The sequence below is a fragment of the Epargyreus clarus genome, unplaced genomic scaffold (assembly GCF_041222505.1).
Source record: "Epargyreus clarus isolate Ecla_fem2 unplaced genomic scaffold, WU_Ecla_fem_2.2 ptg000011l, whole genome shotgun sequence".
Classification (NCBI taxonomy): Eukaryota; Metazoa; Arthropoda; class Insecta; order Lepidoptera; family Hesperiidae; genus Epargyreus; species Epargyreus clarus.
Genome location: NW_027332219.1, coordinates 7,038,048 through 7,154,366, shown reverse-complemented (window position 1 = coordinate 7,154,366; position 116,319 = coordinate 7,038,048). Strand labels below are relative to the sequence as shown.

The 116,319-nt window shown below is 34.9% G+C and overlaps 10 protein-coding genes across 13 annotated transcripts in view; 5 read left to right on the top strand and 5 right to left on the bottom strand.

Moving 5' to 3' along the window:
* The first annotated feature begins 5,089 nt into the window (after window positions 1–5,089).
* LOC140745917 (uncharacterized) lies at window positions 5,090–15,315 on the top strand. The gene is made up of 11 exons (XM_073077876.1): window positions 5,090–5,230; window positions 5,675–5,910; window positions 6,327–7,644; window positions 7,981–8,162; window positions 8,787–9,002; window positions 9,449–10,669; window positions 11,114–11,425; window positions 12,646–12,984; window positions 13,323–13,510; window positions 13,961–14,086; window positions 14,587–15,315. The coding sequence occupies exons 1-11, from the start codon at window positions 5,209–5,211 to the stop codon at window positions 14,858–14,860; spliced, it is 4,434 nt and encodes a 1,477-aa protein (XP_072933977.1). The 5' UTR covers window positions 5,090–5,208; the 3' UTR covers window positions 14,861–15,315.
* A 1,309-nt stretch (window positions 15,316–16,624) lies between these two features.
* tsr (Cofilin/actin-depolymerizing factor homolog tsr) lies at window positions 16,625–38,343 on the top strand. Its single transcript, XM_073077877.1, has 4 exons — window positions 16,625–17,060; window positions 34,360–34,550; window positions 35,676–35,807; window positions 37,601–38,343. Exons 1-4 carry the CDS (start codon window positions 17,058–17,060, stop codon window positions 37,719–37,721), a joined length of 447 nt encoding a protein of 148 aa, XP_072933978.1. The 5' UTR covers window positions 16,625–17,057; the 3' UTR covers window positions 37,722–38,343.
* A 4,103-nt stretch (window positions 38,344–42,446) lies between these two features.
* Window positions 42,447–46,716, bottom strand: LOC140745915 (uncharacterized). Of its 2 annotated transcripts, none has more exons than XM_073077875.1 (9): window positions 46,415–46,716; window positions 46,078–46,347; window positions 45,834–45,991; window positions 45,393–45,563; window positions 45,064–45,246; window positions 44,569–44,967; window positions 44,204–44,434; window positions 44,013–44,131; window positions 42,447–43,843 (listed from the first exon to the last, which is right to left on the bottom strand). In XM_073077875.1, the coding sequence occupies exons 1-9, from the start codon at window positions 46,485–46,487 to the stop codon at window positions 43,750–43,752; spliced, it is 1,698 nt and encodes a 565-aa protein (XP_072933976.1). In that variant the 5' UTR covers window positions 46,488–46,716; the 3' UTR covers window positions 42,447–43,749. The 2 variants fall into 2 exon arrangements, with proteins under 2 accessions (XP_072933976.1, XP_072933975.1); XM_073077874.1 differs by having other exon boundaries at window positions 45,834–45,997; window positions 46,415–46,711.
* A 205-nt stretch (window positions 46,717–46,921) lies between these two features.
* LOC140745914 (uncharacterized) lies at window positions 46,922–55,971 on the top strand. 2 transcript variants are annotated; one of them, XM_073077873.1, is made up of 6 exons: window positions 46,922–47,516; window positions 48,049–48,211; window positions 50,468–50,563; window positions 51,433–51,607; window positions 53,130–53,242; window positions 54,798–55,971. In XM_073077873.1, exons 1-6 carry the CDS (start codon window positions 47,026–47,028, stop codon window positions 54,849–54,851), a joined length of 1,092 nt encoding a protein of 363 aa, XP_072933974.1. In that variant the 5' UTR covers window positions 46,922–47,025; the 3' UTR covers window positions 54,852–55,971. The 2 variants fall into 2 exon arrangements, with proteins under 2 accessions (XP_072933974.1, XP_072933973.1); XM_073077872.1 differs by having other exon boundaries at window positions 54,780–55,971.
* Window positions 55,972–60,350: 4,379 nt separating this feature from the next.
* Seipin (lipid droplet biogenesis associated protein seipin) lies at window positions 60,351–68,029 on the bottom strand. Its single transcript, XM_073077871.1, has 8 exons — window positions 67,478–68,029; window positions 65,196–65,341; window positions 64,639–64,723; window positions 64,123–64,240; window positions 63,338–63,476; window positions 62,817–62,902; window positions 62,273–62,357; window positions 60,351–61,881 (listed from the first exon to the last, which is right to left on the bottom strand). The coding sequence occupies exons 1-8, from the start codon at window positions 67,744–67,746 to the stop codon at window positions 61,811–61,813; spliced, it is 999 nt and encodes a 332-aa protein (XP_072933972.1). The 5' UTR covers window positions 67,747–68,029; the 3' UTR covers window positions 60,351–61,810.
* Window positions 68,030–68,383: 354 nt separating this feature from the next.
* Window positions 68,384–73,484, top strand: ValRS-m (Valyl-tRNA synthetase, mitochondrial). The gene is made up of 4 exons (XM_073077870.1): window positions 68,384–68,721; window positions 69,115–69,224; window positions 69,565–70,055; window positions 70,416–73,484. Exons 1-4 carry the CDS (start codon window positions 68,481–68,483, stop codon window positions 72,535–72,537), a joined length of 2,964 nt encoding a protein of 987 aa, XP_072933971.1. The 5' UTR covers window positions 68,384–68,480; the 3' UTR covers window positions 72,538–73,484.
* Window positions 73,485–76,309: 2,825 nt separating this feature from the next.
* LOC140745911 (uncharacterized) lies at window positions 76,310–78,964 on the bottom strand. 2 transcript variants are annotated; one of them, XM_073077869.1, is made up of 4 exons: window positions 78,432–78,964; window positions 77,892–78,045; window positions 77,151–77,297; window positions 76,310–76,749 (listed from the first exon to the last, which is right to left on the bottom strand). In XM_073077869.1, the coding sequence occupies exons 1-4, from the start codon at window positions 78,741–78,743 to the stop codon at window positions 76,652–76,654; spliced, it is 711 nt and encodes a 236-aa protein (XP_072933970.1). In that variant the 5' UTR covers window positions 78,744–78,964; the 3' UTR covers window positions 76,310–76,651. The 2 variants fall into 2 exon arrangements, with proteins under 2 accessions (XP_072933970.1, XP_072933969.1); XM_073077868.1 differs by having other exon boundaries at window positions 77,151–77,300; window positions 78,432–78,962.
* A 361-nt stretch (window positions 78,965–79,325) lies between these two features.
* LOC140745910 (macro domain-containing protein PG1779) lies at window positions 79,326–82,206 on the bottom strand. Its single transcript, XM_073077866.1, has 4 exons — window positions 81,809–82,206; window positions 80,996–81,088; window positions 80,130–80,205; window positions 79,326–79,748 (listed from the first exon to the last, which is right to left on the bottom strand). The coding sequence occupies exons 1-4, from the start codon at window positions 82,175–82,177 to the stop codon at window positions 79,456–79,458; spliced, it is 831 nt and encodes a 276-aa protein (XP_072933967.1). The 5' UTR covers window positions 82,178–82,206; the 3' UTR covers window positions 79,326–79,455.
* Window positions 82,207–82,447: 241 nt separating this feature from the next.
* Window positions 82,448–111,577, top strand: GCS2alpha (glucosidase 2 subunit alpha). Its single transcript, XM_073077865.1, has 20 exons — window positions 82,448–82,626; window positions 82,712–82,940; window positions 86,499–86,626; window positions 87,256–87,481; window positions 91,593–91,701; window positions 92,565–92,709; window positions 93,469–93,606; window positions 94,409–94,517; window positions 95,062–95,201; window positions 95,939–96,126; window positions 96,689–96,831; window positions 97,932–98,029; window positions 98,385–98,507; window positions 98,912–99,077; window positions 99,789–99,925; window positions 101,701–101,813; window positions 102,327–102,484; window positions 102,967–103,080; window positions 110,695–110,804; window positions 111,219–111,577. Exons 2-20 carry the CDS (start codon window positions 82,713–82,715, stop codon window positions 111,430–111,432), a joined length of 2,787 nt encoding a protein of 928 aa, XP_072933966.1. The 5' UTR covers window positions 82,448–82,626; window position 82,712; the 3' UTR covers window positions 111,433–111,577.
* A 3,470-nt stretch (window positions 111,578–115,047) lies between these two features.
* Window positions 115,048–116,319, bottom strand: part of LOC140745908 (uncharacterized) — a 4,524-nt gene continuing 3,252 nt past the window's right edge. The window contains exon 3 of the mRNA XM_073077864.1: window positions 115,048–116,319. This exon is cut by the window's right edge and continues 1,333 nt beyond it. Coding sequence (XP_072933965.1) covers window positions 115,571–116,319 — 749 coding nt within the window. The 3' untranslated portion in view covers window positions 115,048–115,570.

Genomic DNA, 116,319 nt, shown 5'->3' with positions numbered 1-116,319 from the left:
TCTGATGCAAGAGCTGCAAAAGAAAACCAGTTGTTTAATGCCTAAGTCCAGAAGAGTTACACATTTTCTTGTAATACCGACTCGCACGTAAGAGGCCCGAACTGTTTATCAAAAACATGGCTTAAACTCTACGCATTTTCTTGCAATACCGACTCGCATGTAAAAAGCCCGAACTGTTGATCCGAACCAAGGCTTAAACTAGGTGATGTTCATATAGAATCACACTAGTTGTGTATTACCTAGGTTATAAATCTGCCCCAACAGTGTTCACCACGGATTTCTGTTGCAGGCATAGTTCATAAGGACTCTTTACATAAATGTCATATGCGCGACAGGTATTGAAGCGAATGCATTAGACCATTGTTAAATAATAAAACACACGGTTTAAACTAGGTGATGTTCATATAGGATCACTCTAGTCATGTATCACCGCAGTTTTTATACCTTGTTTACGATAACATTCGGCCAGTGCTCAACTCAAATTTACTCTAAAAATGCAATATTCACTCAATGTAATACATCCACCCAACATACATACATACATACACCCAACCATATGCATCACCAAGAGACACCCGCGAACATTACACTGCTCGAGGCATCTGCACTAATCCATCTTAACTACAGATAAATAAAAATCAAACTAAAAAAAGTTTCCTACACCTACAGTAATGACAACATCTAGCTGCCCACTTTACTTATGTCTGGATTCTAAGTCCAATAGTTAAATCTCCAACAACTATTGATTCGATAAAGTTACGCATCAGAATAACGACGTTTATCTTATTAGTCCATTTCGGAATGCTCAACAACCTGTTCAATAACTGTTATACTGATAGATAGATAGATCTATAGTTGGCCACTAAATGAATCTGTGCGACTCAAAATACTATTATAAAATTATTTTATTACTACTTAGTACTTCTTTTAATTATTACAATGTTATTTTATACAAATAGTTGCCTTTCCAATGTACGTCTTTTATCAACTGATGAAGCAGTATCAAAATAATAATATATCGTGAATATTTGAAATGAATGATATCAAAGTTAAAGACTAAATAATGGTAAACTAACCATGAATTTCACACAATATAACACGTATAAGTTGTATGAACCCAATTTTTTTACGTTATTTATCACAAATTCAAATTATTTCTTTCAAAGTAGGGCCACATAACCCACTTTTGAAAGTCAGAAAGAAATTTCATTACATTAAATTGAATTTATATTCAGTTATAATAATACATACTATTACATGAATTTCAAAATTTAATTAACAAAGCAAAGGACCCATGCGTTCACGTCAGCGACATACTTGTCAATTGTGTATGGCTTAACTACTTAACTTTTTTTTTTTTTTATTTCACCAAAAGTTTTAAATTAAGATTCCCATAAGGAAGTTATAGTTTGGGCTATTTTACTGTAAAAGTTATGCATTATACTAAGGAAGATTTGCTAGACTTTACGCAAACGTCGTTTTTAAAAAAAAATCAAATAATGTTATGGAAAGAATAAACACATTAAAATGGTCCGTTAATCTAAACGGAGTTTAAACAGACCTTGTCTTACATTGAGTTCCTCGGAAGCGGATTTTTTTTTTTCCGTAGGTAGTTATCAAACGGATAGTGTTATTGAATACACACTCGTAAACTACCTACCAAGAAAAATGACTTCAGAAACCGGCCATTATTTAACTATACTTATTTGTGTCTACAACTGATAAAAGATTTTTTTTTAAACACGCTTTTATTTTTGCCACGCTTTTATTAACTTGACCTGTATGTATGTAACGGAATATTTGAATTCGATTTTTACCTACTTTGAACGGTCAGATTTATTTAAAAATTTTGAAATACCTATGACATGACATGATTTTAATAATCTTGTCCGATTCTAATTTTGTCTCATCACGATCGTCAGATTTAAAACTATAACTGTTTTACATAACATGTGGCTCCTTATCAATCACAACCTAAAATTTCTATGACCTGAAAAAGGTCTATTAAAGTTGATCATGATTTTATACCAGCCAGCCAAACAAACAGTTAGTCAAACTATCTTATGATACACCTTATTACCGAACAATTCATATTTATTATATATATTTCAAACGCCTCGGCTTCACCTGACTTTTATATAGTTTGTAATAAAAATTATATTAGTGCGTAATATCTATATAGATTATATTAATATAATATGTATCATTTACAACCAACACTCTCAAGGAGATGCTCGATGTTTCTATAGAGAAAACCTAGACATGACGCAATTGTGAACCGTATGAAATTTATATGAAAAGTAAATTATTGTATAAGAAAATCCCATCGAAATGTACCTATGCTTTTATTTGATTACATTATTATTCATTTGGCTATGATATACATATAATAAGAATGAAATCTTCACGTGTTTACATCGAATATATTTGAAAAAGAAAAATTGTCTGTCGGTTTGTATATTTGAAAATGCATTAAAACCAAAACTACGAAGTCGATGTCAAAAGTATACATTTTTTTTAAAAAACATTACATGACCAGGTAATGGACAATTCCAAATTACTAACGTACTCCGTGATCTTGACAGAGGGCATTGTATAATTCAAATTATATTTTGAATCCACATGAACAAAGTCGCAGGCAAGACTCGTTTTAAAAATGCAATTCAAATTATATTTTGAATCCACATGAACAAAGTCGCAGGCAAGACTCGTTTTAAAAATGCAATTCAAATTATATTCTGACTCCACATGAACAAAGTCGCAGGCAAGACTCATTTTAAATATGGTATACAAGAGACTATCTAAATTTATGTAGGCTTCAGTGACAGTTTCTCACTTAATACGTATAATAACTTAATTGCTGTAACTTGTAAATAGAACTAAGCTCAAGTTATAAAAGCATCAATTTATTATTATTATTATTATTATTTTACTTAAAATAATTTATTCTCAATCCCATACAAAGTGGATCCCGTTTATCATTTCGTAAATGGCTCACATAATTAATAATATCGATAGTCTAAGCGTCTCAACGTTTAAGGTACAAACTTCATTTACCAGTATTTGATAGTGCCCAATTTTCAAACCAAAAGGACGTGTAATGTGTCAAATTCAAATTGAAATTTAAAGATTTAAAATTACGAGATGTAAAGAAATATTAATACAAAACGAAACGTTGCATACTAAATTTAAAACAGACATTTAATATTATGTATAAGTGAGTCAGTCTGAAGTAGAATGGGAGATAAGAGAGATATTTTTATATATAATATTCCAAAGACCGCTGCGCATAAGTTTCTCAGTTTTCTTATAGATCATTAACTAATGTGCATTTATACTTTATGGGAGTCAAAACACAGTAGTACACAGTACTGCGTGAATTCGCCTAGAATTGATGGAAATCTAAATTTGGCAACGTACGTATGCTTCTTTCATAACAATTACGTATCAAGTATATGAAATCAAAAGGAAACTTTCATTGATTTATAAAATGAAAATGTGAACAATGTAGATGTGAATGCAAGTTTATTTTTAAATATAGTCAATTAATATCCAAAAAAAAAAAAACAATAAACCTTAAACTCATTTACCATTTCCCTCCTGGGTACACTCAGCCACTCAATACCGTGGTCGTGATACTTTTTTGCAGGCAGTTAAATATGTACCACGTAGATATTATACATTTCTGTACAATTATGAATAATCAAAATTTTGCAACTTAATAAACGTGTCACTTATATCAAGTAGGTATACTGTACTCTGTAACTGCGTTTGTTGCTACCGCATAGTCCCTTCCATACAATAAAAACAAACGCATATACGTAAACCCCGTTTGAAACATTAAAAGTTATCAAAAATAAATTCAAATCTAACCTGTATGCAATTTCTGGCGTACATTAGCCTATATTAACAACCATTAGGTTCCCATATCTATAAAGCCTGACATTTAAGATTAAAGATCCTTAAAATATTTTCATAAGTACGTGTATTTCTATATATTTCAAAGTAGGTGTAACTTTAGAACAATTAGGATTTACTTTTTACACCACAGAATTTAACCAAATGGACAGATTTACCACAAGAACTGCCTTGCAAAATTACTTTTAGACACTTCTTCACAGAAAATGCACTTATTTTGAAGTAAACACCTCAGTTTACAATGTTAACAAGTAATTTGATAAGAGTAAAGTTTGTTCACAAAATTTAAGTATATCATTTTCAGAGGGTATTAACATTTCATTGAATTACTAGTCTCAATCTATCCATTTTCTTAATTCAAATGAGTTTTCCCTTACATCAACGACATTTATCTACCCCCATTTTTACTTATTCTACCAAGATGAATTCACATATGACATAATAATGTTTTAACTCACGGTTTTTATTCCTGTGTCAAGTATGTTCGTACTTACGAATCGCCGTCCATGATTGTGAGCTGGTTCTTGTACACTTCTGATGAAATCAAACTCATCTTGTAGGTCTTGAAGTCATGTAATAATATAGTCACATAAACGGTACAGAGTAACGATATAACAATTATACGTAAGTAAGTTCACACTAGTGATTAGAAGTATTATAACTACACAAGTATCTCCGTTATTCGACTGCTCTTGCTGAAGTCTCCGACCAGAATGTCGCTCTCTGTTAATTCGAGCGCCGCCAAGGTGTCGTCCCCACTTCACCTACCCGCATCTGTTTTTAAACTGTAGTATCAAATGAGTCACTTATTACTTTAATGTAACGTTATAAAAATGTGATATCGTTAATATCCAAGCTTCTTATTAACGACGATAACATAACAAAAATAATTCAAAAATATAAATAATGGATGTAAAACTTAAAACCCAAATACATAAATTTTATTAATATTAAAAAAAAACGTTTTGTAATTGCAAATATATACATATAATGAGATGATTAAAGCGTGACCACCAGAATCAATTCATATAACAGTGTATCCTTATAATTAGTATAAACAATTGTTTATTATTTACAAAATACTTTTTCAGATATTTTAATAGGGTAAATTAGTAAATAGAAAATGATTCCTAAAGGTTTATTTTAATTTTGACATTGACAAGAATGACAACTACATAGCAATAACAAAACGCTATACCACAACAATCGCATGTGAATTATTGTGAATTTATAAATTAAAATTGTTTGCCAGAATATCTATATAAATTGGCATAACAAGTTTTATTTAAGATGTCTTTACACCCTTTAAATGGTAAGTGTAGAAGTAAATTATTATGTTAGGATTATATTCGGGTTAAATTTTCTAACCTATTTCATTAAAGTTCGTGTTAAAAATAATATACAATAGAACTTTCTCTAAATTTGTAGTACTTACATTTAAGTTCTCAGTATTTGGAGTGCTTTGTACCAGTACTATAATAGTTCTCGTAACACGTAGACCTCAAATCAAATCAAAATTCGTAAGTTATGTTGTGCATGACTTTTGAAAATGTGCCATATTTTGTTTATAACTATTTGAAAAATATTCGTGGGAATAATAATAAGTAATAAAGTAATAAGTGGGTAATAAAGTAGTTACATAAACATTTGTACTTTGAAATTCACAAAAAAAATCGAACCATACATGTGCTTTCATGGTAATTCTGTCAAAAAAAAATATTTTATGCAAATACAAAGAATCATTTCACATTTACAGAACTAAAACGCAAACTCGACGATGACAGCACACCTTTACCTAAACGGCTACGTCTTGCTAAGAATGTTGTCAATTCCCACCACTTCGCGACCACACCCAAGGAGCGGATAGTTGCTGACTGGCTGGAGAGTCTGATGAAGAGGAACCGCTTGACCAGCAAGGATGTGAGGGAGGTGCTAGCGTGGATGAATAACACTGATGATCTCACTGGGGAACTCAAGATAGGTTTGATTAAGGTTTGTAGCTTTCTGATCATAATAAAAAAAAAAGCTTTATACACTCATAACCCCACACTAGGATACCATGTATCATGGGTGCTACAGACACACATAACATCTTTATAATATTTCAGATTATCTATACATGTATACATCTATCCATATATGTATGTCTGTTTTTAATATTGAAATAACCACTATTTTTGTCTGTCTGTTTAGTTCGAGCTAATCTTTGAAATGGCTGAACCGATTTTGACAGGACTTGTTTGACGGGTTTTATTGGCAGGTAGCTGATTTACCAAGGAGTAACTTAGGCTACTTATATTTTAGAACTAGCTATGCCCCTCGATTTTACCCGCCTCATTTCTTTTTAACGCGGGGGAAACCGCTGGGCACGGCTAGTAATACATATTATTACATATGTCTAATTACAGGTGGTGTCACAGTATTTACACAGCAATCCACTACAAACTGAAGACATACAATATATAGTATCTTTTCTTGAAAATGACAAAATATCACCTCAACTCTGCTCAGAAATTGATAATTACTTATTTATAATAACTACATTACTTCAACATTTGAGAAATGAGAATGATAAGAATCTAACTGAAAGAATTTTCAATAATGTAGTGAAATATTACAGAGAATCCAAAAAGAAATTGGAATTTATCATCAAACTCTTAGACGGAGAGAATTTAGAAACTATGTTCAGTTATTTAGAAACTGAATGCCGTGGTAATGTAATAAATTTCTGTCAGAATGTATTATTTCCGATCACAAAGAAATCGTTCTATGCAAGTTTTCTAAGTAACCTCATAAGGAAAGACAATATAGATGAATTGATCGCTGAAAAGGGTGATAATATACAATCTGTTATAAAAATCATGAGTGCATTCTTCACATTTCCAAAAGGCCGTACAGGAAAGGACCAACAATTTCTATCAGATTTTATTAATATATTTGTAAGCTGTTTCCATTCTGAAAGCCAGTTAATCTTTGCATTCTACATCATGGCAGCAAGCGCTCTAAACATGACACAATCATACATGAATCCAGCTATGAAAATGCCACCGATAATGTTCGATGAAAGTGACGATAAAATTAAACGCAATATGTTTCTCAATATGCTTGAAGTTCTACATCAAAACGAAGTAGACGTGAGCATAAGACTAACAGATACGCTCGGTGAAAAAATAGCTAAAGTAGAAATAAAGAAGAACTTTACATCTTTTTTACAAGCAGTTATGATGGGGCAGCTGAAGTTAGAAGGGAAACCTGATAAAACAAGTCTGCTAATTATTAAAACAGCGTTAAAACTCGATCCATCTGTAATAGAACAAAAGATTAATCAAATTCTACCACACTTGATGACTGTGAAGAAAAGCAGTAGTGTTCTTCCATCATATATTGATACAATAAATTGTTTGCTTCAAATATTATTTAAACTAAGTAGAGGCATGGATTTTATTACCCAAATTCTACCCCATCTTAAAATTGGTTTAGAGGCGTCTAATGTAGAACAGTTCGAATTGAAACAGAAAATAGCAGAATGTGTTAAGAATGGAGAAGATTGTGAGAAGTTGAAGAATAAGATGTTGAGTGGTGAAGATATATTCCCAAAAGAATGTGTGGAAATGTATGGAAGGCTGACTTCGGAATTGATGTTTAGACAAAACAAAGATCTACTGTTGTCGCTTCAAAAAGATTTTGAGGAGAACTGCTTGATGATGCTTGAAGAAGGATTTGTTAGTAAGTATAGCTGAAACTTTTTTTAACAATGAATATAGAAATGTGGTTCTTAGAAATAAGAAAGATAAATGGTTTTAGTAGAATTGTAATTACAGTTTGATTAAATTTCCTCTTCAAAGAGGTCCTCCTCTAGAAACCTTCAGTCTCTCTCAATTCTCTTCCTTCAACCCTTTGGTTCAACTCCAAAGGCACCACTGTCACACCAAGTTCTTCTTATAACAGCAGTGTAAAGTGGACTGAATGCTCATTTGCTATTCACTTTTTAATAAAATTATTTAGAGAAACTTAACAAAATTATAATTGTATTATTCAATTGTATTTTCTTTGATATTTCAGGTCCTTCAATTATAACTCTAGCGGATTTTTTGTGCGCCATCTTATGTAGTTTCCTTCGACATAACAAAATGGCGGATCATACGATACCGTTACCGATAATTGAAGATTTCTGGGCCACTTACGAGAATTTTGAAAAAGTATGTCTGAAGAAATTTGGGGAATGTATTTTGAAACTTAGTTATGTGAGTATAAACTTTTGTTTTTTATACAAATATGTGAATTTAAGCAGATATTTTCCTGCTACAAGAATTATATCATTCAATAATAGCGCCATCTACCGACCCCAAAAGTATCATCATTTACAAAATGTCTTCAAAATTGGTTGAATGAGCACTTTACAAAACACTTTATAGTAGTGATAAAATGAAACTTTATCTATTACTAGCTGATCCGGCAAACGTTGTGTTGCCATATAAATAAAAAAATGTTATGGGTGAACAACTCTTATCACTTAGGGGTATGAAAAATAGATAGTAGCCGATTCTCAGACCTATTGAATGTGCCTATAATTCTGGTGAAAATCGGTAAAGTCGTTTCGGAGGAGTACTGTAAATAACATTGTTACACGAGAATTTTATATATAAGATATTATAGTAGTCCGAGTCGATACGTCGTCGCGACTGCTTGGCTCGCTCGTGTGACTTATCGTGTGTAATTATAGCGCCTAATGTGGTAAAATGTAACGGTTGCAATATTGTAATCTGTGAAGTTCTCGCGTTTATACAAAATCAAGTGCCACTACTGCTGAATCATTTTATTATTTACATTTTCGCATTTATTTATAAAAGTGACTATATTTATTCCAGAACCCACCCCTAATCTTATCATTCTTGAAGCTATGCCTTAGTTTCTCGCAACTGAAGCTACTGAACATCAAATACAGCAACAAGAAACTGGTCATATCTTCCCTGACTGACCAAGCAGAGCTTTTTGACTTGAGTTTGTTACTTCCATGCTTGGATTGTAACCAATGGATGAGTGTAGCGTCAAAAATTGTAGATGATGACGCTGTTTTAATAATGGTAAGTAGTTATAATATAAGATTAAGTTTATATTAAAGTATCTCAAGTGTGCCTTTTGTGAATTTCGCAAAAAAGTCATATAAAAAAAAACAATGTACTTATATTTTTAGACAAATTTAATTTGAAAACTGTTTTTAACTTTTAGGCTATTACTTTAATATTAAGTATTAAATAAATAATAGTATTAAATAAATAAAACTGTGGATTTAGTAACTAAATAAATTAGTTTTAAAGTGTTTTAGTAAAACTTATATGTACAACTACACTAAACTTCCAACTTTTTCATAATATTTCAATAAATTTGCAATATTCTACTGCACCGTTATAAATACATACACATTTCTCTCCAATTAAAAATATTTTAATAATTGTTTAAGTCAAACTAAAAAGTTTTATTTACAATATAACTATTAAAAGTTGATTACAACTTAAAAATTCTATTCCAGGAAAAATTGCTGCTAGCAAAAACGACTGCACTAGAATTATTAGCAACAACAAATTTTGATGATAACAATTTATCAATAACAATGACAACATCCCACTTAATAAAAGAAGTTTGTTCTAAACCAGAAGTGATTGGAAATAATGATTATTATTCTAAAGTACTTTTTACAAATTTGGACAAATCTCAATGTAAAGCACTAGCGAAAAGTTTTGTAAAATATTATTTAAATAATCCAACAGAAGATGTATTAAAGAAAGAAGGAATCTCAAACAATAAGCCATTGTTACAAGCGCTTGTCATAGAAACAGTTAGAAATATAACAAAATGCTTCGAAAACGCAAATTCGTTAAGTAAAGGACTAAATAAAACAGATTTTGATATGTCATCCTTTACAAAAGATGTTAATATTGAAGATTTTTTCAAAAATATGACAATAGACATCAATAATCATGAAGAAATGATCTCCAATTGTTTGGATATTTTAAAACAATTGCAAATATACTATTTGGAAGAAAATTATCAACTGGCAACCATCTTTGTTTTATTGGCTTTGAAAAGGTGTTGCCAGTCGAAGAAAATGCGTCGCAGCATAGATAATATATTACAGAGTAAATACGAATTAAGCGCTAAATACCCAGATATATACAAACTATTTCCAGTAAACTTCATATTTTCCTTCGAAAACGAATCGTTGATAGATTTACTAACTTTAACTATAAAAACGCCGAATAACTTACTTATAGTTAAGAGTATATTAGAATCGGCTGTGAAAAAAGTTAAAACTGATAGTGAAATAATTAAACATATAGTTGATATCCTTCTCACAAAGCACAGAAATAAATCTTCGAATATTTCAACTATAGAATACTTTAATGATCCAGTTTTTCAAATCAATTGCATTATTCTACCGTTGATTGCTAAAGAAAAGAAGGCGATCACCACAAGTGCTTTTAGATCTATTTTAGCGAATTTACAAGAAAAATTAAACCAAGCAATGCTAGATTCGTTTAAAAACATCGATTTTTCTAACAATAAAAGTTTGTGTGCTGATACTGGCAACATCGATGATAGTGTGGCACTTTCGAATAACACACTGGCAATACTGAATGCAATGGGAGCGTACACATTGACTTTATTAAAATGTTGCGAGACTACTGATGCTGGGGATGTGAAAAATCTAGACAGTCTTTGGTCTGGATTGGAATTCTTTGTGCAAAATGCGGTAAGTACGAAATTATTTTCATTTTATAATATTAATTCTATGTTAATTTAATATGCAATTAGCCTATTTATTAGTGTGTTTTATTCTATAGAAATAATAAAAAACGAATAACAGTTTCTAATTTATAATGTTTCCCATTGGTATGAAAACTTATAATCCCTCCTTTCTACTGAAGATGGCTATTTTTCTTCAAAAATGTTTAGTACTCCTAGGCTAATGTCTGTTTGTATATCTGTCTCAGCATTTTCGAATGTTTTATACAAATATATCCTAACATTTGTGAATTTTATTCCCTTTAATGCGATTATGCTTATTTTTCAACTTTACCCTAAAGGTTGACTGCTAAACAATACTTCTAGCATTAAGTCCGCTTTTTGTACCAATATCTAAGGTATAATAAAGTTGTGAAGAAATAAATAAATTAATATAAATACGATTTTACAGATACAAGCAATAGAAAACGCAGAATCGAAGAGCCAACACATAGAATCATCCGTGCAACTTCTAAACGTAACTCTGCGGTACATAAAGAAATTGGAAACACACGACATTTTCCAAAAGAAAGATGAAATTTTCCAACAAATTTGGAAAAGTATTAAAGCAAGGTTGCTCATAGTGTTTGGCGGGAAAAAGAAACGGTTAAGTACGAACTGTTTAGAGGAGATTGGTGTTACTCTAAAGTTTCTCTCGGAGTTGTCATCTGTAGAGACTTTTGCTACGTTTGTGGGAGATTTGACTGTGTTGTCGCTGTTGAAAGTTAGTATAATTTTATTTATTACACCAATATCCTTACTAATATTATAAATCCGAAAGTAACTCTGTCTGTCTGTCTGGCTGGTTCTCTCTTCTTCACGCCTAAACCACTGAACCAATTTTAATGAAATTTTGTACAAAGATAGTCTGAGATCCGAGAAAGGACATAGGATAGTTTTTATCCCGGAAATCCCACGGGAAGTAGGGATGGCGATCTAAGAACGATTAATCGGAGAATCGGTCTTTTGGGTCCAAAACATCGATTATTTTAATCGATATTAGTAAGAATTGAAACGTAAACTATGCATTTGATCAAGTGATGATCTTTAGCAAAGTTGAAGGTACTAATATTCAGTTTTATGTATGTTAGTATGTTATATTAGTTTCTTTTAAACGCAGGCGAAGCCGCGGGCAAAAACTAGTACTTAATATGTCGGATATTATCCTAAACATAAATGTAGTGATGTGTATTAGGATTGTGTAAAAAAATACATACAGCCGAATACACAACCTCCTCCTTTTCGATTAGTTAATGAATGTATAGAAAAGAAAGTTAATATTTCCAAATAATATGTATTCCGCAAATCACATAAAAATATGAATATTGAAACTTGAAGGGTGGTTCAATGTAGTTCAACCGAGAAGGAGCCATTGCTACACACATTTCTAAAGTGAAGCAGTTTTTAAGTTTCGATAAAAGTGTCTATATGTCGGATGACTTTCTGTTAGGGGACTATCTTAGTCCTCAGGAGTGATAACGTATTACTGATCTACCGTCGGCAGTGATAGCCTAGTGGTTAAGAAACGCGGCCTCTCGATCGAGGGATCCGAGGTTCAAATCCCAGGCACGCACCTCTGATTTTCAAATTTATGTGCGTATTAGAAATTAATTATCACTTGCTTAAACGGTGAAGGAAAACACCGTGAGGAAACCTGCATACCTGAGAGATAAAAATCTTAAAGGTATGTGAAGTCTACCAATACGCACTTGTCCAGCGCGGTGGACTATGGCCTAATCCTTCTCATTCTGAGAGGAGACCTGTGCCCAGCAGTGGGACAGTAATGGGTTGATGATGATGATGATCTACCGTCGGCAGGACTCCGAATTTGTTATTTATTACTGCACATAAAAACCTTCAAAGGGTTTTATTTAAATGTATGGTAACAGTTGAATGTATGCAGTGAAGATATTAGCATTAATTAGGGTACCTTTTTTGTTCCAGAAACCATCAATAATACTGAAGAATGAAAAGATAACAAACTCCCAAATAACAGCACATAAAGTGTCCAAATATTTATGGATAAATTGCCTAAAAGCGAACATCGTGGGACCAAAATGTGTTGCCATGTCAAAAATAATGTACAAGAATTGCAAAAATATTAAAATTTGGATACAGCAACACTATGACGATGTTAAAAATGGGGAAAATAAAGTTGGGAATATTTCTATGATAAATGAAGATGATATAATGGTGATGGTTGTAAAAGTAGACGATTCTATATGTGATCTGTTGCGGGTGGATTTGGATACACTTTCCGAAGTTATTTTGGCTGCTAAAAAGGTTTGTAATATTTTTTTCTAATATTCATCATTATCCTTCACTAATCCAATCCATTTGCTTAAACCTGACACATAGTCTCCTCTCAAGTTGCATTAGTACATTTAACAGCACATTAAGAAAATGATGAAATACCCCTTTATATAGAAATTATTTCATTTGTTTACTTCGCATTTCTAGACCATGAAAATATTCGTACTTTCCAAAATACAGGCTAATTTTTTTCATGCATACATATTTTTTTAAATCTACTACTCTTTACATTTACCATACATTCACCATACACTTTATGTAGTGAGTAATGTTTTCATTTATGCTAATTCTAATTCTTTTCTTTTCAGATACCCCTCGATTATAAGTTCCTTGACGCAATATTCGAACTCCAACATCTAATACATTACATCATGGGTTGCAACTCAATAGACAGGAGGTGTGAGATCAGCTGGCAAGCATTCTTTAGCTTGTTCGAAGGATGTTATGGGGTTTTGAATAGCTTATTGCTGTCTAGAGAGGAACTTCTAGAGGATAGGTATGTTTCAACATATCGTTATAAACTTTTCTAGTAATGCAACAGATTAATATAGAAAGAAAACGAAATAATAAATAAATAGAAATAATATGGTTTGAAGAAGAATTTTCTTTCTTGAATGGAATGAATAAACATAATATTTTTTGTTAACTTATCCACTTAGTGTGGGAAAATATTCGAATCTTCATTAGTTTCTAATCTTTTTTTTTTTAAATATAAGTGGTTATGTTTATTTGAGGTCTCTATGATATGTTGCACGTGTCTTGGGAACCTTGCTCAAAGGATGGTGACAATTTTTTATGGTAGTGTTTTTGTTTTTATATAATTGTTTTTCATTTTTGTATACATGTAAATACTGTAAATAAGTTATTTTTTTAAATTACCTATATTTTATATAAAAAATCTATGAAAAGACATGTTTGTGTTTCATCATAAACTTATGTTTTTCAGGTGGCCATGCTACATGCAGTGTTTTAAGCCCCTAGTATTGTCGCTATGTGAGAGAGCTACGTCACAGGCTCAACTAGACCGAAGTGTAGAGGAGAAATTGGCTGAAACTGCTCATTCTATTGAGAAGTAAGTTTGTTAATTAAAAATAAAATATATATACAACATTGTACACATGGAGAAAGAAATGCTTCCAGTTTAAAATGCAATCTTTATTGAACGAAATCATACCATATATGTATATGTAATATATTATATGTCGCAGTCAAGTAGATTAATTAGCCGTTCAATTAACAGCCTTGGTTTTTTACTTAACTGTGTCATTCAACTAGCAGCTTGAATGGTATTTAGCCGTAGTATCTAATACAAAATTTAATAGAACGGCTGGAAGATGCTCAGGTCATTCATTAAATAGGGTAATCAAGTTAAATTCTGATTCAACGTATTGTTAATCAAGGCACAACTTACATTAAGACATCTATTTTCTTATGGATATGTCTGAGAACTTGTAACTTTACATACAATGACATAGCTTTTGACCGAAAGTAATACCGAATTTTATTAAGTCTAACTAAAACGAAAGTACTTCTAGCTCTATATTTACATTAATAAATACTTATCATTTTCAGATTAACCCAATCAATTTGCAAGCGAAAAACACACGTATCCCGGATATCAGCGTACGCCGTAGCAGACTTCTGTTCGTGGCTAGAACGTACTGCCCCGCCCAAAATGGTTCGACAACATCTAGAAAATTCCATCGCATTGCTAATACAAGCATCTGATTCTACATATGCTATGGCTTTCCTGAAGAGGGCGCTAGCGGGCGCCGCGGGACAAATGACAATGTCCAATATGTATACAGTTTACAAACGATACCATAAATATGTTGGTAATGCATAATTTAAAAAAATATATTATTCATAGACAAAATCCATAGACAAATCGATTTTGTTAAAACTAATTTGTCGATGGTTTGGTTGGCTTGCCGCGCGATTTGTCCGAAAAATAACGTCCGGTTTAAATTCTCAATCTATCCAAATTGTATCTACTAAAGATCGAAATTTGACAATTTCTAGTATGACGTAATTGTCAAATGGTCAATCTTTGGCAGGCAAAGTATGATAGATTGGTTTTTAATTACGGGCGTATATGCATAAAGTTAATGAAATTGATTTGGCGAAATAAAAATCATTATCTTTTTAATTCTTTAACAGTTATAAATAAATACTGTTAAATTTTGTCATATAATTACATAATTATATGTAAGTATAATACAAATCTGTAAACAAAGGAATTTAAAATCCTTTGTTACATATTCTATTGTATTATAAAAAAATATCTTAAATATAAGATGTACATTAAAAATTAATATTTCTATTTTATATATTTTTAATGTGTTTCATTTAATTGTAAGCATTTGTCAGATACCAATGAATAGACTTACTAATTGTGAATGATACAAAATCATTCTGGATTTCAATTATATTTGAGTTTGGTTTTGGATTATATTGTATTATATATAATTGGATTATATTGTATTCTATCATAGATTAGTATAACTCAAGGATTTTGGGATTCTTTATAGTTAATATTTGATTTAATAGTAAATTATTGAATTTGCGTCTTTATGCATTACCATAGGCAAAGATTAGCTATAGCATTGTTCAGGTACAAAGTAGTGCTGTAGCAGTTTTCTAAAGAAAAAAGTAAGTCTAAGGTCTTATATAGTCCCATGTACATAAAAAACAAAACAACTTACTCCCATTATTTGATTTTTTAGCATAGTAGCCTATTTGGATGATCACGAAAGGTGCTTATTGAGTGTCCTAAACATAGATTAGTAAAGATTACTCACTCCTAACAAGAAAATGTGCCCAGTTTTGAGAATTGAAATAGTTGCGTAAAAAAGTTTTGTCACGTCTCCGTGCTAAAATGTCCCTAAAATATTTGAAATAATTATTTATTTATTACGTAAATTACGTAAATATTACGTAAATTACTTATTTATTCGTAAATTTTCTCTAAAAATGTTTTTATCTGTCAAGGATTCAAAAAAAGAACTTACTAAAATAAGCCGTTTGTGGCTTCATTCAATTTCAAGGCGGCGAAGTATCTTTACTAATCTATGGTCCTAAATAAAAAGCAAGATAAAATGCAAGGATATTCATACTGTAGGAAATAGAGATTGCAAGTTGCAACCCTTATTAATATAAGAGATATCGACGAAAGACAAGAAAGTTACACGGAATTAAACTTAAAATAAATTGTAGATCGATTGTTATAAATGTTTGAAAATTTATAATTGGTTTAAAACAGGAACAAAAAGTTACATTTATTTTAAGTTTAAGAGTACGTACACATACGGAATATGTACCTAGAAATCTACATTTAATAGTTTTATAGAAAAGTCTAGTTATTATAATAAAAAAACATCCAGTACAAAGTTCTAGTACGAATAATCACACAAACATATTAGGCTTTGACAATCGCGCCACAATTTAAATAGACGCACGGTGTTTGAGCAGTTTCCGCCTGCCCATATATGGACATTTATTGAATACGCCTAGCTGATTGGCTAAAACATGATCGTCATTAAGTGAGTCACTTTTGAAGTAGTTATCAAACGCGAAGAAGCTCGAATTTAATAACAACGTTACGTTGAAAAGGCTGATATTTTTTATCTAGCGTTATCAAAGGAAAGTCACTTTATATATAACCACAGCATAGAAAATATATTCCGTAGTGCTGTCGCATAGGAGAACAGAGTTGCTAGTATTTGAAAAGTTGTCATCTTGGTTCATATCAGTGCAATAATATTATAGCTAAATTCGAGGAAATCTTGTTCGCATAAATTATTTAAAATTTTAAAAATAAATATTGGTGCAATATAGTTACATTCCAAATACCGTACTAATTTATTATAGTCGCCTACGTTTGAAAGACAGTGTATTGACTCATTCGGATAATTTTTGACACATGCGCTTATTGGTCGCCGAATAAAGTATAGCCAACTGTCCGAATCAGTGTCGTTCCGGTCGCCGCTGTCGTGGAGTCGGTGAAGTTAGTGGTGGAATTTTTACGTGTTTAACATCAAAAAATGGTAAGTGAAGTTAATAAATCAGAGTGTATATTTATCGTGATGTGAAATCCTTTTCGGGCGCGTCGTCAAATTTGTAAAGGACGTTGTAGAAATTGATCGAGTGCCATCGCGGCCGGCGCCGCCATTATCTGCAGAATCCTTTACCGAGTTCGCACGCCTTTTCGACAAAATAGGAGTCACCGTTCAGTGATTTTACGCCACGTGTTGTGTTTTATGCGACATATGCGGTGCGGGGGTCCGATGGATCCTGTGGAGTGGATGTGTGATTTAGGTTGGTGAGCCGGTGTTATATTTCACACATGTACGAATGGTTCTCCGATGCCATTTATGACGAACCGTAAAACGGGGTGTGTACGTGGGGTGGGTGGTAGCGGGATGCCCAAAAGTGGGATTCGTGATAAAGGAAGATGCCGGTGGCGTAGGGGGCATCGAACTCTGAATGCATCGCCGCGCAGTCGCACTCACATTCTACTGTTTGACCATATATGGTATAGCGAGCGGCCGCTGTAACACCACATCTTACGCCCATTTGAGCCTATTTCGGGGTGGTTCGCGTCGCCTTGCGGTGCTTTATCGCTTTTAAAAGCAAGGCTAATGATCTTGACAGTGTCAAGGCCTTATCACACCTATACAACCGTACTTATTACGAAAAATACTTTATCACTAGCGCGGTATGATTCATTTTCGTGCATAATATATCCTTATTTGGCACGTTATTGATTTATTTGACCGTTTTCGTAATGAGTCACGGTATGAGATGAATCACTTGCTCATTTCTAGGTAGTGACTTTCACTACAGATTGGTGTAGCAGCCTTGTAATCGCCATATGGTTAAAATGTCGATTTGCAAATAATTACGTTATGCGAAAATTTACTCTAGTAAATTTTGTGTATAGAATTCTCTTAACCAATTATTTTGACCATAATGCCCTCTGACTTGACCTTTTACTTGTAAACTAGTCTCATGACCTGCTTTGTTTATTTTTTCTGACCTTTTCTGAAGTTTAATAATATTTGTACAACTGTTAAATTTGTTTGTAAACAATAAAGTAACATTTTTACAATCTTAGTTAAACACATGGAACCACATTTAAATAATCAGTTTTGTTTATATTTTTTTTTCCTATTAGAACTTCACTCTATAATTTCAATTGATTATATGAAAGTGATATGCTGTAGTGTGGAGTATGCATTAGTAACATTAATCATTTAAGAATTTTTTTGGGCAGACATTGAACCTAGAACTTTGTATGTGTCATGATAGGTATGAATATTTAGTCAAAGAAGTCGTCAATTTAATAATAAAACTGAGGAATATAACTAATTTTCCTACATAAAATAAATTCAAATTTAAAATAATATGACTTAATATACCAATGAGGATGAATGTACAATTGCTACAATAATCCTACTTTCAGGATAATCATAGTAAATTTGTAGCTTTACTGTGGTGGTACGACCATACTCTGTTATAATGGTGATGTGACCTCCTACATGGTAATTCGAACGGTATGTTAGGGGTAGATTTTGAATTGATGGGTGTGTACGCAACCTTATTACTTTTCTATACCTCTGAAACAGTTTAAATGAAAGTGCTCTATCTTTTTATTAAAACTAGACATTTGTCCAAAATTTCATTGGACAAGTATTATTTTTTATAAAAAAATAAAAAATGAGTCTTCTGGAAATTAGTTTAACCCTTTATATCCCCGTGTGACATTACTGTAACAAACCAGATATATCCTAAGAAATCCTTAAACGTGCATTTTATTCCGTTTTACGTCAATGTATCACGTCAGTAACAAACCTCTCTATGCATTTTAGTGTATACTTCCTACATTAGACGGCGTTACATGTTTCAAAATTCGTACGAATTTTACTTCGCGCCAATTTGTGACATTTGTTAATGAGTGAAAGTTATAAATTGAGAAAAAAATAAAAAACGATACAAATTGCATATTTGTGCTGTGTTATTAGTAGGTAAGTTTATTACTTTTGTTTATTATTGTTAGTGATGCATAATATTTCGTAACTATTGAGTTATCCTCGAATTATTGTTTGTAACATTTCTGTAACATTGCGTGATAATGTTCCTTGAGTGCAGTACTTTGAATTTTATTTATTTTTTTGTCAGGATGGCTTCCCGAAGACTAGGTGATGAAGAAATTGAGCAATATCTTTTCAATTATGACGATAGTGAAGATGGTTTTGGTGATGACGACGACAGGGTTGCCGACCCTGATTTTATACCCAATCTTGAGTTACTCTTGGATGATGAAGCTGGTGAAGAGATTTCGGAAGTTGACATTGATAATATCATTGATTACTTAGAGCATATTGAAGACAATTCCCAACGCCTACCCACTGATTTAGCAAACCCTCAGCCCGGACCCTCAGTACGCCGTCAAGCTAGACCAAAATTGAATATACGCTGGAGACGGAAAAATTTAGAAGTGAATGAACAACAAACTCGTTTTATCGGTAATGAAACCTTACCATCAGAATTTTTAGAACTTGACACACCTATACAGTTATTCCTAAAATTATTTCTCCAAGAATTGTTTGAAGATATCACCAACCAAACCAATCTCTACATCGTTGAGAAAGATCCCAGCATGACTTTTAGGGTCACTATAACAGATATACAGCAATAGTATATATCATGTCTTTAGTGCAACTGCCCAGGGTAACCAAACATTGGAATGCCAATATAGGAACCCACTAGTTAGAGATAAAATGCCAGTAAACAAATTTGAAAAGATCAGACAATTTATCCATTTTAACGACAATACAAAAAATATCTCTCGCGACCATGCTAATCACGGCCGATTATTCAAGACTCGACCAATTGTGACAAAACTAAATGAAATATTTTTGAGTGTGCCTTTTGAAAATTACCTATGTGTTGATGAGCAAATTTGCTCCACCAAAGCCAGACAAAATTTGAAAAGGTATAATCCGAAAAAGCCTCATAAATGGGGATACAAAATATATGTATTGTGTGGCGTAAGCGGTTTCGCTTATAAGTTTGAACCCGAAACAGGGGCAGAAAATGTAACTGGACCTAATGAGCCAGACTTAGGAGCCTCATCGAATGTAGTCGTAAGGGTCGTAAAAGGTAAAACGTAAGGGTCCTGCCCAATACATTCCACCACCAGCTGTCCGACAGGATCAAGTGGGCTCTGGCCTATATGGGCTGAAAAGATGATCCGTTGCAAATACCCAAACTGTGCTGGTGTCTCACAAACTATTTGTGAAAAATGTGGTATAGCATTATGTTACAATAAACAGAACAACTATTTCAAGGCGTTCCATACATCTTGAGGAAGAGTATGATACAGTGTAACATATCTGTCACATACCCCTTTTTTCATTTTTCTGAATTTCTAATTAAAAAATTTAAAAATTAAAAAATACATGTATTTTTATTAACTTAAACCTATCATAAATCAAAGTATTTGAAAAAAAATATTTTGTTGAGTTATAAAGGGTTAAACGTTTTCAAAAATAGTTCTGACAGACTCAGCTATTATATTAATAATAAACTAAGAACATATAATATAAATTGCAATTATATTCAAACATACAGCCAATTTTTTCTGTACTCATATTATTATTATATAAATATACCTATATATAAATAGTAATATATTACAGAAATAATAATGATAGATATAACATAGGTGCAAAGGTATTAAGCTTAGCACTTCATACTACACTCCACATCATGGCTACAACCTAATGATTAGTAATAATAACATGAGTCATGGGCTAAGATTGTGCTAACTGTAGCTACAATAATTGACTTACAAGTACCAATGGTACCAATATTATAGGGGCAATTACTTTGATCACTAATAAGAACTAGATACACAATCAGCGACAAAAAAACGGCGCGACGAAAAGAGCACCCAAATAGACATTTGGGTGCACAAACCTGTCAAAGTGATAGCTTATGACAGCTAGCTTATGTCGTAAAAATTTATTGCTTTTGGTAAGCGGTTTTTAACACCTTGAAATAATAGTGATAAGGTTGATTTTGCATTAATTTTAGATTCTGTCGCTTAGAATTTTATAAACACGTTTGACGCCACTTTTGAAGTTCATTTTAGTATGGGATTGTGTATCTAGTTCTTATTTGTGATCGAAGGGCAATTACTATAAATGGGTTTATACTATTTATCTAGTATTAGTACAGTAATTTTATAGTAGGTAATACTATACGAACTATTCTAGTAGGGAATACTATTCCAACTATACCTACTATTCTGGTAGAAAATACTATTCCAAAATTTGTATTTAAAAAAATACTGACAATAATTGATAATTTTTTCAATTATCTGTAATGATATAGGCGACATGTCTGTCCTACCCTTTTCCACAAATAAATGATATAAAATTTATGTACTTCAGTCTAGTAGGACCGAAGCCTTCCCACTTCCTAAAATCACAACTCTTTTTTCCAAATCGGCAAAAAATCAAAATCAATATATCTTTATCTCACTAGTAAACTATGGAAAACTAGAAGAAGCAATTCTAAATAACCTTCTTACTATCGCGGTTCGTTTAAAATATAAATCAAATCTTAACATTAGTTAAGTACTCATTAGGCAAACATACATAGATCGAGAGACATACATATTCATTCCCGTCTACCCTCCGAGCAGGGGAGGAAGTGGGGTGAACGACCTCGCGACAACGGCGCTGACGTCACCGGCCCTAATGACTCAGGTGGGCGACCATGAACGGCCTGATGACATTCAGGTGCAATGAAACGATTGACTAGCTCTGTTTGAGTATGCGCAATATGAACTAGCTAGAAAAAGTAGTGATGGCATAGTGGTTGACTCGGCCTCGATGCGGGGTCCGAGTTTCGATACCCAGTCACGCACTAAATTTGTGTTTAGAAATTAATTATCACTTGTTTCAACGGTGAAAAAAAACATCGTGAGGAAACTTGCATACCTGAGATCTTTAAAAAAGGTCTCAGTGGTATGTAAAGTCTATCGATACGAACTTGGGCAGCGGGTGAATTCCGGCCTGATCATTCTCGTATACGACAGAGCGTATACGAGGTTAATCTTGGTTTCAGATAACAGATTACTGATTGTTATTAATGTAGATCTACAATAGATTCTCCTTCTTTAACTCGCAGACGTAAGGGTGCCTTCCACCAAAGTTATGCAAGGTAGATTAACAGTGTGCGAGGTCAAGGTAAGCTGAGCTAAGCGAATAAGATGTTCTATGAAAAAACTTAGCTACGTCGGTCGAGCTTAGGATAGCTCGCTTGCGTAGCCCCAATCCTCAGCTCGCATCCCAACATATGAAAACAACTTAGTTACAAGAGCTACACTAAGTAATGTATACATTGATTGATTCTCATTGTTTAAATAAGCATTTTTATATGCGAGCTAAGAATCGCGCGCGTTGTAGCTATAGCTTATAGTATATCTTACTCGCTTAGGTTACTTCATTTTCGCATACCGCTTGGCTACTTCGCACATCTCTATTGGAAAGACTTAGTTTATCAACTGTCAGTTTGAATTTGTAAGGCGAGTTTTGCATGCCACTCATTCCGACTGGTCGAATATGTTTGGAAATCGGCCACCGATATAATTTTCGTCACTGAACAACGTCACATTTCGTTTGATCATACGTCATCATTCTATTATAGTTGTTCCAATTTAAGAACGAACGTTTGTCGCGACTATTCTGTGAAAAAGAATGTACTCTGAAAACGTGTGGATTGTAGCGTTGTATTTAATAGAAAGATAGATATCTGTTAGGCAAATATATAATCATAATTAACAATTTCTATTAGGTATTACTATTTACTTGACCGAAGGGATTATTATAGCTTTTTGTTTTCGAAGTAACAAGAATTTTTATCCACCTTTGTTAGCCCTTATATATATCCAGTGTTGGACTTTGTGGATTTTCTGTAGTCACCAGCCTCAGCTGTATAGACAATTAGAATGTTAGTGTGGAATGTGGATTACGGATGACGAAATGTTGATAGGCGAAAAGACGCAGAAACTTGTGTAGTATTACACATTGCGTCATCCCTGGAATTGGGTGACTGCATTGCAATGGGAATTTGGATTCACGTAATTTGGTGGACATACAGCCGTTAGCCTAGATAAATTAGTAACTCTTGAAGACTGCTGTTCATCTTCCGGGTTTAAACCCTTAAACGCTTCCTACGCCATTGATGGTAAGCCTCCCTACCCAAATGCAGATTTCATTTTGGTTATTTAACAAATTTAAATAATATTTGCTGTATCGCAGGTTCTATAGAACCAAATCAGAATTCGTTCATCTAATAGATGTCTACGCGGCCAGGGATCGAAGCCGGAACCTTCGAAACACCATTGCGTCATTGTATTATACTAAATATTAAGCTGAGTCGACATATTTTCTCCTATCGTTAATCAACACGAGGGTGCACGTAACATGGGGTAGCGATCGAGATGGAGGGATGCCACCCTAACGAATACACCCCTTATCGGGAGTACTGCCAACGAATGGAAATTACATTGTTCATTTCATTTCTTGTTTTACGTGTGTTTGTCATTGATTCGGAAAACGATATGAGTACAGAAATGATACGAAAATATTTTGGAAGTTACATTTTTTAGAAGCGAGCTTATAACCGTTTAGCTAGTGTAGGTCGGTTAGTAATTTCTGTCCCACTTCTGGGCGGGTCTCCTCTTAATGAAAGAGCGGATAAGCTAAAGTCTGGCGCGCTTGCCAAATGCCAATTTGTAAAGTTCGGGATCCTTTTAAAAAATATCAACTCTTACGATCTGCATCTCCCTCAATATGGTTTCTTTAACCACCATAACGCGTGATAATTTGACACGCAGTGAGTTCTGAGTTCCTGTTCCCGGCTAGAGAGATGAGTGATACATTTTTCTTTATACAGTTACATCCATTTTGAATATAGACTAGAGAAAAGTACATTTTGTTTTGAGTAAAAGAGACAAAATTTTCTTGGGCTTTAAATCTTTTTTATAGTAATCCGGTGCCCTGGGTAAAAATATTCCGAATTCCATAGCATTCAGCCTGAATAGAAAGTACAATGAAAGATTGCGCACATAACTCAAATTCCAATAAAAATGCCTACGACACAGATCGACGTGAAAGGATTTTCTATTTAATGTACTTTGTACTGTCCTATCTTCGGACTTTTTATAGTAGCAAGCAAGCATGTAGTCCACCTTTTTTATAATATGAGTGTAGCAGACGAAGATGCACTCCACCTGATGGTAAGTGGCTACTGCCGTCCATCTGTAATCCTATACAACTTTATTCTACCGAAGGTCCGCCACAGATGCCTTGCATGCTACCCCTAGACTAAGTTGGAGAGCCTCGAATGTCTCCTTTACCACACCCTTCAAACCGAAACATAACAGCACTTCACACTGCTGTTATAAGGCAAAAATAGTTGAGATGGGGTACCGTCTGAATCGAAGTAAATGTGCAATTTCAAACTAAAACTGTAATTTCAATTTTTTTGAGACATTAACAATTTTTACACAGTACAAAAATATAATAAAAATATCTTTAAAAAAATCTGTACAATTATTTTGAAAAGTTATTTTTTTACTCGAAAAATATCTAAAGCAAGTAAAAACTAAAAGAACTAAATAGTAAATATGTATTACGCGTGAGGCGATGATTGTCCTAAATACATTGAACCTAATATCTTGTACACTATATGATTCCTAATCACTGTCGTAATTATATCTTCATCAGAATTTAACGGCTAATTTATTATGACGCGTAGGTATTAATTAATTCCTTCGCACAGATGCTTCGCTCAGATACACATGATTTGATGTCAAGATTTATTTAGCTGGCGTTCAAAATTTCAGTGGATATTTAATTTAGTTTGCAGTGTAACGTAGTGGTTAAATAAATAAATTAAATAAACGCTTTCTACACTCACGGCCCCACACTAGGATTCCCTGTGTCGTGGGTGCCATGGGCACACACATAGACAAATACACAAACACCCAGACCCAGACCCAGAAACTGAAATCTAAATTCATCATTTAGATATCTGTCTGACCGGGGATCGAACCCGGGACCCTTTGCGCGTCAGACCGGTATGGTGGCCGGTCCGCCACGCGAGTCGTCGTCGGTTGAAATTAGATCTTAATCGGGGTCCGATGTTCTTAACCCAGTCACGCATGTTAATAAATTGTCACTTGCTAAGTAACTGCGAAGAAAAATATGGTGAAGAAACTTACTTATCGTTTTGAAGATGGTAGAACTCTCTGTGTCTCTGTTCAACTCCGGTGGCATCACCGCCGCCCCTGTTTCTGTCTAATAGACATACTTTCCTAGGATTGCCAGCTTTAGTCCTCAGGGGTAGTGTCGCATCTATGGCCGACATCAGGTAGGAATCTAATCTTATTGATTACAAATGTCAATATGCGGCAGTAGTCCCTTAACATCTAGTGGACTGCATGTTCGTCTGCTTCTCCTCTATTATAAAAAAAATATTTATGAGTATTTATACATGGTATTGCCATAAAGGTACGTATTCTGGTCACACTATAAGTCATGTGTAGAATGTTACGGTTGATTGAAAAATCGATATTCTACGTTTCAAGGGTAATAAGGTTAAGGACGATTGTTATCGTTTTAAGGGCGTATGTTCGTTTTAAGGGCGTATCTTTTTTCTTTATGGTATTAAAATTAAAAATAAATTAATTAATGTGGCCTACATTATGTCAACTGCCTTATCGGACTCTTTATAATGTAGGGGAACCAAACGAGCATATTCAGTCCATCTGATTGAACTTAATATAGAACATGTTCTACCTGATGCTCATCACGACCCGCGTGGCGGAGCGGCCACCATACCGGTCTGACGCGCAAAGGGTCCCGGGTTCGATCCCCGGCCAGACATATCTAAATGATGAATTTAGATTTCTGTTTCTGGGTCTGGGTGTTTGTGTATTTGTCTATGTGTGTGTCCATGGCACCCACGACACCGGGACACGACACGGGTATCCTAGTGTGGGGCTGTGAGTTTAGAAAGCGTTTATATGCATTGCCGCTCCTGAGTGTTATTATGGACACTTCATCATTTCATCGGCACTTTATCGGCATCCATACCCACCGAAATGTAAAAATACTTCTCGCTAGAAATGAGTGTGGCCTGTTACCTCCCCGGTCGAACCATACTGGCTCTTCCCCCTTTCAATTACAAATAATTACGCCTAAATTTCCCGTAAATTATTCTAATACTAATGTCTGACATACTCAATCTTGCTTAGTTCTCACATATAGTACATATTACAACAATAAAACAGCATTCACAGTGTATTACAGTGAATCGGTTTATCTGAAGACCACTAATCGTTCGAGTAGCAGATATAGATACGTATTTATCGGTGGTGTTGATAATAAAATAGCTTTGTGTAGGCGTGGGCGCTTTGGCGTGCATTGTACAGTCTAATACGCTCTTTATATTTATATCAGTGATGATATGAACCGTAAACGTTACCGAAACTATCGGATATCCGAAATAAAAATCTATACGTAACCGAATTCGATATAAAAAAATATATATATGCGGCGGAGTCTGTAGACATTGGCCGCGCGTGTTCCTTTGAAAATGAAGTTTATTTACTTTATAATTGTGAAAAACTATTTTCTATACTATATATAATATTATAAAGAGGAAATCTTTGTTTGTTTGTTTGATTGTTTGATTGTAATGAATAGGCTCAAAAACTACTGGACCGATTTTAAAAAATCTTTCACCATTCGAAAGCTACATTATCCACGAGTAACATAGGCTATATTTTATATGAAATATATTTGATAAATAGATGTTGAGGCCGTACAAAGTTTGCCGGGTCAGCTAGTCTGTAAATAAAACTATTCAAAAATTACTGTGTAATCCGAAATAATTCCATTTTTACGTAATTCCGTATTCGAAACCGCCAAATTTCATACATCACTATTCGTATCCAAAACTCACGGAGCGTTTTTTTTCGCTTGGGCACGAAGCCGCAACAGACGTAGAAATATGATAAGCTTTAAAGCAACCAAAACTCTATCCAAATTGGATCGGTAGGTTCTGAGAAAATTTGAGATATATATCGCGTTCCACCGTGTTTTGGCATCTACGTATCCACACAAAACTGGTCTCGTGAATTAAAATGAAACCAGCTATTCGGCGTCCACGCGCGAAAGAAAAACCCTCCATGAGATTTTACTTTTCAAATTGCGCTTAAATATGCGCTGTATTAAGGTGATGGCGTCATGACACTAGACATTTAAAAAGCATCCAAAAGTCCTTAGTAACAAAATCCCGACGTGGAACCGTAGAAAGCATCTCACAGTAGCGCAAAAGTATTGATCGTGCACCAAACGTAGGAACTTTACGATTCCTAATGTAAACTTTCTGCAATGCAGTTAAATCTATGCACAGTGTCTATGTTGCGGGTGGTTGTATGTTTATGTTTGTGCAATTTTCCTAATGCATTTTAATCCCCTTTAAAGTGTTTTAGATGGAAGTGTATTGCTTACTAGTTCAGCCCGTGACTGAAATGGAACATAACTAAAATGACATTTAAAAAATATTAAAAGCCCTGTATACTTTCAAATAAATTAATGTGGAATGCACTTGACTTCGCGTGGATTTTAAGAGACAGAATTAAACCCCATTTCGTGCTTAAGGGTAGATTTTATAAAGAGGGTACAATAGTATAGTGATATATATTTTTTTATAATATAGGAGTAGCAGACGAGCATGCAGTCCACCTGATGGTAAGTGGCTACTGCCGCCCATGGACATCTGTAATCAACCCCAGATAGGATTAGATATTCCTACCTGAGGTCGGCCACAGATGCGCCGCTACCCCTGAGGACTAAGCTGGAACGCCTCGGAAAAGTCTGTCGCCCTTACCACACCCTTCAAACCGGAATACATCAGCGCCTAACACTGTTGTTATTAGGTAGAAATAGGAGTGGCGGTGGTGCCGCTGGAGTCGAACCACAAAAGGTTCTACCACCTTCAATGGTTCAATGATATGCTTTATGTACGAGTATATTAACTTGTGGACCAATCATCATCATGATTGTGCCTACAATAACTCGGCATTTTCATACCATATTGTACTCAATCAAATTACCTAGCCAAAATCATGATATCCATACAAATATTTAAGATTTAAAAGTTGAGCTTTATTACGCTTTCGCCGCTAAATTTATGTATTGATTTTATTGAAATTGTTTATATATTCAATTGTTTATTTCTTTGTTTGCTACACTCAACTAAATAACCGATTGTAATTAAATTTCGTATACACGTTGTTAGGGATTCGAAAAAAGACATAGAGTACGATTCATCCTGAAAAAGGTACCGTTCCCGTGAGATAGATAAAAACCTCTGCGGGCGCTACGAATAAATGCTAGTCTATACTTCTATACTAATATTATAAAGAGGAAAACTTTGTTTGTTTGGTTGTAATGAATAGGCTCAAAAACTACTGGACCGATTTTAAAAAATCTTTCACCATTCGAAAGCTACATTATCCACGAGTAACATAGGCTATATTTTATATGAAATATATTTGATAAATAGATGTTGAGGCCGTACAAAGTTTGCCGGGTCAGCTAGTCTGTAAATAAAACTATTCAAAAATTACTGTGTAATCCGAAATAATTCCATTTTTACGTAATTCCGTATTCGAAACCGCCAAATTTCATACATCACTATTCGTATCCAAAACTCACGGAGCGTTTTTTTTCGCTTGGGCACGAAGCCGCAACAGACGTAGAAATATGATAAGCTTTAAAGCAACCAAAACTCTATCCAAATTGGATCGGTAGGTTCTGAGAAAATTTGAGATATATATCGCGTTCCACCGTGTTTTGGCATCTACGTATCCACACAAAACTGGTCTCGTGAATTAAAATGAAACCAGCTATTCGGCGTCCACGCGCGAAAGAAAAACCCTCCATGAGATTTTACTTTTCAAATTGCGCTTAAATATGCGCTGTATTAAGGTGATGGCGTCATGACACTAGACATTTAAAAAGCATCCAAAAGTCCTTAGTAACAAAATCCCGACGTGGAACCGTAGAAAGCATCTCACAGTAGCGCAAAAGTATTGATCGTGCACCAAACGTAGGAACTTTACGATTCCTAATGTAAACTTTCTGCAATGCAGTTAAATCTATGCACAGTGTCTATGTTGCGGGTGGTTGTATGTTTATGTTTGTGCAATTTTCCTAATGCATTTTAATCCCCTTTAAAGTGTTTTAGATGGAAGTGTATTGCTTACTAGTTCAGCCCGTGACTGAAATGGAACATAACTAAAATGACATTTAAAAAATATTAAAAGCCCTGTATACTTTCAAATAAATTAATGTGGAATGCACTTGACTTCGCGTGGATTTTAAGAGACAGAATTAAACCCCATTTCGTGCTTAAGGGTAGATTTTATAAAGAGGGTACAATAGTATAGTGATATATATTTTTTTATAATATAGGAGTAGCAGACGAGCATGCAGTCCACCTGATGGTAAGTGGCTACTGCCGCCCATGGACATCTGTAATCAACCCCAGATAGGATTAGATATTCCTACCTGAGGTCGGCCACAGATGCGCCGCTACCCCTGAGGACTAAGCTGGAACGCCTCGGAAAAGTCTGTCGCCCTTACCACACCCTTCAAACCGGAATACATCAGCGCCTAACACTGTTGTTATTAGGTAGAAATAGGAGTGGCGGTGGTGCCGCTGGAGTCGAACCACAAAAGGTTCTACCACCTTCAATGGTTCAATGATATGCTTTATGTACGAGTATATTAACTTGTGGACCAATCATCATCATGATTGTGCCTACAATAACTCGGCATTTTCATACCATATTGTACTCAATCAAATTACCTAGCCAAAATCATGATATCCATACAAATATTTAAGATTTAAAAGTTGAGCTTTATTACGCTTTCGCCGCTAAATTTATGTATTGATTTTATTGAAATTGTTTATATATTCAATTGTTTATTTCTTTGTTTGCTACACTCAACTAAATAACCGATTGTAATTAAATTTCGTATACACGTTGTTAGGGATTCGAAAAAAGACATAGAGTACGATTCATCCTGAAAAAGGTACCGTTCCCGTGAGATAGATAAAAACCTCTGCGGGCGCTACGAATAAATGCTAGTCTATACTTCTATACTAATATTATAAAGAGGAAAACTTTGTTTGTTTGGTTGTAATGAATAGGCTCAAAAACTACTGGACCGATTTTAAAAATTCTTTCACCATTCAAAAGCTACATTATCTACGAGTAACAAAGGCTATATTTTACATGAAATATATTTGATAAATAAATTTTGAGGTGGTACAAAGTTTGCCGGGTCAGCTAGTTATAGATATGTTTAGAGCATCCAATACATTCATGTAACGAGGAACAACATGTGCATACGTTGATGCAGTCGGATCTATTATTAGAGTTGCGGCCAATGTCTCGTTCGGATCTATTTCGGTGACGCCACGCGGGAGATGTTACGATGTGGGGTGTTTCTCACCTTTGGTAGCTGAAGTTGTTACTTTCGTCGAAGTTACGGATCTTTTAGAGCAGTCCGAAGTTTACTTTAACCCCAGATGAAACTTCTGATAGGCTTAATAAAAACTCGATAAATTTAAACGAATCTAATTCAGACGGGATTGAGAAAGTTTCGCCGATGGATTTACTTCTAAATTATATTTTTCTGAAGTACCTTAGAATTTTAAAAGTAGATTTTAAGTTTCAAAAGGTAAATGGATTATATTCGTGAATCCTGGCTGAAACAAACATTAATTCGAAAAACTAAATATTCAAACTTTGGTAGAACTTCGGATTTCGTATGAGTAATGTAATGTTTATGTCAAGCTAGCAGGGAGGACTTTTTATAGCATAGGTCTGTTCTGTGTAATCTGAAATATAAGAAGCCCAATCGGGGCGCCCATCATAAGCCCTCACACACAACCATTGTATCGATCGATCGTTGTTGCAATAATGATCGACGTTAACCGGATTGGATTCTACCATTGACCGATGACGTCGATTAGCCTGTCTATGGCTTTGCCTTTATATAGTTATCCACATTTTCCCTTTTAAAGGCTCCTAATAATCTATCAATCAACACTTGACTGGCATGGTGGACTGTGGCATGAAGTCTTATACTACATGACAGCGTAAGCTTTCCTCGCGCTGAAAAGACTCGTGCTCTACAATAGAACAGTTATGTTGTCTACGATTTATACATTATACCCTCTTCGTAAACTTAAAATATTCCAAGACACTCGTTAGTGTCTTGGAATATTTTAATACGTATACTGGAAACGATCTCCAGCTGAAAGCTACATTTGTAGGCGTTGCGCAACTGTCCCCGGAGCTTTATTGAATGCGAGCCAACTCGGAAATACACGCTCACATGTGTAGCTGTGTTTGTAGACTTTCTCCGTGTCTCGCTGCTCGGTTCGCTGTTGGATGCTGGGTCAGTGGTTCTCAATATTTTCGTGTTGATCATGGTTTTTTTTTAAGGACCTGTGGTTGTTTTTTTTTTGGCTATAGCTTTATGTTTTTTGGAATGTGGTTGACAATCTTTTTGTCTTGGGTTGATTAGTCAAATTAGCAGGTTCGACGAAGGTACAACCGCCATATTCTTTGTCTTATAACAGCAGTAGTGCTTCTGTGTTCTGGTTTGAAGAATGTTTAAAACACACATTTACACAAGAAGTTCGAATTTAGCTTTCAAAAATCTAAATAAAGTTACATTCCTTAGCCATCTGTCATTTTGAAATCACTTTAATTTCTATTTATTCCTAAAGATGACAAAACGAAATATTAAAACGTTAGTAACCGCACTGTCTTTCATATTTCATTAATCATATTTACCCTCGAGGAGGAAGAGGGGAGGAGGTTGAGTACCGGTGGATTTATACTAGAAAACAGGACTAAATGTTGTCCGGTCTGTGCCGGTTTATTGAATTAATTTGCGAAGCTTTTTACAGGTTTAGTTAGGGTTTTCTAATTGTACCTAAACCATGTAGGTAGGTTGAACATAAAGCAAAAAAAACAAGGTAGTCTCTTGAAGAAACTTCTAAAATTGTTCTCTCTAAAAGCAAACGAGAATCAATCCATCTGATGAAATGGCATGGAAGCGGCTACTGCTGCCCATGGATAGTAATGCATGGACTGCTTAAAATATAGTCGATGTCATACTCAAAATTTAGACGTATTCAATGATACCTCATATGTTAAAATCCTTCGAGCCGTTTCGAACTGTAGGGCGTTCCAAAGAATGCGAATAACATATGCACGTACAAAAGTACGCTCGAAAAACATTCCCTTCGTAGCCTGATAAAACGTAGTGGACAATAATTGGAAACTTCATTAAATTATTTATATCGAGCATTTATGTTTTTTATTTTAAAATAGCTATTTACATTTCTAATTATGTCTTCTGATAATGATTATCAATCGATGACCCGCGTGGCGCAGCGGTCAACATTCCAGTCTGACTCACGCGGGGTTCCGGGTTCGATATCCGGTCAGACAAAATTTAAACGATGAGATTTTTATTCTTATTTTGGGTATTAATGTGTTTTGTCTGTAGTGGAACTAAAACTTTATTTTTATATTCATAAAATTTTAAAATAAAACTTTAAATAAATACATTAATTACACACAAATGTTTTAATTATACTCTATTAGTAATATCATATACATGTAATACTATTAGTAATACAATTCTCGTGTCACAATGTTAGTTACTGTACTCCTCTGAAACGGCTTTACCGATTTTCACCAAATTTTATATGCATATTCGGTAGGGCTGAGAATCGGCTTCTATCTATTTTTCATACCCCTAATTGATAAGGGTTGTTCACCTTTAACATTTTTTTATTTATATGGCAACACCACGTTTGCCGGGTGAGCTAGTATTATAGATATTTAATAACAAAATATATATTTAAAAAAATAACATACCTACAACAGTACAGGTAATTTTAACTGATTATTGATTTTCAAGCGAATTATGTTTTTTTAAGTTTATCAACAAAATTGTTTTTGATTCAAGTCGTGACCCGTGATGATAAATGTTGATAAGAGCGAATTCCTTAACAAATTGAGTCATGGATGCCTAAGAGTTGCGATTGTGTTCTTAATGCTATGTGAAAGGGATGCCCTCATTAATAGGTCGAGAATTTAATGGGAATGTCGGTATTTCAAAATACCTTACCTTTAGAAGTTTTAGAGATATACTTCACAGACTTTAGCCTGAATCTTGTGTAGTAAAACTCCGGTGGCACCACCGCCACGCCTATTTCTGCCTGATAACAATAATGTTTGGGCTGTGGTGTCCTGGTTTGAAATATGGTAAGGCAGATGTCTCTGTAGTATTCCAATTCTGAAAATTTCGAGACTGAATTTAAAAAGTCCGGGAATTACGAAGATTTTTTAAGATCTCTAAAAACTAAATTAAATTACTTTAGTTTTGACTATTGCGGGACATTTGTTTAACTTAATTTTTCTACCGAGACTTATATTGTAATGTAAGCATATTTGGCCATTATAATTTAATTATAAATATTGATTATTGAGTTAATTTTAGTAAATTTAGTTAAAAATATCGATGTTTCAATTCTCAAAATAACTTATTTAAAAAGATGAATATTTTTCATTACCTTCCTGCAAACGCTTAAAAAATTTATTCACTGACATACGAAAAGTACCTATTCACGGATGATCGATTTTCAATATGTTACGTAAAACAATACAGTAGCGATTGTTATTAAACGACACATAAGACACATGGGTATTAGATTATGTGTCTATTATTGTTACAGTTTTCCTATCAACGCCTCGTGTCGGATTACTGGTTTATGGCTTATGATTGTAAAATGAAATTTAATAGTGCGCGTTTAAATCAGTATTTTTCTATGAAGCTTAATTTTTTACAAAAAAAAGCGAACTATATCAAATTCAAATGTTTTTCTTCTATTCATAAACGTTAATTTTAAAGGCTTTGTTTACTTTTTCCGGTAGAAAATTCAAAAATGCCTAATTTTGACGATCTTTTTCTCGACCACTTGTCGTTTAAATTGTGGGAGTGACAAAGACTATATTTTAAGAAGACGGGTTTTTGGTTTTATAATAATTCAAGTTATAATTCTCATTCCTATATGTTGGCATTCCTATTCTAGACCAGCCTTATATGTATGTGCTGTTAATTTGTTTTCTATATTACTAACGTGTAATCTTCGTTGTTACAGGCGTCAGGCGTAACAGTATCGGACGCATGCAAAACAACGTACGAGGAGATCAAAAAGGACAAGAAGCACCGCTACGTGGTATTCTACATACGGGACGAGAAACAGATCGACGTGGAGACGGTCGGCGAGAGGAACGCCGAGTACGATCAGTTCCTTGAGGACCTGCAGAAGGGCGGCACCGGGGAGTGCAGGTAACGATAACCTTGGAATAAGTTTACCTTAGGGGCTATCCATTAATCACGTGATGTTTTTTTTGGCATTTTTTGACCCAACCTTGGTCATACGTGGTGAGGTTTAAGACTACCCCCTCCCCCTCCCCCCTATATCACGTGTATTTTTTCGTACCTGCAATGAATCTATTTTTTTATTTATCAAAAAATACTGGTATAAGTATCATCTAATTTTATGATAGAAAATTAAAGACGTCCAGAGGTAGACAGAAAGGTTGCAGTTTGTTTTTGACTGACATAAAAATAATGAACGAAATGCGAAAAAGTTTTTTGTACTAGTTCATGAACATTATTTAATGTACAATATTTTCAGACCACGGATTAGCAAGACTTTCTTCAACACCAATAACTGGATAAGCATCTTGCAAGTAAAAAATAAATACATGTAACGCCGCTTTTCGGTTGAGTATCGCGCGCTTGCCGAAAAAATAAGTACACGTGATATATTACTTCACCCCTTGTGATATTTCGTGATTTTTTATGGACTCCCCCCCCCCCCCTTCGAGCCTCACATGATTATTGGACAGCCCCTTACCATCCAAATTGTAATTTTAGTAATATTATGGGAGGGATTTTTTATACTCAAGTTGTAAGTAAGACAAGTATGTAGACGAACTGGATGGAAAGTGGCTACTGCTGTCCATGGAAATTTGTAATGATCACCAGATTAAAGTCCTACCCCGAGGTTTGTCATAGATGCGTTGCGTCAGAAGCGAGTTTGAACTCAGATAAGTATGTCCCCCTTACTTCCAGAACACAGAAGTTTAAAAGTTAAAACTGCTGTAAAAATAAGTAAATAACAGGTGTCTATTTCCAGCAGCAGCTTACCATCACGTAGACTGCATTCTCGTTTTGCTACTTCGATATAATAAAAAGAAAACAGTAACCCACCCAGGCTTCGTTCTGTTCTTCCAAAAGTATAAGTACCTAGTATGGATTAATTTGAAGTTTGCATTTTACATTGCTATCATAACGCTGATAATATGAGAATAGTGTATATTGAAACAAAACATGCATTTATAGTTTTTCATACATCCTACCAGCCTTTAGCAAACTTTTGACAAACTATTTTCATCTGATTTCCAGATATGGCCTCTTCGACTTTGAATACACGCACCAGTGCCAAGGCACGTCGGAGGCGAGCAAGAAACAGAAGCTGTTCCTCATGTCGTGGTGCCCCGACACCGCTAAGGTCAAGAAGAAGATGTTGTACTCTAGGTGAGAGAAATATACCATTTGTCTTTTAATATGTAGTGTAGTGACGTAATAAAGTGAGGTGGACAGTGGCCAAAAACCTCGCTTCTGTTTAAGGCATAATAAAATAAAAGAGGTATAAATGGGACAGAAAGGTTTTTAAAAACACAAATGTGTAATTTTTTGCTCATTACGTTTTTTTTTTTAATTAATGATCTACCTGTTTAGTCATCCTGAAAATGGATGAAGAAAGAATTGCGAAATTTATGGTTTGGTAGAAGTAACTACTCGTACATACATATATCATAAATTGGCGAATACAAAACAGTTCATACTTTTTCTTTTTTAAATGATCGAATTTCGATTACTTTGCGAATAGTAGTATATATAAATTTATAGGAATTACATTTTAATACAAATAGAAGGTAACATACATTGAGACGCCTCATATTATAGGTACTGGCCATAAAATAATCTCGTATGAAATTATAGTGGTCTTTTAATCACATTCCATTGCCTTGTGTTTAATGGAATCTATTATGCTCAAAATTAGCCCTTTTTCTAACACAATGTAGTGATTTTATTTATACAATTTGAAATTTCAATTCCAATACTGTCGTACCGTGCTTAGCTACACATTAAAAAGTAGGAAAACGCCAGAAATACCACTCGAGCAATTTCGCATAAAACTCTTAATTGTCAAACACAACGTTAGACATTGAGGTTCATTCCTATGAAGTCACGAATATAAACAGTTGGTCAGAAATAGATGCGTTTTATCGATCACGCGAGTATGCCAACGGTGACGATTATCGATGTGTAATGAATGAAAAATGTCGGTATTGATTGAATGATGAATGTGATTGACGCCTACGGTGAATATTAGTGATGTTATAGCGATGATTGTAATCGTAAATTAGTGCTTGATTTAATCACGCTATTAATAATGGTACTGGGAAAATTGGCATTGCATTGGAAGAGTATGTATTTGATGATGATAATAAAAACAAGATAAATGTAATTCTTGGCGGATTTTCCCAATTGAGGTTGTGTTTATATTCAGTATTAGTGTAAAAAAAGTATTGTAACTGACAACTGGTAGTCAGTGCATATTCAAAACACCTATAGAGCCTCCCAGGACGTTTAACAATTACTATTTTAGTATTTAATGATAATATCATTAACCAAAATTTAAAAGCCACTATCGGTCGACTCGGTCAGTCACTCGACTGACTTAGTCAAGTTGGTTGGGAGACTGTTGCTCACAATTAAATTTGTCATATTTACACAAGCTGCGATACTAAGCGTGTTTTGAAACACATGAAAACCGGACTATTGCTGATGTCAAATTATCTTAAATACTAGAATAATTGGTCAATTGAAAGTTAAACCCGCACCTGGAGGGTTCTGTACAACGAAAATTTTCTTTCTTTTTTAATTTCTATTTACCATTATATATATTTATAGCAGCCATTAAAAAACACACATTGTGAAAATTTGAACCTTCTACCTCTAACGGTTCAAAAGTTAGTTGGAAAATATATCAAATATAAGTTTGTTGTATGGGGGACCCCTTTTTGTAGTCAACTCTTTTTTATTTTTAGTATTTGTTGTTATAGTAGCCATTGTTATGCATCCTTTGTAAAAAATTCAAGTGTCTATCTATTACGGTTCCGGAGATAGAGCAATGTGACAGACGGACAGACAGCAAAGACTTAGTAATAGAGTTCCATTTTTACCGTTTGGGTAGGGAACCCAAAAAATGTTAATAAGTTCTTCAATGAAACATTGTACTTATGAAACTGTTATCTCCCCAGCTCCTTCGACGCGTTGAAGAAGTCGCTCGTGGGCGTCCAGAAATACATCCAGGCGACCGACCTCTCGGAGGCTTCGCAGGAGGCTGTCGAGGAGAAACTGCGCGCCACCGACCGCCAATAAACAGCATTTAACCCCCACGCCTCGACCGACTGTGCGCCGAACTGTACACAGCTAACCCGCAACCACCTACCCTTAAAAGCTCAAAGAAAAGTATTAAAATGACAATCAAACGGACGCAGTGTTCAGTTTGTTACGCGGGTATAAGAATTGTGTAACGGCGCGGCGCACACAGATTCGCATGGGTTCTTTTTATATTATCATTTTGTCCTTAAGCTTTCTCTAATGCAGTCGACTACAACGGAGCGGTCAGGATCTTGTACAGATTAGAGCGTTGCTGTATAGTGGTCTGCGACACTATAGCGATAAGGGATCTTTATGTAATAATTTAAATTATACTAATTATTATATATATTTTTCCTATAAAAGTAACTAAAGAGTAAGTTAAGCTCAAACTAAATTAATACAGTACGCGTGAGCGTGTATTTTTTTTTATGATACAGGAAGCGAGCGCCGGTCGGCTTTTGTACTATTTAGATGTAATGATGTACGTTTTTATACGCATAGTTTGATTTGAGATTCAACTTGCTACGTTGCAATAGCTTGTACCCCGGCCGTGCTCCGCGGCCGGTCGGATAAGTATTTTGTAACCAATTTATCCAGAAATACACTCGATATAAGTGAACATTGCTCGTTTTTATTTTTCTATACCTATTTCTACCTATGTTTACCATTGTTAAGCCATTATTGTCCCAAAACTGGACATACGCCGTCTTTCAAGTATTGTTCGTGCCAAACTGCTAGTCCGCTCTGACGTCGCGAGGAGGTGTAGTCATACAATTTGCTATGGCGTCGCGTTTCATTTCTATATTCAGAGCGGACTAGCAGTTTTACTCGGACTGTACTTGAGTTATACTGGCCAAGTGCAGATTGATGGACATTACATATATCTCTGAGAACTATTTATTTACAAAAAAGACAAAATCAATTACCGAGAAAATATTTCTCGTATTTTAAAAAGTACATTCATACGATGGTCATTATCAATATCAAGGAAACAAACACTACACTGCATTTATCTTATCATTGTAATATAAATACCAAGTTATGATGCATAAAAACAATTACGTAATATTTTAATATCAGCAAATCGGCGTCGAATACTACATATTTTACGATCTCTAAGTAGTTTAGTTCATAATCGGCTCTATCTGTAGTTCAGTTAATAATGTGCATATTTGCAAAAAATGTACTTTACGCTGTAGATAGTTTGTCTTTTGGAGCGGGTTTTAATCTTTGAGGCATTTTAAAGTCATTTAACCGTCCCGTAAAACTTAAGTTGAAATAAGAATCTAAACCTATGTCAATGCCGCAAATTTTCTCCAATCACCAAGGGTTGACTGGTAGAGAATGCCATTAGCCATTAGGCATTAAGTCTGCCCTGTTGTAATATAACTTTGTGTTACTTTTATAACAAATAAATACTGAAAAGTGGCTACTGTGAATGAGGTTTGCGTATTTCGCTATCTATTTATCACGAGTCCTCTGTATAATAAATTTCAAAACTATGTTTCGTACGCTAAACCACCTAACGTTCTAGTAGATGATTATTGATTAAATTACTAAAGCGTATTTTCGCAAATGTGCGCCTTCATCTAGAGCAGTGTTTCCCAGCCTTTTTCAGTCCACGGACCCTTCGGGAATCGAACACAGTTTTCACGGACCCCCTTAATAAAATAAACAGCAAAAAACGGATTAGGTATTTATTTTAGTTATTACTAGAGATGGGCAAAGAACCCGGTTTAAACCCTGTGCAGGGTTTAAACCCAATAAATACCCGTTTATTTCCTCCCACTGGGTATTTATTTGGGTGTTTATAAAATGAGTTAAAAAAATCTACACAAAGCTTTTAAAATAGTTCAAATGTTTATTTAATAGATATACTATAGGTTTTTACTGTATATCTAATGTTTTTACATTTTTAAATATTACATTTTTAGGGGTTCATCTATTTTTATTACCTTTTTAATTATTATTTGTTTGACGAAACAAATATCGCACAACTAAAACAAATAAGTATACCTCTCGTATACTATTGCACAGGTGGTGTGGGAATATGGGCATATAATGTAAAATGTAATTCTTACGTATCTTAATATCTTAATAATTATAGCTTTAAGAAAAAAAATACAAACATTATTTTATAGAAAAATTTAAGTGCTACAACTTTGGTCCAAGGTATTTTTCGATAAAATTTACCGTTTTCGAGAAAAATCCAGAAACCCGAAAATTTTGATTTCTGACCCCTAATAAGTGCCAACACACACATCGATGAGGACTTTTGGAACCTTACTTGTGATGGTAAACCCAAGGTATCTACGGAAATTTAGCTTTATGTTATTTGATTACTATTTTTATGTCTAAATTGACCGGACTATAAAAACTCTTCTACCAAAATGTTTCAATGTAATTTTCTGTAAATTAAGTACAAAAAAGTTCCCAAAGTTTAATCTATTATTGTTATTATCTTTGTTATTTTTGGTTTAACGACAAAAAGTTATAGAACTAAAATTATAGATAAATCAATTTGAAACCATAATTGTTCTTACTAAATTTCTGTGCGACAAATAGTTTGCCTGGTAGAGCGTAAAAACGCTTTGTGCCCCTTTTTTCAAGATGGCGGTCGAGGGACAACAGTTGGGACTCCACAAATTAGGATTTAACTGTACACTAAGCCCTTTACACTAATCATTGACATCTATAAAATATAATTGGGTCTTCGAAAATTGCAACCCAAATGTAACACATCCGAATGGACTATAACAGCGTAGTTAAATGAAATATGAGCTTTTAGAGTGCATATTTAGTGAATTGTTTACAATATTATTTTAAAAATGATATTACACGAAGAAAATAAAAATATGAATGACAATAGTTTACACCCGCTGTTTGGGTGTTTATTTGGGTTTAAACCCTATTTCACCCAAAATACCCGGTTTAAACCCTTATCCACCCATTGGGTTTAAACCCTCTGCCCATCTCTAGTTATTACAGATACATTTTTTTACAGGAGAGCCAAAATATTTTATAGATTAATAATATTGTTATACATCATTGGATGCATCTTTTTTTTTTTTTTTTTTAATATCTTGTGCTTAGATCACATTTTTTTAATAAAACTGGTTTACTGATTTTTCGTTTTGCGGCCTTTTTGCACTTAATGAGCGATTTATGTATGGTCCAGAGATGACACCGCGGACCCCCATACATATACTCGCGGACCACAGGTTGGGAAACGCGGATCTAGTCATTCTTATTAAATAAGCAATCAATTATAGTTATTTTTTAGAAGCTGGATGCAGCAGAATCATCCTTCCAGGACTGATAAGGATGAAATAAAACAAATAATTGAACATTTATTAAAACTTTATTCTTTGTAAACAGTATGGAACTATCACAATGAAATATCAACTACGGAACTATGAAACAGCAATTCATTTTAGAGACAGACAGTATTTAAGAAACGTTTTCTACTAAATTAATTTAATTTTTTGTATGTGCTGTAAAATTTTATTTCCACTTTGACTATAAATTTGTGCTAAATACGTTATTTTAGATTTAAATTGCATATGGGCTGGTACTAGCGTTAAAATGCAAATTAAATTATCATGAAAAATAAAATCTTGTTCTATTACGCTATAGCTCTATATGTGTGTAAATGCTTTTGAGACAAGAATTTATGAAGCGTCTCTATGGAGTGTAGAGATAGAATCTCTAAAAAGATTGTTTGATTTTCTTTCAATAAAAATCAAGGGATTTTATTCTTGGATTTCATACACGTCCATATAGCTACCTCGGACATCTGGGAATTCAAATGTATTAGTATTAAAACCAATCTAAGGTGGGTAACGCCCAACCAGCTTATACTTATTCCGCCAAATCCTATCTTTTAACAACATATTTCATAACATGCTTCGTAAAGCCGTAAATGGATGCAGTTACCTCAACTAAAATCTTCCCCATAATTCTATGTAATTCGCTTGTGATTTTGCTAATCAAGGAATATAAGTATAGTTCGTGTAAAACTGCTAGTCCGCTCTGGATATAGAAATTAATCGCGTCGCCATAGCAAACTGTATGACTACACCTGCTCGCAACAGCTTCAGAGCGGACTAGCAGTTTGGCGCGGATTGTACAAGAGTAAAAAGCAAAATTTATATTATCTTGCTCCATCATTTGTGAACAATAAACAAGTTGTATTTAAATAATTACACTCCCCCTAAAACAAAGCCTAAATATAATAATAACAGGATGTAATATATTTATTTTTACTAGAACCAGCCCCCATAAAAATAATAATTTAATTTTATAAATAGAAAATATTACTTTGTGCGGTTGTGCCCTTTTACGTTTACAGTTATTCTCTTCGGTCTCTAAGTATTACGAAATGGCAAAAAATATTTTTTTACCTACTTAACGCTATTGTATGCATAGTAAGTATTTTATTGGGGTCTCTTTCATGATAATTATTTTACTGAAATAAAAATATATACTTATATATTCTCAAAAGAAATTAATACGTATATATATGGCACTTATTCATATTTTTGTCTCCCAAAATAATACTCTATGTCTCCCAGTGTGTAAAGAGCTAAAGAGCCCTTTCTTTCTTCTCTTTTTCTCTTTTCATATTATTTTTTAAAATTGCCATTTATGACGCAAGTTACTCAATAGTTTCTGATTTTTTAGTATAATACTTTAAGTATAATATACTTATATATTATATTCGTGAACAAATTGTATAATAAAATAATTTTAAATTTTTAAGTACATAACACAAAGACAAACATACCTACCCTAAAAAAAGGTAAAACAAATGTTGCCAGATTATTATTAATTTCTACTAAATAGTAACTTTAACAAATACGACTACGCAAATTGCGTAAATACAATATGAGATATCCATGACACAAATATTATATGTACATAAGAAATATCTTTGTGAGTAAATTAGAGTCCCAAGTTATTAACTAATGTTTTGTCATATCAGACTCACGATGTAGGTACACTTCACATATCTTGTTATTACAAATGTAACGAAAATGAATGTCAGTGAGGATATTTTACTAGACTTAATTTTATTTTTGTTAAAAGTACAAATTCATTTTTAATTTGTTTTTAATACAGATTGTAGAGTTGTAGAAAATTTAATTACACATGTCATAGATATACAATAGAATATTGTTGATGTTATTAAATATTTAGATACATTTATTTGCAATATCGAGAACTTTAAACATTTTTATTTAGAAGGATAACATTTAAAATTTTAAAGTTTGTAAATAAAGTAACATTTTATTATAACTACTTATGTTTTAATAGTCTTATCACATTGGAATAATAGAACATTAAAATTTTCAAATATGTAACTATGTTCTATAATTTAATTTAAACGATATGTGACATCAACTGACTGTAGAATATTGTATGAATATATTTTTCATATTGGTATCTCATAATTTACGAATTTCACTTTAAATTCAACAAAGTACAATATTGGAAAAGTTAAATATTTTTTTTTTGTATTTTCTTTAGGATTCTCGTCTCATACGATTTTGGCATCTATAAGTACTAAGTAATATTTCAACGCGTTTAAGATTTTTATAATAGTTATTTATAAAATACATAGAAAAAATTACAATTAAAAACCAATTTCTAATAATAGTAGCTCCCTTCCATATTCTCTATGTGTTATTATAATTGCTTTTCATTCCTTTCACTTAATTTTCTAAATCGAATAGACTATTTTGCACGATATTAATATTCATAATAAATAACTTACATTAATCAATTCTCAAATACCATAGCTTGCTTGGTAACGACACATTTCAAAATGCCTTATAACGAAGCTGAGGCCACACCTTGCAGCCTAACACAAACTCGCAGTGAACACAAGCCGTTAAATCGCCAACAACACATTTATACTTGAAACATATATCATATAAATGTTGTTTAACCAGAGGTGTGGCTGAAACACAGTTGCGAAGCAACTGGACAAAACAATTGGAGCCAGAATGCTTTGATCGTCAGTTTAAATACTTATCGTACTGATTGTATCAGCCGGAGCAGGCGTAACGCTTGGTTGTGACACTGCTGGGTCCAGAAGAGGCATGCTATCCGTTGTCCTGGAAGTTATCCATCATTAATAAATTTATCAGGAATTAGTACATCATTTTGTCAATACAATCTTTTCACCCGCATAAATCTCAGATTTCTATAGAGTTTGAATTTTGAAAATCATAGAACTATGTGGCATAAGTTTAAAATGTACAATGTTATAAACATCTTATTTACCTTGTAGTAGCAGTAGTCTGTGGTTCGACAACAACTTCCTCACACGCCGGCGCTGTAGGAGCATTCTTGTCGCGAACGATTGGCAGGTTTGTACATACTGTAGCCATCAGGTAAACATTCTACAACATAATATGTTGATTTTTATATGTTTAACCACGTTACATGTACATCAAAAACCTAAGGAAACTTACCATTGCAAGAACAAGGACCAAATAAATAGCAGGAGTAGACCAGTGAGAAGCATTTTCAATAGCCACGACGCCCATCACCCAATTAATCGCAAAGAACGGTTCCAAAATTAAGCACAAGTTCAAATAGGCCTTAAGTTCGTTCCCTTCAGTATTCCAGCTCCATTTCATCGACAAGTTATCCATAAAAAGCATGTTCAGCTGATTCTTATCTTGCATCGCTCGTTTGTTACCCTAAAATTATAAATAATTACTGCTTTTCTAATATTATTTCGAAAGCAATCATGTTAATTGCTCAATTTGTAAAGTAAACCACAGTAAAATTTTATAAAATGGTCCTAATGTTTTTTACTATAGTAAATACTTACCTCATTTTCGGGCTCCGCATTACCATCACCATTGCCATTAACGTAGCTTCCATCATCGTCGTACTCCTTATCCAAAGAGTCAGAACTATCCGTATTCTTCCTGCTGTGTTCGCCGGAGTAAGAATTATCTAGGGTCTCTACGCTTCCCTGCTGATTCATCTCTCCTGATTCACTTTTAGGCCAGTTCGAAATATGGTGATCGACTAATTCTTGTATCTTAACTGTGAGCATTTCAGCCTGTTTTTTGTTGACGCTTTGTAAGCCAATTATGATAAGAGCTGTGTTGAGAATAATAAGTATCATAGCTGGCACCATGAACCCCATGACCATGCCTTTTTCAATTGACATCCAGCAGTAATGCTTGGTTTCGTACTGCTCCATCGATAATGCGAAATCAAACTACAAAAAAGCACACATACAGTTATTATTTGTGGCAAGAAAATCTGAAAGAGGGCTTAACGTCGTTAAAATCGTTGCATAAATTTTAATACTTACCATCACAAGTATAGCAGGTACTCCATATCCGAAGAGATAGAAGTATTTGATAGGCGATATTGTATCAAAGACGCAATATTCTGTAACTGCAGCCGCAAGAACCAAGATCCACATAGCACATGTTATATGCGAGTAGTGTAGAAACAGGGCTATCTGCTCACATTTCACTTGTGACGAAACACCCTAAAATTAAGCAATCATTTAATTTCGTAAAATAAATAATTGGCTCCAAAGCAATGTTTACTTAAACGGTAAACGCTGAAAAATATATTCTTCTTCCACTGAAAAGTTATGAAGCAAAGACATCAGAATATAAATAGATATTTTACCACGACGGCTTGTATAAACATCATAGTGCAGAAAGCTAGACATAAGCACAAATTTCCGACGATTGGATATAGCTTGCTTTTTCGCCGAAACTCAACAGTATTTCGACTCGCCATCAAATACATTAATGTCCCAAGCAATAGAAGGACTGCGATCGCGCTTGCAATAAATATCTGAAAATGTAAGTAAGTGTGAGAAAATTAAAAAAATACGTTTTTTGTTTTATAAATGTGAATAAAATTGTCAAAGGTATTTTAAAAATCATTAAATATGTATTGGTAATCCCATGAATAAAATGAAAATTAAAAATTAACGTAATTATTCAAATATCTAAATGTTTTTGTTTCTTATTTGAAAATTATTTTGTACGGTTAATTTTAATTTCATTCAGGCTGAATATACTCATCAAAATACGAAACCAAGTATATAGCTTTAATATTTACCAGTAAAACGTATTGTTTTCTATCATCTTGGCAATTTGTGTATCCATAAAGATATGTAACGCTGTCGATGACATTGTGTTCCGCAAGATCAGCATCAGCCAAAGAGTCATCAGGCAAATCAATATCTGGTTCCGATAATTTATTTTCAATGAATTTACCTACAACTTTAAACAAAAGGTGATTATGTATTTCAATATTGAATGGCACGAATAGTTATTAAAATGTATCTTGCGTTTTATAATACCTTGATTGGTGTTCGCTAATGCTTCAGGATTCGGATAAAGTGGCGGATTATCATCATAGACTGATGAGGTAAAATTAGATACCACACCACCGTATTCTCCATCGTAAGAATTTATATCGTAATCGGGGCGTTCGTCCGGTCGTACATATATAGCATTCCCGTATTTTATGGACACGGGCTGATAAGAACGATATGTCGGTAGTTTCTGCATTTTATACCCATCTGTACTCGTTTTGCGGACACGATGAGACGTTTTATTTTGTTGTGAAGCTAAAATAATAATTTAATTTATCACATTGTTACTAAAGAAATTACATATAATGAACAATCACCTTACCATTGGCCCCATTAATACAACACTCCACCAAGAAAATTAAAAGAAGGGAACATTTTATCACATGAAACGACATAATTTAAATTCACATTAGTTTTTCCCACTGAACAAACATTGATTGAGTTAATTAAGAATAATATAATTCACTTTTATTCCACATTATGTTACTGCGCTATAAAATGGTTGGTTGTTTATTTTTACCGGTATCGATTACTGTAGCTCTTTGGTGTACACTATTGATTTTTGCGTTCCATTGAACGCTGTTCCAAAGCTTATATTGCAATAAAGTAATACAAATTCCATCGATATACATACACAATATAACATAATGAATGACTACCCTCCATTATTAAACGTTGTCGAAAATAAATAAATTGATATTAAAAAATACTATTTCAACAAAATAATTTTGGTAGAAATTAAAAACTTATATCTGGCAACATTTTAACAAAAATGGCTGAAGGCTGTAGAAGGCTAGAAGCCAAGGCTGGTATAGTAAAAAAAAGTCTAAAAAACGTCAGGTCAGGTGATTCGCTGTCAATCGCTGTCAATGTCATTTCACAAATTCAAACGCAATATCAGCTATCTGCAATGTGACCAAAAACATACTAAAAATGAGTGCTATATTAAAATTCATCCGTGAAAACCACATACTAGCGTTGATAGAGCAGGCCATAGTGAAAAAGAAGTCTCGGCTGAGTTTGAACGCGTTCGAAATCACCGAAATACCGTCCCTACTATACACCTGTTTGGACATCGAGCATCTATATTTACACAGAAATAAAATAATAACAGTGCCAGTACAGATAACGCAGCTACTAAATCTCACGACATTGACTCTCGATTACAATAACATTAGCTCATTACCGTCTGAAATAGGAAACTTAAAAAATTTGGTGAATTTAAACATAAGTTATAATCCGTTGAAAGTGTTGATTCCTGAAATCGGGGATCTGGACAATTTGGAGGCGTTCTGGTGCAACAGGATAGAGCTGCGGGAGATCCCGAAGGAGATCGGGAAGCTGTCGAAGTTGGATACCTTCGGCGCGAGGGGCAATCATCTTAAAACTATTCCAGTAGAAATGACAAGATTATCTAAGCTGAGGTACGCCCACTTATATTTTGTTGTTGTGTATTACAATACTTTACAAAAATTGCAGTCTAGACCTTTTAATGATAACCTTTAATAGATACTTGTCCTTGAAAGGTATTTCTAGAATAAATTAACATTTTTTATAGAAGAATATTAAAACATTAATTTTTAGACATTTGTGTTTGTGATTTACAAATTACGACTTTAATTATATATAATAGATTAAACTTTTTCAGTAAATGGCCTATTGAACTTCTAAACACTTTTTGTGGTCACTAATTCATGTAAGCAAATCAGTAAAGGACAGGGCTTCTCCCTGAAGCCAATCACAGGTGTGAAGCCAGTCCTGACGACGAAGATTGTCACTTCATATGTAACAGCAACCACACCCTTCCACAAAACCCAGAATTGTTACACCCCCAGAAATAAGTATGACACTGGTACCTCCCAGTTGAACCATACAGATTCTACTATCAAATCATAGTGATAACTGCCTCAATTGAAACATCAATTAATCTAAATTTTTATTTTTTATTTGATCCAGATGGCTTACCTTAGAGAACAATGAAATAGAAACACTACCAGACACTATGGATGGTATGGAGGCCTTGGTGCATTGTAATCTGAGGAACAACAGACTCCGTGATCTACCACCCTCCTTCCTCAAGTGCTCCGAGCTTATGTTCTTACAGCTTAATAATAATCAGGTAATTTGGATTTCTTTATTAACAGAAAGTAATATTGAATTGAATTGTTAAATTTTTGGTTCTATTTTAATGTTAGTTTTTTTTAAATTCTTAATATACTTTAAGGCAACATTGTTGTTATCATCCTGTTCTACTTTTTTTTTATAATATTAGAATAGCAGACAAGCATGCAGTCCAACTGATGGTTAGTGGTTACTGCTCTTAGACATTTGTAATCAACCCCAGATAGTATTAGATATTCCTACCTGAAGTTGACCACAGATACGCCGCTACCCCTGAGGACTAAGCTCGACCGCCTTGGAAAAGTATGACTCCCTCATCACACCCTAAAACCAGAACACAGCATGGCTACACTACTGTTATATAATAGGCAGAAATAGGTGTGATGGTGGTGCCATCGGAGTCGAAACATTAGGGATTCTACCACCTCTAAAAACCTTCTGAATTTGTTTATAACAGAATTTGATGTTGCTTTGAGTTTGTAGTTTTATTTTTTTGGTGTTTTTTTTAGTTTGTTTAAAATTCGTAATATACATTAAGGCAACATCGTCACCATCATCAACCCGTCACTGTCCCACTGCTGGGCACGGGTCTTCTCTCAGAATGAGAAGGATTCGGCCATAATCTACTTTGTTAAGTAATGTTAAGATGTTGTTGTTAGTTTGTTTGTTTGTTGTTGTTAGTTTAAAATTGCAGTAAGAAATTATGTAAAAAATTATAAGGATAATAACAGTTACTTTGTAGTATGTACAATTGTACATACATAGCCTTCATTGACTTTTAATGACCATGTTTATCATATTATACCAAATCAATGTTCAAGTTAAGTCGTTATTTTTTCATTGCTTTTGCAAGGTGACACACACTTAGAATATAAATATTGTAATCATAATACTTATATGAATATATTTAATTTGTTACTGTATATAGACATCTGTAATCAATCAACCAATATTATAACTAAGGTTGGCCACTCAATTGACAGTGGCTGACTAGTCTTCGGAGCCCCGCGGCCAAAAGTTGAATGGAAGCGCCCAGTGTAAAAAGATGATTTGATTTTACAAAATTACAAATGTGTCATAGACTTATTCGCCGGAAATTACGTATGATTGCGACCTTTGTTTTGTTTGTTTGGGAGTCCCTAGTCCGCTAGGGAATTTGGTGAAAGACAATGTTTTACATTATCATCTTACATACTTCTTAATTTTTTCAAAGTGTCTCATGCTTCTACCAATCTATACATAGACAGCATAGTGATCAATAACATGAAATAAACTCACTGGCAAACTTATGCAGCAGGGGCAATGTTTACAATTCCCTTGTAGACATTTTTGTTTTACTATAATGTTTACTAATTGCTAAATTTCTAATTCAATTTTCCGCCCCAGGCTTCCTTTAACATTTCCGCCCCAGGCTTCCTTTAACATTTCCGCCCCAGGCTTCCTTTAACATTTCCGCCCCAGGCTTCCTTTAACATTTCCGCCCCAGGCTTCCTTTAACATTTCCGCCCCAGGCTTCCTTTAACATTTCCGCCCCAGGCTTCCTTTAACATTTCCGCCCCAGGCTTCCTTTAACATTTCCGCCCCAGGCTTCCTTTAACATTTCCGCCCCAGGCTTCCTTTAACATTTCCGCCCCAGGCTTCCTTTAACATTTTCGCCCCAGGCTTCCTTTAACATTTCCGCCCCAGGCTTCCTTTAACATTTCCGCCCCAGGCTTCCTTTAACATTTCCGCCCCAGGCTTCCTTTAACATTTCCGCCCCAGGCTTCCTTTAACATTTCCGCCCCAGGCTTCCTTTAACATTTCCGCCCCAGGCTTCCTTTAACATTTCCGCCCCAGGCTTCCTTTAACATTTCCGCCCCAGGCTTCCTTTAACATTTCCGCCCCAGGCTTCCTTTAACATTTCCGCCCCAGGCTTCCTTTAACATTTCCGCCCCAGGCTTCCTTTAACATTTCCGCCCCAGGCTTCCTTTAACATTTCCGCCCCAGGCTTCCTTTAACATTTCCGCCCCAGGCTTCCTTTAACATTTCCGCCCCAGGCTTCCTTTAACATTTCCGCCCCAGGCTTCCTTTAACATTTCCGCCCCAGGCTTCCTTTAACATTTTCGCCCCAGGCTTCCTTTAACATTTCCGCCCTGGGTCTCCGAAGATCTTACTCCTCTACTGATCATCTCATTCTGAGAGGAGTCCTTATGCCCAGCAGTGGGAGAATAAGTAAATCTACTTACTATATTACTGATAAATTTCATTGTTTCAGATATCAAGCTTACCAGAAGATTTTGACACAAGCTTCCTGGCAATTTTGGAAATGATAGATTTAAGGTTCAACCCCATCTGTGATTTACCACACCCTGTAAGTATAATTAAGTATATTTATATTGCATATTAAGACTTGACACATTGTTACATATTTTATTTCAAAATTACAATATTTCTGTTTACCATTTACTTTTTCTATATAATTTGTGAGCAAAAAACATACAAATATTTATTTTAAATTTTTTTCTCGTTTTTAACTAACAAATTATTTGTTAGTTAAAAATATACAAATATATATTGTGATTTTTTTCTCTATTATTGTTAGCTAAAAACATTCAAATATATATGTTGTTACCTGGGGGCTTCGTTCGCATTCAGAAGTTTCTTATTTAGCATTCGCCTTTTCTCAAATTGTGACATTGTGAGCATAAAATGACAATCGGTAATGTGGTTAAGTTATAAACAAACTCATATTCGCATTTATAATATTAGTTAGGATGCGCTTATATGGGATCACTCACTATTCTTGCCGGGTCCACTTATTATTTTCGATCTTTTCGATCTAACTTTTAAACCTTAGTAGAAAGAGTGTTGAAATTTTTACAATCCGTTTACTACTATAACTGGCGTTGGGGCAAATAATCATCATCAACAACCCATTACTGTCCCACTGCTGGGCACGGGTCTTCTCTCATAATAAGAAGGATTAGGCATAGTCCACCGCGCTGGCCAAGTGCGTATTGGTAGACTTCACATACCTTTGAGATTTCTTTTATAAATCAGATTTCCTCACGATGTTTTCCTTCAATGTTTAGCAAGTGATAATTAATTTCTAATACGCACATAACTTTGAAAAATCAGAGGTGCGTGCCTGAGATTTGAACCTCGGACCCCTCGATCGAGAGGCCGAGTTTCTTAACTACTAGGCTATCACTGGTAAAAAGAAACTGTGTCCATACACAGGAGCACCCGCTAGTCCGCTACACAGAGGCGCTCCCAAGCGCGGAGGCTCCTCTCAGCGAGTCGCTCCCGGCGTCGAGCGGCCGTCCGCACGCGCACGCCGCCGCGCTCGCGGTCAACGCCACGGCGCTACGACTGCCAGCTGCACCGGCGCAACGACACGATCCACTGCTTATAGGTGAGTATATACACTTTAAAACGGTGTTTAAAGATCACTGTTGTAAGTTGGATTAGGTTAGGTTAGAGATGAAGCTAGACGTGTCCTCGATAGAATCATCATCGGATTGGGAGAACAGTGTGGACAGTAATTGGTGAGTATATACACTTTAAAACGGTGTTTAAAGATCACTGTTGTAAATTGGATTAGGTTAGGTTAGAGATGAAGCTAGACGTGTCCTCGATAGAATCATCATCGGATTGGGAGAACAGCGTGGACAGTAATTGGTGAGTATATACACTTTAAAACGGTGTTTAAAGATCACTGTTGTAAGTTAGGTTAGGTTAGGTTAGTGTTTCACTGTTGTACGTTGTGTTTGTTTACAAGAGATAGGGGAAGAGTAAAACAGGGTGTTAATTAGGCGAATTAGGCGATCTAAATACCGACATGTATTCGGGTCGAAGGAACCGATTGTTCGTCTCTTCGGTGAACTTCGATGGATTATTCGTGTCCCGAAGAAGGTACTTAATCTTAAGGAGGCTCCTCTCAGCGAGTCGCTCCCGGCGTCCAGCACCCGCCCACATGCACACGCCGCCGCACTGGCTGTCAACGCTACGGCGCTACGACTGCCCGCTGCACCTGCGCAACGTCACGATCCACTGCTCATTGGTGAGGATATACTGTTTTAGTACGTTTTAGGTTCACTGTTGTACGTTGGACAGGATGTTCGGGTCAAGAGGAAGGTATAGTCCGCGCCAAACTTCTAGTCCGCGCCGAATATAGAAACAAGTCGCGTCGCAATGTCAAATTGTAGTTATTAGCGGGACGAAGACAGCTCGGGATCCTCCCGGCACCCGACAACTGCCCGCTCTTGCCCACGGGTAAATAGCTGCGTTAGTGTGCCGTTACTTTACGGAGTATATGCTAACTAAACCTGTGCGCTACAACGTCAAACGATCCACTGCTAATTGGTGAGTATATACACTTTAATAGGCGAGGGTTTAACATTAAAACAGTGTTTTAAGATCACTAGTGTACATTGGATTAGGTTAGGTTAGGTTAGAGATGGAGCTAGACGCGTCCTCGATAGAATCATCATCGGATTGGGAGAACAGTGTGGACAGCTCAGGAAAACAAAGCTTAGGTTAGGGTTTTAAGTTCACTGTTGTACCTTGGCTTCGTTTACAAGGAATAAGAGAAAAGTAAGACAGAGGATAGAATACCTGAACTTATTATGTCATTTAAACAACAAATGAGCCCCTGAGGTTTGGTAGTTTTTCCTACCCACACCATCACAAAAATCGAAACAAGCTGTTTTTGCCTACCCATTATTGTGCCTATACTGGATATGATTCTCTCAGAATTAGAAGGTTTAGAATTAGAAATGCGTATTGGTAAACTTCACATACCTTAGAGATTTTTTAAGATCTCAGGAACCTCGGACCCCTTAAGCAAGAGGTTGAGTTTTAACCATTAGGTTATAACGGCTTCACAGCTGATACAGACAAACAAACAAACAATCACGACACAGATATGTTTACAGAGATGGAGCTAGACGCGTCCTCGATAGAATCATCATCGGATTGGGAGAACAGTGTGGACAGCTCAGAACTAGATGTGCAATACCAGAGCGACGAAGAGAGGGCTGACAATGATGTGAGTAGCAGCATTTTAATTTTCTAGTAGCGTACCATCAAGTATCGAACATGCATTTTAAACTTAATCCTCTAGGGTAATCAACCTCAGATAGGATTAGTTTCCTACCTGAGGTAAGCCATAGATGCGACGCTACCCCTGAAGACTAAGCTGGAACACCTCGTAAAAGTATTTATACTTTACCCTTCAAACCAGAACACAGCAACTCTAAACACTGCTATTAGGTAGAAATAGGTGTGGCGGTGGTGCCGCCGGAGTCGAACCACAATGAGTTCTACCACCTTCAAAGTATGTAGCTGTTAGAATATTGTATTCTGGGCTTTTGTCTCCTAAAATGTGCTGGGTTAAGGCCAAGGTTAAGTTAAAAAAGAATAATAATAGTAACAAATATTCATTGATTATGATAATAAAAAAAACTAAACCTATTAAGTTTTTTGCTGCATATTTTCGGTTGAGGTCGTTTTCGAACGAGTTGGAGTATAAAAACAAATACGGTCGAATTGAGTAACCTCCTCCTTTTTGAAGTCGGAAAAATATTGCGACTGACATTCCAACCTTAGTTTTATGTGAATTAGTAAACTAACACCTTTATAAATGTTATAATTATAATTATTTTATAGTTAAAAAACATAAAATCGAATGTAATAAATGACCTATTTATAAATACATTAAAGTCTGTAATCCTTTGTAATACATGTTATACCTTCGACCAAGTCCATAAAAGGCCCAAATTCAATGTTGTATATTAAAATGTCTTTCTGGTATCTTATCGATTAATCTCATCATCGACCCATAGTGTCCCACTGCTGGGCACGGGTCTCCTCTCAGAATGAGAAGGATTAGGCCATAGTCCACCGCGCTGACCAAGTGCGAATGAGTAGACTTCGCATACCTTTGAAAACTTTTTTTAAGATTTCTCAGCTATGTACCTAAGTTTCCTCACGATATTTTCTTTACCGTTTAAGCTAGTGATAATTAATAATGATGAATCTAATGTATGTTACCTAGTGTTGGTATTAGAGACTACTATCACTTAATAAATGTCGATAAACATTAAGCTTTAGTGATTAACGTCCTTTATTAATAGGCAATGTTTGTTTACTAAAGATTTGAATTTGACAATTTCTGCGTACTGGAATTGTTAAATTTCGATCTTTTGTTGTAAAAACATTGGATATATTGCTTATTAACAGCTTTTGCGAAACGATGGCCTTCGCAAGTGACATTCAGCTTACATATTCATGTTATATATAACTCTTATTATATTTATTGTTAATCCTTGCATATATCGAAATAACATAGAAGAAATACCGCTTTCTTCACTTATTACTTTGCACTAAACACACAGAAATAAATACACAAACATGATTAATTTAAATATATTAAGGATCTATAATATTATATGAGTTCAAATATATAAAATATGTTTTGTAAAGCTTTCCTAACCTCAGCTAACCTAACCCAACCTAACCCTAACACCACTCCTCAATTCCTGTTTTCCAAACTTTGAACGGTGTTGTAAACACGCTAATATTAGATTGCCCAATTTTTCCAGGCCGTTGGGATGGTGTTGCCCGAGTTGTCACGGTATGCGTCGACTGCGAGCTGAATTTTATATGGCAACATTAACTTTAAATTAACATAATCATCGCCAAAATAGATTTTGTATATTAGAAGATATCAGTGAATTATGTGTCTCAGAGTGATAATTAAAATAGAGTGTGTGATGTCATCTCAGTACGAATTCTAGGTACATGTGCTATGGCCGTATAAGACAAACTTACTTGTGAAGTAATATACTACTACTAACTAGTAGTGTAGTAGTGAAATAGTTTTCACAGTACATTTCGACAGATATGCGGTATTTACTATAAAAACATTGAATTAACTAACTTAACCCATTGTGCTATGGTTTTATAAGACTACCTTAGTTGTGAAATGTTATATACTACTACTACTACTACTACTACTACTACTAGTATAGTAGTGTAATAGGTTTCACAGCACATTTGAGTATACCAATAACTACTGAACTACTACTTTACTAAATTACTATTGATTACCTCAGTTTATTTTAACTTAAATGATGACTGTTACTCATATGACTTATACCGCGCATAATTATTGTGTTCTCACCTATGCCTACTGTTCGTACCCCTGTAGGCTCGCTCTATACTTTATAATTACTCTGAGTTCTGCCCTATAATATTGTATAGCTGCTATAAACGTTCACAAGGAGGACTAAATTATAACGCCTCATTGGAATTAAAATATGACAGCAGCTTTACGCCTTTATAAAGTAGAAATGGATGTGACAGAGGTGCCACGGAAATCGAATCACAAAGATTTTTTGAATAATCATTTAATAAAAAAATGTCTTGTCTGCTTTTTAGAAATTTTTGAAAAGTGTTCATAACCTAGCAACACTAAAATCGCTAGTGGCGCCACTGCCACACGAACACAGATTAGTATGTCGATTTTTATTTTAATATGATCGCTATTATTATAATTTTAATTTGGAGTAAAGTAATATAAGTAAGCTACAAAATTATTGGCAGGTTCATGGTTCTAGTACCTTGATTTTTTTGTGGGATTTCATTTATTACTTATTATCGTCATTAACTTTGTTATAACATTAAAAATATAAGCCAAAAAGGCGGAATTTCTTTTTACATCTTGCTCGTTATATATGTGTAAGTAAGAAAGATATAAAAGTCGTATTTTTATAAAGGTCTCAAATAATACAAATGTCATGGAGTCAAATATAAATAATCAAATAATACATAACTATTTAAAAGTTCTTCCAAAACTTGTTTGTTATATTGTAATTATTTTATTAAAGCTACTAAAAGTTATATCAAACTTAAAAATAGTAACTTTAATAGTAAACTAAAATATGTACAATGAAATCAAAAGGAAGACTCACCTACTTACTACTAAATAATGTTTAATTATAATGTACTTTTGGCCCTTAGACGAAGGATTTCTTATATTTTTTATTTACAACAAAAATAATATTTGAATGACATTGGTATTTTATGGAATCCCAAAACCTTTGTATTTTTAATTAGATTTTTTTAAAGATGTGTAATTAATTTGTGATATTTTACTTTGAATTTCTAAATCCCAAAGTAAGGATTCCAAATTAAATTTTGATATGGTAAGTTTAAAATTTTCGAAATTGTATTATATATTAATTATTAAGGCGTCATGAATTCATGATTTTGAGTTCTAAATTAAAAAAAAATAGTTTTTATGTCACGCAATTTTTTTAAGGGTATTAATATTTTATATTTGTTTTTTTTAGTCCTTGATACAGATCATCGTGTAATTTAAAAAAAAATGTTTAATATAATTTGGGAACATGTTTATAAATTGACATTTTTCATATATCCGTGATTATCTGAAACAAGCCTATGAAATATTTTGTTTAGGCTAAAAGCACAGTGGTACGAATAACTGTTTTATATGGTGTAGCTAAAAAAAACATGTTATAATTATTTTTTATAAATTAAGATTTTTGTAAAATAATTATTGGGTATGCGCTTCAAACATTGATGAAGTTATCGTATAGACTTCTAACATATAATACACTTAATATGTATATTACAATCTATGGTTATGCAATTTTATAGTGCATTCAATACGTAGTACGAGTAATTTATTTAATTGTATCAGGCGTTACTTCATATATATGTATATATATATGTATATTTTTAATTTTTGCATCTGCACGCATCCTTTGTGGGAGGGAGGGTGGTACATACTACATGGTTTAAAATATATACCATCATACATATTTATAGCGAATTGTTGCGAAGTAGTTTTGATCTTAACTTACGAGTTAATTTGTTATATATAATGTGATAAGTTCACGGTACGAACATCTTATATTATTTCACATGATAATTTGGAGTCTATTACGATTACATCATCTTAGTCATGTTCCGAGCAATGGAATGTCATATATTTTTTCATTAGAGGTCAGTTAAAAAGCCAAGATCATACTGTTCATTTAACGTATCGTTTATAGAGGTAAGGTACAGACACAGAACGGGACAGACGCGTGCTGTGGCAGACAAAAAGTAATCTCCTATACAATAATGTAAGTTGACGTTTTTATATTTATCGTAACAGCCGCGCAAACAAAACATTGTATAAAAAAAATATAATGCCTGACACGGCCCTTGTCTGACACGTTCAATGTCTGTATTACCAAGCTATGAGCGATTCTGTTGGATATATCAAGGAACTATGATTACTTATTTATACATACTTTTATTTTCTAATAATATGTTTTGTACATAAAATATTATGGTATTTTTTCTTAATTTTTTAAAAATATTATAATCAAAATAGAATTAATATTCTATTAGTTTATTGTTTAAATTAGATTTATTAGGGTAACACTTTTCATGTCTATATTTTTATTAACTATATTTATCTCATAATGTGTCAAAATTAATTATATTTTAAGGATTATTCATGATATAATTTTGATCGAAAAATGAAAATAATTCTCTATTGGGACTAATTTTTCTTTCATTTTTACTCTAAAAAATATTTAATTTTAAATAAATGTTTTTGTAGCAATTTAATATTTCATTGCCCATCTTGTAAAATGTTTTGTTTCAAAATTAGCTAAGTATGAACTTTAAAACAACAACATGTTATGACGTATATGTACGTCACTATTTACTATTTAACCGTCTCTATCTTGCGTGAAAACTGTTAAAATTCGCATATATTTAAAAAGGATCCATCCATATCCAGGATTGTAGATTATGACAAATTCAGTCTTTTTAAGCCTATTCCTAGTGCCCAAAAATTCCTAACCGACTTACTTACATTTTCTACAATTATTGTGTGAAATTCCGTTGCAAGTATTATAAAACAATTTTTAAAAGTTAAACTTTTGCAACGCTTAATCATTTTTATTATAATTTTGTACATATCAATTGTAAAGATAAATTGTTCTTTATATTTTTTATTATAAGGTGCTATTATATATCTGTATTTCTATTTCTTGATAAATTGTAAAAATTTAGCCAAATTCTAATCAATCTAGCCGAGAATGTATGGTTCTTCTACATTATAATAATATATATAATAATCTTGTACATTTTTATAATTGTTATGGTTGTAAAAGTTGCTCAAAATGAGAACTAAGTGAAATCTGAAATATCAGAGATATGGGAAATAAAGTTATTATAAAATATTCAATTTATTGTTTTTATTGTTACCCTTAGATACTTAACATTGTAGTTCTTAAAGTTTTGGTAGATGGAGCCGCGAGAAAAGCTAGTTGATCTATACATAGATTAGTAAAGATACTTCGCCGCCTTGAAATTGAACGAAGCCACAAACGGCTTATTAGTAAGTTCTTTTTTTGAATTATTGACAAATAAAAACATTTTTAGAGAAAATTTACGAATAAATAACTAGTACTGTGTAATTTACATAATAAATAAATAATTATTTCAGATATTTTAGGGACATTTTAGCACGGAGACGTGGCAAAACTTTTTTACGCAATTATTTCAATTCTCAAAACTGGGTACATTTTCTTGTTAGGAGTAAGTAATCTTTACTAATCTATGGATCTATACAGTATTATAAAGCTGAAGATATCGTTCGGAAACGCGATTTTCAAAGTACAATTTTGATTTGAAGCAGTTTTATTTGGATAAGGTTTTATGCCATAATTTATTAAAAATCAGTATTGTTGAATTGATGACCGCCTTCAAATCTGTGTCAAAGAATACATAGTCAATGGGCATGATGACAGTATTCAAAAATCAAAGAATAAATGATTTACTTACAAACAATATGTTGAAAGCATTCTCAAAAATAACCCAGTTTTAATAAAAACTTTAGGATTCATTATATTTTCAATAAAATAAAAGTATAAAATACTGCAGTCGTCCATCTTGTCTAAAACGCTAATCGGAGCGAAATGACGTCATTTTTTTGACATGTCACCGTATTGCTTGAACTTTTCTATGGGATATCGAAGCGTGACGTCACTCGCGGACGCCATGACACCATGATAGTTATTTCTACCTATGATATGCTAGGAATACTGATATAATGTTAAAAGCAATGAATCCGCATGGTATACTTGTCAATAAAACAACAAAAAAAAACCACAATAATTTATTCTAATCCCAAAGTAAAAACAAACATCCATACAAATATACAATTATTAATAATGCTTTTTAGTTTAAAAATTTATAATGTTTTATTACAATCTGTGACAAAAGAGATTTATCAACGTTATTTATCTTCATAATTGAAAGCTTGTAGCAATATATTTTTTACATATCATTTTATCAAACGAGAATATTTTTAACAAAATTTATTTTACTGTAAAAAATACTTAGGATCTTTTAGCACCAGGTCAAATCAATTTATTAAAATAAGAATCCTAATAGATAAACTGTACTCAAATGTAAATTTACAAAAACTTTTAAAACACCATATAAAACACTTCAACAAAAAATAATCTTTGGAAAACACATTAAAATCCTATCAGTCATATTATAAAAATAAAAAGTGATTTTTTCAATAATATATGCGCAAGAAGTGAAACTATTACAAGACAAAAAATACATATTAATGTACAAATCATATTTATAAATAGTTATTGTTTAATTATTATTACTGAAACGTATCGCCCCAGTGTAACCGCTTCAAAAATCGTAACCTATATGTTTTTTTTTCTTCTAAAGGAGCGATTATAGAAGTTTCACTTCTATCATAACAGTTAAAACATTGTTATAATAACTTGATTAAGACTTTGCACACTTTGTTGTTACGTCATAAAATAATTTATTTGGAATTTTCCAGGATTTTGTGTAAACCCTTACTATAAAAATGCCATTTTAAAAAACAGTGCAAAGGTTCAAATATTTATACATACATTTAATAGTGTTTTTTGTGTATTCATGTGTGACAAATGAACATACAATAAGTTAATATTAGTGGCAACTCTCACCCATATACAAAAGACATTATAGCAGTTTTAAGTCCTTTTTGGTTTGAAGGGTATGGTACAGGGATACATTTATCCGAGGCGTTTCAACTTAGTCCACAAAGGTAGAAACGCATCTTTGACTTACCCTTAGGACTCAATAGGTTTGGTATAATATGGGATTGATTATAGTCCATGGGTTACAGTGACCAGAGATGGACTGTATGTTGATTTTCTTTTATCACAAAAACTGATATGTATTATATGCCACTGTGAGACAGAGATAGCAATACAAAACCGAATGTACTCGAATATCTTTCTCTAATTGCCGACGTAGCATTAAGAATTATCTACTTAAGTTATTAATCTTATTATAATTAGACGTTCATTTGTTTCAAATATTAATATTAGACACCAATTAAATATCAGTGTCGGATGTAAACATAATAAACGAAGGATGGTTTGAAGGTGGTAAAACCCTTTGTGGTTCGACTCCGGCCACACCTATTTCTGCCTAATAACAGCAGTGTTAGGCGCTGCTGTGTTCCGGTTTGAAGGGTGTGGTAAGACATACTTGTCCGAGGCGTTCCAGCTTAGTCCTCAGGGGTAGCGGCGCATCTGTAACCGACCTCAGGTAGGAACATCTAATCCTATCTGGGGTTCACGATTATGATGATGTCCATGGGCGGCAGTAGTCACTTACCATCAGGTGGACTGCATGCTCGTCTGTTACTACTATATTATAAAAAAAAAATCCTCTATCACACCTAATGACAACATTTAAGAGTTGCTATGTTCTGGTTTGAAGGGTGGTAAGGGAGGTATTTAAACAATGTTCTGTAACTTATTCCTTAGGGATACTAACACATCTGTTGCCTGCATCTGGTTGGACTGTTATCTTATCTGGGGTTGGTTATAGATGTCCATTGGCGGCAGCGAGCACTAACCATTTGACAGTTATCTATTTTCTTATTCAATAAAATGTTTAAAACCGACATCGATTAATATAGACACGTAATATGTTAAACCTCTAAATTCATATCACAAAGCAATATATTTTTGTGCAAAATATTATATAGAGAAGTCATACTTCTTTACATGTTATGACCGTATTAATGTGTTTTGTCAACCCATTACTGTCCCACTGCTGGGCACGGATCTCCTATTAGAGTGAGAGGGGTTTAGTCCATATTCTACAGCACTGGTCAAGTGTGGATTGGTAGTTCACACACCCTTGAGATTTTTTAAAATTATTTATTTGTAATGACTTGGCGTGTAGATTTCTTCAGGGTATTTTCTTTCATCTTTTATGTAAGTGACTTTCTACGTAAAAAGAAAATAGAGGTGCCTGGAAATCAAACATTGGACTTCTCTATGGAAAGCTTAAATATATCATTGCTGCTATTTACTTATTATAAAAAATAACATTTCATTGTAAAAAATACCAAGTCAACTCACTGTTTAGTATTTTTGGTAATAATTTACAAAATATATATTTTTCGCGCAAAAGAAGTATAACTTCTAATGCACATAACGATATACACACCCACATTTTATATTAACATAATCTACCTATTCAGGAAAGCTCAGTCTAATTAAGTCTTCTTTTTCTCCAATTTCTGATATTCTTCTATTAGCTTCTCGTCTTCTAAGAAGGGGAAAGAATCTGAAATACATAAATGTATTATTTATTATAAAGAAATTAATATTGAGCTTAAGAAAAAGACTCGGCCATGATCGGCTATCTTCGGATTGTAAAAATACACGAACTCTTACATTTTGATATCTATTAAGAGTTGCTACAACACTTTTCTGTTATATTTGCAAGTAGTATAATTATTTTTGTTACACGAGGGTGGTGCTCACAACTCTTTCAAAAAGGAAAATTTTACATACAGGGATTTTAAGAAGAAAATCGAGCGAAATAATATTTTTATCACTTGGTATGTATGATGTCTCACAATAATAAGGTTCAATTCCCAAACAGTCTGACGTCTGTAAAATAAATTAAGATAATAAATAAATATAAATCAATAAAAAAATCAAGAAAAATGTACCTTCTCTCTCCAGCTTGACTTTGCTCAGCAGTTTTTTGTCATCCTGATCCTGATCTAATTTTCCATCTACAGAACGGAACTTACTCTGAAAAATTAATTAAACTGTGTTGAAACATAAGACGGTAATGTATGATAAAACAGTAGAAAGTACTCATAACTATTGAAAAAACTTCGATGACTAGTGTTGCCATCTATCGAATAGTTGCAAAAAGTTGATACGCTAAATATGAGCAGTGTAATTAATGTAAATAAAAGCGGATAGTCACAATAAAAAATATATTCACATATTATGTGAATATAATGTCATTTTCAACGGACTTCAAAAAAGGAGGTTATGTATTTGACCGTTATGTACATATGTAAGTTTGTAATTTGTATGTCTGCGATTTTCTCTAAAACTACTACTGCAATTTGGATAGCGTTTTGGGTATTCAATTTTTATTACATTCCTTCTGCATAACTTATAAAATTAAAGCAAATGAAACTGAGAACGTGAACATATTTGTGTGGATAGAACCACAAAGTTCTGCTTCAAGATACTTACCTTGACAAACTCCGGCAAGCCATCCTGCAGATGGTACCAGCTCAATATGAACACCAGCGACACGAAAAATAGGTTCGTACTGATACCTTGAATTATAAAAATAAATTGTTAATTAATAATTATTTCTTTGGGCAATTGGTCGCTTGTTCATTTATTCCACCGTTCATACATTTCGTTCGTTCTTTCAATAATTCATTCAATAATTGTTATTAATTAATTATTTATTGTTTTACCTTCTAAACATAAAGGATTTTATAAAATGATAATTTAATACTTAAAAATTACGTTATTAACCACTTAAGTCCAGAGTTAGTTAAATAGATTATGTTATAATTCAATCAAATTTAAATCATTTTCAATTAGCACTTTTCCCGTCCAATTTCAATTTATAGCATTAATAACAAAATAAAGAAACATTTCATAAAATTTAATTTTATTGCTGTTAAATATTTTAATATTAAATAAATTCAGTTTTATTATTAAGTATATCATATAATAAAATTGAAATAAATAAAACATACCAATGAGAGCCGATATCTTCGGCCAATTGAACATATAGTACCGTAGACCAGTGAAGTGTGCCTCTATGAGCAACTCGCATGATATCACTTGCACGAAACGCGACTGTACTTCCACATATGCGTCCGTTACTGGGAGATCCTGCAAACCAATTCCCCGTATAAAATGAATTGAAGGTGGTAGAACCCTCTGTAGTTCGATTGTGGAGACCACCGCTACACCTATTGTGGTGTAGAGCTGAGCCTTGTATTATATAAGTTAAATTAAGCTTATTATTTAGTCAGTTACAATAAACACTTCAACACAGTAACACGCCTCACAATACCTAAGAGCCTGCTTGTTCACTACACTATTTTTGCCTAATAACAGCATTGTTAAGGTTCAAGGTGGTAGAATCCTTTGTGGTTCGACTCCGGAAGCACCACCGCCACACCTATTTCTGTTATAATAGCAGAGTTAAGCGCTGCTGTGTTCTAGTTTGGAGGGTGTGGTAAGGGAGACATACTTCTCCGAGGCGTTCCAACTTAGTCCTCAGGGGTAGCGGCGCCTCTGTGATTGACTTTAGGTAGGAATCTAATCTTGTCTGGAGTGATTACAGATATCCATAGACGACAGTATCCATTTAACATCAGGTGGACTGCATGTTCGTCTGCTACTCCTATATTATTATAAAAAAATATATTTTAAGTTATGTAGGTGCATATTCTAAGGAATGGCATGATATGAATTTGTAAGGCATCGGAATACACCTTAAGGTCTAACTGTATGGGTAAAAGCAACAACTCACTTGATCATCTTCAAAATCGCTGAACAGTTCCACTTGCAGCGTCTGCTTCTCCTCGTCTAAGCCAGTAAGAAGCAATGGAGCCATTACTAACGTTCGCATCACTTGATGGAGTCTCGACCTGAAAATAATTGCAATTGTGGCTTTTTTGTATCCTAATGAAAATAATAAACAATGGAAAATGAGAAATGACTATGTAAGAATGACATTGACTAATAGTCGCGTATTGTATTTCTATAATATAGGAGTAGCAGACGAGCATGCAGTCCATCTGATGGTAAGTGGCTACTGCCGCCCATGAACATCAATCAACCCAGATAAGATTGAGGACTAAGCTAGAAAGTCTCGGAAATGTTTATCTTTCTTACGACACCCTTAAAAAAATACAGCAGCGCTTAACACTGCTGTTTTAGGCAGAAATAGGTTTGGCGGTAGTGTCACCGTAGTCGAACCACGGAGGGTTCTACGTTCTACCACCTTCATAAATGTTATCTTTATAAATATTAACATTAAACATACCTATGTCTAAGCATTGCTGAGCGGCACGACGCAGATACTAGCACACCTCCTTTAGCCCGCATTTGAGCACACACCATGAACATACCTGGAAAAGTACGAAAAAGAAACAAAATTTTAAAAATGTTTTCGAAGCTTAATATAATCGAAGGTAGGCTTTCTCATAGAATATGATGGCAAAAAAACAAGGTTTTCTTTAATGAGGCATTTCCGTCTCGAAAATAAGCTTAAATTTGGCCAAAATCAGGGGACATTTTGGAAATTTTGTGGCCCCCTTAAAGATCACGGGTTTGCAGTTTGCACTTATCATTATTTTACATTTTGAGCGGCTGAGTCATCTTATTTATACAATTTTGAGGCGCTATTCTGGTCCCGATACTACAAGAACGAAAGCCAACGACACGCGGTGTTCCCAGGCGGTTAATCGTCCAAGTATTGACTGCGCCCGATGTTGCTTAACTTCAAAGTCAAGTAAGTTTAATCCATAGGTTCAATCAAGTAAGTTCGTGTTAACGAGAACCGATATGTTCAACGTGTTATGAACGTTGGCGTGTTTATACCTAGATCCTTATTAACTTGTGACTCAGGCATATCCAGGGCGAGTCGCACGCGATACGCCTGCGAGGACATCAGCATGCTGCTGCGCCGGGTTAGCTGCACGTGGGCGGACGGGAACGAACACACGCCCATGTTCTCTTCACACGACCTACGGGAGGAAGACCATGATGATCTAAGTAGAATGTTATAGTCCGCGTAAAACTGCTAGTCCGCTCTGAATATAGAAAAGAATCGCGTCGCCACACCAAATTGTAGACTAAATCTGCTCGAAACAACTTCAGACCACACTAGCACTTTGGCACGGACTATAGAAATTAACCAGTTTTTGTTTTACGAACTATGTTACGATCTGGAGGCACGGTAGTGCCAAGTCAATTTATTTATTTAAAACATAAAAGATTTTTAATATTGATAAGGTCTCATAAGATGTTGTTAAGTTAGCTAATTACAAAATAATTTAAGATAGAATGTCCCATAAGTGGGTACTGAATAAATTAACTGACTTGGTATTACATGGACTTCACAACTTTTTACAGTAAAAGAATTAAGTTATGAGAATATGAGACTTGTTTTTTTTAAGTTATGTTTTTGATGGCATATATTTTAGGATTGGATGTTTGTTTAATCAAATCATTTCACCTCAAGGTTTAAGGCTATGTTATATTGAGCTTACATCTTACCGCGTTTTTTAATACGGGTGTAATTACAGAGAGCACCTAGTAATAGATAATTTGTGTAGAGGGATAGCTCTATCTTCTCAGCAACATATACGGAACATTGCAATTACATAAGCTAAGCAGTTTGAATTTAAATGGACAAAACTTTGAAGCTAAGTTAATTATATTTCTAGGACTAAGTATTTTATAATATATTCATGTATATATGTAAATTTCCAAACGTTCCCACAAACACAAGTTCACAAAATTGTTCTTTTTCCATTATTATTTAACAATGGCTAATAAATTGTGGGTCAAAGTGCCTTCATTGTTTACTTTAATGCATAATTGAATTAAATTAATTTTGTTGATGTATGTCTTCAGTGAATATAAAATATTAGTAATATGTGCATGCAGTCAGCATTTACCACCATGTGCATTTAATGCTCATTTTCTACTTCATTTTTTTTAGTTACTCCAATAGAGATAAAAAGGAACAAATTTTGTTGAGTCAGTAACTCTTAGGTATTTTTCTAAGCAGCCCATGTTTTTATTTTTAATAGCACTTAACAATTTTTTTTTGGACATGACACATAATTAAGGATCTACACTCCATTATTGCCCCAGGGCCTCTGGACCTCCAAATCCATGATAAAAGTATTATCCAACATGTTACTTCAGCACAGATTGGTCAAGGAAATTAATGATCAGTAGTTGATCTATTCTGGATTTTGTAATGTTTGTTGTTCTATGTTGATTTTGCAACCACAACTATCTAAACATAACAAATTACTTAAGCTGTCAGCTTAACCAAATATGGTCCTCGCCAAACTGCTAGTCCACTCTGAAGTTGTTACAAGTAGGTGTAGTCATAGAATTTACTATGGCGATATGATTCATTTCTATATTCAGAGGGGACTAGCAGTTTTACGCAGACTATACTAGTTTTCTGAAATAATAATGCACATATGTTATAAATAATCCACTAGTGGCCCCCATCTAACTACCAACCATGCTAAACAGCTTAATTTCATAGATCAATTGATATTTCAATTATAAATTCATTGATAGAGACAGAGACACTATTTATGTCTTATGAAACAATTATTGTTAGATTATGTTGCATCCACACTGATAGTGCATGACTCAATGTGACCTTAGGAAACTAATGCCTATTGATAAAGTTCAATCATAGATAATAATTTGTAATTGAAATCATGCATGAGAGTTGAAATTTCTTTTATTTTTAATGATTTGACTGCCATTGATGTCTTGAGTTACAATTTTCTGTTTCATTTTTTACACTCAACATTCTGGGTTTTATTTTTATTTTTAACATATAAGTTGTCAGTGATTAAACACAATATACCATGTTTTACAGGGAAAGCAAGCACCAAAAAGTATTCCAGTCCTTGTCATATCAAATATCGACAAAAAACAAACTTTTGGCCAAAGGAACAATTACAAGCAGGTGGTATCTGCCACATCCTCTGGAATAGGCAGTAAGCAGGGAGGTGTTAATTTGTCTAATACTAAATACTCCCCATATATTACTCTCATTATACAAAATAAAATACTGTTATCCCGAAAAATAAATATTCAAAAAAATAAAAGAAAAATCTACTTACTTAAATTGCAGATGTACTGGCCGCACATGAGTAACGTTGGGCATGTATGTGTAATAAAAAATAACATACATAAAAATGGACACCCATAAAATTGCCGCGAAAAATACAGTGATCACTCCCGCCTTGTACAACAGTTCTTTAACACTTTCGATGCTATCACTCGTCTTCTTTTTATATCCTAAATACTGTTTGGACACGAAAGACTCGATCGGTACGCTTACAAAATCCCTAACGACGCGGAAAGGGTTAATATACGTAAGGATAGCCATTACTGTAAATACACTTGGTACTGTGTATGTTCTAATGTAGTTTGAATAACTCTTATCAACGCAGCGGTCAAGGAAACGGATCTAGGGGATTTGAGGGGTAGATAATGCCGGTATCGTAATTTTTATTGATAAGTGCTGCGTTAACTTTTTTTAACGGATGCAACAGCGCAGCGCTGTTGTAGTGCTTCAAACTGATATGTTCGAAATATTTATTGGTTCTTGATAATAGTAATTATATTGTAGTGAGACAAAAGTTATTTATTTACAACCTGTCAAATGTCAGATGGCAAACTTCAAACTTCAATGCAAAATGACGTTAACGCTCCGTTTTGTCTAGATTTTTCGAGTAAATATTATGTTTTATTTGAAATAGTTTTGATTATCATTACTAATTTCGAAACGTTTTCATTTATCAATATAATTGGAATTAATTTAAAACTTTTTTAAAAGTTCATTTTTAAAATATGTCGTCATATTTATTGTTCATATTTTCGAAAATATTTTTTCTTGGTTTATATTGAGAATTTGATTTGACATTTTAGCGAATTCACAAAACGGAACGTATTAAACGTCAAATGAGTCTAACTGTCAAACCCATAGATATATACGTCAGTAGGATAATATATCTATGGTCAAACCAGTCTAACATCTGTCAAACTTTATATTGTGAATTTATGTAAACATATTTTTATTTATTTATATGAAACGTATCCCATTTATCCACTAAAAACACAATGATATGGTCTGCTCAGACTCTCAGACCACTATACTTTCCAAAAAGGCATATATCACGTACAACACGTATTGTTTTGAAAGAAAATTTACCCGCAGTAGCTTATAAGCCGGAGGTTACAGAGAAAAATAAATATGAGCGGTGGGAAAAGGAAGGTCTGTTCAAAGCAGACACCTCTTCAAACCAGCCGGCGTTCAGTATCGTTCTACCGCCTCCAAATGTTACTGGAAAATTGCACTTAGGTTAGTATTACTGGCAATTACAGAACACTTTTTTATAATTCAAAATGTTATGAAGACTACCGTTATCTAGTACAGAATAGCTATATATAATCAACCCAAAATAGCACGTTGTAAGATAGCCAAATCTTTTATGGGTATTCTCTGTTTTGTAATGAACTACCAGATTGTATAATAAACCTCCTATAAATAAATTTTAATATATCGTTAAAGAAATACTTTGTAATATAGCATTTTGTTTCAATGTTTTGTAAAAGCATATAAGGTTCAGAAGATTTGTGTAATGAATATTAGTTTTGACTGATTAGAAGTCCTACACCTATTACTGAGGTCTCAGATCCCTTCTGGTGAATAAATATGTTTATTTACCTTTTTTTTTACGTTTATTATTTTTAGGTCATGCATTATCATGTACAATCCAAGATGTTATAGTGAGAAGGAAACGATCTATGGGACACCGTGTACTATGGCTACCTGGTACAGATCATGCTGGTATTGCTACACAGGTATTCAAATATTTTATAGAAATAAATTTAACATTGCAACCAAAAATATAGCTCAATAGGAATCTTTTTGAAGTTATGTTTTTAACTATATAATAATTTAAATATCGTGATTTGTAAGAGTAATATACAATATATAATTTATTACATTGAGTGTGGCTGCTCAATCTTCTCCAGCTTAAGTTTTATGCAACTGCTTGCTTAATAACATTTTTGGAAACCAACGTGTATGACAAAATTTACCCATAGATTTGTATGCATATTATGCGCCCAATGCTTCAAAAGCCTGTATATTTTTTTGTCACAATTTAACAGCCGCAATAAATAAAGTTTACACTTTCAGGGTGTTGTACAAAAGTACTTAAAAAGCAAACAAAACATCAACAAGAATGATTTAGGGCGGGAGAAATTCAACCGAGAAGTTTGGAAATGGAAGGAAAAACATGGCAACACTATTTGCAAACAACTAAGGACATTAGGCTGTTCCCTAGATTGGTCTCGGCAGATATTTACAATGGATCCCCAACGAACAAACGCTGTCAACACTGCATTTATATCTCTATTTCAAAAAGGTCTTATATACAGAAGGAAAGCATTAGTAAATTGGTGTAATGCCTTGAAATCAACAGTTTCTGATATTGAAGTAGAGAATATGCCAATTAATGGGCCAACAGACATAATGTTGCCTGGCTATGAGAAGCCAGTACAGTTCGGTTTGCTATACAACTTTGCTTATAAAATATTTGACAGTAATGAAGAAATTGTAGTTTCTACAACAATGCCGGAGACTATGCTCGGGGATACTGCTATTGCTGTACATCCAGATGATACCAGGTAACTTATATTTGACTTGGGAAAATAAGGGGTCTTGAAGGACCAATACTTAATACTGTTGGTACTTTGTGAAATCAGAAGGATACAGACAGTTCTTAAAGATTTTGTTAGTGTTTCTTGTGAAATTTATACCCTCTTTTTACCCAACTGAGGGTAACGCTTTTGGAGCGTAAGTATGTAATGTATGTCTAATCTTCGACACTCCCTGCAGCCCAAATAAATTGACAGATTTTAACATACCAGATGTTGTGACATAAGCAATATTTGTAAGCAGTTGCGTTTTTTTGTTTTTATAATAATTAGAAAATGTTAATTATTATACATGATAATTAAACTCTAATTGTAATAAATTTATTTCAGATACCAACACTTAAAAGGCAAGAAAGCAGTTCATCCATTCAGAAATACTACAATACCGATTATATTCGATACATTCGTTGACAAAGAATTCGGCTCTGGTGCTGTCAAAATCACTCCAGCTCACAGTAAGGTCGATTATGAAGTCGCCAAACATCATAATTTGACTCTATTACAAGTTATCAATGAAGATGGTCTTATACAAAATGGTGGTAAATTCAATAACACCAAAAGATATGATTGCAGATTAACTTTAGTACAGGAATTAAATAAATTGGGTCTTTTAAAATCGATAATGCCACATCAAATGACATTACCAATTTGTAGTAGAACAGGTGACGTCATAGACCATTTGCCGAAAGAACAATGGTTTCTTTCGTGTAGTAATTTGAATGAAAGAGCAATGCAACTAGTTGAAAGTAATAGATTGAAAATAAATCCAGAAAAGTTCATAAAAGCATGGCTTAATTGGACCGGCGATGTCAGAGATTGGTGTATTTCTAGACAACTGTGGTGGGGTCATCAGATACCCGCATATAAGTGTAGCGTCGATAAAGATGTAGTTTGGATTGCGGCAGCAGACGAAACTTCAGCTAAAATGCAAGCGTCAAGTTTCTTGCGAACATTACCAAATGCGATCAAAGCAGAAAGAGATTCAGATGTGCTTGATACTTGGTTTTCATCCGGAATATATCCATTATCAGCCTTTGGCTGGCCTGACAGTCGTAATAGCGATCTGAACTCCTTTTACCCTATAAGTTTAATGGTAACAGGGCATGACATTCTAGGTTTTTGGGTACACAGAATGGTGATACTAGGTTTGGAATTAACAGGCGAATTACCCTTTAATAATGTTCTGTTACATGGAATCATTTGCGATAGTAGAGGAGCCAAAATGTCCAAAAGCAGAGGCAATGTGATAGACCCCATTGATGTTATAGATGGAATATCAATGCAAGGTCTAAAGAATAAAACAGAAGAAATGTACAGAGATGGAATTTTAAATCAGGAGGAAGTTCACAAAGCTCTGATGTATCACAGATCCAATTTTTCAAATACGAATGGTATCCCTCAGTGTGGTGTTGATGCTTTGAGATTTACTCTTCTATCCCAAGATATAAAATCTCACTTCGTACATTTCGATGTGAATCAGTGTCACGCGAATAAGCTATTCTGTAATAAAATCTGGCAGAGCATTAAATACACGCAATTGTCGTACGCAAAGCTTAAGATAATAGAAAACGGTATAAGTCGTGACGATTTGACAAGCTTCGATAAGTGGATACTGAGTAGATTAGCTGATATGGTCGATAAAGTTAATAACTCCTTGGATATGTACGATTTTCATCTAGCAACAAAAGCGATAAAAACATTAATTTACAATGAATTTTGCGATGTGTACCTAGAGGCGACTAAGCCTGGCTTTGAAAACAAGAATCCAAATATAGGATACGCCCATGCGCATACTTTATCCGCAGTTCTAAATACATCCTTACGATGCTTATCTCCTTTCATGATCTACTTAACAGACGAAGTCATTCCAAAAATACCGGCCTTTGAAAAGAATATAATTTTCAACTTCGATGACAGTCATAAGCGATTCTTTAATTATCCACAAGCAAGCGATTTTGAAATTTGGAAGAATAAGGACGTAGAAGAGAAAGTCGAGAGAATTATAAACACAATATATCTAGTCAGGGAATTAAAAGGATTTTATGGTATTTCAAACAAAATTCGCCCATCAATTTGCGTTAATACACGAAATGAAAAATTAGCATCCGATATAGAAGATCACAGAACTATAGTTCTGAATCTTACAAAATGCAGTGACATTAAATACAATGAAGCATTTGACAAGATCCATGTTAAAGCTTTATTAGACAAAGATACTGAAGTCCTAGTAGAGCTAATAGGCGATAACGCTCAAAGTATTATATTAGCGGCTAGAAGCAAATTAGAGAAGAAAATAATGAAGTTAGATGAAAATCTACAAAAACTAGAAGAAAGATACAGTAGTACACAGTACTTAACCACAGTACCAGAATGGACACAAGTGTTAGATAAAGAGAGACTACTGTTAAAGAAAGAAGAACTTAAACAATTACAAAGACTGACTTGGTATTGAGTCACATCTACGACTTATAAAACGCATTTAAAAAGTTTTTAATCGAAAAATTTATCTCTAGTAATAAAAGTAAAATAAATGAAACATAAGAACAAACATTCATACCATTTATTTAAAATTTTAATTGACTAAACATTGGTGGCCTCATTTAATCGATTGAGAAAGCAACATTTCATTTCATTTGAATATTTATAAATGAAATTCCTTCGAACCTTTCAATATGGTCAATCTCAACAATACGTTGACTTATTTTTGCTAAAAATACAGGTCTTTTTACATCAATTTTGTGCTAATTTGAAGGCCACAATGCATTAACAATAGTTATTTACTTACATTTCTGTATACAACTAGTGATGAGACAATTAACTGGTTTAGGGGCTCATCCATAAATTATGTCACACGTATATTACGATTTTTAGAGTTCCATACCCAAAGGGTAAAAATTGAACCCTATTACTAAGCCTCCGCTGTCTGCCCATCTATCTGTCTGTCACTGGGCTCTATGTCCTGAACCGTAATAGATTCGCTCTGTCTATTAAACCGTAATAGATGGACAGTTCAAATTTTCAAAATGCATTTACTTTTTTGGCTGCTACGATAACAAATACTAAAAAATATAAAAAACGAATAAAATTTTTAAAAAATCCTCCGTGTGGAAGTTCGACTCGCAATTGGCCAATTATTTGGATCCCTCCCGCTCTCTGGGTCACTGGTATATATATTACTGGTCACTTCTCATAGGCCTTAAGCATATCCAACTCACAATACACACTGGTATAGCGATCATACTCTCCAATAGGTCCAAAGAGCATTGGTATTTTTTTAAGATTTACTATTGAGATATGACGTCACTTCTTATGACTCCCACATTTGTAACTCTGTCTCTTAACGTTTCTCTTTTAACGTGGGAAGTAATTTACGGATGGCCCCTAAAATCTATACACTATGGACATAGATTAGTAAAGATTACTCATTCCTAACAAGAAAATGTACCCAGTTTTGAGTTTGAATTGCTGAGAATTGAAATAGTTGCGTAAAAAAGTTTTGCCACGTCTCTGTGCTAAAATGTCCCTAAAATATTTGAAATAATTATTTATTTATTACGTAAATTACGTAATTATTACGTAAATTAGTTATTTATTCGTAAATTTTCTCTATAAATGTTTTATTTGTCAAGGATTCAAAAAAAGAACTTACTAAAATAAGCCGTTTGTGGCTTCATTCAATTTCAAGGCGGCGAAGTATCTTTACTAATCTATGACTATGGATGATAACAAAACACCTTGTTAAAATATTGACAACTTTGAGAACGTAAGTAAAACTGACTACACTTATAAATATGGTTAAAATATGCACGGCATAGAATAGGTACTGCTAAATTTTACATTTGCTTCACACGTGTTAAAAAAATATCCGATTATCATGTTTAGGCTAAGAGTAAAACCTACGCTTAATTGCAATAAATGTGTATTTTGCTTGAAAAAAAAACATTTTACAAACCACATAAAAAGTAATTTTATTTATATACTGTGACGTCATATTTATTATAACAGAGTTTTGGTTACAATCCTAACACAAACAAAGAAAACTCAATGTATTTTAAATTAAAACTGCCGTTTTTTTGAGGAAATACCAAAAATAGTAGTTTTTTGCGATATATTTTCAACAACATTGTACACCTTTTCAAAATTGCCAAGTCCCGATTACACGTCTTTAAAGCTAAAATACACTAATTCTACACATTACGGTGTACAGATGAAGAACATTTACATGTAATGTAATAATTATAAATGAAAATTACATCGGCCACAGCCGAATATAACATAAAAAAATAAATTTCCTATTATATTATACGAAAATATTCTTTACCAGTACACACTTGGAGACAATGTGAATTTTGTAATTAATCCTCAATTAGCCAGATAATGATTTGGCATATCCCAAGGCACACCACTGAGCCCCATACTTCAACATGTTGTCTATAGAAGTCTCACTTCAATAAAAAACCAACTTAAAATTACAAAGTGAAATCAACCACAAATATATTACTCTCGTGGTTACAAGCTAAGCTAACAAAACCATTTTCATTCTACTACTAAAATTATACTAAAATCAATCACTTCTATACACAATATAAACCCTTAGAGCAGATAACTATTCGGGTTTAAAATAGAGCATTGAGTAATTGGGTACTTGACAGTTATAACAATAAAATATGAAATATGTTGGATATGATAGCTTATAAGTAAACATAAATTATGCAGTATTTCGTTTATTTTTTAATATGTTCTAAGTATTTTAATTTTTAAAAAGAAATTTTCGATTTTTTATCTGTGGATTTTAAATCCCAAAACGGCGACAGTGCTGCCTCAAATGTCATGTGACGTCACTACATCGAAACCTGTCGATCACATCGAAACCTGAAGTATGTGTAACGTCGAAGTTTATTTCTATATTTTCAATGTGTTGACGTCACGCTACGAAATGACACTTGACCGCCTGTTTTGGCGTAACGTTCCGTTTACCGTAATAAAAATATGTTTTTTATTAATAAATAGCCCTTTTTCGAAAAAATGATCAATGAAAGGCATATATAATACGTATATGAATTCATTAAAACAGTTTCCCAAAAAGTGTCAAGTAGCCAATTAACACTACTTTCCATTGGTATTCATATAAACAAGTAAAAGGTAATGGACCCATTGGAATTTATTGAAAAAATATCTAAGCAAAAAAACAACCCCAAATTTGTGTATGATGAAACAATATTTAAAAAAAGTTTGACAAGTTTAATTCTTGCATACTTTGGCTAGAGAATATAATAACATCATAGAAATTTGTACATTTTAATTTTTGTAATCATCATGTATATAGTCATCATTTTTGATTACTTTATTGGTAGACTTTAACTAATACATTAATTTGTAAATTTCATCAAGTATTATGTATGATACTTGGCTGGAAAATTCTCATTATTTATATTTTTTTACTAAAATGAAAGTCCTGCAAATGGTAAGTACATAAATCCCAGTAAAGTGTAAATTCAAATTTGACTTTTTACAAAAAAAAAAAATATTAAAACCAAAGTGTTATTTAACAAAAATGCATTATGGATTGGGATATGGATGGACACATTGAATTTTGATGTGGGTCAAAATTAAAAAAGGTTTCCACTAATTTCCAAAAACTATAACGCCTAAATAAAAAACCATACATTATTTTATTAACAAAATTGCACAATGTTGTCAGGAAGACTAAATTAAAATTTTCATACATACATTATATGCATCCTCCCTCATACAAGATATAAAATATATTGAAGATAAATGAATTTAATTTGAGATCTAATTTAAATGCCCAAGCAGCAGATTTTTACAACTCCAATAAAAATATAAGAAAAACACAACATACATAACAAAATTTAACATAATCAATTTTCTAACCACACATATAAAAATTAGAATCATCTAGTATTAAGTGATCTCCTGTGGTAGCAAGTGCATAGCCATAACAAACATTTAATAAGAATTTACAAAGTTACATTCTTCATTGTAATATGAAGTTAGGATAAAACTACTTCACTCAACTCATTACCAACATGTAAGTTGGTATATAAACTTGATTCCTCATACGAAATGTATGCATGCAAATAAAAATATACCCATTCATACCGCCAACATGTGTTATGCCTTAAAATTGAGATTTATCAGTAACGTGAATCTACAAAGGTAAATGACATGATAATGTGGCAAAGTTATGCCTGATGCCTAGAAGCACTTTCCTTTATGTTTTGAATTTTATAATAGGCGACAAATTATTTAAATCCAGATGGGGTTATATTCTGGCTTACAAAATTCATATATTTGACAAACTGATTTAAAATTCAGTATTAAATGACCCTTCGATATATACAAACTAATAAGGCAAGGAGAATAAAACCTTTTCAAAACCACGGAGACCACTCAATAATCAGATGATCTCATAACATATGCAAATTTACCAATTTTATAATAAAAAAAACGTCAAAATACTTAGCTCCATTTACACTATTGTGTTGCCAGCCATCTAGTGTATTAAAAACAACTTTATTATAATTCCCAAACTAAATGTTTAGCTATGACTTCTTTGGCACTTTGCATCTTGATTTTAACTTTGATATGATTTTCCTTTTGTTTGAGTGCAGGCAGACGTAATTCTTGCCTTCGCTTACAGCTGAAAAAGTATTTAAGGGTTAAGATAGTTGACAGTAAGATTAAATAGTTTATTGCTATCAAGAGACACCTCAGCCTCCTGTTTCTTTGTAATACCATAAAATGTCTAAAGGAAGTATAGAGTTGCCAATCTTTGTGAGGTTTTTTAATTACCTCATAGGGCCTTTAGGGTTTAGTGATGTTTTTGTTCATGAGGGGGAAACCTTCAAAAGGTACCAGATGCCTGGAGAAGCGACATTTCTAGCGACCTATCTATGTAGAATACTTACTAAAACCGTGGAGAAGAATTAATGTTTCTGATGAAAGATTTCATTCAACAAGCAGTGGCACAATTCATCGTTACTGCTTTTAATAATGGAAAACTCCATATACTTGAGATTTTGTCAAAAGTGTCATACTTACTTATTCCAGTTATCTCTCGACCCTTAAGCCTTTTCTGTTGTTCTTCGTGCCACTTAACATGTTTCACTAAACAGAAGAGGTATTTGAAGCTCTGCGAGCACTTTGCACACGCATACATCATCTCCTCATTTGGTTCTTGCACTGTGTCTGCTAAAATGTAACAATTGTCAAGTCATTAACATGTTCAGTACCTGACACATTTCGGCCCTGCTTGATGCTTACAGTTGGTGTGGACATACAAAGTTATATGCTCGCTGTTGCGGCACGATTATTTTTGGGAAAATGCGACAGGAATTTTTGCACTTGTTTGTCTATTTTTATTTATGTCTATATGCTAGTCGAACCACAAAGGGTTCTACCACCTTCATTGGTTCTTCATAATTGTACAAAATTTTATTAAAGTAAATGAATCTGACCATTTAAAGTGGGTAAATACCTAGTTCAAAGATTATATTACATACATACATACAGGTAAAGCTAATAAAAGCGTGGTAAAAAACCTATGTAAAAAAGTTATGTGCGTATTAGAAATTAATTATCACTTGCTAAATGGTGAAGGAAAACATTGTGAGGAAACCTGCATACCTGAGAGATTTAAAAAAAAACAATCTCAAATGTATGTGAAGTCTACCAATACGCACTTGGCCAGTGCGGTGGACTATGCCCTAATCCTTCTCATTATAAGAGGAGACCCGGGCCCAGCAATGGGACAGTAATGGGTTGATGATAAAAGAACCTTACCAATGGTAGGATACAGGTTCCCAGGATCATTATCACCTTTATCGGCATGGTTTATAACTCCGCCGGGTAATATCTCCAAGGTCGGCCAACTTCCAGATGTATTTGTTTTTGGTTGTTGTATATTTGGTTTTGTTTCTGGTTCTTCCTTCAACTCCTGAAAAATATAAATGATAAATAGTAGGTGTCTATGATTTTGTTTTTTTTGGGTACAACTATGAAAATAATTTACACATACTCTTAAAAACATTTAGTTATAACATAAATTATTGAAAACTTGATCTGTTGATTTCTTTAGAGGTCTATCAGTGTGATGAAATAGTTTATATGATAATGTTTACAAAGTATTAATGTTTTTAGGAAATGTTCAACAATATAGGCTGTTTCGTATTTCCCCAATACTTTGCTTTACATTAACATGACCAGTTGTCTATTTCTTATATGCACAATAACATTGATTATTTAGTCATTTGGATTTGGTCCCAAAACTGAATGTGTTTAACTATATTCCTAATCAAACAGTGCTATAAACAAAACACTCACTAGTGGATCATTTAACGGCGTCTGGAGCGGTTCAGGGATGATAATCTCCGTGCTATCCCCGTCGAACACCTCCGCGTGGATCGTGACCACCACGTTACCATCCTCGTCGTTCACCACGCAGTCGCTGGCCACACTGTCCACCACACAAGTCTCCAACACTTCGTCGCGTATCACTACGTCGTTCACAGATTCTTCGTCTAAGTGCTCGACCTTCACCACGCAGTCCTCATACCGGTCCGGCTGCACGTCCTCCATGCGCACCAGCGGCACATTGTCCAAGTCCTCGCTCTCCAGAGCACTTGTTGCTGACATTCTCCAAACAATTCTGCATCACCTTTACGACGAATGCTTCGCGAATATTCCAAGCGGTTGTAAACTAAAAATTGCAAATATACTGCTAAGTATATGGTAGAGTGTAAGTATGGTGTAGGAGATAGAGACAGTTTTTGATGAAAATAAATAGGTTTTGCAACAACGTAAACTATAGAAGATAGGTACTTTCAGAAGTGACAGCTGTCATGTCATGTCACCAAAAAATTCCAATTGCCATCGACAGCTAGATAACATACACTACGAAAATATACCTACGACATAGATAAAAACAAAAATTAATTTACCAAATAATCGTTTACTGTGACCTCTATCGCCAAGCCAACTAATCAAATATCTAAAGAGCAATAAAGTGAATAAAATAAAGAATTCGATCTCTATTTTATAAGAATATAAACTGGGAAACCCCCGTTCTGTTATAATATAATTTATCAGTTTTCAAAACCAGATATAAACGAATTACTACTCATCTCAGAATATGAATTAAAAATTAAATGTAATAAAGTTACGAAAATTGACTTTATCAACTATTATAATAAGGCATAGTGATTAATAAAAGAACACTTCAAATAAAATTCTTTAATGACAATCATTTTTAAAAACAAATTAAAAAACACAACAAAATAGGAATAATTACAACCAATTGGGAAATATCACAAAAATTACATTTTCTTTACAATCAAACAAACCACATCTAATGAACTGGGAAATATAACTGCATTAATGTTTCATATATCTCAACATCAATCGGCATGAAGGTACAGAATATTATTCTCTCCATGTCTTTGTTTTGTTCTAGGAACTTCCTTGCTGCATTGAGGGCAATATGGGCAGCTAGGCGATTAGGGAACCCATAGATCCCAGTTGAGATGCAAGGAAAAGCAATGGATTTCAAGTTTAACTGGGTGACATAGGCTAAACTCTTCATATAACAAGATTGTAAGTTAGGTGCTGAGCCATTTTGGGGTCCCACTGTGTGGATGACATCTGAAAAAAATATTTAAGAAGAATGAATTCTATTTAAGTAAAAACAATTGCAGTCAATTTTTAACCAGTTATACCATAGAGTTTCACTTGGTTTTTTAATAATCTGTACTTTTCCTTATGATAATAGTGCTCACTTTTATTCATCCAACCTTCCTAATGTAAAATAGCAGTAAGCATTGTCATTGACTTCTCACATACACGAGAGTGCTAACCATAGAAAATCAAAGCTGGTGGTCCTAGCAAACGATTTTCAAAATCATCCCTTAATAACTTTCTCAATAGATGACTTATCAAATTTACCAAGATTTTACTAAAAAAGGCCAGTACTTCCAAACATTCGAAAACAAATAGGTTTAAAATTTAAATTGTACTAAATCTTACATTTAGCGGGTAAATTATAGCCTCCAGTGACTCTAGCCTCTCCTGTAGGACACCCTCCCAGGGTATTACATTCATCCTGCAACACAAAGAAAGAAATAATTATAATTGTTTTGAATTAAAAGAAACGCTACGAATACGAATAGTGGCTTCTACTTCGGAGTATAACTAAAACGACAAATATGCGCGAGCGCGACCGACGACTCCGAAGTTTCTCGAACAAGTTTATCCCGGTGGCGGCATACACCACCGCGAACGACACGACGACAACGACACTACAACGAACTATTTCAAACTATAAATCTCTATGCTTTTAATCCTACACATTAAAATTAATACCAACGACAGATAATTAATACGTAGAACCATAGACAAAACTGAAAAATAATATCTTACATACATAGTGGTGCAACAGTTCAGCATAAGTGAGTGAACTAAGGAAGTAAAGTAAGACTATTGTATAAAGGCATTGATAGTAATGATAGAACATAAATCACACACACACACATAATCTTTGTTCAAATGCACCTATTGTATGTTTATATGTATTAAGGTGTGGTAAGGGAGACATACTTTTCGAGACGTTCCAGGTTTGTCCTCAGAGGTAAGTTACCAGATGCATCTGTGGCCGATCTGAAGTAGGAATATCCAATCCTATCTGGGGTTGATTACAGATGTCCATTGGCAGCAGTAGCCACTTACCATCAGGTGGACTGCATGCTCTTCTTCTACTCCTATATTATAAAAAAAATGTGTTATATACATGTCATATTTATCCTTTTCCTCCTGTTGTATTAATACTAGACATCTTCACAACAATGAATTGGTAAATAAAGAATCTCCAAAACAAATGAATCAAGGTTCTTCACCTGCAACAATGACCCAGCAGCCCTATGAATAGCACCATCTACACCACCTCCCGCTTTCAACTTAGAGTTGGCAGCATTCACAATTGCATCAACCTGGAATCATTGAAAAATAAAAAAAACATTAAAAAATAAAAAATACAGATTAGACATACAATTTGGTAACAGATGAAGTATAGTAAAATGTGTTTCCTTAAATGATTTCTTCTGGATTTCCTTAACATCTTATCATTTTTTTCAAACATGGTAATTTATTTCTTGTAAATTACAAGTTCAAATCATTCTCCTGTAAATTTTACTCAATGTTGCTTATGGGTTGCCTTTCAAGTGTTGACATAAAGTAGAAATATTATTATTATACTAGCTGATCCGGCAAACATTGTGTTGCCATATAAATAAAAAAATGTTAAGGGTGAACAACTCTTATCACTTAGGGGTATGAAAAATAGATAGTAGCCGATTCTCAGACCTACTGAATATGCATATAAAATTTGGTGAAAATCGGTAAAGCTGTTTCGGAGGAGTACGCTAACTAACATTGTGACATGAGAATTTTATATATAAGATGTTGAAAAGCAATGATACCCTTGTGTGTATCCAATTTTGCCTTACACATGCAAATTACATGACTAGAGGGCGTTGTTAGTGTATTTGAAAATACAGAAAAACAATGTGAGGAAAGTTTCATATTAGTTATTCTTAGTTACTCAGATACCTAAAAATAAGTTCTGAAAGACTCCACACTCAGCCAGCTTGATAAACTATTCGTAAATACTTTCGAGAGGAGACCCGTGATAACCCGAGATTTGAACTTACTTCTAATTTCGTGATATCGCCTTGGAAAATAGAAACCTTTTCAGCCAGACTTTTATTCTGTTCCAGATCTATTTTTAACTTCCGAAATTCCGTAAGATCTTCATTGTTGGCCTTTTTATCCTCTAGAGCACTTTTATTTTCTGTTGCAAACGCATACCATGGCTCTACTTGGTTTAGAGTAATATAACTGGCCTTATAAAGTTTTCTTTTTTCTTCTAAAGGTAATGCAAGGATTCTGGCTTTCTCGATCTTCCATTTAGGTTCTGTGGCCATCTTTGTTACCGAATATTTGCGAGAATGAAAGAGATTATCTGCTAACTTTATCGGGAGCTTAGAAAAATGTGCGTGAATTCGGGCCGGCAAAATCATTTCAATTTTTTTTAAGTTTTTGATTTGACATTTATTACATAGTACAAAATAATCCGATACTCGTATCAGATTCCGAAACTTTTACATTTATTTTCACATTGAAAATCTTAATTATCATAATCCAATTATTACTCAAAATTGTAATAGTTTTATCACAAAAATTGCATTTAATGTGTGAAAATTAAATATTACACTGGTTACTATAATGACGATGATACTAATGACGTTTTTGGATATGACGGAAAAGAATTGATAACGAAAGTAGCAACACCAAACCGAGCGCTTTCTTCTTGTCAGACGAGATTTCTCCACGTAACGCAGGCGCGTGTTTTATATCTAAATTAACGGATAATTAAATACGGGATAGTGCAAATGGAATAATTTTGTAGAAAATTCCTTAAGGATTTACCGTATAAATCGATCGAGACGCTAAATTAAGACACGGCCAGGTAAATCAATAAATATCAAGTTACTCTTTGATCGGCTTTGACACCGGTCTTTGTGTCGAGTTTAAAAAAAATTGGTTGGTTTTAGGATGAAGACGCTCGGTCTCCTGGTCGTCTTGGGTGTTATCGGGAGTCTAGCGGTCGATAGGAACAATTTCAAGACATGCGAACAGTCTGGATTCTGCAAACGTCTCCGACCCTTGAAGCCTGAGAAATCCCAATACGTACTTAACTTGGATACGGTCATAGTCCACGGGAACTCGCTATCAGCAGAGGTGGTCACTGTAGACCAGGAATCAGAGAAGAAACCAGTCCTGGTAAGCAATTATTCATGTCATTATATTACATAAATAGTTCTATGCGTTTGAAAACCACCACGTTACGACGTATGAAAAAGGATTACTATTTATTTTAATAGATCTTTCGAGTAAAATAAGGTATGGTAATTTTATTTGTTATAAGCAGGCAGCACCAAGACTTTTGTACATTATCTTGTCAGATATTGCTTAGGTGTGTCTTGTTCATGTAGAATATAGATGCTATTTATGGTGTGCATTTTATTTTAGTGTAAATTTTGTAGTATCCAAAGATAAATCTTTAGTGTAAGTTTATATAATTAATTGTTTTTTTACAATGGAAATTAACTGTCTGATTAAGGTACCATACATTAAATTTTGAATTTAGTTGTGTAATAATTGGTTGTATTGCCAGACTAAACATAACTGGGCCAAGAGGGTCGCCTTGCTGACATCCCACATAAGATTCAATAACTTTATCACATATAAACTCTCTGATTATCAATAATTGTCACTTAATGTGTATAACAATTGTTAACATTATCACAGCTATGAATAATCCTTTTTGCTGTTATGTATGATGAGTAATAGTATTTAGAATAACTTGTGCTATAATTTCTAAAAGACTTTGTTTCTAAAAGTTTCTTTGTTACATTCTCTTAAGTTTTAAGTCTAAATATATATAACTCAAAGGTGACTGACTGACATAGTGATCTATCAACGCACAGCCCAAACCACTGGACGGATCGGGCTGAAATTTGGCATGCAGGTAGATGTTATGATGTAGGCATCCGCTAAGAAAGGATTTTGATCAATTCTACCCCCAAGGGAATAAAATATGGGATGAAAGTTTGTATAAATCTTCTTCGTTAATAATGTCACTTCGTAACGCAAGCGAAGCCGCGGGCAAAAGCTCGTTCTCTAATATAGCTGAATTAATAGTTAAAATGAATTAAACTATAACTTTTAAACATATTATATTTTGCACCACAAATAACATATTTAAAATCTAATCGTAACTACTTAAACATTATGAATTAGTTAACTAATTGAATAATAGTTTAACCTGATTGATAAAATTGTTATCTTAAATACCCAACTGCCTTCAATATTTTGGGTATCAAATGTCCTAATTAGCTGTCTAATTTTTGTATGTAGGTATTTATCAAAATCAATGGCAATCAATATCTTATATATAAAATTCTCGTGTCACAATGTTAGTTACCGTACTCCTCCGAAACGGCTTTACCAATTTTCACCAAATTTTATATGCATATTCAGTAGGACTGACAATCGGCTATTATCTATTTTTCATACCCTTAAGTGATAAGGGCTGTTCACCCTTCTTATTTTTTTATTTATATGGCAACACAACATTTGCCGGGTCAACTAGTATTTATATACAGGCATATTGTAACTGTGTTTGCAACAGCACTTTGAAATATATAAGTAGGAAGTATTTAAATCAATAAGAAATAATTATTAATTGGTACACAGAAAAAAATATGTATATTTATATGCTGACAAGGTCTCAGATTACGTTTGTCAGTTTATTTTCATGCAATCTACAAAATTGTCAGTTTATTTTCATTCAATCTTATGACAAAATCAATTATTTTTTATATACAAATTATTTTATCAAGGTTTCAACTTGCAAATAACCATTTAAATGGTAAGACCATTCTTAATTTGCCTCCAGAAGCTTCATTTCCACTTTTGTTTTTCTGCCTTATAACAGGGGTCTCAATCACTACTATGTATTTTTTGGAGGGTGTTGTAAGGGAAAGATACTTACGCAAAACACAACTTGGTCCTTTAGGCTCCCTCAGGCAAACTGCAAACTTAGTTGTTTTATTTGAATTTAAACTGTGTGTCATCATCAACCCATTACTGTCCCACTGGTGGGCACGGATCTCCTCTTATAATGAGAAGTATTAGGCCCACTGCGCTGGCCAAGTGCATAATGGTAGACTTCACATACCTTTGAATTTTTTTATTTTACAAATCTCAGATATGCAGGTTTCCTCACGATGTTTTCCTTCACCGTTTAGAAAGTGATAATTAATTTCTAAATTGTGTGTGGTTGCAATGAACTGTGCAGCTGTGCTCACAGGTATACTTCAGCAAATGCAAAAGTAGTCATGGAGATGAAGAATGAGATTATATGGTTTTATTTTGGTCCTTTGCATTACGTCAGTGTAGCAAGCATCTTAATCAAAGACTAGAAAATGTTTAATGTGGATAAATCCATTGTTAATTTTCAATACGCATGGCGATTATGAACTGATAGTGAATAGATTTTTAAACAGCTGTTACTGCTTTTGACAAATTACATAGGTAATAAGTATTATAAGAAGAATTTAGTATAGTCCGCGTAACTGCTAGTCCGCTCTGAATATAGAAATGAATCGCGTCGCCATAGCAAATTGTATGACTACACCTGCTCGCAACAACTTCAGAGCAGCAGCAGTTTGGTGTGGACTATAACAAAATCATTTTTTATTGCGCACACGGTTTACGATTGACAGTATGTGTCGATGCCACCCAATTAACCCCAAATACGTAGTTGAAGTCGCCACTGCGTGCAATTCGGAACTGAATGTACACACTGATATCTACTACAAGCATGTAGTTCGTTTGAGGGAGTCCTTAGGTCAAAAATACAAACCCATGTTACCGTACTTTCTCGGTACCGTGAGTTACTTCGACGCCGTCATTCGACAGCCGCCGCAAGTTACGGCGACGTTGACATCACCGCCACGGCCAACGGTGCCGTACTTTAAATATTCTCCACGGCTGTGAATTTGAAATGCCAAAATTTAGAAGCCAGAAAAAGTTACGTTATAGCCTGCGACAGAGAATTCTACGGCGCCGTAACGAGGGTTTGTGTTGTCGCTCATAACAATGCAACGACCAACCTTCTGTAGAACTTCAATTCTATTTGTGGTTGGTCGGTTTCCATGGATTTTCTTACCACAAATGTGTAAGATATGGTATAAACTTCCTTCTGAGATATTCCTGGAGCGGTAGACATGGGGCTCTTCAAAGAATGTGCAAAAAGAGCTATCGTTCAAAGTCAATGCATTGGCGACTCCTCTGGTGTTGCAAATATCCATAGGCGGTGATGACTACTTTCCATCAGGTAGCACGTCTGCTTAATTGTTATGTTAAAAAATAAAAAAAGGACTGTAGGTATGCCAGTTTGCTCCTTCAAATTAGGGATGGCGATTATCTCCCAAAAAGATCGATTCTTGAATCGATTCGAATCGAGGGCCAAAGAATCGATTCACAAAAAAATCGAGGCCCAAAGAATCGATTCTCGAAAAATTAATCTTCGATCTTTTTCAGTCACCGAAAAAATGTCTATGACACATTCAACCAACTTCGAAAAGATCGACTTACGATTTACGGATGAAAGATCTATTCACTGAATCGATCCATTACGGAAGATCGATTAAAATAATCGATTTTTTGGCCCAAAAGATCAATTCTTCGATTAATCGATCTCAGATCGCCGACTTCAAATTTCTAAAAAAAGTACATATATGGTATGGATAAAGTCTTTCTTTTTGTCTACAGTGGCACTATGCTCTCAAGCTGTCAGCCTTGGTCGACGGCACCTTCCACGTAGAGTTGGACGAGGCTGATCCCCTGTACCCTCGGTACAGGACACAGAAGGCCTTGGATGGAGAGCCTAAGCCTGATGCGTAAGTATGACTTTATAAAAGCAATATTTTTTTAACGTCACTTAGATCAGGTTTGGAATTCTAAAAGTAACGAACTAAATGTAGATTGTCGTAAGCCTATACTATTAACAAAGTACTGTAGGGTGTATTCAAGCTACCCTCTAAGATTAGGTCAATGAAAAACTACATGTTTTTTTTTATCCGGTGTCTAGTACGATTTTGCTGCCTAGGAAATAGGTAGAGACGTTGCTCGACTTCTTAAAAGTCGATATTTTTCAATTCGTTTTATTTGCCGCCCTAGGAAGATTGTCCATTTTCTTGTAGAAAACACAGAAATTCAGCAACATGGAAAAAGTAAAGAGTAGAAGTAATAGGCCGGCGAACTAACATAACAATACAAAAACAGTCTTAAACTTTTTATATCCATGTTATATTTAAAATGTAATTACGACAGAATAAAACGAGTATAATATTTTTGTGTAAGATTAATTTCACCAGATTGATTCTTGCTTAATATGGATTATAAATAATGCTTTATTGGATCAATTTCTCCGATTATTATATCACAAGTCGCCGAAATATTTCTCTTTACGCCTTAAAAATTGTGCGAATTCAAGTTGAACCACAATTGTTATTAAATTTCCTTACAGATTGAAGTTAGTATCGAACGAAGCCGGCCAGTTGACGCTAATGAACACGCAAGGCCACAAGGTGGTGATCACGTCAGACCCCCTGAAGTTCGATTTCCTGGATAAGAACGGCGAAGTGGCTGTGGTGCTGAACGGCAACTGCCAGCTGTTCGTGGAACCGCTGAGGACTAAGCGGGAGAAGGTGGCTGATGATGACGAGGACGGCAACGGCAATGCTTTGGAGTTGGTGAGTGTTCATAGGCATGCTCGATAGCACAAATAGCTTTACGGATTTTAACATATGTGGTGTGGTAAATTGTGATAGCGAAAATCGTTTTTTTGTACTTTTTTATCATTATTATTTTTTTTTTTTAACTCCTTATATCCTGCAATCTGCCTCTCAAGGCATTTAGCTGGAGGTTATGTGGTTACTAGTAGGCATGCATGGTTTACGCCCAGTGGCGCACCCATTTATAAGTGTATCCTTGTAGGCAATTTCTAAGAAGGGAGAAGGTCCTGGGGAGCTCTCCTTTTGATGCGCTTAAAGGTGTGTGTGGACTTCATTAGCTCACTGGCAAGCACATTGGGGTGTCTCTTTATACGTTGAGAGTATGATTTGAGTTTAGTTGTAACATTCTCCTTTACAGTTGTTATTTTTAGGTCTCTGTGTAGTTGGAGTTAGTGATGTACCATGGGGCACTAGTCACCATGCGAAGCATTTTTGATTGGAAACGTTGTAATAAGTTCAAATGTGTGTTTGCTGCAGTACCCCACAGTTTGGTTGTCCATATGACCATCATTATTTAGTTGTACAATCATCCTCAAAGTACTCCTTGGGGCACCTTAAGTACATTTTTCTTAAATATGTTGTATATCTTTCTACGCATAATTATTTGTTTTCGTACTTTGGCAGGCAACAATTAATAAAGATATGTAGATTATTAGTAGCGAATGTGAGCCAGGCTCGTGAATAATTATGAGAAAGAAAGAAAAAACTTTACTTCTAACATTCTACATATCTTAAAAAAAAAAAACAAACAAAGGAAGAAGGTTTTTATAGAAAACACAGAGGAGATTTATATTTACCTTAAAAAATAAGCCCATATTAAACATATAACATAGACCTACATATAAATTTCCTATGACTCCCATTAATGGTATTAAACACTTGGACCATATATAGACGTAGCAACTGCAAAAACCACTACAAGCTAAAGGATAAAACGAGGTTTATATTACAAACGAGTTAATTATCAGCCTAGCATTGTATTGATTCAATTAATTATATTGTGATTGGCATTGAAAAATTTTTTCCTTATCTTTGTTGTTCGTGACAATGACGACAATTAAGGCGGCAACAATATCCCTCTTATGGAGAGTCCTGGTTTCTATTCCCGGACATAAATAATTCACATACATTCACGCATTGTACATCTGCACACTAGGATTCCATGTCATTGGTGCCATGGACACGTAGAGATACATGATGAGTAAACAAAAATCCAGAGCAAAAATCTATATTCATCTATTAGATATTTGTCTGGCCGGGGATCGAACCGGGAACCCTCTGGGCTGACTCTTATCAGACCGCTATGACGATCGCTACGGTATCACTGATTTAGATTTCTACCATCATAAATGAAATGTTTAACAGAAAATAATTATAGTTAAAAACTAAAAACCACGCTAAAATCCCACAAGGTAATTCGTTAACCCTGACTATCCCGAGGAGAAAGGGACAAAATTATTTAAATCGTGTATTATCATCGGTTCTTGATCAGTGTTCAAAATTTTAAATTATTCGGACCGTTCAAAGCGGGTAAAAATCGTGTTCAAAGATTCCGTTACATACATACATACAGGTCAAGCTAATAAAAACGTGGTAAAAAGAATAATAATAATGTTTTTTGAAGATTAGGCGTCTGCATTAGCAGTTTCGCTATTGCAAAAAAAAAATAACACAACATTTAATGTGTAGGCATTTTCGCTATTGCAAAAAAAGCATATCGGCTATTGCAAATATCCAATTGAAATACAAATGTATTTCTAACGGTCAGTGTCAATGGAGCATTGATCTCGCCTTATCAGAATACGTGACTGATAGCGCGCTTCCCGTAATCTTACTATTACGAGATGATTGTAATTCTCAATAAACAACTGTGCTTTCACTTAAAGCTGCTAACTAGGAGTGTGTTTGCCAATAATAGGTATAAAAGGTGGTAGAAAAAAAATCCTGGGTCGATTCTGTGGGCACTATTAACATCTCTGCATTGGAACAGTAAACGAATATGCATTCCAGCTTTTTTTTAAATAATAATGTCGAAATAGGAAACGAGTATGTATCCACGTGATAATAAATGGCTACTACCGCCTATAACCATTTTTAATCAACCCCAGATAAGATTAGTTCCTACTTGAGGTCGGCCACAGATGCTTCGGAAAGTATGTCTCCCTTACCACACCCTTCAAACCAGAATACAGCAGCGCTTAACACTGTTAGTATTAGGTAGAAATTGGTGTGGCGGTAGTGCCGCCGGACTCGAAACACATATGATTCTACCTTTACCATTAAATGACCCCTTGTATATCTGTAACCAACTTCATATATAATGGGGGTTTTACCTTTTGAAGGTGGTAGAACCCTTTGTGGTTCGGCTCCGGCGGCACCACCGCCACACCTATTTCTACCTAATAACAGCAGTGTTAGGCGCTGCTGTATTTCGTTTTGAAGGGTGTGGTAAGGGAGACAGACTTTTCCGAGGCGTTCCAGCTTAGTCCTCAAGGGTAGTGGCGCATCTGTGGCCGACCTCAGGTAGGAATGTTTAATCCCATCTGGGGTTGATTACAGATGTCCATGGGCGGCAGTAGCCACTTACCATCAGGTGGACTGCATGCTCGTCTGCTACTCCTATATTTAAAAAAAAAACCGATCACAGATGCTACGCTGCTTTTGAGGACTAAGATGTTCACACCGAAACTCAAAACTACTTTACTCTAGAAATAGATGTGGTGGTATTCGCAGGAGCGTCCCAGTTGAACCGTACCTACTTTTATCGATTTCAAAAATGTAAAGTTACTACTATATAAAAGAACAAACAATTCTTTGTTATATTCCCTTAACGTCCAATTGTAAACAATTGAACCACCTTTAAACCTTTTAAGTGACTGTTTCACAAATGAGCCATAATATTGGTCATTAGGCGGGCATCGAGTTTGTTTACATCATTTTATCTTAGTGTTTGTAATTACGTTATTCATTTGTTCGTAATTAATTGCCTACGTGAGGTCGCTGGTTCAAATCGTTCGTGCGTGCATAATTATCCATAAAGGGCAATTTATATGACATTGTTATAGTAGACATTATTTACATTATGTTAGATATAGAATGTGTTCAATTAAATTATATTGTTTCTAAGATTTTGTGCTCGAGAAACGTTATCGTGGGAAAAAGGATAATTATTATAATGTGATTTTTTTGTTTCATACAGAAAAAGTTGTTTACTAAGTTTTGTATTATTTGCCCTATATATTCTAAAAAAAAGTAGTAAGTCACATATTTTCAAAAATGAGAAATAAAATCGCACAATAGTCACGTATGCCACGTCGTTAAAAAAAAATAAAGAAGCCATTTTGACTTTTTTTTCTTCTTATATTTTCTAATGGCATTCCTGCTTTATTAAGTTAAATCGACACTGTTAAATTCATACATAACTGTGTTATCATCCATAAATATACACAAATTTCATCCATACGTTTGGGTTATAGATATTGTAAATAAATGTATTTCTATTTATAATACGAAACATAATTCTTATTTCGTTGGTATTGACAGTATTCATACCTTTGGGAACAGAGAATTCTAGTATGGAAGTTTCCTCATGATGTTTTCCTTCATCGTTTCAGTAATGATAGTTTGTTTATCTTTATATTAATATCCTTGCAACTATATGGTGTGGTATGTAATATTTAATGAACCGTAAAGGATTATTTATCACTATTTTTGTTGTCTAATTTGAAAAAAATAATTAAAGTATAACTTTTAAATTTTCTTAGTACTACATATTTTTTATGCATTTCTATTACGCTTTCTACGCTCATAACAGTCTAAATTATATAAAAGAGCTTGTTGATATTTAACGCAATTTATATAAAAGAGACGCTTTCTACACTCACAGCCCCATACTAGCATTCTCTGTATATTAGGAGCCATGGACACACACAAACACTCAGAACAGATGTCTAACTTAGGTATTTGTCTGACCTCGAATCGAACCCGGAACCCACTGCGCGTCATATATGTGTGGTGATCTCTCCGCCAAGTGCGTCGTCAAATTGACATAAATATTATTTATCCTTAGGATGAGGAAGCATGGAGTGAGAACTTCAAGTCGCACCACGACAGCAAGCCCAGGGGCAACGAGGCCGTCTCCCTGGACGTCACCTTCCCTGATGCTGACCAGGTTTATGGTGAGTTACGCTGTTTCATACTGTCTCAATTGGCGCTTACGGTGGTTATTAATATTTAATCTATCCTAAATTATCGCTAGCCCGCTAAGGGTGGAGATTTGACAATTTATAGTGTGCAGTGTTACAGTCACATCACTCTGGTTCATGCATAGATCACTGCGTAGTAGTGGTAGGTGTTATTGATAATTTACGACACTTATGAGATACTTTTTTCTTTTATTTGAATATTAAGTCTTGCTTTACGAAATGTCATCAAATTTTTCCTGTCTTTTAAAGTGTGATGGTGCATAAGGATGTATTATTGTAAATGTTGATGATTATGGAAGAATATATTGTATTTTGTAATCCCTTCTGAGCGTTTTAATAGAATTAATTGTCAATTGTTTGGCAGGCAAAACATTGGATAGATTGATTATTAATAACGTATGCTACTGGCTATTTATATAATTATTAATTTTTGGTAAATTTGACAAAGGCGTAGGTCGTTGGTAAAAGTGTTATTTAATTGCTTTGGTATGGTGATTTTGTGTGATATGAAAATTTTTATTGGTCATAAAAAGTTATGAATATTGGCTGCCAATTTAATAACCGCATTAACCAATACGTTAGTATACTCTGTAATTGAATTCAAGATAAAAAAATGTAAAATATTTACGTAACTATTATGTGTTGCTATTTCAAAACAAAAAAAAATTGAGTTTGTTAAAAAGTATTAAAATAAATCCTATAAACCAGAACACAGCAGTGCTTAGAACTGCTGTTATTAGTTCAGGAACCGATCACAGATTCCTTCTCCTGTTAATCGCCTCATATGTAACAATTACATTTTCTTTTACGCAAATACTTTAATAATTAATTTTCAGGTATACCGGAGCACACAGACAACTTGGCACTGAGTACGACGACATCAGGCGACCCCTATCGATTGTACAACTTGGATGTGTTTGAATATGAACTGGATAGCCGCATGTCGATATATGGATCTATACCCGTCGTGTATGCGCATGGGTGAGTGATGTGTTGTATGCTAGTTGGTTAAGTGTGAGTGTTGAATAAATTGCCAGTTTTTGATACATACATTGGAACTGCAGTAATAATGTAGTGGTCGAAACATTTCGACTACGACACTACGGGGTAGGAAGTTCGAATCCCAGGCACAAACCGTTGGTTAAACTTAGTTATATGCGCATTAGAAATTAGTTTCCATTTGTTTTAGAAAGAAAACTAGGAAATAGCAGAGTATAGTATATTTAGTGCTTCGCGACCGTTCTGTATGAGAGCTAGAACAAGAATTATGACAAATTTTCGAAATTCAAACAGAATTTTTATACTGCATTCTATTTTTGGTTCACAAAAAGTTTCAATATCCACCAGTTTTAACTGTGTCCTGTATCCAACTGTAAATGGAAATATTGTGAAGAAATCTTCATCCTTAAGTCATTACTATCTCACTGTACACAGGTGTCCTTTAAGGTGTTTAGGCCAGAGTCAACCGCGCTGGTCAAATGTGTATTGGTAATGTTTAAACTCCTCTTAGAACATTTTTTTAAGAACCCTCAGACGTTTAGGCTTCCTATTAGTGTTTAACTCTACCTTTTTTGAGGCAAGAGATTACCATTACCCACATATCTCTGATAAATCATAGGCGCATTCGTGTAATTAGGATCTCTAACCGTCCGATTGATTGATAGTGTCGTTGAGACTGGTTAGAACATTAAGTTTATTATGTAATAATACAATAAAAATGTACTTATTTTTTTCCAATAGATCGAAACGCACAGTGGGCGTATTCTGGCACAACTCAGCCGAAACATGGGTGGATGTTGTCAACTACAACGACGCGACTGTCGTGTCGTCGCTAGTAAATCTCGTCACCGGTGGCAACAAGAAGAAGATTGACACGAGGTAATTAGATCACGCTTTATATAAGTTATCCGGCTTGAAGGACCATCGTCGCTTTAATTTGTAACATTTTGTGTCGTTTTATATAAATTATCGAAATTGAAGAGTTTAAGTGTATTATACTTATGACGTCTCAATGTAAATATGTTATTTTTGAAAGTTACATTTTCTGCGTAGTTTTACTGAAATTAAACGGCTCGAAGGACCATAAATAAATAATTTCACTTCACCAATATGATATTTTTTAAAATGTATCGTCGCGATACTTATGCAGTTTTATGTTATTCATCGGACTCAAAAGAACCATACCAGAATCAATTAATCTATGAGCATGTTATTATGTATTTATTTATTATAAAAAAATAAGTTTGCGAGATTACAGCTTTCGCCAATGCCTCACAAACGCAATAGTAGCACAAATAAGCTCGAAAAAATACATTTTAAAATAAAAAAAAAACAAAATGAAATCTTAACCGAACTAAAATAATATTTTAAAAGGAAGGCGTTTAGTTTATTGCACGAGCTTTTGCCCGCGGCTTCGCTCGCGTTACGAAGTAATATTTTCATCCCCTATTTTATCCCCTTGGGGGTAGAATTGATCAAATTCCTTTCTTAGCGGATGCCTACGTCATAACATCTACCTGCATTCCAAATTTCAGCCCGATCCGTCCAGTGGTTTGGGCTGTGCGCTGATAGATCACTACGTCAGTCAGTCACCTTTGAGTTATATATATTTAGAAGATTAAATACGTCCCCGGTCGATTATAACTGTTATATTAATTGAAATGTGATGTTTGTTGTTTAGGTTCATGAGTGAATCTGGCATAGTGGACGTGTTCGTGATGATGGGAGACACTCCCAACCAGGTGTTCCGGCAGTACACCCGCCTCACCGGCGTCGCTGAGATACCCCCTGTAAGTTATATTGTTTTTATTTTAATTATTTTACTCGGCTGAAATTCAAATGGGGAATGCATTTCTTACGACGGGAAATATCTTTGAGTATATTGCACTATGCTGATCAATTGGGTATACAGGTCTAACAAAGTTTGAATGCTGTTAATTAATTATTCAAAAACTAAGGAACGAAAAAGTTTTAAAGATTTCAACAAATTAAATTATTTTAAGAGCACTTTCAATGGTGGTATTATTCTATTAATGGACTAAAGTTTATTAATAAATTGCAACCAGATGTCTATTTGAAGAAACTATTAGGTACATAATAAAAAAAATACAGAATGTTTTGTACCTATCATATTGTACCGTGTCAAAATATGCCTAAATATTTTTGAAATTTCTTTGTTGGCAGTATTTTCTGCAAAACTTGTGACATTTACTAGATAACTGTATAGGTATAGATTCGGAAAAAATCACCAAGATAAGTAAAACTTCCAAATTCATGAATTGATTATACATCTATAGGTAATATATATTAACATATGTATGTTTGTGCCTGCAGAAATTCTCCATCGGCTACCACCAGTCGCGCTGGAACTACGTGGACGAGGCAGATGTGGCGTCCGTCCACGCTGGTTTCGACGCTCACGATATTCCCCTGGACGTGCTTTGGTTGGACATCGAGTATACCGACAGGAAAAAGTTAGCCTAGATTTTTTTCTATTAAACGTAATTACAAGGCAGACTAAGTACATGATGATAAGTGGTTAGTGATGCCTACGGGCTTGTAGCGACTTCCCACTACTCCTCCAGAGATGGTGCTACATGTATTCTGAATCACGCTATCGAAGTTTTCTAAACATTTGCATATATACAAGCTCCAAACTGAGACTGTTGGAGCACGGTCTCTCCCCGGGGAGATCACCTACCCACAGGGAGATTTCCCTTTGTCAAATACTTTTATAACACTAGAGAGACCAACACGTCGTCACCAAAGTTAACAAATGCAGTAGATCCGATATTATTTAGCTGTAGTCATTAGACCAATTTCTAGCGTAAAGTAGTTCTACGTTTCGGAGGAAAGGTGTAAGTGCTAGCTGACTTACGTATAAGGAAACAATCATAATACTAACAACACACAAATGCATCTGTAATTGGCTTCAGATTAAAGCAGTTCTATTTAACATTAGTTATAGATGTCCATGGTTGGTAATGACCATTTAATGTTAGAAACTGCAAATTCACTTGCCAATGCAATGTTGTAAAAAATGAAGTGGTAAACCAACTTTATTCAAGAGTTTTTGATACTACCTTTTAAAAGTAATAATCTTACAATACAATTTTTAGCTCATGAGCAAAAGTGAGAAATTTATAATATCCATTATAATTTATTGAAAATATCATAAAGTTAAGATTTAAAATATAATTTCCTTCACCAGATACTTCACCTGGGACCCGATAAAGTTTGCGAACCCCACCGAGATGGTTGCCAATCTGACTTCGAAGGGTCGGAAGCTGGTCATCATCATAGACCCTCATATCAAGCGCGAGGCTGGATACTTTGTCCACGAGGATGCTACCGCTATGGACCTGTATGTTAAGGATAAGACTGGGAAGATTTATGAAGGTTTGTGAAGGAAGGAATTTGGATTTATAATATGAAGTTCTATTGGGGTGCTTTGGAAAAAATAAGAGAATGAAATTTTCCAAAATACAAAAATATTATTAAGATCACCGTCCCGTCCTCCTCCCTCCGCGAATAACAGGTCTGACGCGCAAAGGGTTCGCTTCCCGGATGATGATGAATTTAGCTATCTGTCCTGGGTCACTAGGTGTCTGTGTGAGTGTATTCATCGTCTTGTTTCCATGGCACCCATCACACAGGGTATCCTAGTATGGGGCTGTGGGTGTGGAACGCCTCGTTTTTAATCGACTTCCAAAAGTATGTCCTGTATTCGACCGCTATGGATGTATGTAAACTTGTATGTCCGCGATTTTCTCAATTCAATTTGGACGAAGTTTTGTTTATTTGAAGGCATATCTTACAAGTTACAAGGAAGGTATTTTTAAAGGTCTATTTCAGCCTGCTGTTGGATCAATCGGGGATCTAGTGCGCGGAGTTCATCTGTGTGAGTGCTCTTTTGAACCAGTTCGTTCGTGAACTAAACAAGACTAATGTATTCCCTCAGGATGGTGTTGGCCGGGCGCGTCCTCGTACCTGGACTTCTTCAACCCAGCCGCCTCAGCGTACTACAAGGAGCGGTACCGCTACGAGAACTTCCCCGGGACCAGCAAGGATGTACACTTCTGGAACGACATGAACGAGCCCAGTGTGAGTTGCATATAAAAAAAAAATAGTAAACAAACAACATTCGTGGAAGAATGTGCAAGATGTAGAATGAGCTTCCTGAGGTATTTCCAGAGCGCTAATACTCTCTTCTCTTCAAAAAATGTGCATAAAGAGCTCTCATCCAATCGTGGAATTTCGGTAGAAGGGTATGAGTGCCAGCTGACTTTGTTTTTTATTTTTTAATATAGCAGACAAACATGCAATCCACCTGATGGTAAGTGTCTACTGCCTGTCATGGACATTTGTAATCAATCCCAAATAGGATAGATATTCGTACCGGAGGTCGGCCACAGATGCGCGGCTACCCCTGAAGACTAAGCTGGAATGTCTTGGTATGTCTCCCTTACCACACCCTTCAAACGGAAACAGCTTTTTTTATAATATTGGAGTAGCAGACGAGCATGCAGTCCACCTGATGGTAAGTGGCTACTGCCGCCCATGGACATCTGTAATCAACCTTAGATAGGATAGGCTACGCATAATACTGCTGTTATAAGGCAGAAATACGTTTGGCGGTGATGGTGCCGGAGTCGAAATACATACGGTTCTGCCACCTATAATATGCTTAGGTACATATGTCTTACATATGATGTCGCAATTTTAGTTCTTGGAAATGGCAATGCATCAGTAATCGGCGTCAGGTAGACCCGTTGTTTTACATATATGGAGTTGGTCACAGTTGTACATGAGCAGTAGCGGCACAATACCATTAGGACTTCTTGCAAACTCGAAGGTTGTAGAACCCTTTATGGTTCGACTCCGGCGGCACCACCCTCACACCTATTTCTACCTAATAACAGCAGTGTTAGGCGCTGCTGTGTTCCGGTTTGAAGGGTGTGGTAAGGGAGACAGACTTTTCCGAGGCGTTCCAGCTTAGTCTTCAGGGGTAGAGGCGCATCTGTGGCCGACCTCAGGTAGGAATATCTAATCCTATCTGGGGTTGATTACAGATGTCCATGGGCGGCAGTAGCCACTTACTATCAGGTGGACTGCATGCTCGTCTGCTACTCTTATATTATCAAAAAAATCGCTTTTTAAATGTTATAAAAAATATTTGTTACTAAAGATGAATATGCTCATAGGTATTCAACGGCCCCGAGATAACGATGCCCAAGGACTGCCAGCACTACAAACCACCTCAGGACGGCCAAGAGGGAATCGCTTCCTTCTGGGAACACAGGTATGTATATAATTACTTCAAATAATTTATTTAGAGAAGCAATCTATAGTGGGTTAGAATTAAGGTCGTTCCTTTTATAAGACCTAATAAATAAATCAAGTAATAATAGTGTTAATTTCTAATAATTAAAATATGATGATGTCAGTTGCATTAAAGTATGGACATTAACTATGGAAAAAACGACATCAGTGATTGTATTAATTTAATAACACTATTTAATTAACCAATGTAATTTTTAAGAAAATTAAAAATGATATCAATAAAAAATTTTAGAACTATAAAAATTTTAATAATGTTGTATATTTATTACAATGTTTGTAGTAAAATATTTTTTATAACATTATGTTGTTGACAGACATGTTCACAATGAGTATGGTCTATGGCACATCTGGGCTGGTCACGAGGCTTTGATCGAGAGGTCCGGTGGCAAGTACAGGCCTTTCATCCTGTCCCGGGCCATCTTCTCAGGACTACAGAGGTATGTGTTATTTTGCGTACAATTCCACTTTAATACGCCCAATATATTTTGTAATAAGCTTGAAGGCAATTGCCGCTCATTGACATAATTTTTCTACGAAACAAGGATTCCATCTTAAGCCAGTATTTATTGTAAAAAGAGATACATTTGTAGCCTCTCCCCTCAGTGGTTCTCGCTCGATGTAGTGGTAATTTCATTTACCTTTGATCAAAATGCGTTAATGCACTAATTATGCAAAAAAAAGGACCAAAAAATATGCATAAGATGCCAGAACTGCTTCACTATAAAAATAGGTACCACAGATTCCTACCACAGATTCCTGATGGAAGTTATAGAACTATACTTGTCTTACCATCTTTCAAAGTATTATATTTCTAAATATACATTACTTTTTTCATATACAGATACGCGGCAGTATGGACGGGCGACAATCTAGCCGAGTGGGGTTTCCTCGCTGCCTCGATACGCATGTGCCTATCGCTCGGTATATCTGGAGTGTCCTTCTGCGGCTCCGACGTTGGCGGCTTCTTCCAGAATCCTGATGCTGAGCTCATGACTCGTTGGTACCAGGTATGTAGTATGAGTATTTGTACATGACGAACAAATTTATACATACATTAAATATAAATTTATTATGTTTATACACAAAAACAAAGTACAAGTCGTAAACAAAGATCGCGGAGTGAGAGAGAGTCGATGCGAATGAATATAACCGTGTCGAATGCCATCGTCGTTATAACGGCCGTTAGGATGCGTGAACAACATCGCACGAGACATTGATGACACAACCTTGAATGCCCAACGATTATTTTAACGGTCCCTTAGGCTGCCTGCAAATTTTAATATTCTCAAACGTAACCAAATATGTCATACGCATTTAATATATCAGCCTAATGTTCTCTTAATCTGTGCGTACACGTTCTCCTTAAATTCACTTCACACCTCAGCCTTAAATTCACGTCACCCCAACGTACGTATTCCGTGCACCCAAACGTCACCCTCACGTCCGCGTGACGTCACTATGACGTGTACGTCCTGAGTCGCGCGTACACGTCTTCGCTCGGATACACACACACACGCACGCACGAACGCACGCACACACGCACGAACGCGCACACACGCACGCACGAATGCACACACACGAACGCACACACGTACGAACGCACGCACGGATGCACACACACGAACGTACGCTCACACAAACGAACGCACGCAGGTATACACACACACACGGACGCACGCATAAACATGTATTGTAATGTTACTCGGTGCTTGTCGCAGGCGGGAGCATACCAGCCGTTCTTCCGCGCGCACTCGCACATGGAGACCAAGCGCCGGGAGCCCTGGCTGTACGAGCCCGCCACCACGCTGCGCATCCGCGACGCCGTGCGCCGCAGATACGCGCTGCTGGACCTGTGGTCAGTACCGTACCGCGTACATACAGCCCGCCACCACGCTGCGCATCCGCGACGCCGTGCGCCGCAGATACGCGCTGCTGGACCTGTGGTCAGTACCGTACCGCGTACATACAGCCCGCCACCACGCTGCGCATCCGCGACGCCGTGCGCCGCAGATACGCGCTGCTGGACCTGTGGTCAGTACCGTACCGCGTACATACAGCCCGCCACCACGCTGCGCATCCGCGACGCCGTGCGCCGCAGATACGCGCTGCTGGACCTGTGGTCAGTACCGTACCGCGTACATACAGCCCGCCACCACGCTGCGCATCCGCGACGCCGTGCGCCGCAGATACGCGCTGCTGGACCTGTGGTCAGTACCGTACCGCGTACATACAGCCCGCCACCACGCTGCGCATCCGCGACGCCGTGCGCCGCAGATACGCGCTGCTGGACCTGTGGTCAGTACCGTACCGCGTACATACAGCCCGCCACCACGCTGCGCATCCGCGACGCCGTGCGCCGCAGATACGCGCTGCTGGACCTGTGGTCAGTACCGTACCGCGTACATACAGCCCGCCACCACGCTGCGCATCCGCGACGCCGTGCGCCGCAGATACGCGCTGCTGGACCTGTGGTCAGTACCGTACCGCGTACATACAGCCCGCCACCACGCTGCGCATCCGCGACGCCGTGCGCCGCAGATACGCGCTGCTGGACCTGTGGTCAGTACCGTACCGCGTACATACAGCCCGCCACCACGCTGCGCATCCGCGACGCCGTGCGCCGCAGATACGCGCTGCTGGACCTGTGGTCAGTACCGTACCGCGTACATACAGCCCGCCACCACGCTGCGCATCCGCGACGCCGTGCGCCGCAGATACGCGCTGCTGGACCTGTGGTCAGTACCGTACCGCGTACATACAGCCCGCCACCACGCTGCGCATCCGCGACGCCGTGCGCCGCAGATACGCGCTGCTGGACCTGTGGTCAGTACCGTACCGCGTACATACAGCCCGCCACTGCTGATCAATAATTATCACAGATACAACCTTCAATAGTTTGAAATCCAAGGACACCACCGTCAAACCTATTCCTAGTTTACAATAACATTGTGAGGTAAAGCTGCAGTTTTAACTGCGTGGTAAGGGAAAACGGGATATCTGTTATTCCAGAGATAGCAAAGCATCTAAAACCTCAGGTAAGAATTAAACACATAGGACAGTTATAGTCTGCGCCAAACTTCTAGTCCGCTCAGAAATTATTGCGCGCAAGTTTAGTTAGTATACACTCCATACCGTAAGGTCACACTAATGCAGCTAGGTCCCCGCAGACGGGGGCAACGCGCTAAGAGGACTCCGGTTGCGTTCCTCTGGAGATCCCGGAGTCCTCTACGCAGCGCGGAGGACGGCCGCCGGGGGGTTTTAGTGCGGTAAGAGTCCCACATAACCCTGTGTCGCTCCCACGACATCGGGTACCTTTTGAAGGTTTCCCCCTCGTCAACAAAAAAAAAAACAAAAAAGGGCGAGAGCGGGCAGCGGGGAGTGCCGGGGTCCATGCTGTCACAGTCCAGCTGATATCTACAATGCTGTTGCGACGCGAGTCGTTTCTATGTTCGGAGCGGACTAGCAGTTTGACGTGGACTCTACCACAAGTGTGATGCACGCAGGTTTGTTACTAGAAACTTCATAAAAAAAAATCTTCAAAATATAGAACGAACATTCGCCAAAATTGTGCTAAAATGTGTTTTAAGAAATGTAATTATTTACATTATGTAATTATTTTTTTTATTATAGGTACACATTGTTCTTCGAGCACCACCGCGACGGTTTGCCAATCATGAGGCCAATCTTCGAGGAGTATCCCAAGGAGGTGGAAGCATTCACTATCGATGATCAGTATTTATTAGGTATGTTGAATGTATATAAAAATTATGTATGTAAATCTTCTGTATTGTAAATCACGGTATCGAATTGTTTAAATATTTTATTCACACAAGTTTTTTGATTTTACTCCAAGTGCATATTATGGTTGTTGTCCAAGCATACCCATTTAGGATGGAGAACTGTCTGCCACAACGTGGATTACCGTTAAAATTATATACAAATATTTTTATTTCACGGTAAATATTTTATAAGATGTTCCTTTTTATAACACATCAATTAAACACATTTTGCGACTTTCCGCGAATCGTCAAGAGATAGCGCTTTCTTAATCACGCTATTGAAGTTTTTTCTACATCTCGTATATACAATTGAGACTGTTAGAGGACAACCAGTCTCCATGGCATAATTTTTTCATACTTTTTTTAAATAAATCTATATTATGAGCGCCGAATAGCTAAATTTAGTCTTTGATCACATTACAATTACATTAACATTTTTTAACAATATTTTTTATATGTTTATATTCTTTCCCCCAGGCCAGAATCTCCTGGTCCGTCCGGTGGTAGAAGCGGGTGCGACGAGCGCTAAGGTGTATCTCCCGGGAAGAGACTCGGGGGTGCTGTGGTACGATGTAGACTCGTACCAAGTGCACAGGGCCAATGGATACTTCAGTCAGGACGTTAATATTGGCAAGGTGAGGGTTTTGTCTCGTTTTTAATTACATTAGTTTGGTTAGTTAAGTTAGTTTGGTTTGATTATTATGGATTTTTCTTTTAATTTATCATTACATCCCTGATTTTAATTGTTATAAGTGGCAGTATTCGATGTCGCATTAATACAGGTGTGCTTTTTTTTTGTTCGGTTCCCAGTTAAGAAAATAGATTTAAAAATTGTAAAGATGTAGTTTTAGTTTTTAACAAAGTTGGCCTCGTACCTACTTTTAATTATAATTAGCATTTCTCTCTATTTAAATTTCGGATTTGTCCTTGAAGACCCATTTGAAAAATTCACTTTGTATACAATACAAGAAGCATGGAATCCGAAGAAAACTTATTTAGTTTATTATCCTGGCAAAGTTCATCTTAAATAACTTGAACACATCACATAGGTATTCTACATTTTAACATACTCCTTATTCCTACTTATTATTACTAATTATATTATATTGTGTTTCAGATCCCAGTGTACCAGCGCGGGGGTTCCATCGTGCCCCGCAAGGAGAGGGTGCGGCGCGCCACCGCGCTCATGACCAACGACCCCTACACGCTCATCGTGGCGCTCGATGCCAATGTGGGTACCACTGTCACACTTATTTCTAAATGGGATATATTACGATGCCTTGTAACGAGTGTTAACGTTGTGTTTTGATGTGAAGAATGTGGTGAGACGCTGTGGAGATACTTGCACGAGTCGTCCAACTTAATCCAATGAAGAACACATGTTGAGTTATGGTTTGTACTTATACGGCTATATTAATAAATGTGGATTAGAGCAAGCGTAACTTTAAAACTAGTCGCAATGAAAGTTTATCCAAATTCAGTATTAATAAACACGTTGTAGGCAGGGAGTAAGCTACTCCGAGTTTAATCTTGGCGTAAAAGTTAGTCCGTGTCACTTCCTAGTTTAAGGATGGAATAAGCGTTTTTTTATTAATAAGGCCCATATAGTCTAATGAAATCCTCAGTAGTAAATAGATACACGCACGGGACATAGGTTCAACCTCGGGTAATCTCTAATTCTATCCGGAGTTCATTACAGATGTTTATGTGCGGCAGTGCGAATAACCATCTTGTGTGTTGCTACACCAAAAAATGTAAAAACTACATAGTCACCTAACTCATGTTTATTGAACATGGTAATCTTACTCCTAATTTTGTCAAGAAATCCATGCCCATCAGTTACTACCAGGTTTAGAATAATTATTACACAAAAATGTCTTGCTTACCAATACTTACATCAACCGTTGTATAAGAGATCCATGAGTAAACATTGATACTGGAGCTAATGCTTTATTAATTACTAGCAGAACCCGCGGCTTCGCCCGCGTAAAACAATATTATATGACATATAAACAACTGTAATCGTAAATTTGTACCTAACAATTTTAACAATAAAGTAGGTTTTATTTATTTTTATAATAAAAGCTTTTTTTTCGTCACTGTGTACCTAAATTGGTCAAGCTTTCTTCAGAAACATACACAAAAACTCTAATTAGTAGACTGTAATGAAACTTTCTTTAAAATATAAGTTTCATGTAGGATATCATAATTATTATTTAAACTATTCCATACGAACCGTCCATATATATATTATATGGGGTTATATGGGGCTTTACATACAGCGGTTCTTTCCAGGGTCTCTGGCTGGGCGGTTAGAGATCCCATTCTTGCCGCCCGCAACTCCAGAAGTCCCCCTTTAGTCTCGTACGACAGGAGGGGATACTGTAGCCTATGTCTAGCCTGTAGGTCTATGTATCTACCACATCACTATCACTAATCCACGAATACCCACCACAACCCTACCCCACGGCAGGACAAAATGTTGGCAAACAAAGTAGTTGCGATGTACCTAATCAGTATACCAAAATGTTAAGTTTATTCAAAAACTTACGCATTGTCATATATGAAATTTGCACCCCTTCAACGTTGTCGTGTATTTGTCTGAATAGACGTTATCTGAAATTTCACGTTTCTAACTTCGAACCTAAAAGATTTCCCGTATATATACATACATATTATAACACTTATTTTACCTCCTTAGTAGAATTTCAAAAACATTCCTATATACATATGCATCAATAGATACTTTATCAGCAAATTTCTGAAAGACAATATTCAACACCAACCACCCACGGGTGGTGTGTGACCCGCGACTTTCCCTTGTGGCCCGCGGGTCTGCGCGTTACTAATAATTGGCCAAGTGCAAGTCAAACCCGCACCTGGAGGGTTCTTCCGTACTACCAAAATTTTCATTTTTTTAAATTTCTAGTATTTAATATTGCAGCAGCCATTAAAGTACACACATTGTGAAAATTTGAACTGTCTACCTTTAACGGTTCAAAACTTAGTTGGAAAAATATCTGTTACAATTAAATGACTGATATGTGGATTAATCGGATTTTATTGGATTGCTTTGAAAATCTTTACATTCACTTTACAATGTTCCGCAGAGTAGAGAGAATAGACAAGTGTCACAGATCATGAAAAAGACATTAGATGGAAGGCACGAAATTTTTAATTGTACAGATAATATATTTTAATATTTTAACACTTCCTTCAAATGAGAGCCTTCCTTCAAACACAAAATTAATTTTTAAAAAATATATATTAAGTTTCTATATTTAACATACCAATGTTACCTCTTAACAACTTAAATCTATCTCGAGGTAATGCTTTTGTAAAAATATCAGCAAACTGATGATCTGTGCTTACATACTTTAAAGAAATAATTTTTTCATTATACTTTTCTTTCACAAAGTTATACTTAATGTCTATATGCTTGCATCTTTTGTGAAATTCACTGTTTTTAATTACATTTATAGCACTTAGATTGTCAATATGTAGGCACACAGAGTTTTGTTTATACTCTCCTAAATCACTTAATAAGTATTTCAACCACATTGTTTCTTTGGTGGCTGCACAGGCAGCCATAAATTCAGCCTCAGTGGTTGATAAGGCTATAGTTTGCTGGCGTTGACTGGACCAAGTTATTGCAGCTCCATTTTTTATAAAGACATATCCTGTCATAGATCGCCTTGTTGTTATATCATTGGCATAATCCGCATCACAATAGCCAACTAGATCTGAAGACAGTGGCTTACACTGATAACTTAAACCCAGGTCAATGGTCCCTCGTAAATACTTCAATATTTTCTTTACAGCACTCCAGTGAGACTCATTATAATTGTGCAAGAACTGACTTACCAGACTAACTGCATACATAATGTCAGGTCTGCTCACAGTCGCTAGGTGTATAAGTGATCCAACTGCTTCTCTGTATGGTAGATTGTTGTCGGGTACCGTCTCACTTTTCTGGAGCTTCACATGAGGATCTGACCGTAGGTGAGAAGGTTTCATCATAGTCGATTCCTTTGGTTTGTGCATATCCCTTAGCACACAGACGGGACTTGTATCTTGGACCTGTTGGTTCATCTTTCACTTTGAATACCCATTTGCATCCAATCACTTTGGCATTTTCTGGTTCCTTGACCAATGTCCATGTATTATTTTGACTATGTGATTGTAGTTCTTCACCTATTGACATTTTCCATTTCTCTGCATTGGCCGATTTCATTGCGTCTTTGTAGGTCAGAGGTACATCTAGACTTCCTTCATTGTAGCATAGATATGTTTCAAAATCTTCAGTTTTAGATTGTAGTTGTTTGTTTCTTGGCCTTAATGTGACATTAGAGACTGGTAGGTTGTCAATTTTCCTGTCTGGTACATAGATGCTGCTGTTTGGTGATGAATCATAAGATTCATACTCTTCACAACTACTGGAGGAGTTTGTGGAACTTAATTGTTGACTGTCACACGATAATTCTTCATTTACAGACTCCTTCTTTGATTCAGTTAAGTCCACCGGAACATAGTTTCTTACAACAGTTGATTCTAGAAAAACTGCATCTCTGCTTTTCACAATTAATCCAGAGGTAGGAATTATGAACCTGTAGCCTTTGGTGTCACTACAGTAACCAATGAATATGGCTTTCCTTGCTTTTGGATCCCATTTCTTTGTTTTCTCTTTTGGTAAGTGCACCATGGCTTCACAACCAAACACACGCAGGTGACTAACACTTGGTTTTGTTCCAGACCACATCTCCTCAGGAGTTTTATATGACAATGATTTTGTTGGTATTCTGTTTAATAGATAAGCAGCAATTTGAATGGCTTCTGCCCAATACTGTTTAGATAATTTTGCATTAAGTAACATACTTTTGGCTTTTTCTATTAAAGTTCTATTTAATCGTTCAGCAACTCCATTTTGCTGCGGTGTATAAGGCACTGTGGTTTGATGTACAATTCCATTACTTTTTAGTAGCTCAGAGACACTGTTGTTAATGAACTCGAGGCCATTATCAGTTCGAAGGCACTTGATTTTACATTCTGTTTGATTTTCTACATATCTTTTAAATTCTTTCAATTTCTCGATTACTTCTGATTTCTTTCGTAGGAAATAAACAAATATCTTCTTTGAAAAATCATCGGTAAAGGTTAGGAAATACTTTGCTCCGCCAAGAGATTCTGTCTCCATTGGACCACACACATCGGAATGCACTAGTTCAAGGAGTTTTGAGGCACGTGTACCTTTGTTTTTGAAGGGCAATCGTGCCTGTTTTGCTTCTAGGCATGTTATGCATGTTAAATTGTTATCCTGTTTCTTTAGTACTTTCATACCTTCAGTATTTTCAATCATTTTATTTAAGTCATTGAAATTCAGATGGCCCATTCGCTGGTGCCATAAATATGCATCATTTTCTACAACATCAGATATGTAAGCATGTTCGTTATACATATTTAGTCGATACATATTGTTCACTAAATCTGCTGTTCCCACTATAGTGTTATATTTGTTCAGAATAACACATCCTTTGCTATTGAATTTAACTTGGCCACCATTTCTAATTATTTGGCTAACAGATAATAAATTAGTAGCCAGCTCTGGCACAAAAAGCACATTCTGAAGTAAAACTTTACTGCACTGACCTGTTTCATCACAAACATCTAGACTCAATTGCCCCGAACATTTCACTGGTAAACATTTTTCATTGGCAACCTTGATTGTTTTGATTACTGATTCTTTCTGATGTGACAATAAGTCACAGTGTCTGGTCATGTGTGCAGAGGCTCCGGAGTCAACATACCAAGCATCACTGCTGTTATTAGAAGCAATGAATGCAGCAGCATAACTTGAGCTTTCTGCTTTATTTTTCTTCTTGGACTTACATTCCGTGCTGATATGTCCATACTTGTTACAGGAATAGCACCGAGGTCCTTTTGGAATAAACTTTTTATTTCCTTTCCTTATGAAGTTCGTCTTAGTTGCAAATGCTGAAGTTTGACTTTCACTCATTTTAACATCTTGTAGAATTTTCGATTTAACAGAATCTGAACTTATTTTGAGTCCTGAACTTTCAATTGCAATTATCATGGGTTGATATGACTCGGGTAGACCGGAGAGCAATAAGGTTCCTAACCACTCATCGTCTACTTTAAACCCAATATTTCTCAGTTTGTGTGCTGTCGTCATAATTTTACTGACGTACTCCTCTACATTTTGGCAACCTGTCAGTGTGGTTGTGCACAGTTCCCGAAGCAATCCAACACGGCGTGTCAGCCCTGAGTCATCGAAGGCTTTGGCAAGATTGTCCCATACTTCCTTCGCGCTTTCAGCCTCTTGTATGTGAACGTAATTAGTGGAGTCAACCAACAATATTATTTTTGACTTCGCTTTGGTATCGCGTTTGGAGTCAGTACAGCCTTTCTCAACGCAATCCCAGAGTTCCTCGTGCTGTAAATATGTTTTCACAGCAAATCTCCACGTTGAGTAATTGTCTCGGCCGCTTAATTTTTTCTATTAATGTTAACGGATTGCTGGAAGACATCTTGTACGCGTGAATACTTTTAGGTTAAGTATTTGCCGGCTTGCCGAAATCACACTTTTACAGATTACTAATCTTTTATGATCACTCGGGCTATTCTGGGCCCATAACCTGTTACAATTAAATGACTGATATGTGGATTAATCGGATTTTATTGGATTGCTTTGAAAATCTTTACATTCACTTTACAATGTTCCGCAGAGTAGAGAGAATAGACAAGTGTCACAGATCATGAAAAAGACATTAGATGGAAGGCACGAAATTTTTAATTGTACAGATAATATATTTTAATATTTTAACAATATCGAATAACAGTTTGTGTTGTATGGGGACCCCTTCTTGTTTTCAACTTTTTTTATTTTTATTATTTGTTGTTATAGCGGCCACAGTTATGCATCCTCTGTAAGAATTTCAAATGTCTATCTATTACAGTTCCAGAGATAGAGCCCTGTGACACACGGACAAACAGCGAAGTAGTAATAGGGTTCCGTTTTTATCCTTTAGGTACGAAACCTTAAAAAACCGCTGTTCTGCACTTCAGCACGCGCAATACATTTCCATTAAAAATATATGTTACGACGGCCCGTGGAATTTCGCCCTACACTTCTATGTTCTTTTTTCAGACACGCCAAAGGAAGTAACTTCAATAACGGTTTTTAAAGAAACTTTCTTTACTAATAGTACCCTAATGGGGTTGATTGTTGAGTTGCTAAAAATGCTGAAATAATAATGCTGAAACGATGTGTAAACAGAAAGGCATAATGCATACACCCTTTTATAGCCGTCTTAAGGGTTGATCTAAAAAAAACAGTGACTCAGATGCTTTATTGAGTCTAATGATAATTTTTCATAGTGGTTGCTTCCAAATTAACGGATTATAAAATAAAGTTCCAACCCCTATTTAACGACCTTAAGGGTTGATTTTCAAAAAATGGAAAAATAAGTGATATATTATTTACAACCAAAAAGCAAAATACCAATTTTCATAAACTTTGCTTCAAAATCTGCGGACTTGTAAACGAAGTTTCTACCCCTGTTATACCCTCTTAAGGGTAGATTTTCCATAAATGGTGTTAAAAAAGTTCTATCATTCCCAACCAGAAAGCCAATTACCATTTTTTACAGTCCTAGCTTCCAAATTAACGGGGTTTTAAAATAAAGTTCCACCCCCTATTAAACGTCCTTAAGGGTTAATTTTTCATATACGGTGAAAAAGGTGTTCTATTATTTTCAATCAGAAAGCAGAATACTAAATTACATAGAATTTGCTCTAAAATCTGCGAAATCCTAAACGCAGTTTCTACCTCTATTTTATCCTCTTAAGGGTAGATTTTCCATAAACGTTGTTAAAAAATATCTATTATTCCGTACCAGAAAGCTAAATCCTATTGTTACAGTCCTTGTTTTCAAATAAACGGATTTTAAAATAAAATTCCATCCCCTATTAAACAACCTTAAGGGTTGATTTTCCAAAAACTGTGGAATAGGTGTCCTAGTATTTTGAATCAGAAAGCCAAATAACAATTTTCATAGACTTTGCTTAAAAAGCCGCGGACTTCTAAACGAAGTTTCCACCCCTATTTTACCTTCTTAAGGGTAGATTTTCCATAAACGTTCTTAGTAAACTCATAGATGCTAAAAAAATTTTTTGGTCAAGTTTCAGAGTTTTAAAAGCGATAGATTGGAAGATAATTTTTTTTTTAATTTTCAACGCCCCCGCACTCCCCTCTGGGGGTGGAATATCATAAAATTAGTTTTTAGTAAATTCAAACATGCCAAAAAGAATATCCTGACTAAGTTTCATACCTATAAGAGCTGTAGTTTTTAAATGTGATTTTTTTTTAATTAACACCCCCGCAACCCCTCTTGGGGGTGGAATTTCGTAAAATCCGTTCTTAGCTGACCTCTACTCGGTGAAAAGAATATTCCTACCAAATTTCAAGTCTTTAGCTCTAATGGTTCCAGAGATATCGTGATGAGTGACTATATACGTGGAAATCTCTTATATATATATAATATATATATATAGAGAATAATTATTATTAAAAAAAAGACAAACCCACTGAGTTTCTTACCGGATCTTCTCAGTAGAGGTCGCGTTCCGATCCGGTAGTAGTTTAAAAAAAATATTGTATCTGACAGTTTGTAAGTGCCGTCGCTGGCCTATACAAAAATAAATATATTTCATTTCATTTCATTATCCACCATACAACTATGGAGACCCTAAGCCCAGCAAGAACTAATCCCATTTTGGAGTCCCCACGACCAGCAATGTAATACTAACATGATATTATCTATTCCAGAACACGGCGACCGGTACGATCTTCATCGACGACGGTGAGTCGTTCGACTACCGCGAGGGCAAGTACATCTATGCGAGGTTCACGTACGACAAGAACGGTATCACTTACAAGTGAGTTTCCTTATGTTATGATTTTTTTATTGACTTTCCAAAGGATAGTATAGAATTTCTAAAAAATTAAATGTTTTTGTATATGGCACAGTAATAAAACAAACATAGAAATACAGTACATTTGACGTAGTAGTATCTTATATTTTTTATATTATTTTTATAATTGCTGTCAATGATTATATTTAAAGTGTAACTATTAAAAATGCAGATGCAAAAAAATGCCCTTAGTATAAAACTCATAATCTTAATTTCTTTATCATAATTTTTTCGGAATGTGAAAATGTTACAAGATCGCGATTTTCATTTCTTATTTTTTTCTTCAACATACATTTTAGAGAACACATTATCTAACAACGCAATACACTTTTTCAACAGTATTTAAATCAATATATTTTAATGCTTTTAACTCCCCAGATTCATCGACGACAAATCGTCTTATCCGACGCGGTCGTGGGTGGAGCGGATCGTGGTCGCCGGGATTAAATCACCCCCGAAGGTAGCTCGCCTGCGGCAGGGTGACGTCACAACCGCGTTACTAATGACGTTGCACCGCGGTAATGACGTCCTCGTGGTACGGAAACCGGGCGCCAGTATGGCCCAGGAGTGGAGCATCGAGTTTACGTACTAAGTCTAGGATTGTGTCTAGATGTGAGAGATTTTCTTAATGTTTGTTGGGTAGCAAACGAGTGTGTAGTACTATTAGTATCTATTGCCGCCTAGGAAATCTGTAATCAATCCCAGATAGCTTTATAGATCAGTGTTAAGTGCTGCTCTGTTATATCCCAGATTGATTACAGATTTCCTAGGCGGTTATGGTTTTAAGGGTGTGGTAAGACAGAGACACAAAAGATTTTCCTTAGCTGCAAAGTACCATGTGATTTGTTATCAGATGGATCGCATGATCGTTTGCTAATTCTATAGTATAAAAAAGTAGCGGCTCACCGAAGAGGTACCACTACCATACCTATTTTTGTTTCGGAAAAAAGCTGTGGGCTGACTTATATATCAGGCGATCATCTTAGCCCTCAGAAGTGGCGACGCATGTGCGATCGGATTTAGGCATCTTTTTACAGATGTCTAGGGGTTTGTAGTAAACCACTTTACCATCAGATAGACTGCACTCTCGTTTGACACTTTAAACTTATAAAAAAGCAATAAAAGGCAACATTTACATTTGCCCTGTATTTTAAAATCGTCTCACATCTAGAACATATTTTTGTTGTAGCTATACATAGACAGGTAACATTTTGGGCTCATTTACTGTGTTAAAACTTTCAATCCATTTAAAATAGGGTAATTTATGTAAGTCATGGTTTTAACGTCATTGTTATTCTATCTAACCAATGTTAGTGATATTAACATATTTCCTACTAATATTATTATGAGGTAATTGTTTTTTTTTCTCACAAAAGTAGCTATGAACGTAATTGGAATTGTATAATGAAAAATAATGATAAGACGATATGGTGTGTTATGTTAATGATAGGATTTCATTATTCATGATAGTTATTATCCAACTCAATTATCATGTCCATCTGACTTTTTAATTAATAATTAATGATAAAATTTTATAATGTTTTGCTTAGTTCTTATTTATTGCCATTTAATGTAATTACCATATTGACTTGTAGGACAACTAATCATCAGATTTATCCAGCAAATGAGCTCAATAAAGCTGCAATAATGCAGATTAGGTATGAATGGTATCAGTACAGTAAGCAAAACTGAGTCATCTTACAATTTCATTCGGTGTTAGCCGTAGCAATATTTGTAGTATAAATAGGGGTGGTAGCACATTCACGCGATAACTTCGATTGTAAAACAATATTTTTTTGAAGTCATCGTATGCTCTTACACTTAAAAATAACGTGGTATTTGAGGGTAGTTGAGAAATATGGAGTTTTTATCATAAAATCGACGATGGGAATCTATTTTTTTCGGTTTGTGGCGGTCAATAACTTGTTATATCAATCAATCAATAAATCAATTCATTGATTTAAATCTATTTTATAATCAATTAATTTGATTGAATTGAAACGATCGGTCAGTGTCGCGTGTGTAGTATCACCCTAAAACTTGCACTACTGGGAAGTTATGTTTTATTTATGTTTGTTTTGTATTCATAGTTTCGCGTGATATATCTCAAATTTATAAGCAAAGTTAAGGCGACCGACTTTAAGATTTTGCATATTAATTTACCTATATATTTAAGGTTCTGACATCGCGCGAAATGTGTGTGCAAAACAGTTTTACTTTATTTACAATCTTAGAAAATGTTAATTTTATTAAGTCGGCGACACCGATAAGTCGTGAAGTCACTGTATAATTGACATCATTTTCCCACTTTAGGGAAATTATTTTCAATCAAAAACATGTACGTGTGTATGTCGCTTAGTGACAGTTTAAATGTTTTATAATAAACTGAATTTAGTAATATAAGCATCCATCCAGTGTTCATCCATTGATATGAATTTTTAATCTGTTCAAAAACAGACTATACACCTTATGTAACACATACCTGTTCTAAGTATCGAGTATTGATAACACGCATGAAATATTTATATAGAAAATGGAGGCTGACACATACAAAATTTAGAAAAATAAACCATTTTCGAATTGCTCCTTTTTACGTAAATATTTCATGTCGGTTTCATGGATAGTTCAATATTGTATAAGTTTCTATGATGGAAATAAATTGTTTTATCATTTCTTGTGATAATAAAATAGACTTTTAATAATCACACGTTTTATTTATATGTTGTTTAATATAAATATTTATTAATACCTTTGCCTATAACACTAACATTAAGTAACTTATATTTAACAGGCACTGAAATTCAACTTTGATTCGCTTAATCTTACACGATTTAGCAGACTAGCTTTAACACAGGCAATCAAAATATATTCGGTGTTCTACAGAATACTAAATTCATAATTTGCACATTATTTTACGCTTTCTGTGCAGATTTATTTACTGAAATGCAATTTATTAGCCATTTGAGATTAGTTTTGGATAACGTCCTCCTTTAACAAGTAGGTAGGTAGAGCCATTCAAGATTAGTTTTGACAAGTATGTAGGTAGGTAGTCAATTGACTTCTTTAGTCTTTACTCCTGGTCTGGTCTAGCCAGCGGCCTTTTGCAAAGACGCGGTTGTTACTCGTTTTAGGGATTATTTGGACTAAAGCGGGTAAGGTCCTATGTTCAGCAGTGGATAAAGAAAAAGCCAGATTTCTGTAACAAATCTCAGGAATAAAAGAAAAATTTCTATCTGCATAATCTATTTTAGAAAATATGTATAAAGATAATGCTGCAGGGATAGCACTGTTGTCTATTCGAGAATAAATTTTAAACAAAAGACCATTAACTTTATGATTTTCATATAAAAATAGTATTCTGTAGAACCCAAAACCGCCAACCATTACCAGATTCACAAAATACTTCGAAAAGATCAACTCAACTCTATTCATATTCACAACACAAATAATACAACATTATCAAAATACCGAAGTTATATCGGTTTAACATTCAGAGGGTCCCAGGTTCGATTCCAAGGCATACACAACGACATTGAGGTTCTATTTAGAGTTTAAATGTGTTGCTTTACATATCCATAGCAACCATGTGAAATCCTAGTATGAAGTTGCATAATTGTGTATGAAGAGTTATTATTCAATTACAATAAAGCACCAATACACAACTGTTATAACAATAAAACCACTAGTGGTCTAATTCAGGGGCCTCCAAATGCATACAAGGTCCCTTGTTGACATTTGTCAAAGCTTGTAAAATTATATCAACTTCTAGAGTCCCCCAACCTCATTCAACATCCCGGGCCTCTGCAAGCCTAGTCCGCCACTGAACAAAACTGATCTATCTACGGTTTGATCTAGTAAATGAACGATGGGTCTACCATTAATTAACCCAGTTACTATAAACGATTGCTGCGTCTGGCATGCGAATTTTAAAAACAACGCCAATCGCCCATATTTTTATTTGTTTAGTATCTTCACGACAATAGCGACTCATATGTGCGGCGATCGGGCTCCTCGACTGTTATACTTAAATGTTAAAACATTTTTTTCTATAAAAGTGAAAAGGTCTGTAACATCGTAGAATTATCTAATACTTTATTAATAATAATTTATTTAAATGTATAAATATTCAGCATCCTGTTGGCCTTTTATAATAATTTAAAATTGTCCAATAGATTGTGTAACATGAACATTGTAACAACATAAACAATCCGTTTAAAGGGGGCTTATCCTTATTCATTTATTTGTGTCGTGAACTGCACCAAAGTTTCAGAAAATGTGATATTTATCCTTACACAACCGTCTGTATAGTTTTAATACTATTGGAATAAATTGTAAGACACGCAAAGAGCTGATAGATAATGGTAAATATCTTGATCGGCACTTTGTTACATGACAGATCTAAAAACACTTAAGTGGAAATAGGCTACCCACCTAGTCGAAATATATGTATAATAATGCTTTCTCACTCATTCACTTGTTAAGGGATACTTGGAATAACTTATATAAATAAAGACAAAATATTCAAAATGCCGACGTTTGTATGTTTCTCACTCACATTTACGAATAAATATACATTAAAACCCAAGCACATACCGATACAATACAATATACCGATCGCAAAACTTATAGCAGTAAATATTGCTATTGAGATCCTTATTTCCGCAATAAAATAGAATATGAATAGAGTATAATTGTAAAAATAACAACACCGTCTTAAAGGCAAGAGAGGCTTACTTAAAGAATATCCTAGTAGGTTTGTCTTCATTCGGAAACTCGATGAAGGGGTGTGTTTGTTTGTGTTCGAGCATTTTGCTTTCACTCGAGAATTTGTCTCCACAAATATCACAGGCGTATTCATCAGAATTCGGTGAAACGATACTTTCATTTGCGTCTTCTTTCTTTTTATCTGACCTTTTTTTCTTGGAATCTTTTTCTTTTGATTTGTCTTTTTTGGACGTCGACTGCTCTTCGATTAACGGCACTCCTGTCCTTAAAAACTCTCTCATATTCAAATGTTTTAAGGACATTTTGTGCTGGTTCAATCTGTTTTCCGAACTGCATTGGTACTCACAGATAAAACAGACGAATTTCATGTCGCCCGTATGTATTTCCGCGTGTGCCTTTCTTTTCTCAGGCGTCGCGAATCGGAAGTCGCAGAACTTGCATGGATACTTCCTTTCGGGCGAATGAAACCGCATGTGCGATGTTAACGCAGTGTCATCTTTACAAATCTTTCGACACTCGACACACATTACACCTTTCTCGACAGTTTCGGATTCGTCCACGCTGTCGGTGTTGTGGTGTATCCGTCTGTGTGACGTCAAGCCCTTCTGACTGACGAACACTCGTCGGCAGTCATCACACTGAAACTGACACTCGGTTTTCACGTCCGGACTGTGTTTCTCTATTTGATGCAACGCGAGCTTATCTGCCTCGTGGAATTGGAGCTCACATTCCTCACATTTCCACGCTTTCACCA

Bases quoted from the DNA above. Each gene is read 5' to 3' on its own strand.
- tsr (XM_073077877.1), top strand. The intron at 34,551-35,675 runs GTAACGATAACC...TCTGATTTCCAG, and splicing joins GGCGGCACCGGGGAGTGCAG to ATATGGCCTCTTCGACTTTG. The intron at 35,808-37,600 runs GTGAGAGAAATA...TTATCTCCCCAG, and splicing joins AAGAAGATGTTGTACTCTAG to CTCCTTCGACGCGTTGAAGA.
- LOC140745911 (XM_073077868.1), bottom strand. From the start codon at position 78,743: ATGTCAGCAACAAGTGCTCTGGAGAGCGAGGACTTGGACAATGTGCCG. The intron at 78,046-78,431 runs GTGAGTGTTTTG...TATATTTTTCAG, and splicing joins CGCCGTTAAATGATCCACTA to GAGTTGAAGGAAGAACCAGA. The intron at 76,750-77,150 runs GTAAGTATGACA...ATACTTTTTCAG, and splicing joins TCGAGAGATAACTGGAATAA to CTGTAAGCGAAGGCAAGAAT.
- ValRS-m (XM_073077870.1), top strand. From the start codon at position 68,481: ATGATATGGTCTGCTCAGACTCTCAGACCACTATACTTTCCAAAAAGG. The intron at 68,722-69,114 runs GTTAGTATTACT...TATTATTTTTAG, and splicing joins TACTGGAAAATTGCACTTAG to GTCATGCATTATCATGTACA. The intron at 69,225-69,564 runs GTATTCAAATAT...TTACACTTTCAG, and splicing joins ATGCTGGTATTGCTACACAG to GGTGTTGTACAAAAGTACTT.
- LOC140745914 (XM_073077872.1), top strand. From the start codon at position 47,026: ATGAGTGCTATATTAAAATTCATCCGTGAAAACCACATACTAGCGTTG. The intron at 47,517-48,048 runs GTACGCCCACTT...TATTTGATCCAG, and splicing joins ACAAGATTATCTAAGCTGAG to ATGGCTTACCTTAGAGAACA. The intron at 51,608-53,129 runs GTGAGTATATAC...ATATGTTTACAG, and splicing joins ACACGATCCACTGCTTATAG to AGATGGAGCTAGACGCGTCC.
- LOC140745915 (XM_073077874.1), bottom strand. From the start codon at position 46,487: ATGTCGTTTCATGTGATAAAATGTTCCCTTCTTTTAATTTTCTTGGTG. The intron at 45,564-45,833 runs GTAAATATTAAA...TTACATTTTCAG, and splicing joins GAAAACAATACGTTTTACTG to ATATTTATTGCAAGCGCGAT. The intron at 44,968-45,063 runs GTAAGTATTAAA...GCTTTTTTGTAG, and splicing joins TACCTGCTATACTTGTGATG to TTTGATTTCGCATTATCGAT.
- LOC140745917 (XM_073077876.1), top strand. From the start codon at position 5,209: ATGTCTTTACACCCTTTAAATG. The intron at 5,911-6,326 runs GTTTGTAGCTTT...GTCTAATTACAG, and splicing joins TCAAGATAGGTTTGATTAAG to GTGGTGTCACAGTATTTACA. The intron at 8,163-8,786 runs GTGAGTATAAAC...TATTTATTCCAG, and splicing joins GTATTTTGAAACTTAGTTAT to AACCCACCCCTAATCTTATC.
- LOC140745910 (XM_073077866.1), bottom strand. From the start codon at position 82,177: ATGATTTTGCCGGCCCGAATTCACGCACATTTTTCTAAGCTCCCGATA. The intron at 80,206-80,995 runs GTGAAGAACCTT...TTTGTGTTGCAG, and splicing joins CTGCTGGGTCATTGTTGCAG to GATGAATGTAATACCCTGGG. The intron at 79,749-80,129 runs GTAAGATTTAGT...TATTTTTTTCAG, and splicing joins CTATAATTTACCCGCTAAAT to ATGTCATCCACACAGTGGGA.
- GCS2alpha (XM_073077865.1), top strand. From the start codon at position 82,713: ATGAAGACGCTCGGTCTCCTGGTCGTCTTGGGTGTTATCGGGAGTCTA. The intron at 94,518-95,061 runs GTAAGTTATATT...TTGTGCCTGCAG, and splicing joins GCGTCGCTGAGATACCCCCT to AAATTCTCCATCGGCTACCA. The intron at 98,030-98,384 runs GTATGTATATAA...TGTTGTTGACAG, and splicing joins GCTTCCTTCTGGGAACACAG to ACATGTTCACAATGAGTATG.
- Seipin (XM_073077871.1), bottom strand. From the start codon at position 67,746: ATGGCTATCCTTACGTATATTAACCCTTTCCGCGTCGTTAGGGATTTT. The intron at 62,903-63,337 runs GTATGTTTTATT...TTATAATTCAAG, and splicing joins GAAGATATCGGCTCTCATTG to GTATCAGTACGAACCTATTT. The intron at 61,882-62,272 runs GTACATTTTTCT...TATGTATTTCAG, and splicing joins AGTCAAGCTGGAGAGAGAAG to ATTCTTTCCCCTTCTTAGAA.